The sequence below is a fragment of the Salvia splendens genome, chromosome 12, assembly GCF_004379255.2.
Source record: "Salvia splendens isolate huo1 chromosome 12, SspV2, whole genome shotgun sequence".
NCBI classification, from domain to species: domain Eukaryota; kingdom Viridiplantae; phylum Streptophyta; class Magnoliopsida; order Lamiales; family Lamiaceae; genus Salvia; species Salvia splendens.
Window position 1 is genome coordinate 29739602 of NC_056043.1, and position 141902 is coordinate 29881503.

At 38.5% G+C, this 141902-nt stretch overlaps 16 protein-coding genes, 1 long non-coding RNA gene and 2 pseudogenes across 21 annotated transcripts; 11 read left to right on the forward strand and 8 right to left on the reverse strand.

The window, feature by feature from the left end:
• Positions 1 to 824: 824 nt before the first annotated feature.
• LOC121758500 lies at positions 825 to 6548 on the reverse strand. Its single transcript, XR_006041486.1, has 3 exons — positions 6478 to 6548; positions 6135 to 6399; positions 825 to 879 (listed from the first exon to the last, which is right to left on the reverse strand). It is a non-coding gene; the product is annotated as an uncharacterized LOC121758500 (long non-coding RNA).
• A 3302-nt stretch (positions 6549 to 9850) lies between these two features.
• LOC121759580 (armadillo repeat-containing protein 6-like) lies at positions 9851 to 13957 on the reverse strand. The gene is made up of 8 exons (XM_042155218.1): positions 13725 to 13957; positions 13381 to 13641; positions 12546 to 12829; positions 12322 to 12450; positions 11795 to 11917; positions 10955 to 11062; positions 10192 to 10370; positions 9851 to 10106 (listed from the first exon to the last, which is right to left on the reverse strand). The coding sequence occupies exons 1-8, from the start codon at positions 13873 to 13875 to the stop codon at positions 9983 to 9985; spliced, it is 1359 nt and encodes a 452-aa protein (XP_042011152.1). The 5' UTR covers positions 13876 to 13957; the 3' UTR covers positions 9851 to 9982.
• A 1488-nt stretch (positions 13958 to 15445) lies between these two features.
• Positions 15446 to 32140, forward strand: LOC121757857 (annotated as a pseudogene).
• A 392-nt stretch (positions 32141 to 32532) lies between these two features.
• LOC121757858 (serine carboxypeptidase 1-like) lies at positions 32533 to 33594 on the forward strand. Its single transcript, XM_042153328.1, has 4 exons — positions 32533 to 32830; positions 32944 to 33078; positions 33138 to 33388; positions 33463 to 33594. The coding sequence occupies exons 1-4, from the start codon at positions 32533 to 32535 to the stop codon at positions 33592 to 33594; spliced, it is 816 nt and encodes a 271-aa protein (XP_042009262.1).
• Positions 33595 to 37182: 3588 nt separating this feature from the next.
• LOC121759682 (sodium channel modifier 1-like) lies at positions 37183 to 39498 on the forward strand. 2 transcript variants are annotated; one of them, XM_042155352.1, is made up of 5 exons: positions 37183 to 37511; positions 37679 to 38104; positions 38254 to 38331; positions 38892 to 39010; positions 39131 to 39498. In XM_042155352.1, exons 1-3 carry the CDS (start codon positions 37335 to 37337, stop codon positions 38308 to 38310), a joined length of 660 nt encoding a protein of 219 aa, XP_042011286.1. In that variant the 5' UTR covers positions 37183 to 37334; the 3' UTR covers positions 38311 to 38331; positions 38892 to 39010; positions 39131 to 39498. The 2 variants fall into 2 exon arrangements, with proteins under 2 accessions (XP_042011286.1, XP_042011285.1); XM_042155351.1 differs by having other exon boundaries at positions 38892 to 39006.
• A 9821-nt stretch (positions 39499 to 49319) lies between these two features.
• On the forward strand, positions 49320 to 53224 carry LOC121758394 (CDPK-related protein kinase-like). The gene is made up of 11 exons (XM_042153799.1): positions 49320 to 49919; positions 50908 to 51038; positions 51128 to 51169; positions 51257 to 51365; positions 51485 to 51563; positions 51648 to 51944; positions 52021 to 52133; positions 52216 to 52323; positions 52402 to 52464; positions 52525 to 52692; positions 52768 to 53224. The coding sequence occupies exons 1-11, from the start codon at positions 49506 to 49508 to the stop codon at positions 52906 to 52908; spliced, it is 1665 nt and encodes a 554-aa protein (XP_042009733.1). The 5' UTR covers positions 49320 to 49505; the 3' UTR covers positions 52909 to 53224.
• A 433-nt stretch (positions 53225 to 53657) lies between these two features.
• LOC121758395 (protein ALP1-like) lies at positions 53658 to 55300 on the reverse strand. Its single transcript, XM_042153800.1, has one exon. The coding sequence runs from the start codon at positions 55183 to 55185 to the stop codon at positions 53878 to 53880; it is 1308 nt and encodes a 435-aa protein (XP_042009734.1). The 5' UTR covers positions 55186 to 55300; the 3' UTR covers positions 53658 to 53877.
• Positions 55301 to 57534: 2234 nt separating this feature from the next.
• LOC121758396 lies at positions 57535 to 58554 on the forward strand. 2 transcript variants are annotated; one of them, XM_042153801.1, is made up of 2 exons: positions 57535 to 57893; positions 58047 to 58554. In XM_042153801.1, exons 1-2 carry the CDS (start codon positions 57584 to 57586, stop codon positions 58175 to 58177), a joined length of 441 nt encoding a protein of 146 aa, XP_042009735.1. In that variant the 5' UTR covers positions 57535 to 57583; the 3' UTR covers positions 58178 to 58554. The 2 variants fall into 2 exon arrangements, with proteins under 2 accessions (XP_042009735.1, XP_042009736.1); XM_042153802.1 differs by having other exon boundaries at positions 57535 to 57846.
• Positions 58555 to 60402: 1848 nt separating this feature from the next.
• Positions 60403 to 63737, forward strand: LOC121759387 (zinc finger protein ZOP1-like). Of its 2 annotated transcripts, XR_006041651.1 has the most exons (7): positions 60403 to 60579; positions 61245 to 61445; positions 62048 to 62150; positions 62698 to 62793; positions 62883 to 63269; positions 63487 to 63564; positions 63632 to 63737. XR_006041651.1 is itself a non-coding variant. In XM_042154947.1 (6 exons), the coding sequence occupies exons 1-5, from the start codon at positions 60571 to 60573 to the stop codon at positions 63227 to 63229; spliced, it is 756 nt and encodes a 251-aa protein (XP_042010881.1). In that variant the 5' UTR covers positions 60403 to 60570; the 3' UTR covers positions 63230 to 63269; positions 63487 to 63737. The 2 variants fall into 2 exon arrangements, 1 of the variants encoding a protein (XP_042010881.1); XM_042154947.1 differs by having other exon boundaries at positions 63487 to 63737.
• Positions 63738 to 67760: 4023 nt separating this feature from the next.
• On the reverse strand, positions 67761 to 68919 carry LOC121756900. Its single transcript, XM_042152323.1, has one exon. The coding sequence runs from the start codon at positions 68902 to 68904 to the stop codon at positions 67906 to 67908; it is 999 nt and encodes a 332-aa protein (XP_042008257.1). The 5' UTR covers positions 68905 to 68919; the 3' UTR covers positions 67761 to 67905.
• An 8765-nt stretch (positions 68920 to 77684) lies between these two features.
• Positions 77685 to 79673, reverse strand: LOC121758006 (annotated as a pseudogene).
• A 4228-nt stretch (positions 79674 to 83901) lies between these two features.
• LOC121759176 (polyadenylate-binding protein RBP47-like) lies at positions 83902 to 87895 on the reverse strand. The gene is made up of 6 exons (XM_042154679.1): positions 87341 to 87895; positions 85739 to 86246; positions 85453 to 85538; positions 85243 to 85373; positions 84605 to 84701; positions 83902 to 84202 (listed from the first exon to the last, which is right to left on the reverse strand). The coding sequence occupies exons 1-6, from the start codon at positions 87686 to 87688 to the stop codon at positions 84062 to 84064; spliced, it is 1311 nt and encodes a 436-aa protein (XP_042010613.1). The 5' UTR covers positions 87689 to 87895; the 3' UTR covers positions 83902 to 84061.
• A 7316-nt stretch (positions 87896 to 95211) lies between these two features.
• LOC121756930 lies at positions 95212 to 98130 on the reverse strand. The gene is made up of 6 exons (XM_042152366.1): positions 97799 to 98130; positions 96858 to 97093; positions 96511 to 96769; positions 95964 to 96143; positions 95737 to 95892; positions 95212 to 95650 (listed from the first exon to the last, which is right to left on the reverse strand). The coding sequence occupies exons 1-6, from the start codon at positions 97826 to 97828 to the stop codon at positions 95477 to 95479; spliced, it is 1035 nt and encodes a 344-aa protein (XP_042008300.1). The 5' UTR covers positions 97829 to 98130; the 3' UTR covers positions 95212 to 95476.
• A 5698-nt stretch (positions 98131 to 103828) lies between these two features.
• Positions 103829 to 104904, forward strand: LOC121759483 (probable carboxylesterase 12). The gene has a single exon (XM_042155079.1). It carries the CDS (start codon positions 103870 to 103872, stop codon positions 104791 to 104793), a length of 924 nt encoding a protein of 307 aa, XP_042011013.1. The 5' UTR covers positions 103829 to 103869; the 3' UTR covers positions 104794 to 104904.
• Positions 104905 to 109373: 4469 nt separating this feature from the next.
• Positions 109374 to 110471, forward strand: LOC121759706 (probable carboxylesterase 2). The gene has a single exon (XM_042155382.1). It carries the CDS (start codon positions 109486 to 109488, stop codon positions 110413 to 110415), a length of 930 nt encoding a protein of 309 aa, XP_042011316.1. The 5' UTR covers positions 109374 to 109485; the 3' UTR covers positions 110416 to 110471.
• Positions 110472 to 114792: 4321 nt separating this feature from the next.
• On the forward strand, positions 114793 to 115978 carry LOC121759637 (probable carboxylesterase 2). Its single transcript, XM_042155294.1, has one exon. The coding sequence runs from the start codon at positions 114897 to 114899 to the stop codon at positions 115818 to 115820; it is 924 nt and encodes a 307-aa protein (XP_042011228.1). The 5' UTR covers positions 114793 to 114896; the 3' UTR covers positions 115821 to 115978.
• Positions 115979 to 118893: 2915 nt separating this feature from the next.
• On the forward strand, positions 118894 to 124511 carry LOC121757005 (probable carboxylesterase 4, mitochondrial). The gene is made up of 2 exons (XM_042152462.1): positions 118894 to 119843; positions 124380 to 124511. Exons 1-2 carry the CDS (start codon positions 118922 to 118924, stop codon positions 124388 to 124390), a joined length of 933 nt encoding a protein of 310 aa, XP_042008396.1. The 5' UTR covers positions 118894 to 118921; the 3' UTR covers positions 124391 to 124511.
• Positions 124512 to 127356: 2845 nt separating this feature from the next.
• LOC121758134 (probable carboxylesterase 2) lies at positions 127357 to 128596 on the forward strand. The gene has a single exon (XM_042153563.1). The coding sequence runs from the start codon at positions 127454 to 127456 to the stop codon at positions 128492 to 128494; it is 1041 nt and encodes a 346-aa protein (XP_042009497.1). The 5' UTR covers positions 127357 to 127453; the 3' UTR covers positions 128495 to 128596.
• Positions 128597 to 132620: 4024 nt separating this feature from the next.
• On the reverse strand, positions 132621 to 136668 carry LOC121757128. 2 transcript variants are annotated; one of them, XM_042152623.1, is made up of 8 exons: positions 136327 to 136668; positions 135673 to 135730; positions 134583 to 134663; positions 134387 to 134422; positions 134060 to 134299; positions 133805 to 133946; positions 133663 to 133723; positions 133302 to 133495 (listed from the first exon to the last, which is right to left on the reverse strand). In XM_042152623.1, the coding sequence occupies exons 1-8, from the start codon at positions 136503 to 136505 to the stop codon at positions 133450 to 133452; spliced, it is 843 nt and encodes a 280-aa protein (XP_042008557.1). In that variant the 5' UTR covers positions 136506 to 136668; the 3' UTR covers positions 133302 to 133449. The 2 variants fall into 2 exon arrangements, with proteins under 2 accessions (XP_042008555.1, XP_042008557.1); XM_042152621.1 differs by lacking the exon at positions 133663 to 133723 and having other exon boundaries at positions 132621 to 133495; positions 136327 to 136666.
• Positions 136669 to 141902: the final 5234 nt, after the last annotated feature.

Consider the following 141902-nt stretch of genomic DNA (forward strand, 5'->3'; position numbering starts at 1 on the left):
TCTTCCTTTCAATAATTATTCTGGGAATCGCCCACGTCCTAACCTTTCCTATGCTAACAACAATATCATTCAACCTCCTACATGATTTAATTTAAGCAGATGATGAGCCATTGAACCGCCTAAAATTGAAGACAAATATGAGGCGTGCATCCAAAAGATTTTGAACATATTGGGAGAAGAAAGGAAGAATAACAACACTAAAATTGGAATTGTTGAACAAAGACACCAAGCTTGAAGAGGGCATGAAGCCATGAACTACATTTCCTCCACCGTCCAAATAATTCAAACACAAATGTCCCAAGTGAAAAAGAAGGCTGAGGAGGAGGAAGCTCAGGCTGCATCGAGAGTCGCGGATTTTTGTTCATGGGAAATAGGATGAAAGCACTGGCATTGGGACCCACAGACTGATATTGGATACAAGATGTCATGTAGATCATAAAGATTGTCTCTATGTACCTGAATGTGCTAGAAATCTTGTTTCTGTAAGTAGATTGGATAATTTAGGTTTTAAAGTTAAGAATTGTAAATGGTGTATTCTCTTTGTATCGAAACAATTACTTTTATGGTTGTGGTACTTTGTTTGGTTCACTTTATAGATTCAATCTTGATGTAAAATTTTGTGAATCCTTATTTAATATTGAAAGTCGAGACATTAAGCGTAATGCGTCAAGTGAAAGTTCGCTTTCTTGTGGCATCAAAGATTAGGTCATATTACCAACGGGTTGTAGCCCAGTTGGCAGCGCGGAGCTGTGGTGACCTTGAGGTCATGGGTTCAAACCCCACCGCCCGCTGTGAGACTTTTGGCCTTAATCCGCAAGCCCGATCGAGTAGGATTAATCCGATTCCGCTGAATGTGGATTTAGAACACCTGTGGTCAAACTAAAAAAAAAGATTAGGTCATATTTCCAAAGAAAAGATTATGAGGTTGGTAAGAATGAACTTATTCCTCAATTAGACTTTAGTGACCTAAATATGTTTATAGATTGCATTAAAGGGAAGCAAACTAAACGCATTGTAAAGAAATCAACCACAGAAAGCACTATCAGCTTCTTGAGTTAATACATACAGATATATGTGGTCCTTTTGATGCTCTTTCGTGGCATGGTCGGTAATACTTTATCACATTTATTGATGATTACTCATGTTATGGATACATATATCTACTGCATGAAAAATCTAATTCAGTGAATGTACTAAAGATATTCATTGACGAGGTGGAAAGGTAGTTAGATAAAAAAAAGTTAAAGTAGTGAGATCGGATAGAGGTGGTAAGTTTTATGGACAATATAACGAGTTTGGATAATGTCCATCATTTGCAAAGTTACTCGAAAGTAGATGCATATGTGCACAATATACAATGTCTGGTACTCCGCAACAAAATGGTGTAGCGTAGAGGCGGAATCGTACATTAACGGAAATGGTTAAAAGTATGTTAAGTGGTTGTATTTTACCCCTTTCATTGTGGATTTATGCTTTAAAGACTGCGATGTATATGCTTAATTGGGTTCCTAGTTAGGCAGTTCCTAAAACACCGTTTGAACAGTGGACGGGAAGGAAACCTAGCTTAAGCCATATTCGTATTTGGAGTTGCCCAACAGAACTAATGTTGTATAATCATCCACATGAAAAGAGTATATATTTTATTGTCCTATCCATAGTACGAGAATAGCTGAAATGGGAAATGCTAGGTTCATTGAAAATGGTGAAACTAGTAAGGGTGAACCTAGAAATGTGGATATTCAAGAAGTCCACGATAAGGTTCATCCACATGTTGCATCGAATGTTGTTGTTCCTATTGTCTCACAAGCAAATGACACAATAGAACAACATGATAATGTGCAAAACCCACTAACCGAAAATGAAGTAAATGAACCTGTCACAATTCAAGAAGAGAATAGTGAACCACAAGAAACTTTGAGACGATCGGTAAGGGAAAGAAGATATGCAATTTCAAATGACTATGTAGTTTACGCCGTTGAAAGTGAATGTGACTTAAGCCTTGATGAAGACCTGATCTCATTCCGATAAGCCATGGAATGTGAAAATTCTGAAAAGTGGTTGATTGCCACAAAGTTTGGGACTTAGTAGAATTGCCTAAAGGTTTTTAAACCATTGGTTCTAAATGGATTTTTAAAACCAAATGTGATTTGAAAGGTAACATCGAAAGATACAAGGTTCGTCTTTTTAAAAAATGCTTCACCCAAAAGAATGACATTGACTATAAAGAAACCTTCTCTCTAGTTTCAAAGAATGATTCTTTAAGAATTGTTTTTACTTTGGTGGCTCATTATGATCTCGAGCTACACCAAATGGATGTGAAAACCGCCTTTCTAAATGGAGAAATTGAAGAAGAAGTTTACATGAACCAACCCGAAGAATTCTTAGCAACAGGACAAGAACACTTATTATGTAAATTGTTAAATTCAATATATGGACTAAAACAAGCTTTTAGACAATGGTATACCAAGTTAAATGATATCATTATATTATATGATTTTGTAGAGATCATTGTCATCGATGCATCTATGTAAAAATAAACAATGGCATATCAAGTTAAATGATATCATTATATTATATGATTTTGTAGAGATCATTGTCATCGATGCATCTATGTAAAAATAAGTGGGTGCAAGTTTATAATTTTAGACTTATATGTTGATGATATTTTGCTTGTAGCAAATGTCATAGGAATGTTACATGTAAAGAAATCTCTTTATCACTAACAATTTGATTATCTCATTTAGTAAAAAATGAAATAAAAGTAATGTGATTTCACCTATAACAAAAATCTATTTGAAAAATGTACAAAATCTCTCGAACTGGGGTGCTGCCGTCAGCACTATTCGACAAAACAAAAGATGCAAGATCATGCACAAGATTGTGCATCACACAAACTTGCACATTTCCATGATCATCTCGCGCCACAACATGCATCAGAGAATTGTGTACAAGAACATTGAAAAACTTATTTCCCACATCTTCCATCTCATTTCTTTCATCTGGTTGAAGAAAACCTTCTGACATCCACTGTTCAATTACTTTCTGCTTCATAATCCCGCGACCTTTAGGGAAAACTGAGCAGTACGCAAAGCACTTCTTGAGAGATGATGAAGGCAAATAATCAAAGCTCAATTTCAGTATTTTTTTTATTCTTTCAGGCCATCCACAACGCTGTTCCTATATCGTTCCTTAAACCACTATTTGAGGGCCCCACTGTACTTTTTTACTCCATTCCTTAACTAAGGAACGGAACCTGCAACCCTTCGTTCCTTAACCGTTCCTTAAATTACTATTCATTCAATTTCATTTTTTTTATTTCCAACCCAATTCAATTTAAATAAACACACTTTATTAAAAAATAAACACACTTTATTAAAAAACACACAACATTAAAAAAAATTACAACTTAAACTTAAAAAAATAAAAAGCACCCAATTAAAATCCTAAAAATATAAAAGTACACAATTTTAATAATTTCATCCGCCAAAATTTGCCCAAATGTGCTCAATTAGATCCTGTTGGAGTTGGGTGTGGGCACTAGAGTCGCGTGTCCTTGCACGAATAGATAACCGTTCTTGTATAGACGGATGCGCTCCACTTCGAGGCGGACTACTTGCGGTTGAGCTTCCGGGGGATTCGTCGTCGAACCAATTTCCCGCCTCGGGTCCTTCGTCTTGGAAAATCATGTTGTGCAAGATTATGCACGTATACATGATGTCGACCATGTTTTCCATGAACCACGTACGAGCCGGGGCTTTGATGATGTTGAAGTGCGCTTGGAGAACCCCGAACGCCCTTTCCACATCCTTGCGAGCAGCCTCCTGCTTCTGCGCAAAAAGAGCCTGCTTTGGGTTCGCAGACCCACTGCACGTCTTCACGAAGGTAGGCCACTTCAGGTAGATGCCATCGGCGAGATATTACCCCATTTTATAAAGCCGGTTGTTGGCGACGAAGTTGATGGTCGGCGCTTTACCATCCAAAACTTCGGTCAAGAGGTCGGACTGGTGGAGCACGTTTACATCGTTGTTCGACCCGGGGACCCCGAAGTACGCGTGCCAGATCCAAAGGCGGTAGTCGGCAACGGCCTCAAGTATAACGGTTGGGTGGGTGCCTTTGTGGCCGCTCGTGTAGGACCCCTTCCACGCCACCGGGCAATTCTTCCATTGCCAGTGCATGCAATCGACGCTGCCGAGCATCCCGGGGAATCCGTGCACTGTTTCGTGAAGGTCGAGCAGGAACTGACAATCGGTCGTGCTTGGCCTCCGGAGAAATTCGTCGGTGAAGGCTGCCCGGACGCCTTTGCAGAATTTGAGCAAGCACATTCGCCCAGTGCTGTCTCCGATGTGGAGGTATTCGTCGAACATGTCGGCCGTTTGTCCAGTGGCAAGCTGGCGGATTGCTGCAGTACATTTCTGCAGCGTCGTGTGGCTGGGACGGCCGACCGCGTCGTACCCTTCCTGGAAGAACTCTTCCCTGGCTGCCAAAGTATTCGCGATGTGGAGAAATAAAGGTTTCCCCATGCGGAAACGGCAACGGAAGTACGTATCTCCCCAAACCGGGTTATCGCAGAAGTAGTCGCGTACTAACCTTACAGCGGCTTCCTCTCGGTTACGATGGATGTACGTACGAGAGCGTCGTTGGGGCGGCGCGGCTTCTTCGGCCTCCCGTCGTCGATCTTCTTCAAGTGATTGTTGCAATATTTGACGCATTTGTTCAAAAGGATCCATTAGTTTGATTAAATTTGGGAGAAGGAAACGAGAGTTGATTTGTGATGAAAATTGGGGTGGAAATAGAGAGGAATAGATGTGTGTTTGTGATTGAAATGAGTATGAAATAGGAGTATTTATAGAGTAAATAAATAAATAAAAAATAAAAAAAATATAAAACGGATATAAAAAAACGGTCACATTACCGTTGCAAAAAAAAAATTATTAAATTCGTATTTTAAAAAAAATTGAATTATTGCGTCACCGGGACGAAGCCCACTCGCGGGGCAGCGAGTGGGCTTCACGCGTCGAATGGGAGGCCGCCACGTCGCCTAGGCGCGTGGCGGAACGTTTCGTTTCGCGTTCCTCCGGAACGGAACACAGCACGGCATAGGAACGGGGGCGGCACGGAATGGCGACGGAACGTAGGCTGCAACGCGTGCCTCCGCGGAATCGTTCCGCCGGAACGGCATAGGAACCGCAACGGCACAGCGTTGCGGGTGCCCTCAGCACCTTCAGCGTCTGAGAGACAATTTACACTGATTAAGCGCCACTCTTCTTCGGACTTATACCGTCGAAGCACACCGCCAACTACATTGGCAGCTAAGGGCAAACCTTGACATGCTTCTGCAATCTTTTTTCCAATTATCTCAAGTACTGGTGGAACTTCATCATTTCCATCAAAAGCTTTTTCAACGATTATGGACCAGAACTCATCATCTGATAAGCCACTTAAAGTGTATTCAAGTGGTCTCACAATTGAAGCAACATTTTTTACTTCTGGTAGTGATGACAATGTCATTTTCCTTAGTGGAAGTAACTCCTGACATGGAATTTATAAAGTCTTCCCACTTTGGAACATCTTCATTCCATATATGATCAAGAACAAGAAGATATGATTTAGCCTCTAGAGCTTTTCGAAGCCTTTTTAAGATGGCTTCCCTACTCTGACCTTCATCACCACCACCGACGTGTGAGGTCAATGTTGAAAGGATTTTTTTGAAAAGTATGATGGGATCAAAGGTTTGAGAAACACGAACCCAAATAAGTGATCCAAATCGATCCTTTACCCTTTCATGATTAAAAACTTTACTAGTCAAAGTAGTTTTCCCCATTCCCACAAGAGCAATGATGGAGAACATCCGTTTTTCTTCTTCTGGGTGTGTCTGGGTGAGCATGTCAACTATTACTGTCACATCATTATCTCTTCCAATAAAGATTGGATCAAGACTGAACGAATCAGTCTCAGGGGAAGAAGTATTAACATCAACAGGAAGTCTTCGCATCCGCAAGAATGTTTTGAAGGCCAAGTTGTGTTGCCCTTTTGTTCAGAGACTCAAATTCCATATTGATTTCTTTGATGGCATGAGCCATTTTAGAGTGACGTAAAATGCGACAAGGACTGCAGAATGACAAGCAGGATAGTACCTTATTCTCCGGCCTCGCTTTTTGGTAGAGAAAATGATAGTTGAGTTCATCCATGACGTTATCAGCATTGAAAGCCACAGCTTCAAGTTGCCTCAACCAGATCTTGACAGCTTGGGTGGTGGATTTCTTCTCAGCCTCACTCAAGTATGCTTGAATCATCTCCAAAGTTTCTGGAGCTGTTTGGCATCTTTATCGACACTTCGTAGTAGAGAGTACTCTTCCTTGAGAAAGTTGATCAGGTTTTCGACAAGAACTTCGATGCCTGCTGTAGCAACGGCTGCCATGGTTTAGATCTAGAGAGAGAGTTAATGTTTGAAGATGAAGAATGCTTGATGACGCTCACCTATCCACTGTCAATTGTCCTTGTCAATGTTACAATCCCATGCATGAGATTGCTCAAAAAGACCACCTCCGTTCCTCAGGCTAACACCTTTTGTTCCATTCATATGGCAAATATTTATATATAAGTGTTTAATTATTGAACTCAAAGAGTAATGATACTATTGTGTGTGACTAGGCATGATAATAATGTATGAAATCAAAGATTTTGGATTTGAAATTTCTGTCTAATTTTCAATCAAAAATAGATATGAAAAGTGGGCATTAATGGGAGAATGAAGCCACATTATTGAGAAACTTACGGACAAAAAGAAAAATAGAACAATTCGTTGTGGATGGGGAAGTATAGATTGTACTCAGGACACGAATTTAAGTACTACTCCTTCTGTCCCGCTTTAAGAGTTCCGGTTGAGTCGGACACATGTTTTAAGAAAGTGTTTGTGGGTGTTTATAAATAAATGTTGTAGTTGATGTTGTGACCCACTTTTAATTGAGTGTGTAATAAATAAATGTTTTAGTGGATATTGGGACCCACTTTTAACACTTTTTTAAGTACTTACTTTGTAAGCAATTTTTTATTAGTTTATCCCAACCGGGACTCCTAAGAGCATTAGCAGTGGGGCGCCCTAAGGGACGCCTTAAAGCCCGCCCTATGCACCGCCACGTCAGCATTTTATCCTCCAATAATTCCACTTGCAGTGGGGCGCCCTATAAGCCGTCCTAAAGGCCGCCCTATAGGTTTCACTATTGTTTTGTTAATTAATTTAAATGTTTTCAAATATGTAAATGCAAAATAATTAAAAAATACCACGATTAATTAAAAACGGCAAATCCTACATTGATTAATTTTACACGAGTTAGAAATGAAAAAAAAGTTGACAACTCTACAAAAGTCCCAACTTGCGGCGCAGCTCATCGATCATCCCAAGGAGGTATTCGGCTTTGGCCGGGTCCTGACATTGCATGAGGGCGTTGTGCGTGTCCAACAACATCCTCCGGTTGGCGGCCGCTGCCAAATCCGCGAAGGCAAGTGCCGCCGGGGTCGGGGTCGGGATCGGCGATGGGGGGGCGACCGCGGCTTGCGAGGAGGATGTCGCCTTCGCCTTCCCCTTGTTCTTCGCAGCCTTGACGCCAATGGGACGTCGGGAAGACATCGGTGTGCCGGAACTCTCCTCCTCCTCGTACATCGTCCAGTTGAGGTCCACTGGATATGCGCCGCTTTCACTGCTTGTGTAAGTACCTGCTTCGGTGGTCCTCGTCCTCTTTGGCGCAGAGGATGGCAGAATCCCGCCCTGGAACTTCTGCTTGTTCTTCAAGAGCGCCCAGATGTTGAAATGCTTGAAGTCGCCGTAGATTGACTGGTACGACAACAGCGCTCTATCGCGCATATCGCTCAAGCTCCCGCCGCTTCTCTGCTTCTTCGAGCACTTCTCGTACTCCGCCGAGAACGGGTTGACTTGCTTCTTCACCTGATCCTAGTGCTTGCGGAGCTGCTCCCTATGGCGCTTATACGCGCTCGGCGGCGGGACGAGTTGGAGACGGGTCCATGTCAGACAGACTGTACGAATCCGTACTGAATTCGGGATCGTACTGCTTGTTGGAGTCGAACGACCGATATTCGTCAGGGTCTGTACTCGGCCATCGTGCACCACCCCCAAACATCAGACTATTCGGACTTGGGTATTCACTGGAATCCATTTTATAGTGTAATTTGAGTGTGGAAAAGTAAATTGAAAGGTTACCAACAGTGTTGTTAGGGTCGCGGGTCGGTCCGGGGCGATAAGGCTGGACCCCGGGTCGCGGGGCGATGGGGCACCGGGGCGAGGGACCCACAAATCGAGCGCAAAATTAATTATTATTTATATATTAGTAATAATAATGATTAAAGATAATTCACTATAATATAAATACTTATATTTACATAACAGGAAAAAAATATTTTTAAAGTTCAATTACATTGGGTAGAAAAGAATTATTGGAGGAATTATAATCAATTTACTTATTATAATATTTAATTAATGGATTTTATAATAGAGTCATTTTAGAAAAAGATGAAAGATTGGAAGAAATAATAAATTATTATTTTATTTCTCTTCATTTAAATAAACATAATTATTATTTTATTTCTCTTCATTTAATTCATAAAACAAAATTAGGTAAAATGAAAAGCTCCATAAATAGAGATTGTGATGTTCTAAAGATTACTAAATTAGCTTTATATAAACCTAAAATTAAATTATAAATATAAGGAATTAATAAAATATGTTACTTATACAAATAATAACAATAGAAATAAACAATAATTGATGGAGTACTATAATTATATATTCGAACACGTTTTAGGATTTTCGATAAAAAAGAAAAAGATTGCACATGAATCAAATTTTCTGAGCCAATCTTAAAAATACAATGAAAGAGAAAAATAGTCAAAAAGTAATTTCGTTTCCCAATGTAAACTGATCAAATTGACCCTCTATCTATCTCTCTCTCTATATCCTGTCTCGTCTCCCCTCCCTCTTCTTTTTTCTGTGTAAAAGCAAAAAATCTGCAACCTACCGGCGAACCAGGGCGGACGGCAACAGGTAAGCCCCCGCTCCGGCGGGGGCTTAGCCTACGCTAGTTACGTATCTCGCTCCAGTCGCCCCGACAGCCCAAAGCGCGCCCCGACGGCGCCCCACGTATCTCGCTCGGCTTACCCATGTTGGGGCGAAGCCGGTCTCGATCATGGCAACCCGCGTCCCGAGCGCGCCCCGGGCGCGTTTTTGACAACACTGGTTACAAATGAAGGTGGGGTAGAGGGTATTTATATAAATAAATTTTTCAGAATAAATAAAAAATAAAAACGCGTTGCATCGTCCGCGCCATCGTCCGCATCGTTCACAGTGGGCGGACAATGGCGCGGACGATGCCCTATCGTCCGCGTATCGTCCGCGGACGATCTATAGGGCGCGGACGATGCATCGGGCCGTCCGCGCACCCACAGTGGGCAGACGATGGCACGCCTAAGGCATCGGGAGGCCTATCGTCAGCCCCATTGCTGATGCTCTAACTCATCTCTAGCTTGACGTCACTTAACTCACTTGGATTTTAAATGCAACTGAGGTCAAGCTAGATATGCTAATATCATAATATTATAAAGATTTTTTATTATAGAATACTCTCTCTGTCCCATTAAATATGCAACATTTGCTTTTTGGCACGAGATTTTATGTAGTGTTGTTTTGTGAGTTAATGAAGAGAGGGTAAAGTAAGAGACAAGAAAAAATAGAGAGTATTATTTCTATTTTTAGAAACATTTCATTTTTAATGGGACATACCAAAAAGGAAAATGTTTCATTTCTAATGGGACAGAGGGAGTAAGAACCACGATACCAACATATACATAATATCTATCTGCAACATAATACTAAAACAGATGTGATGAGATCATGACATGAAATTACAACAGGTGAAATTCTTGGATAGTGGCTGCAATATTAAATATGATAATGGAATAACAGTGAAAAAGGTCACGAGTTGTAATTGTCCAAACCTAAATCCCTAAGCGCATCGGTGGCAGCAGCTTTGCAGTTCTTGTGGCTTTGCTTCGCCCTTCGGATTAGTTGCTCAATGCCATTATTAAGCAGAATTTTTCTGCACATCATAGTGCCAGCATCTCAGAGAAAAAATCATTGGTAATCATCGCAGTAGCACATATCAAAGTCGAAAAACTATGTACCTATTTTCTGCATTTCGAACGACAAGGTTCCTGATCATGAAACAAGAGCTCCTCTGCAGCTGATCCGACTGAGGAAACTTTTTCATAGTTTGTATAGCAAGGTCCCCGGCTCCAGATTCAATTGCACGAGCTGCATTCTCTGGGGACCTCAAACATAGAGTAGTTATAATTGACATGACCTGTTCATCCAGGAAACACGGTCTGATGCATTAGGTGCTTGTCGAATAATAAATAAAGCATAAACAGATATTAAGTGAACAAAAAGCACAGAGAGTTGAAGCATGCATATAAGAAAGTGAAAGTAACGTCTGGTTGTTGGCACTTCATTTTCATGCTCTGTCATTTTTATCCTTCTACCTTCTTTTCTTTCATTTCTGTTGGGGAGGGGGGACCATGGGGTTGAAGTAGGGTAAAGGTTGATTAATATTCAGGTTACATCTATAAAAGAGTCTCCCACTATCTTTCTTTGCTTTTAAGTTGGATTTTTGAATAAAGAGTTTATATTATAGTACTAAAAAATTAAAAGGAGTTTAAACACCTCAAAGAGACTATTGGCGTATGTAATTATATGTTACAGATAATAATATACATTGTAGATATGACTAATTTATTTCCTTATCTATCCAGGGATGGCTGCTACTCTAGGAACAATCAATAACAAATTACATTGTAGTCAAAAGCTTCAGTCCAACCAGTAGCAAAAAGAAAGAGTATGTTGTAGTACTAGGTACTACAGATATATGGGGTTTAAGCATTTTTTTACCTCTTGCAGCACCAAAGGATCGTCTGAGAATCTCGCTGAAAGACTAACAAGCTTATCTAAGCCTCCCTTTTCAACAATAAGGTTCTTATTTACATCACTTCCTGCAAGCTAATCAAACACATTCTATTAGACATTCTTCAAAGTTCCAGACCACCAAAAAACTATAAAGGATCTATCAAACTGAAGATGGACAAAGACATGAAATGAATTTAGGCAAAGATAGTGAAAAATAATACTGGTGCCGGAGCAAGATAATATGTATCAGAAAAATATTCTAGAAAATCCTAAATGGCAATCAAATAGGAATACCAACTGGATATGCTGTACATAAAAAAGACGCCTAACACTACCTTTGAGAACAGAACAGGAAGAAACGTTTGCAGCAGTATAAGCATGGAGAATTAGCACAGTTAGAAAACACTAGACTATCAAATACGATTGATGGTTGCTAAAGCTATCCTACTAAAATGTAATCTTAGACTGGTGCATGATGTGCACTGATGCAAAATGCAGATAAACAATCAAAATTAACAAGGGTGGCAAACTGGCCAAGTACCAAAAAAGCTCTGGCACTCGCATAGTCGCATGTTTATACCAAGTATCGGAAACATAACTAATCGTTCAGTTAATATAGAATTAAACGGATGTAGAGATTACCTTGCATTTGTAATATATCTTGTTTACAACTATTCATAAACAATTCTACATCATTTTCTATTTAGGTTTCTTAATATATTTTTAGTTGTATATAGGACATTATGCCAGCCCAACAGCAATATCTAATGCCCCTGGCATTGATCACTACTCATATAGTCATGTATGGTGAAATTCAGTTTGCACCTTAGACAGCAAAGAGCACAGAGCTTTTGCTGCAGCACTGTTGCCCTGCATACCACTATCATCAAGGCACCTTAGAATCACATCTATACCCCCAACATGAGAAACGGACCTGCAAATCTCATCCTGCAATAATAGATGAGTAAGAGTGAATAAGATGTATTAAAATTCAACATGAGGTAACCTATCTTTCTGCTTCTCAAAACCAGAAGCCACATTCTTGGTACAATCTAAAAGGTGTTAAATTTAAATAACTAAATTTTGAAATAACAATTTTTTTCTTCGTTTTTTGATTCGAGGGAGGGGGAGCAGTAAGAATTGACTATTTGAGTTTTTAAATAAAGGAGGTCAACTGCTTGAAAAGGGAACTACATTTATTCATGTAATGTATTTAGAATTCATTCTAGTGGTACCTCAAAACAAGGATGGCCACAACATGCAAACGCTCAGCCGTTTTGACATTATTAAACACGAGTTACATACCACAGGATGCAGAATGAAAAGAAAAAAAGAATCTGGTACACTCTTACATTCACAGCAACAGCTTTCAGAGCTATGCTAGCTGATATTAGACAGGGGGAACTAAGGCCATTACGAAGTGAATCTACAAGAACTTCTGCAATTCCCAACTTTGAGAACTTTCGAGCATAACCAAAAACCTGAAATGAATGTACAGAATACCAGGACGGTAAGCAAAACCATAAAATACAGAATCAGTCACTAGCAAGTAAACTTCCACCAAAAGTCGACTTACTTGTGAAGCTAGAACGCGATTGTCATCAGATGATAAGATGACATGTATAGCATTATATATGCTCGGAATGCTCTCTCCATTGTTTTCTTTTAGAATCTGTAATATTAATTCATCTATTTCCATGTCCATGAATGATTCTTTGAGAACTTCATTTCCAGTTGCAGCTGCAGCGACAACTGAGAAACAACTATCTAAGATCTTAACATCTTCACTTTCATTGCTCAGAATACCTACAACTATCTTTGGGCCTCCATTCTCCTTAAATATTTCAGTAGTTTGGAGATCTGCACAAAAAACAGCACAGATAAGATATTTCCTACCAACTGAAGTAAACCAATTTTAACAGTATCGTCCACAACATAACATATTGCTGGTATGGATCAGAAATTAGTCTGTAGATATATCTTGCTCAGTTCAAAAAACAAAAGATTAAGTCTGTCAAGCAAACAAAGATTTATTGCAGAACATAATGATACTCAAACTTTTGAACTATTTCCAGTTGGAGTATGAAATCGCATATTAAAAACTGCAAAAACTACCTACACTATAGTGTAACCTTTCCTTTCACAACTCAATCCACAGCTATTACGTACACTTATATTGGGCTACCGCAGTGTTGATCTTATGGAGCTTAGTCCAAGGACTCATACCTAAACATATTATCAGTGTATATTTAAGTCCAACTTAAGTGAATTCCGAGAGGGAAATGTCTGCTATCAATAATGCTTGTGGATCAGTTGGATCTACAAGATTAAGTTCATAAAAGTGCATAGAACTCTTAAAATTTTATAGTTGAGTTCCTTTAGATCAAACATTATGGCAGAGAAGTCTATACCGTGAATAACGGAAGCCAAGGCCTTTAATCCTGAAGCCAAACCCTGGCGATACTCGTCTCGGAGCTTTGCACAAACAGAAATAATCAACTCCACCGCTCCATTTTTGGCCGCAATTGCCGCTTTTCCCGATTCTTTATCTCCACACAAAACACTCAACTCATCCAATAATTCAACAGCTTCCGGCAATGGCTTTTCCTCTCTCAATTTCCCCAAACACTCAATAACTGGATTACTTTCTCCTGGTACGGAGGTCACAATTCCTTGATAAAATTAAAGACAAAAAGAGTGAGAAATGTAGTCCCGCAGCTAGTGAAGAAATCTGAGTGTGGTCGGAGATACAAACCGGATAGATCGACGCCTTGAAGAGTGAGTGTCTGGATAGCGTCGTTGAGAGCTTCAGCTGGATCCATGCCGAGATCTTCTATGTTTTCCTCCACCATTTCGTCGAAGGCTTTCTGTGAAATTGTACGCGCCGCCGCCTTCGCCGGTGCCATCCTGTGCCGCCGATCGGAGAGAGAGAGAGTGCGTGTGATTTAGCGGTGGTGATTCGCGATTTAGAAATTTGAATGTTAGCGGGCTGAGATCATATTAAAAGGGTTTGGGCTAAGATTTTGGTTTGCGCGAAAAATTCGTAGCAGCCCATAAAACCGCGATAGTGGGGAATTGAGTATTTAAGGCTTCATTTTAATTAATTATTTATTTTATTTTCATGCAGTAAAAATAATTTATGTATGGTCATGAGAACCGGGAAACTCAATTGAATTAATTTGAAATTGTGGTCGACATCATGGCGTGACAGGCTGACGGATTAGAGCATCTCCAGTGGTCGGCTAGCAAGCGGCTCGCCGATTTTTGGCGCTCGCCGAACGGCTCGCCGAACTATTGCAGCCGGCGAGCGCCAAATCGGCGAGGGAACGCCGATTCCCTGGCGCTCGCCGATTCTCTCGCCGATCGGCTCGCCGCTATTGCAGCCTCCCGATCGGCGAGGAACCGGCGAGCCAAATTTTCTTTTTTATTTTATTTTCGAAACACTATATATACGCGATTTGTGCGACATTTTCATTCGCACCACTTGTTTTAACGAGTACTCTCTCTATCTTAATTTCTGTACAAGATGAACAACGTGAAATGGATCTCAACAACGAGCCAAATTCAGGGTCGAGCGGGTCGCAAACTCCCACGGTCCCCGTGGGAGGTGGATGGAATCAGATGCCCGGGTACTACAACAACATGTACCCTTAGCAGCAGATGATGCCCGGGATGGCATCTGGTGGTGGTATGCCGGGATGGCAGGGGACGTCGGGGGGTCAGGGGGGACCGGGGATGCATCCCGGGATGACGATGATGCCGGGGGGACCGGGGATGCATCCCGGGATGCCGATGATGTCGGGGTGGGCACCTGGGATGCAGGCGACGCCGGGGTACCCGGCGATGCAGGTGACGCCGGGGATGGCGGGGACGTAGGGTACACCGTGGGGGCAGGCGACGTCAGGTATCGCCCCAGCTTTGATTTTTGTACTGCTGCTTCGCACACAACGACCCCAGCGGAGACGCAGTTCGAGGGGATTGATACCTTCTCCTTAGATGAGTTGGGTATAGATCTCGGGGCACCGGACACTCCCGTGGGGCGGGGTCGGGGCTCGCCCAAGAAGAAGAAGGGGAAGAAGGTGGTCGGCGAGTCGTCGCAGCCGGAGGTACGGAGGAAGTGGACAGACGCGGAGAACGTCGCGCTGTCCAAGGCGTGGGCGAGTGTTTGCGATGACCCCCTCGCCTCGAACAATCAGAGGATCGTTAACTTGTGGGCTAAAATAGCAGCAGCCTACCAGGCATTTTGCCCAGAGGGGAGGCCACGCAGCGGGGAGGCCACGCAGCGGGGAGGAGTGCTGGAAGGGGTGGGACCGAATCCGGTCTGGGGTCTCCCGATTTTTGGGCTTGTACACCAAAGCCCTCCGAATGAAGTCCAGCGGCCAAACTGACGACGACTGCAGGAGGCTGGCGGAGAAAGAGTTCCCCCAGCCCGGGCTTTACAAGGACTTCAACTACTAGAACTGCTACGAGGTGCTAATGGACTCCGAGAAGTTTCGGACAGGTGTCGACGCGGGCTGGCCGAAGAAGCAGCGCCTGAACTATTCAGGTGATTACGCCGGAGGTAGCAGCGGCGGTTCTCACGACCTCCCCGAAGATGCTCAGGAGACCCGTCCCCTCCCTCGTTTACTCGCCGCACTCTCCCGGTTGGTCAAAGACGGGCGCAAAGCCCTCGTCAGAGGTCCCAGGAGGTCCAGTCGGCATCCCCCCTGTTGGCAGGTCGACAGCGGGCCTCGTCTTCTTGGCGCGTCAACAAGCGCGGACTCAGATGATCAAGGTCATAGATCAATGGAAGAATGCAACTGACCCCGAGGAGAAGAGTTTTTTTCACGCCGTGCTCGTGAGTATGAGACAGGATTTGAATCCCGGCGCGGCACAGGTCGGGGGCTCTGACGCGGGCTCAGATGCCGCAGATTTGGGGGTCCCGGATAGCGGCGACGACGGCGAGGAGTGAGGCGGCGGCGGAGGGGTGGGCCCGTGCGTGGATTAGGATTTTTTTTAAGTAATGTAACTTTTTTTTTACTTTTTTTTAATTAATGTTTTTTTTAAAATTTAATATTATTAAAGAATTTTCCCGTATATGTGTCGTAAATTTAATTCCGTATTTTGTATGATTGTTTAATTATTTGTTTTTAGTGCTGATGATGTGGCAAGGCTATGGCTGGGCTATTGCTTGTCCAGTTGCTTGTCCTGCTGATGTGGCAGGAGGAATTTAGTGCTGCTGATGTGGCATGGCTGGGCTATTGCTTGTCCGTTAACCACTGGAGATTCTCTTAGCTCCAACGAGCATTGTACCACCTACATATTTTAACAACCAATTTCAATTAGGGATTCTTAGGCCATGTCTCTTATCTGTCTCTTAACCGTCTCATCCCTTAACTATTCATGGGCCCCACTGTACTTTTCACTCCATCTCTTAACTAAGAGACAGAACCTGCAACCCTCCATCTCTTATGCGTCTCTTAACCATCTCTTAACTTACTATTCATTCAATTTCATTTTTTATTTTTATTTCCAACAAATTCAATTAATAAAAACACATTTCATTAAATAAAATAAAATTACAACTTAAAATTCTTAAAAAATTAAAAAAAAAACATAATTAAAAATCCTAAAATATGAAAAATACATAATTTAATTTCTTCCGCTAAATTTTGCCCAAATGTGCTCCATTAGATCATCTTGGAGTTGGGCGTGGGCGGTAGAATCACGTGTCCTTGCTCGAATAGACAACCGATCTTGCAAAGACGGATGCACTCCACTGCGATGCGGACTACTTGCTGTAAAGCTTCCGCGGGTTTCAGGGTGTAATGAGGATGAAATAGGAGTATTTATATAGTAAAAAAATAAAAAATAAATAAAAAATAAATAAAAAAAGGAAAATGACCGTTGAACGGTCATATGACTGTTTTTAATTTTTTTTATTAAATTCGATTTTTTTTAAAAATTTTATTGCGTCATCGTGACGAAGCCCACTCGCGGGTCGGCGAGTGGGCGTCACGCATGGCGCCGGAGCGCGCCACGTCGCGCAAGCGCGTGGCGAGACAGCTCGCGCACCGTCTCAGAGGGACGGGCGTCTCGGCGGGCAGGGGACGAGACGGGACGCTGCAACGCGTCCCGCGCCCGTCTCGTCTCGAAGGGACGAGATAAGGGACACCTGCGATACGCGTTGCGGGTGCCCTTAAAATTTTTAACAACCAATTTCAATTAGGGATTCTTAAAATATAATGAGGTAAAGCCTCTTATTTTGTTGTTGTTTTCCGAGATGGTCTATGTGGTAAGAAATCAGATGCATTGCAAATCGAGAACTTGTTCTTTCAATGTGATGTTAAGTTGCATGATGTGCCTGATGGTTGGGCGAATTTTTGATGGTGATGAATGCAGGAAAATACAGATCACGACACAGAGATTTACGTGGTTCGATTTACTGAGGTAAATCTACGTCCACGGGAAGAAAAGAGGGCAGAGTTGTATTGCTTGATCTGTTTTCTACAGCTTACAATACAGACTTGCTATTTGATCTTTGATCTCTAGAGAGCTCCCTTCTCCTATCTGATCTAAGTTCTATTTATACACTGAACTAAGATCGTGGCTTGCATCACCACTGACTAGGTCGTGGCTTACATCATCACTAATTAGGTCGTGGCTTACATCATCACTAATTAGATCGTGGATGTCGTGGAGGTCATGAGATCTTGCATGGGTCCACCACTAAATAGATCGTGCAGTGGAGGTCGTGGAGGTTCTGCATGAGTCCACTATCTCCCAGTTCGGTCGAATACTGAGACCGAACTGCTGAACTATTGCCGAGCAGCTTTTGCCGACCTGAGAGTAGAGCTTGATTGGTCGGCTTTTACCGAGCTGTAGGCTGGGGCCGAACTCTTTGGTAATGCCGAACTGATTGGTCGGCTTTTACCGAGCTGTAGGCTAGGGCCGAACTCTTTGGTAATGCCGAACTGATACTCTTCCTTGGTCTTTGGGCTGATGGGCCGTCACTGCTATTGGGCTTGTTTAGTACGTACCCCATCACTACCCCCCCCGAAAAGCGAAGTGAATCACTTCGGCGAAGCGAGTCACTTCGGCATTCTGGATAAAGGTACGGGGGAAGCTGACGTCAGGGGACGTGCCTTACGCGTGACTGCATTAAATGCGACAGTAAAATCCGGCCGTTGAATCCTGAAAAGGTGGGATTCGAAACGGTGCGATGATTTTGAAATCTTCTCCGAATCTGATAAATACGTCCTTACTTCATCAGTTGAACACTTTTGCTATTGCTTCTTCTGCATTCTCTCTCTTTTGCGTAAAAATTTTCTTCCGCTTTCAAGAATTTTTTCAGAATTTCTTCAGACTTTCGAAGAGTAAGAACTATGTCTTCTTCTTCTTCTTCTGAGTCAGGTAGCGGTAGGAAAAGGGGTAAGGGGTCTTCTAGCCGGAAAGAATCTGGGGAGAAGACCGTAGAGTACTTTCACAGCGTCTTGAGTAAGGATACTGTGATATCCATATACGAAAAATATCTTCTTCCCAGGGGGAAGGCGGTGGTTCCCGACGACGATCATAGGGCTAACGAGCCGCCGGAGGGTTATGCCACCGTTTACGAAGCCTGCTTAGAATGCGGGCTTCGTTTCCCTCTTCCCCCACCTTTTGTAGAGCTTCTTGATTTCTTTCAACTCCCTTTAGGTCAGGTGACTCCGAATTCTTGGAGGCACTTATCGGCCTTTGCTGCCGAACTGCGTAGGCTAGATAAGGATCTGTCTCTGAGGGCAATCCTTAATTTTTTCCAGTTTAAGAGGAAGGGATCTTGGTTTTACTTGATCCCTTTACAGCCTTTTAGGGCCTTCTGCAAAACCAAATGGCCGAAATGGCAAAACCGCTTCTTTTTTTATAATAGGACAGCGGCTCCGGGCTTTCCCTGGAGAGGGCCGAAGTCCGTGATTCCTCATCCTCGGTTAGAACCGTTGGCCGAGCTCGAGGGCGAGCTCAATAAGATTCCTATGATTAGGAAACAGTACTCGGAAACTGAGCTCGTCAAGGGCGACCTCGTGTTCAATATCTCGTCTTCGGACGAAGAAACTGAGGGTGAGGATTTCTTTTTTATGCTTTACTGCTTTAGCGGCGAAAACTAACCTTGTTTCCTTGCTTTTCGGCAGTGAACATGCTAAATAAGCTCAGTCGCCAATCCTCTGAGTCCAAGGAGCAGGAGAGAGAGAAGGCTACCAGCTCGGCGCCTGATGCCGAGAAGAATCCGAAGAGGCAAAAGACCTCTTCGGATCCAAAGAAGCCGGAGTCGACTTCGGCAAGTAGGAAGGGGAAGACCCAGAAGCCCCCAAGAGCGCCGGAGAAAGACGTGGTCTTGGCGCCTCCTTCGGAACATATCTGTGAGCCCTTTTTATGGCCCACGGACTTCGCCGAGGTGAACTTTCTTCTTGATTTTCTGGCCTTGCTTTTTTTTTTTTCTGTATTTTTTGTAGCCCCTCTGTTGACTTTTTGCTTTTTCCATTTTCAGAGGAACGATATGCTCTCCAAGCTCGTCGCCGTCGAACTCTCCAAAGCGTCCAACGACTATGCTGAGATGCAGAGGAAGTTGGCGGCTGCTTGTCATCGGGCCGAGCAGGCTGAGGCAAACTTTGAGAAAGCCAGAGCTGCTAGGATTTCGGCCCAAGATGAAGCTCAGTTTGCCAAAAACCAGCTCGTCATCCAGCGAGAGCAGACGAAACGGAGGGATGCTGCCGCCGTGGTTGCCCAAGGAGAGGTTCTCCGTGCTTTCGCGGAGAAACTCTTTCTGAGCAACCAATTTTCGGCCTTTGTCGGTGATCTGCTGAAACTGATGACCGATAAAGCCGAGCAGGGTCCCGAAGTCATCCTGCCGCTGTACGGCCGAGAGATAGCAGCTCGGCTTCAGAGTCTGCCGGTGCTTGAGGAGCTTGCTTCGTCCTCGGTCTTGCTTTCTGCAGACCAAGTTCGTAGTTGCCGAGCTGACCGCGATGAGAATATGGAGGCTATCTTTGCCTCCATAGGGTCAGTTTTACCCGCTCCAATTTTCCACGGAGAGGGTGAGACCGAGCAGCATGAGCGGCAGACCGGCGATGAGCAGGCCGAGCAGGAGGCGCAACAGATCGGCTATGGTGGCGCCGAGCAGGCTGGGGAGAGCAGGGAGGCCGAGGCTGAAGCTGAAGCAGACAAGGAGAAGGAAGCTGAACCTCACCGAGAAGGCGGAGACGAAGCTGGCGGAGTATGATTTCGTCTCCCTTCTCTTAGTTTAGTTTCTTCCTTCTTGTAAAACGGCTTTGAAGCCCTTGTGTAGAAAAAATTTTTCTTATGAATGAAAAAATTCTTCTTTCTGCTCTTGTGTCTTCGTATAGCCTTTCGTACTCTCTTTTACTCCTGTTGTGGTTTACTACCTGCTCAGTAATCTGAAATGCCGAACTGACATAGCTGCTCTATATTCTGAACTCTTTAAGGAGCTGGAGGTACTTCACTGGAAGCGGCTGTACTCTTCGGCTTTAGACGAAGCTGAGAAAAGAGCCATAGCTGACCAGGTGAAGAATGACGAACTCTTGGCTTGTTTAGTGAAGCTGGAGGCCGACAATAAGGACTTAGAGTCCGAAAAGAAAGATCTGGAGGCCGAGCTGAACACTGCCGTCGCTGAGAGGACTGCGTATGAGGATTTCATCTGCAGGCGCGGGGGAATGACCATCTCTGAAGTTCAGGAACGAGTTGACGAACTGTGGGAGGAATATCATGTACTCCGGAGGAACAATGCGCTGGAGAGCTCGGCTTGCCAACAAGTCGTGAAATCATTGCGGCGCTGGGCTTCTCGGTACGACATCATTCTTTCCCGGCGTCCCTCAATCGAGAGATTCCTTAGGCATTTCCCGCCAACAGATGGTCACACTCTAGCTCAAACCCCTGATTCACTTGCTCAAAACCCTACTCCAAGTCAGCAACGAACTCAGGAACAGCCGGAAACGTCAAGACGAGAACGGACTCAGGAGCAACCGGGAACGTCAAGACAAGGACGGACTGAAGTTCGTAGAGGAGCTGTGATTATGAGTGAGCAAGATCAACAAATGCTTCGTGAAGAGACTCTTCGCCGCCGAGGTGCTAGAGCTTCCCGGGCTCAGGGAAGAGGCGGTAGGTCGATTAGAGCATCTCGTCGACCTGCTTATTCTTCGGCTGCCGAGAACGCCCGAACTCGGCTTCACGAGGATTTTGTGAATAGATGGCTCAACTTTAGCAACCAGAGACAGTAGAATAGTCCTTTGTAATAGCGTAACGCCTTCTCGTAGGGCAGCGGAGTTGTATGCCGAACAAGTTTTAATAAATGAAATCTTCATTTCGCTTCTATCACTGCGTATTTACAGCTCAGCGAAAAAATTTCATCGTGCTCGTCCTCGGTCTTATGAAGTAAACTTCTTTGACCGGACTCGTCTTCGGTCTTATGAAGTAAGCTTCTTTGACCGGACTCGTCTTTGGTCTTGTGAAGTAAACTTCTTTGACCGGACTTGGTCCTCGGTCTTATGAAATAAACTTCTTTGACCGGACTCGTCTTTGGTCTTATGAAGTAAACTTCTTTGACCGGACTAAGCTTGTGTCCTAATTTGGCGAGTTTTATCGCGTGGATCGGACTTTCCCTTGTCCTAATTCGGCGAGTTTTATCGCGTGGATCGGACTTTCCCTTGTCCTAATTCGGCGAGTTTTATCGCGTGGATCGGACTTTCCCTTTGTTGCAGTTCGTTTCAGACGGACTGCTTGTTTCTTAAGCTGAATTGTGGTCTTGTATCCTCCTTAGAAGCTTGGACTCACAATCGTTGGCTTATATATGTTCTAAAAAGGGGATCAGCCTTCGAAGAACAAGATACCTCAGTAACATTTGTAAGAGACGACACGCACACAGACAGACAAAACGCACATAAACAAACAAAACGCATATAGACAAACAAAACGCAAGTAAAAAACAAAGAAAGCACATACCCCTAGGACCGAACTAGACACAAGACTGACTGACCGGACTGTCTCTTACAAATGGAACTTCATGAGGTTGGAAATGTACCATGTTCGGGGTGCTTGTTCTCCTGACATGTGAGTCAATTTGCAAGACCCTTTGCCGAGGACTTCTGACACCCGATATGGACCTTCTCATGTGGGTTCGAGTTTGCCCAGCTTTTCTGCTCGGCTTACTTCGTTGTTTCTCAAGACGAGATCTCCCACTTGAAATTGCAGCTTTTTCACCCTTTGGTTATAATACCGGGCTACTTGCTCCTTGTACTTGGCTGCTTTTATGCAGGCCAATTCTCTTCTTTCTTCGGCCAGATCTAGTTCGGCTCTCAGTCCGTCCTCATTCAGTTCTGCTGAGAAATTAAGAGTTCGGGGACTGGGTATGCCGATCTCAACCGGAATCACGGCTTCAGTGCCGTACACCATCGAGTTCGGCTCCGGTGTGACTTCGGTCATTTCGCCTGCCTCTGACTCCGGCTGCTTTGATTGCTATGCTTGATGGTGCCGATCTGATTGCTCGGCACTTTTAAGCGCAATCTGCAAACACTTGCTCTTTTTTGATCACCTCGGATGACCGCTATCCCTCCTTTAGTAGGGAAGGAGTTCGGCGAGGAAACCTCTGATCGCTATGATCGGGCTTCTTTTTGTCTTCTCTAGATGAGCTGTCTAAAGACCGTTTTAGACGGTCTGCCTCATCGGTACGAGAAAACTGGTCCGCAATGTCCCACATCTCTTGAGCTGTTTGCGGACTGCATTCCACGAGCTTTCTGTAGAGAGCTCCGGGCAGGATTCCATTTTGGAATGCCGAAATGACAAGTAGATCATTGAGATCGTCTACTTGTAGGCATTCCTTGTGGAACCTCGTCATAAAGTCGCTGATCTTTTCGTCGCGACCTTGACGTATAGAAAGCAGCTGAGCCGAAGTGATTCGGGCTTCCGCTTTCTGAAAGAACCTCCTGTGGAAAGCATCCATTAGATCTCGGTAAGATCTAATGCTGCCTTGGGGGAGGCTATCGAACCACCTTCTTGCGTTCCCGATAAGCAGCTCGGGAAACAGCTTGCACTTGTGGACCTCATTGAGACCCTGGTTCGCCATGTTATACTGATAGCGTCCCAGGAAGTCATGAGGATTCACCAACCCGTCATAAGTCATCGACGGAGTTCGGTAGTTCTGTGGTAAGGGAGTTCGGGTGATATCGTCCGAGAACGGAGTCTTCAATGCTCCGTACATGGCGAACCCGACATCTCTTCGGTATGGAGGAGATGGAGTTCTCCTGTGATTCCGGTACCGAGGAGGAACAGGAACATGTCGGGGTTGAGGATTCTTCTTCCTGGAAGACACGGCACTACTGCGGTAGTGACTTTCATGTCTGGATGAGGAGGGAGAATCCACCGTTTTCGTCTCCGGCTTTTGGCCCTTTTGCAGGAAAATTAAGAACTCTTCCTGCTTCTCGGCCAAAAACAACTTGACAGCCTCGTTCAAATCGGGCTGCTGGGAAGACTCGGTGCGATGAGTCTTTGAGCGGTTTGTTCCTTCTCCGTGAGAACTGGAAGTAGATTTCTCCCGAGGCCGTTTTCCAGACCTGCGGGCTGGACTAGCTTCCTCATGGTTACCACGAACGGTATTATGGGTGTTACGTGATCTGGTATGCATTTTTTTTGGTGGAAGAGGATCAAAAACTCGCTTTATCACAAATTTGGTTCTCTGGTTCCCACAGACGGCGCCAGTGATGGTTGGGCGAATTTTTGATGGTGATGAATGCAGGAAAATACAGATCACGACACAGAGATTTACGTGGTTCGATTTACTGAGGTAAATCTACGTCCACGGGAAGAAAAGAGGGCAGAGTTGTATTGCTTGATCTGTTTTCTACAGCTTACAATACAGACTTGCTATTTGATCTTTGATCTCTAGAGAGCTCCCTTCTCCTATCTGATCTAAGTTCTATTTATACACTGAACTAAGATCGTGGCTTGCATCACCACTGACTAGGTCGTGGCTTACATCATCACTAATTAGGTCGTGGCTTACATCATCACTAATTAGATCGTGGATGTCGTGGAGGTCATGAGATCTTGCATGGGTCCACCACTAAATAGATCGTGCAGTGGAGGTCGTGGAGGTTCTGCATGAGTCCACTATCTCCCAGTTCGGTCGAATACTGAGACCGAACTGCTGAACTATTGCCGAGCAGCTTTTGACGACCTGAGAGTAGAGCTTGATTGGTCGGCTTTTACCGAGCTGTAGGCTGGGGCCGAACTCTTTGGTAATGCCGAACTGATTGGTCGGCTTTTACCGAGCTGTAGGCTAGGGCCGAACTCTTTGGTAATGCCGAACTGATACTCTTCCTTGGTCTTTGGGCTGATGGGCCGTCACTGCTATTGGGCTTGTTTAGTACGTACCCCATCAGTGCCCATGCCAAAAGCAATGTTTCACACTGAGATTTTAATTTTCTTAGTCATTTTTGGTGAATTTTGTGGACTAAGTTGGGTAATAAGCTATTTTTCATACTAAGCTTTTAATTTTCTTAGTCATTTTCAGTAAATTTTGTGTACTAACTTGGGTAATAAACTACTCTGTAAAATTTAGTAATCTCCCATTATAAGTGATCAACTTTCCATTTTGTATTGTTCCATTGTAAGTTATCAATTTCCTTTTTTTGACAAAAAAAGTAACACGTTTATTTTTTTATTCTCTCTCGAGAGTAGTTCGCACAATCCTAGGAGTCGATTGTTAAATAGTAGAGGTTGTTAATAGAAGTTGGTGTTCACTGTTCAATGTTAAAAGCTTGATTAAGAAAAATATACGAAAATGGAAATCATGACTTCCACATGCTGATTTCGACTTCAATTGATAATATGAGCTATGCATTTCATATACTCAAATCTTTTCGACTTCAATTGATAATATGAGCTATGCATTTCATATACTCAAATCTTATGTTAGGCCATCCACAATAGGAATAGCCCAGTAATAGCTCAGTCATAGCCTAGCCACAAACTCCTCATGTCACATCATCAACACTAAAAATCCTCCTGCCACATCATCAAAACAAGCAAATAGCCCAGTCATAGCCCAGCCATAGCCTAGTCACATCACTAGCCACATCACTAATAACAATTATATAAAAATGAAATAATTAACAATCACACAATATAAGGAATTTAATTTACGAGACATATACAGGAAACATTAATAATACTATTAAAATTTTAAAAAGTACAATAATTTAAAAAAAGTACAATAATTTAAAAAAATTACAATAATTAAAAAAAAGTACAATAATTCACTCATCGCCTCCGTCGTTGTCGCCACCCTGGCCTCCGCCTCCGTCGCCACCGTTGCCACCGCCTCTACTCCCGCGGGTCTCCCTCCGTGCCGCCTCCAACTCGTCTTGCATGCTCATGAGAAGAGTTTGAAGCAAACTCTTCTCCACGGGGTCCACCGCCGCCCGCCATTCGGCCATCGTCTTGACCATCTGATTGTGCGTTTGTTGAAATGCGAAGAATTTGAGATTCGTTGTGGATTGGCCAAGGGGGGATGCCGACTGGACCTCCTGTAAACCCCCGGCTGCCCCCCTCGCCTCCCATTGAGCCCGCTTGTACCCAACCGGGCGAGTTCGGCGAGGGAACGAACTAGGGGTCGGGACCTTCTGGGCCGTCTCGGGGAGGTCGTGGGAACCACCGCTGCTGCCGCTGTAATCACCGGTATAGTTCAGTCGTTGCTTCTTCGGCCAGCCAGCGTCGACACCTACTCGGAACTTCTCGGAGTCGTTCAGCACAACATAGCAGTTCCACTAGGTGAAATCCTTATACAACCCTTTCTGGGGGAAGGCTTTCTCCGCTATCCTCCTGCAGTCTTCCTCCGTTTGGCCACTGCTGTGTATGCGGAGGGCGTTGGCGTACAACCCTGAAAATCGGAAGACGACAACCCTGATTAGGTCCCGCCCCTTCCGGCAATCCTCACCGGTGCGTTGCCTCCCCTCTGGGCAAAATGTCTGGTAGGCTGCTGCTATCTTGCCCCACAAGTTGACGATCCTCTGGTTGTTCGAAACGAGAGGATCGTCGCAAACACACACCCACGCCTTGGACAGGGCGATTTTTTCCGCATCCGTCCACCTCCTCCGTACCGAGCAGTCATCCTCACCCTGATGCGACAATTCGCCGACCTTCTTCCCCTTGCCCTTCTTCTTTGGGGCGCCACGACCCTGCACTGCTCCCACCGTTTGAACGGGCGTATCCGGAACTCCGAGAATATCAAACCCCAACTCCTCTAAGGAAAAATCATCAAATTGCGTGAACTGTGCATCCGTTGGGGTCAATGTGTGCGAAGAAGCAGTCGAAAAATCAAAACTGGGTCGATAGACGTCCCCCTCCCCCGGCGTCCCCTGCGTCGCCGGTACCCCCCTGTCGGGTGCTGCATCGCCGTCCCCCCTCCCCCCCTGTCTGGGGCTGCATCGCCGTCCCCTCTCCCCCCCGCATCATCTGCATCCCGGGCAACCCCCCCGGCATCATCTGCATACCGGGTTGCATCCCCGGTACCCCCTGCCATCCCGGGCATATTCCCCCCGGCTGCCATCCCGGGCATCATGCCCTGCCACGGGTACATATTGTAGTACCCTGGCATCGGACCCCATCCACCTCCCACAGGTACTTGGGGAGTTTGAGACCCGCTCGTCACTGGAATACCTTCGTTGGTGTTCTCTATTTCTCGGTGTTGATCTTGTGCAGAAAGTAAGATAGAGAGAGTACTTGTTAAAACAAGTGGTGCGAATGAAAATGACGTGCAAACCGCGTATATATAGTGTTTCGAAAAAAAAAAAAATTCCGCTCGGCGGTGCCATAGGCGATCCGGGCGCTGCAATAGCGCCGAGCGGATCGCCCAGCGCACCGCCTAGCGCCGCGAAACCGCCGAGCGCTCGGCGGTTTTTAATTCCGAAATCCGCTGGGCGGTTGCAATGGACCGCCTAGCGCCGGCGCTCGGCTAGGCGCCATTGCAGATGGCCTTAGAACCCCATTGACTATTCTTATCTTTCAAGCAACCAAACATAATTTAATCTGCCAAACAATGTTTCCATCTCTATAACTAGATATTACACAAAAAAATAGAATTTTTAGTTCATTGATTTAGTGTGAAATTAATAAAACTGTACGTCTCATCATGGACATAAAATATATAAACTCATTTAACTTTATTTATAAATTTTATTGCAAACTTTTACTCAGAAAGTCATCCTGAAATTTAACTGGCGTGGGAGTTATGGGTTATGGCTACATTAAGTCATTAACCGACACCAAAATCAAATCTTAAGCAAGTATTCGCCAAATATTACTAATGTTTTTGTATAAACTAGTGTTATCACTCGTGCTATGCACGGGGAATAAGATTTTCAAATAATAAAGATAAATTCAAAAGTAAGTAGAATAAAATATAAAAAAGGGATAGAGAATATAATTATGTTTATATATGTGCTAGTTAAATAAGTAAACTCATAAAATTATAAACAATTAAAAATGTTATAAACAATAATAAAAAGAGAAATGTACTTTTCTCAACCCACTCTTTGAAATATTTCATATTTAGCAAAATGATTTTATACAGTTTAAATTTTTAATATGAGTGGAATAAAATAAAATAAATGACAAAGAGGAGGTATGCGACTAAGGATTAAAGAATCGTATTATAAAGTAATTAAATTCACGTGTTAAAATTTAAATCCTTTGATGAACTAACTAAAAACCTTCTTCAACTTTAAAAATTAGAAATATAGTGCAATTATGTGGATGTTAAAAGAAAAAAATGTACTCTATCCGTCTCACTATAAGTGAGGCGTTTCTTCTCGGCCATTGTTTTGCGAAAATAATACTTCCTTCGTCCCCAAAGTTTGTCTCAATTTGACTCGGCGCAGGTTTTAAGAAATTATTTGACTTTGTATTAAATGAAAGTATGTAGTGGAATAAGGGTCCCACATTGTGAAGACTGAGAGTGTATTTATGGAGCACAACAACGAGTCTACTCCAGTGACGAGCGGGTCTCAAACTCCCACGGTACCCGTGAGAAGTGGATGGGGTCCGATGGCCGGGTACTACAACATGTACGCTTGGCAGCAGATGATGCCCGGGATGGCATCCGGGGGTAGTATGCCGGGATGGCAGGGGATGCAGGGCGGGCCGGCGATGCCGGGCGGGCAGGGGGTACCGGGGATGCAACTCGGGATGCAGATGATGCCGGGGTGGGCACCCGGGATGCAGATGATGCCCGAGTAGCAGCCGGGGATGCAGGGGATGCCGGGGGGGACAACGTCTATCGTCCCAGTTTTGATTTTTTGACTGCTTCTTCGCACACATCGACCCCATCGGAGACGCAGTTCACTGGGTGTGATACTTTATCCTTAGAGGAGTTGGGGATAGATCTCGGGGATGCGGACACTCCCGTTCAAACGGGGGGAGTAGGGCGGGGTCGGGGCGCGCCAAAGAAGAAGAAGGGCAAGGGAAAGGGCAAGAGGGTGGTCGGCGAGTTATCGCAGCCGGCTGATGACGACAGCCCGGCACGGAGGAAGTGGACGGATGCGGAGAACATCGCGCTGTCCAAGGCGTGGGTGAGTGTTTGCGATAATCCCCTCGATTCGAACAATCAGAGGATCGTCAACTTGTGGGCTAAAATATCAGCAGCCTACAAGGCATTTTGCCCGGCGGGGAGGCCACACAGTGGGGAGGAGTGCCGGAAGGGGTGAGACCGAATCAGGGCTGCGGTCTCCCGATTTTCGGGTTTGTACACCAACGCCCTCTGCATGCAGACCAGTGGCCAAACTGACGAGGACTGCAGGAGGATAGCGGAGAAAGCCTTCCCCGTGCACGGGCTTTATAAGGAGTTCACCTACTAGAACTGCTATGAGGTGCTGATGGACTCCGAGAAGTTTCGGGCAGGTGTCGATGCTGGCTGGCCGAAGAAGCAGCGACTAAACTATACCGGTGATTACAGCGGCAGCAGCGGGGGTTCCCACAACCTCCCCGAGGATGTTCAGGAGTTCCCGTCCCCTCCCACGTTTACTCGCCGCACTCGTCCGGCTGGTCAAAGGCGGGCGCAACGGCTCGCCAGGGGTCCCAGGAGGTCCAGTCGGCATCCCCCCTGTTGGCAAGTCGACAGCCGAGCTCGCCTTCTTCGCGCGTCAACAAACGCGGGCTCAGATGTACAAGATCTTAGCTGACTGGAAGGCGGCAACTGACCCCGTGGAGAAGAGGTTTCTTCACTCAATGCTCGAGAGTATGCGGGTCGATTTGGATGCCGCCGTGGCACAGTTGGAGGGCTCAGACGACGGCGACGACGGCGACGGCCATGACGAGTGAGGCGGAGGAGGGGGCTCGTGCGTGGAAGAGGGGTTTTTTTATAAAAAATTAATGTATTTTTTTAATTTAATTGTTATTATTGAATTTAACGTATCTGTGTCGTAAATTTAATTCCGTATTTTGTGTGATTGGTAATTATTTATTTGTTATAATTTTGTTTATTGTGGCTAGCCTATTGCTTGTCCAGTTGCTTGTCCTGATGATGTGGCAGGAGGAGTTTTTATGTGCTGATGACGTGACAGGAGGAGTTTTTAAGTGCTGATGACGTGACAGGAGGAGTTTTTAAGTGCTGATGACGTGGCAGGAGGAGTTATGGCTAGCCTATGGCTGGCCTATGACTTGTCCAAAACCATTGGAGATGCTCTAAACAGGCCTGCACCAAAGCACTTTTTGATGAAAAATAGACCTGCAATTTAACATAAATAAGCTGAACTATATTTCTGTAAAATCGTACAAAAATTATTTAAAAAATAAAAGGAAAGAAATCGGGATAATTACACCAAACATACAAAATATTTCACCAATGTTTTAAATTAATACAAAAAATTGTAAGTTAGCACATATCATACAGAATGTTTAACTAGTGATCCACATTAGTACAATCCATCCAAAACACTAACACCGTTACTTTTCTATTCAACTTCATCAAACATATTGCGTCATAAAGTTTTAGAGACAACTCACTCTCACTCATTAGTCATTCCAATATACTGAAGTCCATAATTTGTAGTTAGGCTCTCCCTCAGCACTCCACCCAACTTCACCCACCTCATCTCTCCACAGCTACCACCCTCCCCCCACCTCAAGCAAATCCTCTGTAACTCCCTCTACTGCCACAACCTCCTCCAACTCCTCCTCTCAACCCTCCCCTTCCCTTCCTATGCCCTCTCCTTGCTCTCCTTCATCCCCGTCGACCGCCCGCCACTGCGCCAGCTTACCAACAAGATCGGCAACCACCTCTCCCGCTGAGACAATCCCCACAAGGCGCTCGTGTTTTTCAAGCGATGCAGAACTAATTCTTCTCCATTGACAGGTTCAGTTTCCACTTTCCCGCCATTGCTCAAAGCGGTGTCGAGGCTTTATCTCTCGGTGAAGGGAAGATAATGCACGGGCTGGCTGCGAAGCTTGGGTACCAATCTGACCCTTTTGTGCAAACTGCGTTGTTGAGTACGTACGCTGCTTATGGGCTAATCTCAGAGAGAAGGGGGTGGGAAGGATGAAAAGTAACGGTGTTAGAGTGATTTGGATGGAATGTACTAATTTGGATCACTTACCCCAAAGAAATCACATTTTCCCGCCAAAACTGCCACTTTATATATTGATAGATTATAATAGGTCGAAATTCTGCTATTAGTCTAAACGAGTAAACCCAAACCTACACCTTCGCCGGCTCAACTTCTTTAACTCATAGTACTAAAAAATAGTACTCCAATATTCTGTTATCCATCGCAGTATTGGAAGTGATCCATTTATTGGTGAAAATGTGAATTATATTTGAAGAACGTTGAACGACTATCTCGTCGTTTAAACTGTTTGGTGGCTAATGTCCTGTTTTTGGAGTCTCCTGCTGGCGTTGGATTTTCCTACTATGTAATAGGAGACACCAAAACTGCTGCGGATTCCTACACTTTCTTGGTGAACTAGTAGGAGAGGTTCCCCGAATACAAAACTCGTGATTTCTACATAGCCGGAGAGAGCTACACCGGTCACTATGTTCCTCAGCTTGCTCAGTTGATCCTCAAAAACAACAAAATGCCAAACCAAACTGTCATTAATTTGAAAGGAATTGCAGTTAGTTTCTACATGAGCTGTCTGTTGCAAAATAAACTCTTGTCTTTCTACTTTGTCTGATTGTTTTCAGATTGGGAATGCATACATTGATTATCTCGGCGTGATGTATAGCTCCATCGAATACTACTGGTCACACGCTCTCATTTCTGATGAGAGTCGTGATGAAATCGTGAAATACTGCAACTTCTCGTCTCCTAAATTATCAGACCAATGCAAGCAAGTTTTGGATCAAGCAGATGGTGAAATTGGAAATATATACACTTTTGACATCTACACGCGTCTTTGTGGTTCAAACTCTACTGCTCCATCGGTATAGTCCACTTATTAACCTCAACTTTTACAATGTACTTTTGCATCGATAAACAGACGTCTTTATTTGATCCATGCTCGGATGACTATGTTTTCGCGTACCTAAACACGCCTGAAGTCCAGCAAGCACTTCACGCGAACATCACTGGAGCTCTCCCTGGGCCATGGACATCTTGCAGGTACTGCGATCTAACGGCAGAAAATGAATCAAATGACAAAACATATAATGCAATGACTGATTGAACCTATTTGTGAACTGGTTTGTTTGAATGTAGTGATCTCATAGACTGGACTGATTCTCCGGACTCAGTTTTACCTGTCATTAAGGAGCTCATGGCTAACGGCATTAACGTCTGGATCTACAGGTAACTCACTGTATCTGTACTTTGCAACGACAAGCATAAATGATAATAATCCAAACTAGTAGTACAAGAGAAAAATCTCACTTACTAAACAAGAATTGTTTACAACAATGACAGTGGCGACACAAATGGAGTGGTGGCGGTGACAAAACGAACAGGTACTCGATGGCCAAACTAGGGCGCCCCTATTAAGACTCCGTGGTACCCATGGTACTACCAAGGGGAGGTTGGAGGATACGCGGTGGGATATGAGAATGTGACATTTGTGACTATAAGAGGAGCATGGCATTTCGTCCCGAGCTATCAGCCTGGGAGAGAGATCACCTTCTTCTCGTCCTTCTTGGAAGGCAAGCTGCCTCCCAGCAGCTAAACACGAAACGATTTCAAAGACTTGTTCTAATTAGCCATCTCTATCAATACAAATTATGATTAACCCTTGCATCATAAAATTGGTAGTCATTATCAGTTGGTGTAATGCATTTTCAAGAAAGTTGAAGGACTAAACTTCTGTCGTTTAATAAACTGATGCAAGTGAAGATAACAAAAACTATAAGCTGGTATAAAACGAACTAGGCAGCTGCTGCCGGCGCCTCTCATCATTTATCTTGGTGGCCTTTAGCCCAAGACAAATGAAACAGATAAAACATTTTACAATGTTTGTATCGTCTCAATCAGTCTTCTTCAATCTGCCTACTTTCTATATAAGTTTCACAAACACATTCATCACTAAACAAAGCCTCTTTATCTTTCCATAAACTAGAAATGAAAACCACAATGATCATCTTTCTCAGTTCTGTTGCGTGCCTCTTTTCCTCTGTGCAATCTGGAGTAGTCAATGAAGCTTCGACCGAGTACTCACCGGTCCACATGGCGCCTCAAGACGGCCTAAAAGAGGCCGACAAGATTGTAGGCCTGCTGGGTCTACGCCAGACGCTAGTGAGCCTCCCTCAGCATTCTGGATACGTCACTGTTGATCCTACCGCTGGACGTGCTCTTTTCTATTGGTTCGCCGAGGCTGACGAATCATCCACCCAGCCACTTGTTCTGTGGCTCAGTAGAGGTTCGGTAATTTCTGATTTTGCATGCACGCGAACTACAAATTCACCTTCTAAATACACCAACTTTCGATTTTCTAGATTTCACACGCTTGTCAATTGCTCTCAACTGAAACAGGACCAGAGCGTTCCTCGATAGAAAATGGTGCGATGTCAGGGCTTGAGCCGGTGACCGCAGACAGCAAGGCGTTGTGGTACGATAAAAAGGCTCGGACTACATGTGAGGCCTATAATGGAAATATTGCTAATAAAAGTACTAGTAATATTTCAAAGATAAACTTATAGTTGTGGAAACAGTTTTTTGTGTTGTAGAGGCAAATGTCCTGTTTTTGGAGTCTCCTGCTGGCAACACGACGTCGGACGGAGACTCAGACACCCAAAGTGTAGAGGATTCCTACACTTTCTTGGTGAAGTGGTTGGAGAGGTTCCCGGAATACAAAAGCCGAGATTTCTACATCGCGGGAGAGGGCCACGGCATCCACCACGTGCCACAGCTTGCTCAGTTGATCCTAAAAAACAACAACATGGAAGATGCAGCTGTCATTAATTTGAAAGGAATCTCAGTAAGTTACTGCAAAACAAATTCTTATGTTTCAAACAGTTTGTTTGATTGATGGATGATGAATATGTTTGGCAGATTGCGAATGCATACATTGATATTCCCTGCCTAATGTCACCGACGCGTAGCAGTGAAGAAGGTGATCTCTGCGGATGCTTGGATCGTCAAACATGTTCTCTACCTTCTTCACCTTTTCGGAAATGGAAGTAATTAAACTCATCCAAAGCCTCCAGCCTCTCGCTGCTGCTGTTCAATCCATGGAAAAGTATGTATCGGAGAAATTAGAGCAACATAATCAGTCATTAATTAATTAGAGTTATTTACTTCCATTTCCATTAATTAATTAATTAATTAATTAGAGTCATTAATTAGAGTCCTCGACCTCGACCAGTCGTGGAGGATCATCAAGTGGTCAGATTGGTAAGTATGTGAACAAACTTGTGGGCAGAATTTCATGAACTTATTTATCTAGGTTTGTTGGTTTGTTGTGAACTTACACTTGAACAGGTTTTGTTGTTACATTTTAGGATGAATTCATGCTAATTTTTAATTTTTTTTACTATTTATGTAGTAATATTTGAAAATAAAAACATTTATTACAAATACCATTAAATTATAAAATAGAAATTAAAATAAAAATATTTTAAAATAAATACACAGCAATTGTCTACAACATTTCACCATAAATACCATGAAAAAACATAATGAATGTCTACAACATTCATCACAGAAACTACATAACACGGCCGGTTGAACAATTTTCTCGACCATACCCTGGTTCATCTTTCCCGCTTACATCCTCTTGAATTCAATTGTCACGACAAATATGACGATTCACCCACTTCCTAATTTCCCACATACCATCATACTTGTCTTGTATGACTGAAATTTCCCAATGACATGCTCCCACTTGTACGACATCGCTGACATAACCTTTGCTTCTCACTCCTAACGGATATTTGCATACTGCATGCCATCTATTTAAGTTGCTGCCAGTGACCTTATATTGTCGTACAACCTTCAAATGCCACAAAGTTCTAGCGGTCTTCAATTGCAACTTGCTATCAAATTTAGTTCCCAAGCCAATACGAGTCGGATTGTTCTCATCCCAGTACATATTGTCGTTTGCTTCATTCCCTTCAAAGTTAGGTACTTCATAAGAACCAACTTCACATGGTAATGAGCGAAAAAATGGTAACTCCGTATGAGCGTCTTGTGGAAGTAGTTGTTCAACTCGGACGACAGGTTTACATACTATCTCATCAGTAGAATAAACATTACCAACAAATTCTTCACTACAATTAGTGTTTGCCTCATACGGTGCCGGCAGCAATTCATCACGATTTTCTATTTCACGATTAATACTGTCACTAACATCATCACGAGCATCTGCAACATCTACTTGATTATACATTCCAACATCACCAGTATCCGCAACATTTGTTCGCTCATTCATACCACTATCAAAACTCGTAAGTTCAACCCCTGCGGATGTCTCAATACCATAATCAACAGTCGGTGGGATTTCTGCAATTCTCACTGGTGTATACTCAACAAATCATTCTAGATGACGAGTAGAATTTTGAGCCTTGTTAAACATATACATCACACTTTCATCACTATGAATCCCCGTACATATATAACTAAATCCCTAACAAAAAACTAGAGCATGTCTCCATGATATGTCAATCGTGTATTGATTCATATCTATTTTCATTTTATCACATATCAAAGCAACCGATCCTGAATATGAACACACAAATTCAATATAATGGCCTCTCTAGCACGAGGTGGGTCATAACCAATACCTAATTTTTTTAGTTGAACTATTCTACCACCCCAATACAAACTCACAAATATTTGCATAGTTTCTGCATCAAAGAATATCAATAAGAACAATTATTAGACACAATTTTTTAAATAAACCCTAATATAAACAAAATAGGGAAAACCCACGTAATCTAAGAAACTTTTATACAATACACACAGAAACTTGGAAACAACAACAATACTATCAAAGTAGAACACAACTTACCGATTAAACGCCCAAAAGTAGCAGGAAGCCAAATATTGCCAAGAGCAGCAGCTGGAAATCGAAATGGAGAAGGGTTTTCGCGTATTGATGATGCTTCTGCCCAGTGGAATATAGTACTCCACTATTTAAGATTTAAATAAAAGACGCATGACGCTCGTGCATTTCTGTAATTACAAAAAAAAAGGTAACTCAATTGTACATTTAACAAAATTAGAATTTCACGAGAGATTTCGAAAAAAAAGGGCTCAATTTGCAGGCCTTTGGAAATTAGGGATTAAATTCGCTAACCTTTCGGAATTTGACACCGCGGCGAATTTTTCGGAATAGGCCATTTTTAAATTTTAATCTATTTTGTTTTCTTTTTTCTTATTATATCTCTCTTAATATTTATGAATGGACCAAATTACCCCTAATATTTTTATTAGGGTTTTAATACTTATTTTGTACTCCAATTTTATTTCACTCAATTATGCAAATCATTCCTCCTCCTCCTTCTCCGGCCTGCTTTACAGCTCAAATTCATGTTTCAATTTCGATTTAGAAACAACCTCCCCCCCCCCCCAAAATTCGAGTTTTAGGAAAAAAAACGTATTCAAAAGTGCTCAAGAACAAGAAGAATCTGCCACAGATTTCAACAACATGATCACCGAAATCAGCGGCGGAGATGATGCCGCAAACCAGAGTTCACCCAAACCAGCGACAGCGCCTCCACCTGCTCCTAAGAAACGGGTGGAAACATCAAACATGGGGTGAAGAGGAAACTCGCGCCCTCATATCTCTCCACGAAGAAACTGATTTCATGTTTAGCAGGTTCAAGTTCTACCTGCATATGTGGGACTACATTCACACCAAAATGAGGGATCGCCGGCTATGTGTACGGACAATTGGACGAATCTGGTGAAGTTGCTGCCAGGGCCATCCATGACTTCTCTAAGCCATTAATTGCAGCAAAAGGCGATTCTGTCGCCTTGACAGCCCCACACTCCGGCCCAACATCATATGAGGGGTTTAAATCAGGATACGCAGTAGCCCGTTAAGGGGGAGACCTTAACACACTGACTGCCAGAAGCCCATCTCCTAAGGCCTCACACTTATGCCTGAGAGGAAGCAACTACACGACAACAGTGGGATTTAAACCCAGACTCATTGCAGCAAGATCTGCCCCTCCGTTGCCAACTGCGCTACGCCCCTACGGGCGAAAATTTGGACCATTTCTCGATTTATGCGTGTCATCCTCGTTCCAATTTTATCGGACGTCCCTGAAAGGACTCTCTAAGTCATTAAGCCATTAATCAACATGATGAAAGCAGGTGACTGGGATCTTGATGTGGCAGCAAATTCCATTGAACCAAACATTGTCTATGCAAAAAGGACCACAAGAAATAAGCTTTTGAATCTCATATCTGTCTGAGAATGTTTGTTTCAGTGGAGGGGAAGGAGGGGGAGACAGCAAAGAAAGGGTAGGGGGATGAGGGTTGGAGGCGGCGTTGATTTGCTTTGCAAAATTGGGTTAAAATAAAATTTGAATAAAAAATATCATAATTGCGGTGAAAATAAAATTAAAAAAAAAATCAGCGAAAATATGAAAATATTAAAGGTAATTTAGTCAATTAATAAATATTATGAGAGAAATAATAAGAAAAAAGAAAACAAAATAAATTAAAATTTGAAAATCCCTTATTCCGAGAAAATTCGCAAGGTCTTAGATTTCGAAAGGTCTGCAAATTTAATCTCTAATTCCAAAAGGCATGTGAATCGTGCCTTTTTTTTAAATCTCTCAAATTTCACAGGGTTTGTGAGATATTCCGAATTCTTGCCCGAACTGAGACGAGATCGTTTGTTGCAATTTTACATCAATCATACCGGAAATTATACAGAAATTTTTTGCTCTGAAGATTTACTGAGTAATTTTGAGATGAGCGTTTACGGCGGCGATAGCTGGGCGCGGGAGGCACAACACCGGAAGCGAAAAGTCGACGATTTGATGATCGAACGCATCGATTCATCTATCTATAGGAAACTTTCCAGCGGCAAGTTTGCCTGTCTCGTTTGCCCTACCAATCCCGTTCTCGACTCCCCCACCATGCTCTCTGTGAGATTCCTCACAACCCTAATTGAGTTTTTAATTAATTAATCAATCCCAAGAATAAAATCCCCAGATTAATCGCTTTTTGTTTTTGATAATTTGATATCTGAAAATCAAAACGATTTTGCGAATGATTGTATTCTGATGCAAAAAAGCTATGGTTTTGCGTTCAGACGCATGTGAGCGGCTCACGGCATCAAGCTGCCGAGCAGAGGCGTGAAAACAGAGAATTAGCTAAGCAAGAAGAAGTTAAGAAACGATTAGCGTTGTCGGGCTGTGTTAGTGCTAAAGCTCCTGCAATCAAGCAGTTGAAATCAACCAGCAAACCCTTGATTGAGCAAGCTCGAAAGGCTGTATTGGATGTAATTTCTGGCAAAGTTGCTCTGCCGGAGGTGAAACCGACAGTTGCTAAGTTGGGGAGGCCGTGTGCTGGAGATAATGGCAGCAATGCTGAACCCACTGGAGTTGAAGCGAAGCTAGAGGGAGTTGTTAGAGAGGTGCAGCCATTGAATTATCGACTGCGCCTAGAGAGGGAACTCAAGTTCACAGCTGCTGGATGGAAACGCGATTGCCATGGTAGATGGTTCAAGGATGAAAATGTTAGTAGTTCTTTTATTTGGCTGGAGCTTGTTATTTGGATGTTTGGGTTTACATTTCACTTTGTGGTTTTATGTAGTTTTCAAATGTGAGGTCTGGCAAAGAGAATCGCGCATATTGTAGCCTTTTTGATGCATCATTTTTTCCACAGGTTGAATTTGATTCTGATGAAGAAGACCCGAACATTGTCTTAAACGAGAGCACTTGATTTAAGCAATATCATTATCAGGTTTGGGGAATTCTGCTTCTTTTTACATGATTGTAAGCTCAAAAAGTGTTCTCTCGAACCAGTAAGATTCATTTTTCAATCATTATTGATAATTTAGAATGTGAGGCCTGGCATCGAAAGTTTCTGAAGTGCTGCAGTTAGAGTGATAAATGGCTTGCATTTGATTTGGCTTGAATTCCGGACTAGTTTTTGGATAGGATAGATTCAAATGTAGTATGAATGATTCATGTTGTGCGAGAGCCATGATAATTTTCCTCCCTTTCTTGGTTATATGCACCTGAATCAGTTGTTCATCTTTGAAAACCATGCTGATTTCTTATCTTATGAGCTTGCAGTAATATGAATTATTCGCCTAGGCCCCAATATTTTAAGAAAATGAATGCTTTATGGAAAAAAGTAATTGCAGTTTTACACTTTGCGACAACTGTTATACTATGTTTGTCATTCCAATTGGTTATTCGATTTTAGGTAATGAAGAACTTGTATTGCTTTAAATTTCAAGTGCTCCTGATAATGGTCTCTTTTGTTTATTTCCAACTGTGGCTTGTTATCTCTTGCAGAGTCTAGTTCTAGTATACGAAAGATGCAAGGATTCAGCCTGAGAACCTCTTACAATGCCGTTACTCCTTTTACCTCACCACAATGTTGCGCCCTTCGCATCTACACACCCATCCAGTGCGTATGTTTTTTCCTGTGTCGTCAAAATCAGTGCACATTATCCGCTGTATAGCATCATCTATATAGTTATACCTAATTGCATTCGTTCACAAGGATAAATACTTTGCTATCTGTTGTGTAGGTGCTTTTCCATCACGCACGTCCATCTTCGTATCATGACAAACTTTGTCGTGATGAGTTGTTGCTGGCAGTCCTCTATCTTAATATTGAGTTTGGCCATCTATCTCTTGAGCTAATCATGTAGCTTGAGGGATTCGTATCATCAACTAATATTGTGAGAAAGATTTGTTGAATTGAAGTTTGTAGTGCAAGATAGAATTGGGAGGGGTATGAAATTCGTTGATTTATACTTTTTGTCCAAAGAGGGGAGACTAGGATTGAAGGTGAAGTCGATTGTTTCATAGCTTTCACAATTTTTTTTTCTTCTTTGATGCTGACTTAGACAATTTTATGCTATAGATTCAGTGTAATATTTAATCGTTATTCTCAGCTTGGCCCCACCAGTGTCAAAATCCTGGTTCCGACCCCCACCAAACAAAACTAGGCAGGCTTTCATATTTCTTTAGTTGCAATCCTCACTCTAGAACTATAATGGTTTCAACGGAATTAGAAAAGGAAGATTAATTCAGGCGTGGTTATAAATTATAATCAACATTATCGCATCGAACAATGCATTTAAAGAAGGGTATGAAAGACAAAAAAAATCAATAATATTTCTGAAACTATTGACGCTTTTAGAAATAAAATAAATTGTCGACAAGTAGATGAACTTAGTACATACTGGTAGGATATTCTTTATCTTGATTTGTGTGGTAAAATCTATTTTCTTAATATTAATTTGAAACAACTTGTATGCTTGAGTATTTGTCAAATATGATACTGTTAAATGTGTAAATATATAATATGGAGTATGTAATTTGAATCTAAAGATTTTGTTCTTTATTCCAAAAAAAATAATTCTTTGATTTATTTTCTTATTGTTTATATTATGGATAGATGAAAAAAAAGAAAGACATTAACTAATACTCCCTCCGTTCCATAATAATTGTCACTCTTTTTCATTTCGGTCCGTCCCACAATAATTTTCACACTATCTCACATTCCACTAACTTTTTCAACCAACTTTTCTTTACATTTCTTAAAATCTGTGCCCACAATAAGAGTGACAGTTATTGTGGGACGGATAGAGTAGTTTATTTGGTGTTGTGATGATTAGTCGTCAAGATGGAATGTTATTGATAGTAACAGTTATGATAAAGCTCTGTTATATTCCTGAGGTTCCCAGCTTAGTCTCCGGTTGTCAAGATATAATGTTATTAAGTTATTATTCTTATCTTTATTATATATATAGTCTTGTGTGATATACTTCCATTTATCTTACGGATCAAAATTGTGTGAGAATGGTTGAAATTTGGATTTAAATCAAATAACAACATCACATCTAATTAGATGGAGTATGAATTTAGGTATAGGTCTTTATTCCCCTCATCGTAAATGATCACCCACAAAATAAGATTAGTGTACACATATATTCATATATTCAACTAATCTATTTAATTTTCTTAATTCTCACGTGTTGTACAATGTGAGCCATACCATATAATGAGTAATCGTTTATTATTATACTAAAACAACTCCAATCCAGAATGAAAAAAAAACACACACACACACACAATATTGTTTGTAATAAATTGAGAAAGAAGGCGTAATTAATTGAGGTTCTTTACAGTTTGCTTTACTTTAAAGCATGTTCAAGACAATATTCAATGTTATAATAGTAGTATCTAATTTACAGATAGTATGTTGTAGTATGAATTAGAGAAGTAGTGTATGTCACAACTTTTGTGCTGGCTGTTTGGTTTATATCCACATGGTGATTGTGGATTAGGTATATCGTATTTGTCATTTTCGAAAATTTTGATTTACTTGTCCTTCTCTTTAATATGGTTTGTCTGCCCACGTTTTTACTTTAGCGTATATCGTTTTACAAATTAGTAATTGAAGATTTTTAAGTGAATAAAAATTACTATTTAATAAAATTAAATACTCCTACTAGCTAATCAACTACTAAGTACTTCACTACTAATCTCTTACATTTAAATCTAATTATATCAACTTATTCATATAGAAATCAAGCATGACCAACATAATTATCTAACATTTACAATTAAATATACGATGCATGGCTACAACAAAAGGGCCGTGGATTTTTTTTCGTTTCATATAAACACTTAACCTAAGATTTATTAAAATTCGTGTTAAAAAAGTGTAAAGAAATGAGAAAATGTTGTATGAATTCTAGTACCAGATTATATATAGACTACTCTCCGTTCGCCCACCTTTAAATATTCTTATTTGCCAGAAAAAAATGTCCATCAACTATTAAATATCACAATTTGTCATATACATAATTTAAATTTATTCACAACACATTCAAAGAATTTCTCAAATTTGTGGCGAAATCAAATGAATAACAATGAGAGTATATTTATGTCAAAATGACATTCAACAAGATGAATTTTGACCGGGAAAATATAAAAGACACTAGTTTGTGCAATTCGATATTTATAGCTAGTTTGTAATGTCTAAATTTAATTGTTAGAGATTAGATCTAATTGCTGACACCTTTGGCGATTTTCTGACATGAGTCCATTTGGATATTTATGTCTAATAGTACTATAATTAATAAAAGCATTGAACTTTGAACTTGGATCCTCTTATTTTACTACTACTACTACTATTACTATAATAAAAGCATTGAACTTTCATTTGCATCTTGCCTTTACTTGAACTTTTTTTTATTTAAAAAGATGCATACCACTGACATTTAAAATAAATTAATATAGTACTGTATCAAGCAGTGGCGGATGGAGCATATAATTAATTAATTTTATAAAATGATTTAATTTTTTATACAATTATTATTGTTATATAATTAATTAATTTTATAAAATGAATTACTAGTTGCCCAGTAAATGAATCGGTTCATACGTTCATTGGTTTTATTTGCTCTTCCATTAATTTTAAAAAGGCCCACCATCTCCTTGAATAAATTAAGAAATAAGAACGATAAGTGTATTTTGTGTTGAACATTTTTTACTGATTTAATATATTTCTCACGTATTGTTTAGCGTTGGAGTTTAAATTTTTTAAAAAAATCATTTTGAATTTAGAAATGACAAGTGAATCACACATGCATGAATTTTAGTATTATTTTGATTTTTGTGTGGTATATATTCATTTAACTAGTATCAAAAATTAAAAATCGGCAATACCAAAAAGTCGTACCTTCAAATTAAAAATCTTAAATCGGTCACTAGTACTAAGTAGAGTTTGCATTTGATTACGTATCTTTATATATATAATATTTATAGTACTAAGGTTAATATTGATGCATCAATGTGTTCTTCCTCAAATAAGTGTCATTTGAAATCTAGTAATTTGTTTAAAATGATAGTGTCAATCTTTCATTTCTACTCTCATCATCAATGCATATATTTTATAATTCGGGAAATTTCTAAGCAATAATTAAGTTTTCTTTTAATTTAGTCACTTTTTTAATAACCAATTTTTATCAATAGAAGATATTTATTCAGAGAAGGAATACTCCCTCATTTCCTAAAAATATAAATTCTTTTCTTTTTAGTTCGTTTCCTAATAATAGATATTTTCTACTTTAGAAAATACCTCAGAATCTACTAACACTAATTTCACCATTTTTTCTTTATATCTCTTTTACTTTATCCATTTTTTCAATTCATTTTTCTTACTTTACCAATTTTGCATTAAAACTCGTATCGTTTTCAAAATTTCTATTTTTAAGAAATAGATGAAGTAGTACGTAGAGAAAATAGAAGCAAGGTAACGACCACAAAGATGTCCCACAATATTGAAGGAGGTTGCAACCACATATGCGGTGCTACAAAAACTAAGCTTTCAATATTAGACAAATCATTCAAATACGAGTCTTGTCAATTATATCAATAGACATTTGTTACGTGAAAAAGATTATGTATTTTGGGATCTTGAAACAAGTTGTATTTAGATCTAAACTTTACTTTATTTTTATTTTGGATTATTTGATAGTAAATTACTAAATTATCACATACTTTTAGTTCTGCATGCTATTTTTAAAATTACCACATAAATTGATCAATTATTGATTCCATTATTTTATTTTGACATGAATAGCTGGGAAATTATGGTATAGCTAAAATAATAATTGCACGGAAGGATAAGTTTTTTCAACAAAAAATAAATCAATACTTCATATTTTTCAAAAAAAAATACATACTCCCTTCGTCCCACTCAAGAATCAAGATGTCCATATTTTTGAATTACAGAGATTTTAGGAGAAGTTGTTAGGTGTGATAAGTACAGAGAAAAATATAGTTGAATATTTTAATAAAGAAAGAGTAGAGAGAGATTTATTTCTAAATATAAAAAGTGAACGTGAAAGCATCTTAGGTGGGACCGATGGACTACTGTGCACTGAGCCTTGCTTTCTTGAGTACGCCGTGTTGTGAATGGAAAAATGATATGTTATGACTAGTAAATAAGTAGAGAAAAATGGGATAAAAGATTAAAAAAAATTGTATCAAAAATGACAAAAAATATGTCTGCACTAATCTAAGGCAACCCAAACATTATTTTATGAGACGAAGTAGATCATACTTCTTCTATTCAAAATAATTGAATGCTGTTTGTGATATTTTATTATTTAAATTTGACATTTTACATATAATTCAATAATTGTACCACTTGATAATACAAAATTGATGCAAGCAAAGTGACAGTCAAATAATTTTACTTATCGCCATAACAAATGAATTTTATTGACTATCACATAAGATGGTAAGAATGTTAATAGGGAACCGTGTTTTTTCAGCATAGTCCAAATTGTCTACATCGCAAATCAAACCATAAATCAATTACTTAGCCATTTATGCATGCGAATAAGTCATAATTTATACCCTAATATTCTTAAATACAATTGAGATTTATGTTGACTTGAATAAGAGTAACTTGATCCAATAGATCAGTCTTTATATTTTGGGACATTGCTTTATAAATATTCAAATTTATACTCAATAGATTACCCACATACACACATATGACAATATATATATATATATAGGGGTGTGATAAAATACAAACCCTCTATAATACAAACTATACAAACTTTAATCCTACTCACTTAATACAATTAATCAACGGTTAATATAAGAGATTTTTCTAATGTCAACATTTCCTACAAATCTGTACACTCCGTTGACATCGAACAATCAGAATTTGTACACCCCCGTTGACAGAATTTGTACACCCCATTGACATCAGCCCCCGTTGACAGAATTTGTACACTCCGTTGACATCAGTCCCCCCGTTGACAGAATTTGTACACTCCGTTGACATCAGCCCCTGTTGACATCAACCCCCGTTGACATAATTTGTACACTCCGTTGACTTCAGTTTGTATAGTTTGTATTATAGAGAGTTTGTATTTGATCACAATCCTATATATATATATATATATATATATATATATATATATATATATATATATATATATATATATAGGGTGGTGATCTATGGCAAACACCCCTTAACCAAATAACTAGAGAACAAATCACAATCACAAGATCAAGAAAATCAAGGGCTAGTATTAATACATTTAATTTTCTAATTTAAAGAGAAATTAGTTCCCCCAATCACAAATTTACTCCACAATAACAAGGCAGGGGTATAATGGTCATTGCATAGCCAAAATTAGGTTACGTCGGCAAATTGAATTCATTTGAAAAGAACCGCGATCATTCTTCTCCTCTTCTCCTCTTCTCTGTTCAGGAAGCTTCAAATCCGTCGTTCAGAGCCTCACGGGAAAGGATTCTACTATTCCCCCGCCGCCTAGCCGCCTCCGCCTCCGCTCCGCCAGCAGGCGCAGTTTCGGTTTCGTACAATTCGGCGCCGGTTTTGACTCGTGGAATGTCGTTTAGGGATTTCGAGAGAATGATGAACGAGTTGAACTGACAACAATTTATTGTGCATAGGCAGAGCTATCTGTATCTCTATCTCTATCTTTGTTAATATATTTTGAACCTTTTCTTAGTAGGCTAATGGAGAGGATGGATGATTTTTATTATTGTAAAACATGTATTATGATTATACCACTAGTGTATATTTCTTCATTCTTTTCAACCATTTTGTTGTTACCTTAAATCCAACAGAAATAGTATATTGTATATCGTTTTTCAATGTTCATGCAGTAACAGCTGATGATGATGATTAAAAAAGCATGTTTTGTTAACAACAGTAAAGTAAAATCATGCTAAGAGTGATATGTTTTCTAAACGAGTGAAGTAAAATCATGCTAAAAGTGATGTGTTTTGTAAACAAGAGTGAAGTAAAATCATGCTAAGAGTGATGTGTTTTGTAAACAAGAGTGAAGTAAAATCATGCTAAGAGTGATGTGTTTTGTAAACAAGAGTGAAGTAATATCAGAATAAGAGTGATGTGTTTTGTAAACAAGAGTGAAGTAAAATCAGAATAAGAGTGATGTGTTTTGTAAACAAGAGTGAAGTAAAAGAGTGATGTGTTTTGTAAACAAGAGTGAAGTAAAATCAGAATAAGAGTGATGTGTTTTGTAAACAAGAGTGACGTAAAATCAGAATAAGAGTGATGTGTTTTGTAATCAAGATCTAATTAATTCATAACTAGAGTATATATAATTATAAACTCTAATACAAATTAACAAAATCAAATTAAGAAATCATGAAAATATAACTAACTATTGATTGAAATTATTTATTAGGGAGACATCATTTGTATGCTCGTGCAAGAGATAGAAGAAAGAAACCACATGAATATATACCGTGACATTTCAACGAACCAATTAATTTAATGTAGGAGTATTTACATTCGAGTCGAATTATCATACTCAACTTGTTTGCTAGGTTTGATGTGCAACTCAAGGTTTATATTCGACAAATCAAGAATTTTGTTAAGGCTAGGGGGGGAATATCCCCTGATAGAAAATCGGATGAGAGAAAAGAAATGTGAACAAAAAACGCGATTTAGGTATTGCAACGGTCAATCGTTGATGGTGACCAGAGAATGAGGTGAGATGGAAAAATGAAAAACAAGCTCCGGTAGAATATGATGGGATTAGATGAGAGTGATGTGTTTTGTAAACAAGAGTGAAGTAAGATCATGCTAAGAGTGATGTGTTTAGTAAACAAGAGTGAAGTAAGATCATGCTAAGAGTGATGTGTTTTGTAAACAAGAGTGAAGTAAGATCATGCTAAGAGTGATGTGTTTTGTAAACAAGAGTGAAGTAAGATCATGCTAAGAGTGAAGTGTTTTGTAAACAAGAGTGAAGTAAGATCATGCTAAGAGTGATGTGTTTTATAAACAAGAGTGAAGTGTTTTGTAAACAAGAGTGAAGTAAGATTATGCTAAGAGTGATGTGTTTTGTAAACAAGAGTGAAGTAATATCATGCTAAGAGTGATGTGTTTTGTAAACAAGAGTGAAGTAAGATAATGCTAAGAGTGATGTGTTTTGTAAACAAGAGTGAAGTAAGATCGTTATAATAGTGATGTGTTTTATTTAAAATGGTACTACTATGAATTGGTGGAACTGATTCCCGCATGTATACAACCAATCTAAGTACATTGATTAGAATTGAATACGTATTAGAATACCAAACAATTACATAATAATGCATCAAAAACACAAATCAAAAAGAGAAACACAAAAAAGAAAAAGGCACCATTCCAACCAAAAAGAGAAACACAAAAAAGAAAAAGGCACCATCCAAGCTGCAAACAAAACCCTCCCCAAAAGCAAACCTCAATTCCAATTCAATCCAACAAATATTCCCCCAATTCAACAATCAATCCATGGCGGACTCCCCCGCTGCCGGAGCTCTCCAATTCCACGGCGCTGCTGCTCCGCCTCATGAGCAAGCGCCGCACCTGGGCCTGCCTCTTCGCGCGATTCCCCAATTTGTGCGATTCTCTTATTGTTTGTGTGCGTAGTTCTTGTTGCGGCGTGGGATGGAGAAACTCGAGCTTGTTTACGCCCCTCAATTTCGCAATCTCCAATGGAGCTGCTTCATCTCAAAAGCAATCCCCCAAATTCATCTCAGCTCACGCTTCTGCTTCTTCATCTAGTACATTTCCTACCTAATTGCTCATGGATTGATGTTTAAAAATTAGGATTGGGATATTTTTCTTCCTAATTATATATCGTGATTTTTCTTATGAATTGAATGAAATCGATCAGATTTGGAATCAGATTTGGAAGCAGATTTAGAAGGAAATAGATCAGATTTGGAATGAAATCTGGTTTGGAACGCATCTTATGTTCATAATGTGATTTCCAAAATTACCCTCAGCATATTTTCTATAATTAAAATAAATAATATTTGTTCCATTAAGATGTGTGGCTGAGATTTGTTCTCTAGTTATACACTTAAGATTAGTTATACATTGATCACTACCCTATATATATATATATAGACTTTTGATACTCGCTGTGGACTATGTGACCACTTTTTTATATTAGTTTTATAATAAAATTTGAGTGAATTGAGTCAGTGAAATGTAGTGTTTTGAAAACCGGACCGGACCGGACCGAGTTGGCCGCGAACCGGTGCTCAATCCGGTCCGATTCACCATATAAAACCGCTGGGAGGTTGAGTCGTTTTGGATCGGATGAACCGGCCGGTTCGACTGGGAACCGCCAACCGGTTGAACCGGTTTTCTTGATTTTCAGCAGTTTTTTTCAAAAAATTGAGTTCAATGAGATTCAAACCATAGACCTCATGCAAGTCCAACTCCATTACCACTCCACCACTTCAATTGTTGTGACATAATAATAACTTTAATTATTCTTATAATCAATAAACAAATTTTCATTCATTCTATAATTTATTATTATTTTTATAAATTGATTAATTAATTATGATTAATTGTAAATAAACTATATTATTTATACTTGTTATCTAATAAACTTTGATAGTAATTTATCACACTAAATTTGAATATTGTCATATATATATTTAATTAAATATAAGTTTAATATATTAGGTATATATTTATACAATTATATTTATATTTCACTAAAATTTAATTATACTTATCCTCAATTAAGTTTAATAAGATTTTATTATTCCCTAAATTGGATCAAAAACTACATTTTATTATATGAATTTGATCAAAACTATATTTTATTATATATAATATATTTGAGTATTTATATAATATATTTAATTATAAATGCTACAGTAAAACGGCCCGACCAGTGGTTGGACCGGTTGGACCAGTTGAACCGTGAACCAGTAGCTTCGCCGGTTCGCTTGCCGGTCCTGTTTTTAAAACATTGGTGAAATGTGAGACCTACTTACTGTTTATGGTAAAAATAAAGTGTAACTCTTATTATGGGTATGGACCAAAATGACAAAGTATGACTCTTATCTTGAGAGGGAGGAAGTATATCGTAATTTTATCATGAGTATCAGATTTAAAGTTGATATGGACTATGGCTTGCTTATATGGACTAATTGTCTGGATTCTGGCGGCCAATACTATGTCGTTTCAGATAAAGTTGTATAATTTGTCAATGTCATCTTTAAACTTGAGAATTTTAATCTTGTTACAACAATTAAAATCTATGCACTGTCATACACTTTTTTTGTGTGTAATTCATGAGATTACTGAAAATTTGTGTATTTACATGTTATGCTATGTGAGTTACTAGGAGTACAATTATTTTCTTTTTAAATAACATTATATTTATATAGAATTAGCTTTGTGTAGAATTTGTCAAAAAGCACATTATAGCTATATATATATTGCATTGTATTAATGTCGTTGCATTTTTAGGTGGTATATTGACGATAATGCCACAACTTATCAATATTATTACCAATCATCTAGATCATCCATCCTCTTCAACTTCAAGTTGAATGATTGAGAATTTTAGATCAATTTCTTCAATACATCATATGCCAGATTTTAATTAAATACGATCATACACACACACCCCCTACACGTGTGTGTCTCAGTTTAGGACACTTTGAAAGTCGTATTTATTGTTTATTTATCACAAAAGTCTTTTATAATGTTGGGGTTTCCTATTTGTGGATGATCAAAACTAGTAGACATCTTCACTGAACCAATAGAGTAAGATAAATACAATACATCATATACAAAATTAAATCTTGTATGCAAATTATAAATTTAATTATAATTATATACTAGTATACACCTACATCTATACTAAATTACTAATACTACTATATACTATTCCCATACAAAGACAAACGATGCAACACAAATTCCATGTTACTACAAATTAAAGCAACTAATCTCCCACAATTATTTTTACATATAAAAAAAATACAAACTACTTGTCCTCAATATGCAATCACCATAATCCGAACAATAAAAAGCTTACTCCGCCGCCGTCGCCGGAGGAATCTTGAAGCGGCGCGGCCATGGGTATTTTCACCTCGAAGCCACTTCCCAAGCCCAAGCCCAACCCGTACGCCAGAAGAGAGCCACCGGAGCTTTCCGAACCACCGGCGGAGAGCATGACACCGGCGGAGACGCCGCGGAGGAGGCCCAATCCCCCTCCGTCGCCGGCGAAGCACTTGATGGCGGCGCTGCTGAGGAGGCACGCCTCGATGAAGCCTAATGCTGCGGAGATTCCGGAAGGGGAGGAGGAGAAGGAGGATGAGGCGGCGGTAGGCTTGAATAAGAGCTTCGGATTGTCCAAGAAGTTCGCGAGCAAGTTCGAGATCGGAGAAGTGGTGGGGCGAGGGCATTTTGGGTTTACCTGCTCGGCCATTGCCAAGAAGGGTGACCTCAAAGCTCATAAACTCGCCGTCAAGATCATTCCCAAGTCTAAGGTTAGTCAGATGATAAAACATCTTAGTTGATAAAACGTTTCTCCTCTATTCAAAAAGTCGAGATTCGGGTCACTGTAGGGCTCAATGGGATCCATTAGTAATACTTTATAAAAAGAGAGACTATTTCTGGTAGATTTGAATTTGATAATTCTTATGCACTTAAAGATAAGATTTTAGATTTCTTTATGCTTTTATTTGAATCTGCTGTGTCATAATATAGAGTTATTACTATGTTTATTTCAATGAATCCCTCTCTTCCATGTAAAATTGGACAAGGGAATTGTTACAGTGCAATGAAAGAGGAGACTGAAACACCATTTCTGAGGCTTAATAATTGTGGGGGTGGAACATAGAGTTCAAAGTGTATCAGAAACTGTCCGATTCATGACTCATTCATAACACTTCTTTCATACTTAAATGCATTATCAATTAGGTGATGAATAGTCACAGTCCAATCATTTCTTCTCGAAAATGTAGTATTGAATGTGACTTGGAAAGTCTAGGAGCCCACTTAGGTCTTCATCTTGAATGCTCAATAATAGTGATGATAATTGCGATATGACTTTGTACAGATTGTGACTTATTGAGAAATGGTTTATGCTTTGCCATTTTAGTTATGGTGTGAAGTCCCAAAGTGGAAAACTAGAAGTAAAATCATGTTTTTTTCCTTACTTTTTTTGTGTTTGATGAGGGATTGAGCTTTAGAGTTATTACAGAAAATTTATCAACAGTGGCAGCAAAAACGAAACATAATGAACTCATCGTGATGAACGAGACCACCACCTTTTCCGGTAAATAGATAGATCCATGGTGGTGGTTAGGCCTCAAGTTGGTGATGGCATTTATCTCAAGGCATTCGGTTGCAAGAATACCGTTATGATTAGAGTTTTTTAGGAAAATGTAGGATGGTTTTGTCACTTTTAATAAGCATATCTTAAACTTTACCTTATCTTGAATCTTGGTTTCTTGACATGGTTGTGGTGAGCAGATGACAACAGCTGTTGCCATAGAAGATGTGAGACGCGAAGTTAAGATCTTGCGAGCATTGGCAGGTCATCCTAATCTCGCCCGATTTCACGATGCATTTGAAGATTCCGAGAACGTCTATATAGTCATGGAGTAAACTTTGAACTCCACAACTGCTTTTCAATCTCATCCAAATCCATTTGGTACTACTCCTAAATAAAGCTCTATTGATTTTTCTGCAGATTGTGTGAAGGGGGAGAGCTTCTTGATAGGATACTTGAACGGTTCTATACTCTATTTCGTTTGAGCTTTTAACTCGTAGTGATTTGTAAGCATGATGGTCGCCCTAACATGTTCGGATGTTTTACCAGAGGCGGGAAATTCACAGAAGATCAAGCGAGGACGATTATTGTGCAGATTTTGAACGTCGTTGCGTTTTGCCACCTCCAAGGAGTGATCCACCGCGATATTAAACCGGAGGTATCGATGTCCATGTGTAACTTCAGAATGTTGTATCCCAATAAGTATCCTTTCGAAATAAATAGAAATATAGTACTACCAAATTGATATTTTAGTCTTATATATGCATCATTGTGCAGAATTTCCTCTTCTCCTCAAAAGATGAAGATTCTCAGATAAAAGCTATTGATTTTGGTTTATCAGATATCATCAGACCAGGTTTATTCTCCTTCCTCAACATCTTGCTAATTTGTTTGTATTAGTTTGTTGGTAGTGATCCAATTATATGGCCAATGCTAACAGATCAAAAGCTCAATGAGATCGTCGGAAGCGCGTACTACGTGGCACCCGAAGTTCTACGCCGATCGTATGGCACGGAGGCCGACATTTGGAGCATAGGTGTGATCGCATACATACTACTATGTGGCAGCCGCCCATTCTGGGCTCGTACAGAGTCCGGCATTTTCCGAGCAGTTCTCAAAGCCAGCCCAGGTTTCAACGACGACCCGTGGCCATCGTCGTCTTCAGAGTCCAAGGATTTGGTAAGGTGCCTGCTATGCAAGGATCCCGGCCGTAGAATATCAGCTGCTCAGGCTTTATGTGAGTCATCCTATTTTAGCGATGCTGCAACTTCCTTTTACTCGTCTCAGACCCTCACTGATCATCTCGTTTGTAGGTCATCCATGGCTCCGAGATCACGAGAAGGTAAAGCTCCAGCTCGACGTTCATGTGTTTAGACCCATGAGGGCATACATGTGCTCGTCGCCTCTGCGTAGGGCCGCACTGAGGGTGTGTATATTTGCTTACAGTTCACGATTTAGGTGCTTTCGAACTCGTTAAATTGATGGTGCTATTCGTCCGATCCTTGCAGGCTCTGTCGAAAGTATTGAAGGGGGACGAGCTCTATTACCTCGAGAAACAATTTGGATTGCTGAGTCCAGATGCCAATGGAGGCATAACTTTAGAGACCATAAAATTGGTCTGCTCTCATATCATAAACCAACAGCATTGCTCTTTTTTCTCATTCATAAGCTGAACACAGTTCTTTTCCGGGCAGGCGCTGATGAGAAGCGCAACAGATGCAATGAAGGAATCCCGGATCCTGGATTTCCTCGAACCGGTAACAACAAAAATACTGTTTTTCTTGATAGACCAACAACTTATTTGACAGATATTGCAGCTAAACGCACTTGGGTATAGAAAGATGTATCGTGATGAGTTCTATGCAGCTGCATTAAGTGTCCATCAGATGGAGATAGTTGACGGATGGGAAGAACGAGTGCGATCTGCATATGCTATATTTGAGAAAGACGGAAACAGAGCTATCCTCATTCAAGAACTAGCTTCAGTAAGCTAGATTTTGTTCTTAAGTTTTCAAGAAGCCATCTTTTCCTCTGGGTTTTAACTGATGCGAATTTACCAGGAACTCGGGCTTAGCCCTACGGTGCCAATCCATGTAGTTCTGCAAGAGCATATAAGGCACAGTGATGGGAAGCTCACCTTGCAAGGTTTCATTAAATTGTTGCACACCCTGCAGCCATGCTCTCCTGCAAAGACACCGTAAGAGCTACAATAATGTTTCAGATAACGACGGGTATAAAACTGAACTGCAGCCCTGAACCAACCATCAAACATGTTTGGGGTCCCTGAGTCCTCGTTTATTAATATGATCCTGTTTACCAGTAAAGTTATCTGTTCTTGGAGAGAAAGCAAACAATATACACCAAAACTGTACAGAAGTATTTTCTGGATAGATGTGAAGAGCTAAGTTATGCGAGATTCTATCATTATTGTTTCATGACCGTACAAATGTATGGTATATGACTATATATGTACATCCTGATTATGCCAATGGCATTCAAATCTACCATTTGGTTAAATTTTGGAACTGCGCCATATATTCAAGTATGTTTCTTTCCAGGTAACGAACAAGAAAAACAACACAAAGATAGTTAGCCACATCTGGATATAACTAGGAACGGATCCTGAAATATCCCAAGTCATTTATAGAATTCAATTCCTTCCCTTGAACAATCCATTACATATTCTTTTTTTTGCGATGGGAGGAAGAATAAGAAGAAGAAATCAAGGAACCGGGTATCAGGATTCCGGCCAATCTCCACCATTAATATTCTGAGAAGGTCATCAAAATTTTCAAGAATGTAACAACTATTGATATAAATAGTCAGGTCTCAGAGTACTCAAAATCAGTTCCTTAGTCATTGTATACAGACCTAACAGCAGTGTTCCATAGAAATGGAGGTAGTAGACTAGTAAACACCCAAAAATCAAGCACACTATGTGAAAAGGCTATAGGAAAAGGCAAAAAGAAATTCATTCTGCACCACAGTTGAGCAATAGCACAGTATAAGCAACAACTTACAAAAGAGACATTACCAAATTCATATCTTCCAATGTGAGTTTGGGACCAAAGTCGGTCTAATTCATCTTATGAACTATAGAATATATTATGCTACGGTCTGCTAGTAATACAACGATCGATATTCTTACATTTACCGCATAACAATGCCCCTCATCTTGATGATAGTCGTTGATAGAGATCATCGGCCAAAAGCTGCCTCAAGTTCCCCCCATAGTAATAGCACTGCTTCTCATTCTCCAGCACCCCTGGTGTCTGCCCACTTTCCTCTGGCTCCTTCCACAGCTCCGGCTCAGGCTCCCTTGCAACCTGACACAGATTGTGCAACACGCAGCAAGCAACGATTGTTTGAGGAGCGTGATTCAGTCCCACATTCAAGTCCTGCATAATCTTCCACCTCCCTTTTAGCAACCCAATCGCCTCCTCCACTGCCTTCCGCCCTTTCATCAGCGCCTCATCAAATGCATTCTGGGCAGGGCTGCCTGTCCTGTCGTAGCTGAAAGGCGTCATCAGGAACGAGAGCAAGGGGAAGCTCCAGTCCCCGACAATATACGGCCTCACAGGCTGCCCCTTGACGCTAACCGCCTTATCCCAAACAATGTCGCTTGAAATCAGCTTGTTATACAGCAAACTATCCCTAAAATGATCAGCATCCTCGTGGCCTCCGGGGGCTTTCACGCAGACATCCCAAAATATCTTCTTGTGATCAGCCACAACCTGCAACAGAAGCGATGGGAATCCGTATTTGCAATAATACATTGAGCCGTTGATTGCATCAGGGCTGAGTTTGTGGAGCTTGACGGGGGTTGTATCAATTGCGCCGCAGACATTCGGGAGGGGCGTGATCTCCTGAAATCCCTGTGTTGTTTCGACGAGTCGGCGGCGGGCGACGGGGATTTTGATGAATTCGGGGTAGAGCTTGGTGGCGAGGAGGCGGGTGACCATGTTTGTGATTTTGGAAATTAGGTAGGGCTCGAGGGCGTAGCGGGAGGCTAGGGTTTTGAGGGAGAGGCCGTGGGCGAGGCGGGAGAGGACCATGGCGACGGCGTAATCGGAGGGGAGGGAGAGTTGGGATTGGGTGATGTAGGGTTTGAGCTTCTCGACGACGGTGGTGAAGACGGGGTAGGAGAGGCCGTAAAGGGATCGCCATTGGGCGTCGCGGAGGGGGGCCTCCATCGCCCAGATGCGCTCGGTGGAGAGGGCTCGGAAGGCAGCGACGGAGAATTCGGAGGGGGGTTTGGCGGCGGCGGCGGAGGAGGAGGAGGTTTTGGGCTTCTTTTTGGAGGGGGGGTGGGAGGCGAGGTAGGAGAGGACGGAGGAGAGGGTGAAGAAGAGGAGGGGAGCGGCGGAGGTGGAGGCGGCGTCGGAGGAGGAGGAGGAGAGGAGGGGGGAGGTGGTGGGGTCCAGGTAATTGTGGAAGTGGAGGAGGTTTGATAGCATCAGGAGGAAGTATTGATCCATGGTTGCAGAAACCCTAGAGAGAGAAAGTGTTTGAGTTTTTGCTGAGAATTGGGGTTGCAGCGGCGACGGTGGCTACGACACCGTTTGGAACGCGGTAAGGGAGTGTGAGAGAGGTAGACCGTAGATCGTATTTGCATTGGTGCCACGTCATTTTTTTAGTTATCGAGTCACCACCCCGATTTCCTGGTCTAAAATATTACTTCATCTGTCCCACAATACGAGTCATATTTATACATATTAATTTTATAATAAAATATGTGTGCATTAAGTTGGTTGGTAGAAGGTGGGACTTATTTACTATTAATTGTAAAAGTGAAATAGTCTTATTGTGAGACAGACTAAAATGACAAAATATGACTCTTATTGTGAGACAGAGAGAGCATTTGAGTTTTACTATCTCCGTCGACAAATAAGAGTCCTATTTTATCATTTTCGACCGTCGATCAAAATTAGACCAATTTCCGAATATAAAAAGTTTTAAATATTTAAATATTATTTCATATGTCTCAACTAGGTTGAGTCAAAACTTTTGGCCATAGAAATTAAGAAATTATGTTAAAAAGGAGGAGAGATGAATAAAGTACTCCCTCCATTACTTTGTAGCCAAGTCTTATTCATTTTAGGTGTCTCATTATAGCCGAGTCAAAAGCAACAACCTTTCTTCTCTTTTTATCTCTCTTCATTTTTCTTTTTCTACTTTATTATCCATTTACTTAACTCATGCAACATATTTCTTAATTCCCATGTCGAAAAGAAATACCTACATAAAGGAATGGAAGGAGTAAGAAAGATAAAGAGAGTAAAATAGGTGATGGAATAAAATAAAGATTGATTGAATGTTTTGTTTGTTGTAAAAAAGGAAACGACTCAACTTAGTTGGGACATCAAAAAAAAAATATGACTCAACATAGTTGAGACAGGAGAGTACTAATAATACGGATCTCATAATCTACTCACACTACTTCTATCTTACTTTTCCCCCCATCTCTTACTTTATCAATTGCATATTAAAATCTGGGTCATACACAACTATGTCTATTTTTAGTAGACTTTAGTGGGTTAATTAAATGAAAAATAAAGTAGGAAATGAAAAAGGTAGAGAGATGAATAGAGAATAAAATAAGAGGGAGTAAAGTAAGTGAGAAGAAATATGTTGACTTTTACTAAAAAAAAAGAAAATGACTCCACTACAATGGAATGCACTAAAATGACAAAATAACTCTTCTACCATAGAACGGAGGGAGTATATAATTAAATGGAATATTTTTTATTAAATATACTCATGCAAATTTACCACAAATAATTAGTACTCCCCCTGTTTCATTATAATTGAGGCGAAACTTTTCGGCACGGAGTTTAAGAAATGAATGTTTAGTGTGTTAAATAAATATAGATAAAAAAGTAAGAAGGAGAAAAAAGGTTGATTCTTCGTTGATTTATGCAATAGTTGAATTAAAGTTATACCCCCTCCATCCCAAAAGAATATGCACTCTTTCCTTTTTAGTCCGTCCCACAAAAATATGCACTTTCTAATGTTAGAAAGTATTTTCTCTTTAATGAGGTGAGACCTATTCCCTATTAACAATATTTTAATTACCTTAATTACTTTTTCTCTCTACTTCTCTCTTAGTTTACCAATTTTATATTAAATCTCGTGTTGAACCCAAAGTGCATATTTTTTGGCGACGGAGGGAGTAAATTTTTAAGATCTAGTACTATTGAGTGCACTATAAAAAATTTACCCCTATCTTTTAGGGACATAAAATTGGGACATAATTATTACTAGCATTTGAAAAATTTTAAAATAACCATAATTTAGGATATAAAAGAAATCGTCCTTAAATTGAAGACAAATTATCTTATTGGTTTACTTTTTTTAGGAAGCTTCTATTTGTGTCTTCTAATTTTAATTGAGACACTAACAATAAGGACACTTTATGAATTGTTGGTGATATAATTAGACACATAGATTAGCGTTGTTAATACCATTGAAAATTGTCTTAATCCAAATTTTTTTTGGTAGTGGTGCTTGAATAATTTCTATGTATGCTCTTTCTAAAAAAAATTTCTGTGTATGCTCTTATTTAATACTAATCCATGTTTTCAATCAATAAATCATTTTAGTAAATATATTTATTGTATCCATCTTCATTCTTCAATTCCTTCCTCTGTTTTTCATAATAAGTCGAATATAAAACGGTTAGTTTTAGGAGTAACTTGTGGCACGTAAGCATTATATTGTGGCTAGAATTTATTTTTCTGTTACGTGTGAACACAGGCAAAAGTCATAGGAAATAATATATCATCAAAGTCTTCATACATCATTCATCAAAGTATTCATACCTTGTCTCTCAAAAGCCCACTGCCCAGTTCTGAAACTAGAAAAAAAAATCTGGAAATGGCTGCCTATGGAGCTCTAGTTTCTCTAGTGCAAATCATAGTTCAAATTCAATCTCATCCACAACCTCCTATTTCCCTCGATCAAAAACAGATTGAATATCTCACTCAACTTATTACTTTCCTCCAAAACTTTCTCGAAGGCTATTCTTCCAATGCTGGCTACACCGAAGAAGAAGATTTCTGGGAGCGTCGCATTGCAGAAGCAGCTTACGATGCTGAAGATGTAATCGAGTCATATATCGTGGATCAAATTCTTGCTAGGTCAGGCAATGATGTTGTAAAGATCAGCTCCATTGAATTCTATCAAGGTCTTTTTCACTAGAATTTAATCATTTGATCTCTGTTTGCCTTGGAGCCTTACATATAAAATCATGATTTTGATTTTCAATTTGCTTGCTAGTAATCTCTCAACTTCAATAGATATCTCTCCAAATTCATAATCCAGTCGTGGTGGTATTCAGGTGCGCAGAAGGTGATAGAAAACATGAATTTGATCAAGATTGGTATTAAAGAGAAGATGGTAGTCCAAAATCAACAACACATCATAAAGTCTATTACCACTGTTGCTTCAGGTTCTTGGACAAGAGTATAATACATGGGAAATTCTTAGACAAGTTCTTGGACAAGTAGACAAGAGGATCGAGGGTGATTTGAGTGAAGATGAATTAGGATTACATTTGCACAAATATTTGGTAGGAAGAAGATATTTTATTGTGATGGATGATATGTGGAATATTGAAGCATGGGATGGAGTTAGGATATTCTTTTCCTGATAATAGAAATGGCAGTAGAATAGTAGCGACTACATGGCTATCAAACTTGGCGTCTCAATTAAACAACTCAAATAGTCTTGATATAAACTTTTTGGATGAGTATGCTAGTTGGAACTTATTTTCCAATACTATATTTGGAAAAGAAAGTTGTCCTCTTGAGTTGGAAGATATTGGAAAGAAGATTGTGAAAGGTTGTAAAGAGATTCCATTGTCAATTGTTGTGGTAGGAGGACTCTTATCCAAGTCTGAACGCACAAAAGAAAACTGGGGTTTTATTGAAAAAAATTTAAGTTCAGTTTTGAATTTGGATGATAACAAGAGTTGCTTGCAAGTATTATACATGAGTTATAATAATTTACCAGTTCATATAAAACCATGTTTTCTGTATATGGCGACGAAGATAGGTTTGTTGCCTCTTCTTCAAGTTCTCAAACTGGAGAGGAAATCCTTGGCTGGGTCCGAGTGGAAAACATTTGAAGGCCAATTCTCGAGTCTCAAGTTTTTGTTGATTGAAAGTTGTGATGTAGAGTGGTGGAACACAAATAACACCCACTTTCCACGCCTTGAGCACCTTCATCTTCGCTTTGTGAAGAGGTTGAGGGAGATTCCGTCATGTATAGGAGACATACCAACGCTTCAATCAATTAAGGTGGAAGAATAAAGGAGGAGCAAGAAGAACTTGGCAATGATGGCCTTCAAATTCATCTGATCATTTAGATGAACAACTTTACCACTCTCTACTGGAAATTCACCTACATTGCTCGTCGGGAAAGGGAAGGAAGCTGAGTTGGACTTTGTGGGGTTGGAGACCGATGGAACCACCCTTTCTCTACTGGCTTTTCGGCAACGTTAGCTCTGACCTACGTTTAATCTCTCATTTTTCCATCACTTATCTTCTCAATGATTGCCTTGATTTCATCTCTCTATTAATTTGAATTCATTCCAAAAATAAACACTCACCTGACTCAACCAATACACCAATTGGAAATCCCAACTCCAAATCTCATGACAACAACTACCAATAAATCAACACATAGTAACCAACAATAAACCCAGAATCAATATATAGAATCCTAGCTCATTTTTGTGTATAAATTATGGTGGTTTACATAACCTCTATATTCTTTATTTATCTGTCTTCATGGTGATGGTTGTGGAAGGATAGTGTTTGTGACGAGGTAACATTTCAAAAAATCTTTATTAATTTAATCAGAATTTTAAAAATATAAAATCAGAATATTAAATAAAACAACGTTATTATTCCTAACCGGCCTGAAAAACTGGTATTCAAACCCGAAATTCGTCCAATGTGCACACCCAATACCTGAGCCAATATGTGTTTTCGGATACTTGAATACCTGTCACGGGTATCTTAACATGACGAATCGAGTACTCAAATACTCGAATCTTTACGTATGTTAATAAGTAGTAATAAAAGAAATCAAGAATGAAAATGTATAGTATTAATTTTTCTAAAAATGTATATTAATTTTTCTAAAGTTAAAATTCTGTTTATTCAATTAGAATATAATATTATATTATATTATATTCTTTTGTTGTGTATGGTACCCTTTCCGTCTCACTCAAGATGTTCATTTTTCCTTTTTAATTTGTATCATTTAAGATATCCATCTTTCATTTTTAGTTTGTCCCACTCTTTCGTCTTTGTTCATATTAAAAATGGACCACTCACCCCTTAAAAGGCCTTATAAGGAGAGAGTTATCCATACTTTTATAGAGGAGCTAGGATTATCACCAAGTCAATATGAGACAAGATTTAAAAGTTTTAACAGCTCATAAAAACATTCAACTACTACTTTTTTTTTCATACTTACTCCAGCTAACAATTCTTACTAAAATCTCTTGTCACTCAAGAATGTAGAATCTTGAATGAGACGAAGATATTAATTATATTTATGAACTTAAGAATGCCAACTTTATTACTTAATTAATTCTAATGAAGTAAATAATACTACTACCTAATTAAATTTTGTTACAGGATCTCTAAATTCCATAAAATTGGATATAAAACCAGAACATTTGCTAGGTTCCGAGCGCTTTTAAAACTGAAAACGCTGTCGTTGGGCACAATAGGAAATAGGGAAGAACCAAGAACGTGGATAACAAAATTGTTAGGGTTTATTGATTGAGCTCGTTTGAAAACTTGTATCTCTTCTCCGGGAACGGAAGCTGATCCAAATCATTTCCAGCCATGACAGAGGTACGACCAGAAGTCTTTCGATGCATTTCTATTTGCTTCTCGCTCAAAGTTCCTAATTTGAATCTCCGGGATATGTTTTGATTATTGATTTCGTGTGGTAGGTTTAATATTAATCATATACTTGCATCGTTATTGAAGAACGTTTGAACTTTGATCCAACCCGCGTTTGACTAAATCGAAACATGCCCCCCTAGTAGAACTAGAAGAATCTGAATTCAAGGATATAAAAATTTAGTTGGGCTTTGTTATTTTATAACTTAAGTTCTGAAAGATTATGCAATCCGTAGATCAGATAGATTATTTGGAATTTGATTTCCTAGTATTGATTTAGGGGATAAGAAGTGTTGATCAACCTGTTGGTCATGGCTTTATCTTGGCAGAATTCTTAAATCTATGACTGACCAAGTGGATTTAGCTTCCGCATATTTTTGTTGCTTGTCCAACTTGAAAATGCATTTACAAGTATATACTTCAATCCCTAAGAAGATGAAGGGGTTATGATATGTGGTTGCTTGCCTCTCCCCCCGTATCTCCGCAAAAAACTTGACAATCTGTCTCTAATATCTATGGATCATAATCATATTTGTTCAATTATTTTCTGTATTATTGTTTTTGATTGATATATTGTTAATGCTATCTGAAAAGTTCTTCCTTTTGCTCTCCAGTACTGGGTCAGTCAGGGTAACAAGTGGTGTGACACCTGTAAGATTTACATTTCCAACAATCCAGCCAGCATTAGAAATCATGAGATTGGGCAGCGGCACAAGGATAGTGTTGCCAAGAGGCTTAATACTATGCGAGAAGACAAGGCGAAAAAAGATAAGGAACTAAAGCAAGCAGCTAAAGTCCTGGAACAGATAGAAGCTGTGAGTTATCAACTTATCATACTGTTTGTATTTGTTTTATTGTTATTTATTCAAGAAAAGGACCACCTTACTTTAGTAAAAAGGGGGAAACATTGGAATAAAGTTATATGGAATGCTGATGATATTTATTTACCTGTCTTGGGACAATTCTTTATGTCAAGTGAACCTGTGAAGCATACTTAAGTTTGATGTTTGCAGACGTTTCTAGTCTATTATAGTGAAAGCCTGAAGGGCATGGTCCTTATCACATGTCATCCATTTTTGTTCACGAATTGTGTTTTAATGGTATGATTCTTTGCTGCTTGTAGTCATTTCAGACATTTACTCACTTTTTCTCTTGTACGAGGCCTTCTTCATTTTTTCATCTTTTCTCCAATAGTATTATTTTTTTACCCTTTCCTTGTAGGTGCCTGGTATTATTTTAGTATACTTGAACCCATATGTGAATGAGGAATGAGGATAAACACAAATCCGTCGAATCTCGTTATAGCTGTAATTTTTTCATTGCTAATGCTTGATATATTATACCTCCCATAGTCCCATGCTTATGCTTTTACTTTTTTGATAATTACTGTGGTTCTCTTATGATTTACTCGTGCCAGAAAGCCAACCGCAGCTACCAGAAGGATTTAGCATCTTTTCAAGAGGCAAGGGAGTCTAATGCCCAGGCACTTGTTGATGACCTAGAAACTGATATGCCTGGAGGTGATAGAAATTGGTTTTGCAATTTGTTATTTAGTTGCCTATAAATCTGAGTTTGAAAATGCACATCAACCCCACTGATAGCACCATGACAAGTGGATATCCTTGTTATAATCACATTTTGTTGATGTCCTAAGTTTATCACTAAATTTTGCAAGAGAATATGATTAACGAAATTATTTGTATAATGTGATTCATCTCCTGTCTCATGGATTTACATGTAGGATTACTTAAACTCTTACGTATAATCAACGGTATTCATATGATTCATCAAGAATACCATCATTTTATTTTCCGGACCAACAGTGAGACTGCCATGTGCTCAATCTGTTGAGAGTTAGTGAAAGATAGAATAATGCTTTCATTTAGCCAATAATTTTATATAGCTGTCAAACCATTTGAAAAACTTGTATTTGTAAAGCGCCCCGTTGAAAATATCGCATGTCTGTTATTTGATGTAATCGAGTTTCTCTGATCAACCACATTCTCTTGCCAATGAATTGTTTTTGTTATCTGTATGTTTGAATCACTTTCCTCTTTCAATGGACAGAATGGGAGCATGACACTTCATCAGGCTACTACTATAACCAAACAACTGGTTTTCACTATGATCCCAATTCTGGCTTCTACTACAGTGATTCTCTGGGTATGCACATTCTGTTTAGTAATTTCTGTATTTAATTAGTACTTTTTTTTTCTGTTAGGTGCTAAGCTACTAATATGCCAATACAATAGGTAAATGGGTACCTCAAGAAGAGGCCCTGGCAGCATTTCAAGCTTCCCCAATGTCTATCAAGAAGAGACCTAGTTTGGGAAAGCCAGCATCAGCATCGGAGAGCAAAAGTGGGTCAACCTCTGAAAGTGGGCCTCCACCCGGACGCTTGGTTTCCACGCCACTCAATCCGATGAGAACTACAAAAGGTGCTAAATCCTCGGTTGCTGTTGCTGTCAAGAGAAAACGACCAGATGAGAAACCCAAAGCTGTGTCTAAAGAGGAAGCAGCTGCACTGAAGGCTAGGGAGGCTGCTAGGAAGAGAGTTGAACAGAGGGAGAAACCATTGCTTGGTCTATACAGGCCCTGATATATATGTGTTTGCTTCCAGAAACCATTCCATGTTTGTTGTAAGTGGTGAATTTCAAAACTATAATTGATTATACTACTAGACATATTAAAGAACTTATGCTTTGTAGTAAACATTTACCTCTAAATGATGCTCTACAAATCCAATCCATCAATTTTGTGTTAAGAAGATATCCCTGTAGAATTGCTTAGATAGAATATGAATCTGTGTTTCCTAAAGTAGCTCATCATCTGATTGTCCAAACATGATGCATGCAGGAGTCCAAAGCTTAAAGTGGCAACGTGATTGATGCACTCGGATGTTTCGGCATGTGCTATCTTTCAATGCAGGAAAAGGTGAATACGGCAATGTTTGTGCACGGACTTGTATCATGCATTAATAGACCTGCGTTTCTGTTTGTAGGTCGAGAGATGATGACCTTAGATGTATCTTCCAAAGATTATAGCTTTACATGGGTAATTATTCGAAGTTTCTGAATATTCATGAAACAAAAAACATTTTCCTTTTCTGTCCGCTCCCCTTTTTTACCAGAAACACTTGAAACTAAATGGTTTATGTTATTTACGTTCGGATAGTTCTTTATCGTTCCCACAAAACTGCTCTGTCTTTCTATTTTGATGCATTAGGGAGGGAATGGTCTTGCTTTGGTTAGAGATAGTGACTTTGAATCCGCTAATGCCTTCTGTGTCGACCCATTGTGCCCGGTTTTCTATTACAGTTCCCACTTTAACGTGTTTTGCGAGCTAATATACAGAAGTAGAGTTATCCTTGAAGAGAATGAATGGATGTAATTTATAGGGGAGAAAGAGAGTCAATGAGTAATTGGAAAAGTTGCGTTGTTGTTTCCTAACTACATGGCGAAGACTTGAGTGTAGTAGGGATGGGTGTGTTCAAGAAAGTCGGCGGTGGTTCCCTGAGTGGATGACGACGGCACGTGGTGGTGGGTAGTCAGTCTGCCGCATGAGTTTGATTCTCTTCCTCTCAATGTTCACACACTCACACTGCATTTACTTCTTAGTCAATTTAGTCAACACTCCATTTATTATTTTGCTTCGCCACCCACATTTTCTTCATTTAACCAGAATAATTCCGACCCCCACACCATAAATTATCAAATCAATTAAAAATTTCAGATTTATTTTGTACACATTTTTTGTGTTGAATGGTATTTTTTTGGATTAAGTCCTTGGATGATTGACTTGGAGTTGAGAATCATCATTCTTTTTTATTATGGTTGTGATTGTTTTCATCATTTCATATGATTGTGTGTTAGTTATGTGATGATTATGGGTTTTCTCCACTTGATTTTACTTCCATGTTTTAGCTATAAGCTTTCTATATAAGTGTGATGTGTCTGCGGTCTATTTCGGATATATTTGTCTGGGGATATTTTGTGATAGTATAATTTTAGTTAGTTTTTCTTTAATGTGCTTTCTCCTATTTGATTTGACAGTGTGAGTGTCACGTTAGTTATAAAGTTTTGCATTAGTTGATGTATCAAATTTGTGACTGGGTCGGATAGATCACATGTGATTAACCAATTACCTAATGTAATAAATACATATAATTAACGTGGGGTGGTCGGTAACTGTTGTTTTCATTGATATCATAGAGTGGTAATTATCCTACCAAATTTCATATAATTAAATGCCAAAGGCCTGGTCTGACCTTTCCATATGCTTTTGTTATATTTCGGATAATAGTTTTTAGTTTTATTTTGTTAGGGAAATTTTGTGTGATGTCGTCTAAAAGTTAGAAGTTCATAAGATTAGTCAAAATCCGGATTTAAGCATAGAGAAACGTAGAGATATGCTCCGTTATGAGATTAGACCCATATGAATTTTGTTTCTTTATTACTAATATTTTCATAAATACTAAGTGAATAACTAATTACTTAAATATGTTGGAAATTATATACTCATTTCCAAATAAAAGGGTATATACAAGCCTAAATCTTTTCCCAATATATACAAACTCCAATTTTTTTTTAAAGTTTAACAAAGAACTTGCATGCATGATAATTTGTTGGGATAGTTTCTATGAAAACTGAACGAATGAAAAAAAAGAAAGGGAGGAAAGAAAATTTATTAAGAAGCGGCAAACGATGTTAGCGAGTCGGCAATGACCGCGAATTTCGACCCTACGAGTTCTGTTTCCCGCACCACACCTGATTGTACTTCTCCCTTGAAGCAGTATTACTTACTCAACCAAACATGGTTTTGGTGAATTATGTCTAAAAGCATGAAGACCCCTAATTTTTTCCTAGAAACCCACGCGAAATTAAACACTAGAACGATCAATGTGGCGTCTTATTTCCGTGACTCATATGGGAAATATTTCCATTTTTTTATTTATCAAGTGATTGCATAATTTATTTCTAAATTCATAAAATATCAATTGGTCAACATCTTAGACTTTTCCAATCGTTCAAAATTCAACGTTGGTTTGTCAGGATCCAATAGTGCTCACTCCTTGACCACTTTATGTTTTTACTTACTATAATTTTCATGTTTCTATTAACTTCAATGAAATTATATCGTGAATAATATTTTTATACTCGTATTATTACACTTTATATTAAAACATCGCGGCATTTACATTATTAACATTGTTAAAATAGAAAAATAAAAAAAACTACTCCCTTCGTCCCACAATAGGAGTCATTCTTATTGTGGGCACGAGTTTTAAGAAATGTAAAATATAGTGAGTTGCAAAAGTTAATGGAATATGTGGACACTTTTTTATATTGATTTTACAATAAAATGTGAGTGGAGTGAGTTAGCGGAATTTGAGACATACTTCCCATTTATGGTAAAAATAAAGTGTGATTCTTATTATGAAACAGATCAAAATGATAAAGTGTGACTCTTATTAGGTAACGGAGATAGTATTTATTAGAGCAGAGGCCACGTATCGGATAGTCACCTAAAGTATTTTCTACTAGCTGTCATCATTAAAGAAAATCAATGGACCTTTTTTATTCGAGCAACGAAAAAGATAATCAATGGACCTCTTCTAGTTGAGCAAAGAAAAAAAATAGAAAAAACAAAAGCAAAACACATGTGGATAATGATTACACCCACCATTATCCTCACTAAATTCATTCATCCTCCTCATCTGTGACAGAATATGCTCAAAGGAAAATAAAAAATCAAAGCAAGAAAAAGTTTAGTTAGAAAAAGTAGCACAATTACAGGGTTTAATTTGCATTATTTTCCTCGCATTATGTAACATAATTCACCTTTCGTCAAAAAAGAAGAAAACTAATCGTAAAAAGTTTGGTGGTGGCACCACTTTTATTGCCACAATAACTATGCCTAATCAAATTAATGTGACACCTTGGAATGATGTCTCTCCATTTTGGTTCATTTAAATTGAATAAAGTCAGTAATTATTAAGAAAACAATTAATGATCCAATTTATTATTTTATGTATAATTAGCAAACAAATCTTATTTTCTAGTCGAATTGCAATTTCGACATCATCTGAAGTACATTCCGACTGGACCATGTAACATTGTACTGAGATGCACTCTAAACAGTTAATTAATATAATGTCCATTATTGCACATACAGATTTAATTATGTGCCCTAATCAATAAGTATAGAAATTATTCAGATTTATTGAGCATACTGCTAAAATGCGATTTTTGTGTAAAATATGTACAGAATATACTATTTGAGGCTGCACTAGCTAACTACTAAATTTGCAATTTATGAGACATGACACAAAGTCGTTGATTGGGGGGGCACACATAGTAATCTTCTAACCGTAATCATTTCGACAGATTAGTGACCATAGTTTTTATTGTACTTTTATTATATGTCTGTTGATGACGCAGAAATATTAGAATTGATGGGCATATATCAGATTCGATTGCCAAGAGCCAATCATATCCTCCTCTTATAATAATAATAATAATAATAATAATAATAATAATAAGTCCAGCCATATATTTATAGTTGTATAATTTTACTATTTGTTACACGGGGAAAGTTTCAAAAGAAATTTTTTTATTAAAATAAAGATGAAATATTATTTTTAATAATTCAATCGTGAAAATTTACTATGAATGAATCTTCTTGCTGGATAAGTAAATCATTTAAATTTTTACCCTAAGTCTTCCCTATGTACATATATTCATGTTGAATTTAAATTCTAATGCTACTCCTTACGTAACGGTAAACATATTTAGAATACTTAATTGTTATTTAGAATACTACAAATGAATTTCCTTTTTCCTTTTTCCTTTTTCCTTTTTCCTTTTTCTTTTCATGTAAGTATGTACAATTCCACAACCAGATCTTAAAAAACTAGACCATAGTAGGAGTATTAAACTTCTCCCACTACGCCACGCTACAACTAAATACTTGACTTTTAGTTCACTATTAAAATCTCTACCTATAATATACGCACGTCCATATTATTAAAATGCTCAAAAACTAATTGGACAATTCAAGATTTATTATTCTAATTTCTATCTCTAACTATAATAAACAAACAATAATTAAAAAAGTCATCGACACTCATATAGTCCCGAAAGATGGCTTTCAATTCCAAAAGTAAAACAAACATTACGTGTACAAATTGAATTGTTTCATTTCATCATACGTATAAAATTAAAATAAAATGTATTATTCCTCTACAAATAAATTAAAAAGAAAATCGTGTTTTTCTCAAACGCGCGGCATAGAAGCGGCGCCTTTGGAGATCTCCGGCGGCACCGGATTGAAGCCCAAGCAGCCGAGCAATCCCTGCTTGTACGGCAGCGTCGTCCGCCGCCGCATCTCCTCGGAGAAGGCTCTGTTGACGGTGTAATGCAGCTCATGCGCGGAGATCGGCGGCCCGGTTCTTCTCCGGCTGGAGACGGAGCCGACGCTCTCCGTCGATCTGAAGCTGGAGTTCTTTACGTCGTCGTTTCGATTCATCATCGTTGGTTTCTTCAGCTGCGAGTACTGCTTCATGTTGTCCTTATCCTTGGCGCGGCTCTCCGACGCGCTTCTGAATAGCAAGAGGTCTTTGATCTTCCACTTCTTGTACCAGAACGACGACGAGAACACCGAGCTGCTGCTGCTGCTGCTGCTGTTCGATTTCGATTGATTATGATGCGTGGTTTCGTTTTCTGGCTCGAATAAGAGGTCGGAGACGCGGAAGGGGGAGAGCGATCGCGATGAGCCTTTGTTTCTGCTGCTTCTATCTCTTCCTCTTCTGTCGGCGGCGTCTTTAGTGGTGTGTTCGATTGCGGCGGCGAAGGGGTCGATTTCGTCTCTGGATTTGTGGCGGGGGGAGAAGATGTTCTTCCGCGGCGAGCGTGGGGATTTGGGGGAGGATTTGGAAGGGGAGTAGAGGTGGCGGGGAGGGGGTTTGAGGGGCTTGATTTTGCCGGCGTGGAAGAGCTCGTCGGCGGGGAGGGAGGGGGCGGAGGAGAGGTGGCCGCTGAAGTCGAAGGCGAAGTCGGCGTCGTCGAGGTCTTGATCATAGGTGGATTTGGGGGTGCCGGGGGTGGATTCCCAGAGGAAGGGGATGGCGGCGGTGGGGCTGGTGGGGGCGCTGTAGAAGAAGGAGGAGGAGGGGATGCGGGTGGGGCTGGAGGGGGCGCTCATGAAAGGGGTGGTGGAGGCGCTGTCGAAGTTGAAGTCGGGGGCGGGGGAAGGCATCATCACCTCCATCTCCATTGTTTAGTATTGGGGTTTTGAAGGAATGGAGGTTGGTTATACTTATATATAAAGGAGGAAATGGGGAGGAAATGGGGAGGAAGGGAGGGGGCTATGGGTTTGTAGAGGGGGTGGGCCTGTTTTATATGGGAGGAGATTAATGTTTTGTCTATGGACTCTAGTGTCACATTTCATTGTCTTGATTAACACCTCTAACAACTTCTTTTTTTACTTGATGCATATGCTAAAATAGTTTTACTGGATTTTTAAATATTAGGATAGTAGTTGTAATTTTAAATCCCCAGGTATGATCATGTACCGGTGAATCTGGCAAGGTTTAAAAATAGAATATACTGTATATATTACGAGATACTCTATCATTTTTTCGTAATTGTTTCATCTGTATATGACACGATGTCTTCTGGTGATGTTCAAACAATGTTGTTTACACATGCTAATGATCATATTTAAATGTTTAATTGTAATGGAGCTATAACATTTATATCCGTGACTGATGTATCACAAAATCAAAATTTGTTGATGTGCATGCTTAGAATTCGAATCCAATACTTATCCATCCGTATATGAATATATATCACATTTTAGTTATGCTCTGATTTTAAGAAATATAGGAGAATGTAGGTATTATTTTCATATCAATTATATAATGAGATGCATGTAAAATGAATTAGTGGAATGTTGGGCTCACTATATTAAAAAATAAAAGAGAAATGCAATGACAGACATATTTAGAAAATACTTATGAGGCATATATTTATGGACGATAAGAGTAATGCTGATGCGCTTTCTTTCGAATTTGCTTTAATTTTGGATCCAATTTTTTTATTGATATCATACTATCCACCTTGATATAATAAGTACAACTATTCATATTTATTGAACCAATAAAATTGATAAATGCAAAAGTAGCAACATCACATGATCGCACCCTTGTTGTCAAAGGTGAAGATACTACAAATACTTGTTTGTAAGTAATGTAATTGAAAAAATATGTTGCCGTATAAGGGAGTTCCAGTTCGTTTATTTTGTTTTGTAATGAATTTTGGAAATATTTACGATAGCTTAATTTGGACATTACATGGAAGCCCAGAGTAAATGGTGGAAAGAAGGATTGGGCAAATGGATAAAAATGTGTGATCAAAAATTAAATTTGTGCTTGAGTTGACTTCTTAGCCGATTTTTTTAAGTTGAATTGAAATAGAGTGAATTAATATGCCAGTATCAAGCAAAGGGTCTCTTAATCATGATAATGATTACACGTCAATGCTGTTTTGACAGTTTAATGTTAGTTTCGATCTTACAACCTGCAGGGTTTGCAGGTTTTTATTATCTAATATTAATTTACTCAAATAAATGTACACTAAAAATAGTACTGAGTAGTATATAATTTTTTATGTTGGGTTTTTCTGATTGCCTTAAATAAAATGAATTGTTTCATGTCGTATGATTAAAGTATAGGAGTTCTTAAGTCATTTTAAAGCTCTGAGGGTATGACACTAATTAATCACTATTTTACTGTTGTCTTGTGTGATTAACTTTAGCTAAAATTTCACTTGAGTACTCTTAATGACATCATCTTCTAACTAGAGATAATTGGAGCAAAACCTGTTGGAAATATTGCAGCCTTTACAACGGGCAAACTCTTGTTATTACAAAAGAACCAAAAACTGGAAAGTAAGTAAAACAAAGTAAATACAATAAAAGGAACAAGATGCAAACTATATTCTTCTTCAAGTCGAGTCGAGGTGACCCTCTCTCCGCAAGACGAAATATGCCCCGGCTAGTGCTCACGGATTGGCGTAATGTCCCCAAAGATGAAACGACTTTCCTCCTATCGAGTTGAAGCACCTCAAACTCGTAGGCTCCGGCGAACTTGAATTGGAGGCGAGAACCGAGCAATGCAGTGCTCCTAAGATGCGAACTAGAATGCTTGAGCTAGAGAGAAGAGAAAGTGTATGTTGTGGTGTGTCTTCCATCTCTCAAAACAAGCCTATTTATAGGCTAGGAAAAATAAATGAAAGGTCTTGCAATTAGGGCACCTCATAAACATTTGGAGGTTACACCATATGAAAGGCCAAAGGCCTAGCCTTTTGACATTTTCACACGTGGTTTCCTACAAAACCTTGAAGATGAAAATAAGAGGTTAAGGCTCATCTTGTCTCTCCACATTTTTTAATAAGCATATGAAATCGAATTTGATGTTTGAAAATGAATGTTTATTTTTTGATGAAGTCAAAGTAAACTTTGTTTTCAAGGAAAAAAATGATAAATGAAGAGCATACTTAAAAGAAAATCCATCAATGGTGGCCATTAGCAAATTGGGAAGAGGAACTTCAAGTTTGATGTTTGTTGGACGAAGTGCGAAAAATCATGGTATATGAAAAGAAACTGTCCAAGTCGAGCTAATTAAAGTGAAGTAATGTTAGCAAATAGCTTCGAACAAGAAGCTACCGACGTGATAGAAGGAAGACCTCTATTGAGGGTATGATCATCCTTCAAATGCTATGAATGAGGATGTTACGATATTAGTTAGACCACATGTGCATTGGTTTAATATAAATGGAAGGATTGTGAAGAACGTTGTGTCGATGGTCGAAAGACTTTTGGGAGGGTCAAAAGTTAGAAGTTAGTAGGAGTAATATTTTTTGCAGCAAGTTTTTTTTATTTGTGCCAAAGAAATTACTATTAGTATTGTTGATTCAAAGTTTCTACTCATTTTGTGGATTAGGTTTATTCTCTTTTAACAAAGTGAAGATTGTTGAAATTTTGTTTGTACACTATTAAACTGGAAAAAGAGTTTGTTTTACATCATGTGGAAGAGTTTCTTAAGAAATCCAATAGTCTTTGATTAAATGGCATCAATCAAAATTTTATAATCATGTGAAACTCTATTCAAAATCTTATTTTTTTTTGTTTTTTCTTATTGTGGGAGTGTCTTTGACATAAAAGTGAGTTCTTTTTCAAAGACTTGTACAGTGAAGGTTGAGAGGGAGAGGAATAGTGTGTATAATTCTTGTATTAATGACTATATTCTATTTCAATTTTCATCATCCTATTTTCTTGTTTTATTTCTATGAATAAGTACGAATTTGATTTCCCTGTTTTCGATAATCCAGACTTTGATTATTTGGTAGATGTTTGAGCATGGAAAAATTTTATCCTAAAATTTATAGTAGTAAAATTTTTGGCCTTGCATAGCCTTCAAACATAGATATATTTTGTATTGAACTGAGTTAACAATTCATGTGTTGTCTCATTATACTCATGATTACTTCTGTAATTATTTTATGAAAATTGATTTTCCAATCACAGAAGTTCGAGCTCAATAAATCAGCATCGTAAAATAACACTATGAAACAATTGGATTTATTTCTATTTGACTGAAAATTTTATACTTACGAGTTATTGTAGGCATAATTTACAAAATTATCTAAAAAACAACCCACTTGACACTTGTTTAATAACTTGCGAATATCTGTCGCATTTTATATGCTAATTAATGAAGCTAATTATTGTACTTTTCTTCGGATGAAAATATCTACGTTACAGAAGAGGATAATAACATATAATAGTATCAATTAAATTGCCAGTCAGATATATACAGCTGCAAAGTTGGAATATATAAGAATTAAATCATAGTGGAGATTTTGGTGACATGATTAAAATAAATTTCGACGCAAATGATGTCACTGGCTTCAAATGTGTAACGATTTAAGCGATCTTCAATCCGTGCCAAATGCTTTGTTCATTTATATCGAAGAAATGCTAGTATAATTTATATGCGATTAATTAGTAGTAAATTAGTTTATGCGAAACAAAATTTCTTCAGACAATTTTTTAATGATTTAAAAAGGTATTTGAGAAATATAATATTTTTTTGGATAAGTTTACATACATATCATAAAATTAAATTGATCCATATGGATAATAATGACATACCAAACAGTTGACCTTTTTAAGAGTTAGTTTATTATACAAAACGTTGAGTTGAATGTCATAATTATATTTAAAACCCATTTTCAAAATGAGAAAAGATAAACTTCAAAATTTATGGACTAGTGGTGCTAATTATATTTTTTTAGGAATCTCATGTATATGCAACTCAATAGTTTATGGACCATTTGTGATTTTGTGTATTGAAGATTAATAATGTAATAAAACAATTAATTTTTATATATCTGCAAAATAAAGATTACAAATACAAAACAATAAAAGGTACTACTCCACTAATTTGTAAGTATATTTTCCTCGTCATGAATCATTCGTAAATCAAAACGAATTAGCTTCCTAATATTTGAGCTATGACCAATTAAAATATATGGCTAACAATATAAAGTATTGATATCAATCAAAATACTTAAATTTGCATTGTAATTTTCTCAAGAATCATAGTATATGACAATATTCGAATTCGAATTTTATTTATTTTGTATATTCATAAAAGATCACTTGTCTCCCATCATAAGTTCTTTATCAACGTATTAGATTTAGATATTAAAAAAACATCTGAATTGTAAGCCGATTCTTTTCTTTAAAACTATACAAAATCGTGAAGATTTTTTAAATATTAGTACAAAGTTCACAATTTACTGCAAAAAAAATTGTGTTTCGTAACAATTGAATGTAATCAAATATAAACTCTAAATACTGTACAAACTCCAAACTATTATCTGGACCGTTAAAAAATGTCAACAGATTATAAAATAATAGCAACAGAAAATATCAACACAGTGTCAACGGTTGTCACCATGTTGACGTTGTGTTGACATTGTGTTGACATCAAAATCTTGAAATTTTATATTGACTTGATATTGTGTTGAGGTTGTCTTGAAAATTTTGAAGTTTGTACAATATATGAGTTTGCATTTTATCACTACCCACATAACAATAGTACTCCCTCCGTCCCCTAATAGGAGTCGTTGTTTGACCGGGCACGAGTTTTAAGAAATGTAAAGAAAAGTTGGTTGAAAAAGTTAGTGGAATGTGAGACCCACTTTTTATATTGATTTTATAATAAAATGTGAGTGGAGTGAGTTAGTGGAATGTGAGACCTACTACTATTTATGGTAAAAATGAAGAGTGACTCTGAATGGGGGACGGCCCAAAAAGGAAATTAGCGACTCTTATTCGGGAACGGAGGGAGTATCATTTTAGATCTTAAGAAACTACTGTACCATTCTGGTTGACCAAAGAAATTTTGTGATGTTATTGAAAAATATCCGCTTAATTGGATAGACTTAAAATTCGTACCCAATTTACAATTTGATCAAATGTTATTGTGTTCATTTTTCAAAGCAAATTCAAATTTAGGGTGAACAAATTTATATTTTAAATTTTTTCACTTCCTTAGATTTTTGATAATATAACATACTCCATTATTCTTTCTTTTTATAAACAGAAATGAAAATTTATTTTGTATTTCAGCCAAAGATGTCGACAGCCCCACTTAGTAATTGGTATTGAGTATTGTGGCCGACAATTTAGACATTTATTATCGATATTAATTTTTGGAATATATAACGGCAATTAATTATATAATCAAAAGTATGACAAATCGTTTATTTTCGGATATCGGATCTTTGTTTTAGGCTTTAGCATAGAAATCTTGAAATCATTACCAATTTATCTTGCCGTATTGCAGTATAATAACGTTGCCACTTTATCTTATTTTGGACTTCTCATGTTGTCAACTCTAAACAAGTTGAGTGATTCTTCTTTTTCTCAGTGTATATGTGTAAAATAAAATTTGAATTAAATAATTTATTATGTAATTAATATACGAGATTTCAATTCTTCCAGAAACACATAGGCCATGTTTGGTTGGCGAGAAAGTAAAGTTAGCAAGGAAAATGATTCCTGGGAAAATGAATATCGGGAATATGATTTCTAATAACTTTACTTTCCCGTGTTTGGAAAATATCAAGATTTGAAAGTGTATATTTGATTTAAACACTAAACTAAAAATATACTTATCATTTTTTATTTATAAAAAATAATAATACATATTATTTAATAAATTATTAATTACAAATGATAATAATTATATTATTTTATTTATTATTACGATGGATAGTTTAAATATGGATTATACATCATAATATATAATAATATAATAATAAATAAGATTATTATTATTATCATTATATTTAATTAATTTTAATTGAATAAATTTTATAATTTAAAATTTCACTACAATTTTATTGTTAATTACTAATTTATAAATTAATAATTATTATATTATTATATAATTATCATTATATTTAATTATTTAATAAATTATTATTATTATTATGATAATAAAAATAAAAATAAATATTAATAATACAGTTATAATTATGATAATTTGAATTATAGTTATTTATTATCCTGAAATTAAGTATTGTTTATACTTTTAAATTATTTTTAAAACATTGTAATAAATAATAACGATGATGATGATGATAATAATAATAATAATAATAATAATAATAATAATAATAATAATAATAATAATAATAATAATAATAATAATAATAATAATAATAATAATAATAATAAACTGTACTATATTGCATTAAATATGTAAGAATCCTAAAACTGGGAAAAAGAATACCTAAGAAAAGTTAGGATTCAGAATCCTGGAAAGTTGTACTAAATTTCCTTATTTCAGGATTTTGATTACATTCCCAGTTTGATTAAAAACGGAAACAAACACAAGAATTTAAAATTTAAGGAATCAGATTACTTTCCCAGACAGAATCCTGACAACCAAACATGGCCATAATGAATTGAAATTCTGAGCAACAAATACTCAAAGACTTTAAGGAACAAACGTGCTTTGGATTTAGCTAGAAATTGTCAAAAATATTGCAATGTTTATTTAATTTATGATTTTTTGTATGACTATTAAACATTACAGTCATACAAACCATCACGTTTTAAAAAAAAGTTATTTACCTATTCATATATGGACTTTAAATATTTAAAATATTTAAATACATAAATGTTTAGTTTTTCGCTAAATTAAATACGTGTTCGTTGGAAATGCCGTGCGTCCGTAGAAGTATCTTTATGACAAATCACTAAAACACCGCCATTTTTAATTTATCTATCTCACAAGTTTTTTGAGTGAATTCTATTAAATTTGAAAGTATATAAACAAACAAGATTGGGAAATTTATACAAATAAAAAATAAAATCATATATTTTCCTATGTAAAACATAAGTTACTGGGAATCAGTAATTATAGTATTTTATATATCTGGATTTTGGAATTGATCTTTTCTGAGATCATTTGATGTTCATCACTATGGTTGAAGAGATCATTTGTTGTTCAACACTAAGTTTGCAATTAGGGTATAAGTGTATATAAGAATAAATACTGAGTTGAAAACTTCTAACATTTTCTATAATAAAACTCATGTGAAGCCAACCATGAGACCGAACTTGTATTTATTTTAATATTTAAGTTACGTATAAAAATACGTCGTAGGCATGTATTAGTGGATCTTGTGATAAAATAAATTAACGTTCTAGAAATAGGAGTAATATTTTTGGCATTGCTGCTGCAGTTGTCTTTTGATCAACTGAATTCGACCTCAAATAATTAAGTAGGAGCAACTCTAAAAGTCAATTTTAGGGGATTATGTTATTTAACACTTGATTATCACATGTTCTAAAAAGGTAGCATAAATTAATTGAGCCCTCTTGCACTTTCAACGCCTCAACTTAATCTATAATTAAATAAAAATCAAGAAACCGACTTACACTAAATTGACACTGGCCCACATATATACTTGTACTCTGATTACAATAAGTGGCAAAATGTATATACGGCGTTTCCTCATAAAAATAGAAACAAGATAATAACAATAATAATAATAATAACATTAATAATATAATAACTACCATAATATTCTTTGAAACTTTAATGATAAAGAAGGGAGAATATTCTTTCATAATATGAATGCAAAAATGATTACATATTTATGACATCACAAAATGATTACATATCTAAGGATGATCCACAGAATCCAAAATTGTGATCCTATAAAATATCTCCTTATTAGTCCGACCTTGAAAAATATAAATATTTTTATTTTAGAATAGTTAAATAATACATTGCCCATACACATCATTTTATTTACAAACTTATTACATTACACTGCACTACTAATAATGAGGAGTTCACTGTCCACTAACACTACTTACACTTCCCTTTATCTCTCTTTCTTATTTTACCAATTATACATTAAAACCCGTGCCGAATCAATTGTTCATACTTTTCTAGGACAGAGAGATTATATTTTAAGGACGACATAACAAAATTAGTGTTGTAATGATAAGCCAACATCTTCAAAGCTTTCTTTGTAGGACATAGGTTCACAATGTAGATAGTTATATGAACATCTTCAATCCAAAAAATCTTTGGTAGATTTATAGTCAATCATTATGCTTCTGGTCTTTCAACGATTGTGCAATTCTTCCATTCGGCTACACCATTTTGTTATGACACCATTTTGTCATGACTGCATTAACTGTTTCGAATTTAGATTATGCGCATGCATTTTATAGGTATTATGTGTGACATTAAAATTAAAGAGAATTTTATCATAAACACTCAAACATTTCCAACTCCTCATAAAGGTGTGGCTAATATTTTGGAAAATGACAATACCGTTAAGAAGTTCATCACAAAACATCTATTATTATAAGTAGAACTTTGATAGATAGATAGATAGATAGATAGAACTGACAATCTTTGACATCGTTCTGTGTTTAGCTCTCTCTTGATGACATGTTTAGCTGCTGGGAGGCAGCTTCCCTTCCAAGAAGGACGAGAAGAAGGCGATTGCTCTCTCAGGCTGATAGCTCGGGACGAAATGTCCAGCTCCTCTTATGGTCACAAATGTCACATTCTCATATCCCACCACGTATCCTCCAACCTCGCCCTGATAGTACCATGGGTACCACGGAGTCTTAATAGTGTTGCTTAGTTTGGGCAACGAGTACCTGGTTGTTGTCACCGGCACCACTCCATCTGTGTCGCCACTGTCATTTGTTGTAAACAATTCTTGTTTAGTACCTGAGATTTTTCTCTTGTACTAGTTTGAATTACTATTATAGTATGTCTGTTGTTGCAAACGACACGACATACATAGTGCGTTACCTATAGATCCAGACGCTAATGCCGCTAGCCATGAGCTCCTTGATGACAGGTAAAACCGTCTCCGGCTCTTCAGTCCACGATATGAGATTGCTACATTAAGGTAAATCAGTTTATTAACAAGTGTTCATCATTGTATATACTTTTTATCGTATGATATCATTTTCAGCCGTTAGATCGCATTACCTGCAAGCGTCCCATGGCCCGGGGAGAGCTCCACTGATGTTCGCGTGAAGTGCTTGTTGCACTTCAGGCGTGTTTAGGTACGTGAAAACATAGTCACTCGAGCATGGATCAAATGAAGACAGCTGTTTTCAATGCAAAAATAAATTCTCAAGGTTCGGGCTAGAAACTATAGTTAACCCAAAAATAATACGAGAGGCGTAGTATACCGATGGAGCAGTAGAGTTTGAACTGCAAAGAGGCGCGTAGATGTCATAACCGAATATATTTCCTATTTCATCATCTGCTTGATCCAAAGCTTGTTCGCATTTGTCTGATATTTCAGGAGCCGAAAAGTTGCAGTATTTGATGATTCCATCGTGACTCTCGTCCGAAATGAGAGCATGCGACCAGTAGTAGTCGTACGAGCCATTTATTTCGTCGAGATAATCAATGTAAGCATTCCCAATCTGCAAACATCATCATCGATCAAACTAAGTAGAAAGTCAATAGTTTGTTTTGGCACATGAAGAAACTTACTGCAATTCCTTTCAAATTAATGACACTTTGATTTGTCACTTTGTTGTTTTTTAGGATCAACTGAGCAAGTTGGGGCACGTAGTGACCGGCGTAGCTCTCTCCGGTTATGTAGAAATCGCGAGTTTTGTATTCCGGGAACCTCTCCAGCCAGTTCACCAAGAAAGTGTAGGAATCCGCTGCAGTTTTGGTGTCTCCTGTTACATAGTCCGACGTCGTGTTCGAGTACGAAAATCCAACGCCAGCAGGAGACTCCAAAAACAGGACATTAGCCACTACAATACACCAAACAGTTTCCACAACTAAGTTTCTCTTGCAAATATTATTATTACAAACTTTCAACAAATTTTGTATTTTAGGCCTAACCAGTATTCCAAGCCTTGTTATTGTACCACAACGTCTTTCCGTCTGCGTTCACACGGAACGGCCCAAGCTCTGTCATCGCGCCATTTCCTATCGAGGAACACCCTGGTCCTGTTTAAGCCATGTACACATTTCAAACAATTAAATTGGTGTATTTGGAAGCCGAATTTCTAGTTTACGTGCATGCAAAACCAGAATTTAACGAACCTCCATTGAGCCACAACACAAGTGGCTTGTTGGAGGAGTCATCAGCCTCGGTGAGCCAATAAAAAAGAGCGCGTCCAGCGGTAGGATCAACAGTGACGTATCCAGAATACTGAGGGAAGGTCACCGGTGGCTGGCCTGGCAGCCCCGTGATCTTGTCTTCCTCTTTTAGGCCGTCTTGAGGCAACATGTAGACCGGTGAGTACTCAGTCGAAGCATCCTCGACTACTGCAGATGCTTCCGACCTCCTCTTCTTGTGGCTTTTCAACAGCTCCCGAAGAGGATCGCGGTTCTTGCATTGCACAGAGGCAAAGAGGCACACAACAGAAATGAGAAAGATGATCACTCCACCTTTCATTTCTAGTTTTTGGAAAGAAAAGACGCTTTGTTTAGTGATGAATGTGGAGACATGTTTGTGCACTTATATAGCAAGAAAGATTGAAGTAGATTTTGGGAGGATAGAAAAAGATTGTGATTGAGGCGATGCAAACAGTGTAACTAGTTTAATTTGTTTCATTTGTCTTGAAAGGAAGAGTATTCCACCAAGATAAATCATGCCGGCGGATGCCTAGTTTGTTTTCCACCAGCTCATTGCTATTGTTCTCTTCACTTGCTTCAGCTTACTACACGACACCATTTTAGTTACTCAACATTCTTGAAAAAGTATTATAGCAATTGATAATGACTACTAATACTATGATGTATTTGTAAGTTTTCATCATACCCATTTTAAAGTGCAATGAAAAGCCATGTTGTTGGTATTATAATTTTTTTGCATGCATGTCAGTTACTACTCCCTGTATCCGTCATTTATAGTACCAGTGTGGCTCTAACACAAATTTTAAGAAATTATTCATCTTTATGAAGAAAAATAGATGGAAGTAGTTAATGGAATATAGGTCTCATTTTTATATATTGGTTTAGAATAATATGTGAGTGTAATAATTTAGTACTAGTAGAATGTAAAATACACTTACTAAAAATGGGGAAAATAATGGAACTTTAAATCATAGACGTACCAAAATTGAAAAATGAGACATTATTTTACGGACAGAAAGAGTATTATTATAGGTTAACAATTCGACTTAGAATCATAAATAAACTGGCAAATCTGGAAATAGCCTTTATATTATGGAGCTGTCCCTAACTACTCCTTTCACACATTTCACTCCACTCTCTTCCCCATCTCAATTTCTCTCTAAATTCAATAATAAATTCCGACGATTTTCCAAATTTACAAGCATAAAATATAAAAAATAAAAATAAATAACGACAATAGGATTTGCCTTTAATTTGTGGTGTTTTTATATTTATTCTTGCTAATTGATATATTTGCAAACATAAAAAATAAAAAATAAATATAAAATAGGAGTTAAAATTATAGGACGGCTATAGGGCGTTCCACTACAGATGAATGGGAAGGAGGATAAAATGCTGATGTGGCGGAGGATAGGGCGCCCCATTGTGGACGCTCTTAGCTCTTTTGAATTTAAATTATGTGCATGTATTTTTTACTTATGTATTGTGGGTGACATTAAAATTAAAGATATTTTTATCATAAATACTCAAAACATTTCCAATTCCTCTTCTCATTTTTCTTGACAGGAGAAGTATGGAAGAAATAAAGATGTGGCTAATGTTTTGTGCAATGAAACAAACATTAAAAAGGTCATCAAAATGGTCGGGACGAAATGCCTATGGTCACAAATGTCAGGTTCTCATATCCCACCGCGTATCATCCAACCACTCCTTCAGAGTACCATCGGTGCCACGGAGTCTTAACAGTGGTGCTTAGTTTGGGAAACGAGTACCTGGTTGTTGTCACCGACACCATTCCATCCATGTCGCCACTGTCATTGTTGTAAATAATTCTTGTTTAGTAGTTGACATTTTTCTCTTCTACTAGTTTGAATTACTATTATATTATGTCTGTGTTGTAAACAAAGACATAGTGAGGTAGTTACCCGTAGATCCAGATGCTGAGCATCCACAGTAGTGCGGATGTCCTAGCGGACATCTCGACGGACTTCCCAAAAACACCTCCTGCCACGTTATAAGGACCTCCCACTGCACTGCCACGTCATAAGGACATCCCACTACACAATGACGGACATCCCCAAGAACATCCCGACGGACATCCACAATAATAAAAATTCACAAATTCACAAATATGCAATTTATGGAATTAAAATTTCGACACGAATACGGGAAAAATGCAACCACTTTATTTTTAAATAAAACATAAATAATTATTATAAAAAATACAAAAAAAACAACCGAAAGCTTCGACAAATGCGGCCCCGTCTCATTCCTCGTCGCCCCTGTCGCCAGTCCCGTCGTCAGTCCCGGCGCCACTCCCGGGCAGGGGTGCCATCCCCAAATCGCCCCTCAGAGTGTCGATGGCATCCTTCAACATCATCTTGTATAAGAGATCAATCGTTGCATGCCACTTGTCCATGGTGTCTAGCAAGCTCTGTGTTTGCTGCATGCGGGCGAGATGGTTGAGCTCGGGAGTGACCTGGGAAGGAGCTTCCGATTGGACCTCGTGGGACCCGCTGGCGCTTCCCCTAGCCATCCTCATCGCGGTCTTTTACCCAATCGGGCGACTGCGGCGGGAAGACGATTGAGGGGTCGGGAACTCTGCTTCGGCGTCAGGGAGTTCGTGGGAACCGACACTGCTGCTGTACTCACAGGAGGCATTGATCTTCGACCGCTTCGGCCAGCCAGCTTCAACACCTGCATTAAACTTGGCGGAAGTCTGCACCACAAGATAGACCTCCCAATATTTGAATTCCCTGAAACCCAAGAACTTTCGGGGTACTGTTGCATGGACAGAACCTTCACATCCTCGGCAGATATGCCGCTGGTTGCCGTGCGGAGGTTGTTTTGGTAGATGCCGGAAAATCGGCTGAGGTGCCTCCTCAGCCGCTCCCATTGTTTCCGGCATTGCTCTCCATCGTGAGGCTTCCCACCTGGCGGTTTGAATTGGAGGTAGCTTTGGCTAATGCGCCACCACATTCTGTCGATATGCTGGTTAGCCCTGATGTAGGGATTCTCGACTATACCGACCCATGCCTTCGCCAGCTCGATGCACTCCCCTATGCTCCATATGGTCCTCTTTCTCCCGCCAGCTCCCCCCCCGGCCCACCATCGTCCCCCCCACGCGAGGACGAGGTAGTGCCCTTGCCCTTCCCTTTCCTCTGCTTCCTCGTCCTACCAACCGCCGGTGGCATCTCAGTGGGAGACTCCCTGACCGGATATAGCCCCAACTCCGCAAAAGAGAAAGCCTCAACGCCGGTGAACTGAGTCTCCAGATGAGTACTCTGGGGGAATCACCAGACAATAAATCCATGTAGGGGCTATAGACATTGTCCCCAGGTGATTGGGAGACCCCCTGCCTGCTCCCCCCGCGGCGGCAAGCATGCCCTGCATCATCCCGGGCATTTGGGGCATCATCGGGACGGGCGCCATCCCCGTCATCGTGGCAATCACCCCGGGCATTTGGGGCATCATCCCACCCATCCCTACACACCAAGGGGGGTACATATTGTAGTACCCGAGCATCATCCCCGCCATTTGGGGTTGGAGCATCATCGGCGCCATTCCGGGCATCATCCCGGACATCGGTGCACTTCCGCCGGCGTTTCCTCCAACTCTAACGGGAAACGTCGGCGTTTGTGACTCGCTCGTGGCGGGGGAATCAATATCGTGGTGCTCCATTTATCTTCAAAAGAAATGAAAGTAGAGAGAGAAAGTCGTTAAAACAAGTGGTGCCAATGAAATGAAGTTCAACGACCTGTATGTATAGAGTTTTTTTTTCAAAAAAATTAAAAAATCGGGACGTCCGCCGTGGCACCGCAATGACGGACGTCCTCGGAAAGCCGCGGATCTGCGGTGTCCGCAAGCAACGTCCGCGTCCGACGGGACGTCATCCGTTGTGGATGCTCTAATGCCGCTAGCCATGACCTCCTTGATGACGGGCAAAACTGTCTCTGGCTGCTCAGCCCAAATACAACATTACTACATTAAGAGAAACAATTTACTAGTAAGTATTAATCATTGTGTATATTTTTTTCCATATGATATCTTTTTCAGGTGTTAGATCGCAGTACCTGCAAACATTCCGGGATCCGGGGAGAGCTCCACTGACATTTGCTTGAAGTGCTTGTTGCACTTCAGGCGTGTTTAGGTACGTGAAAACATACTTGAGCATGGATCGAATGAAGACCAGTTTTTTTTCAACGCAGAAATAAATTATTTCACTATAATAGACGTGAGTATCATAATTTAACTCGGTATAAAATACACTTGTTAAAAATGGAAAAAAAATAATAGTAGTAAGATTTTAATTATAGACATACCAAAATAGGAAAATGGGACATTATTTCACATGAAAGGAATATTAATTATACATTAACTATTTAGAATCATAAACAAACTGGCAATTTCAATACCATCGGTATTTCAAAGTAGTCTTTATATTATGAGCCATTCCTAACTAGTGCACAATAATATTACAACAATTTTCTGTTCATCATTGTAGTTTCTCAAAGAATCAATCATAAGCAGGTAAAAAACTAGAGTCATTATAAGTAAAAATCTCAATCTTAAGTTAAAAAAAAAAGTAGGCAAGTCTCACGCGGTATATAATCCAGCTACAAAATTCTTTTTTCCCATACATCATCTGGGTTTGGATACATTTTTCCCTCATAAATAAGAGCTCTAAGGTACACAGCAGAGCTGGTTTTAGCTGACTGGCTGTTGGAGATTTCCGTGGCCATTTGAAGGAGGTCCGTATGAAGGGCTGGCTGCAGCATATCCGTAGCCGTTGTAACCTTGCCTCCTGTAATAAGCCCCATTCCACTGACCATTAGCATCCATCCTCGACTGCCAAATGGAACGAAGAAAGTTTAATTAGATAGTTTCATGGGCCGAGAGCAAGGATTGACCAACACATATATAAGCAGAGTTGTCTCTGTGGTATCATTCACCGTAAGAATTGGTTTTACATTTCAAAAGCATCAGACCCTCATATGGAAAAAATATCGAATTCTAGATTGCAGCAATAGCATGCCTATTAGTAGAGATAGTTTTCAGGTACTGATTAAGTTCAGTTTTTGCTTATACTATGTAAACAGTTTTCAGTTACTGATTTGGTTCGACAAACTTACTGTATTTTGCCATGACAAGATTCCACTTTCTCTCAAGGCTATATTCGGTGCAATGCGAAGCGGGAATATACCAGGACTACTCCAATCACACAGCAAGACTTGAAGGTGAAAGACTTACCTGCTTGTTACTCATAGTTCGACCCCATGAAAGACGAACTGTCTGCTTGCCAATAGCCGTCCCATTTAGTCTCATAATAGCTTCCTCTGCATTGCTCCTGTCAAAGAGACAATTGAGTGTCATCCCAACCAAATCTCGAACTTAGACAAAGCAACTTGAATTATCGCAACACCGGCCGGACAATCAAAAATTATCCTTCCATGCATATAGATAGGCCATGCAACTATTAACAAATGGCAATAAATAGGAAATACAACTACCTATTGAATCCACAATCAGTTAAACGAATATTAAGTACATTTACATAATTAGTCTAATAAAAGTATAATTCACCAGTACACGCCATCCTTCCATAAATAAGACAAACATAATAAAAAGTGGGAAAAATTAGAACAGAAAGAAAAGCCTGTCCAACTTCAGTTTCAATATCAACACTGACACCATCTCCAACAGTAGATTGGGATAAGCGCCTCCATCTAGTAACCAGTAATTATGCAGACCAGTGAACTTAATTACCCAACCATAAATCTTTTATTTAACCAAATATGTTTTATGCAATTTTTCATCCATTCTTTTGGCAAGGGCAAACATTTCATACAGTCAACTAGGTTACTAGCAAAAGAAACATCAGATTTGACCTGTTTGCATATTGAACAAATCCACATCCCTTTCCAGCTGGTATTTTCACAGAGAGAACCTCCCCAAATGGAGTAAAAGATTGTCTCAGCTCCTCATCAGTTACATCAGAGTCAAGTCCTCCCACAAATATCTACAAGAAGCATGGGTAATATGATCATGCAATAACTTAGCATTAGCCAAGTGACTCCCACAAGAGGTCCAGGACTTACTGTTGTGTTAGATGAGTCGTTCTCAGGCTGACCTTGAGGGACAACACCATTTGCATATCCACCACCACCACCAGACAATACGACAGCTGAATCAAGAAAGTGAATAAAAATGTTAGTGGATAAGACTACAAAACTCTTATAGAACATGCGAAAAATTTATTCCACACCAAGAGAGATGTCCTATTCATACTAAATTGGGAAACTTCTGCTATAGTAATATACTTGTGGATTACCAAATGGACAGTAGATAATAAAAGCCAATCTAACGCAAATATGTAAGTCGCACCTTGGGAAGAATATTGTTGTTGTTGTTGTTGTGGTGAAGTCTTTTTAGGGGTTGCAACACCAATTCGCATAGGTCTGCTAGAAACATAAACACCATTCATTTCATTCATGGCTCTGGTCTTTTCATTTTCATCTCCAAACCTGACAAATCCATAACCTTTTGAACGGCCACTATTTGCATCAACCACAACTTTAGCGCCTTTTACCGATGGATATCTACTAGCAAACGTGTCGGTCAACATTGCATCAGTAACATCAGAAGCCAAATCTCCGACGAATATTGACAGATCAGAACCAACATCACCACCATTACCACCAGTATTAGGTCGCCTATCACCAGTGCTAAAGGCTGCCCAGTTTAAGCGAAATGGTTGCTCGGTATTCGGCATGGTGGTCCCATTGAGACTCTGCAGAACTTTCTCTGCTGCTTCATGAGAATTGAACTCAATGAATCCATATCTCTCAGAGTGACCTGTCTGCTTATTGCGGATTATCTTGGCTGAGACAACCTGCATGTTTAGATAAAAGAAGTTATTAATATAAAGAGCAAATTAAAATCTTGTACTCAAATACTTCATGAGGATTATGAGAGGCAATGATCATCTTATGGATCACCATGAATTCACATCGTTAACTTAGGTCTTCACATAGAGCTATAACGACATGCAATCTTCAGGGAAAGAACTAGGTTATGTCGATGGGTATTAGATGATACCTATCAAGAGACACATCAAATCTACATATAAAATTCAAGTCCAATCAGTTTGTGCAAGTAAGCATTCCGAGAAGGCAGCTTAACAGATACCAAGTGGATCATTGTAATTTAATGCATTGGTGATTCTTCATTGCAAGTTAAATTCCCAACTAATTAGCAGACACCTTTTCAAAACCTTAGTAAGATTAATAGACTAATGTTGTTGAAGCATTAGTATATGTATGTAACTTATACTGTCACTCTGTCAGCCAGACAGAACCAAGTCAAGAAGAGGGGAACATTGAAATGCAGGACAACAAATTTTTTTCTATCTTTAAGGGGTTCAGTACAATGACTATTACGGAGTATCTTCTATTTAAGTCTATTTTAATGATTAATTTCATAATTAATGGACTAATGTTGTTGAAACACAAGCAAAACTAAACGATAGGCATCAGACATGGTCATAAGTATGCTAAAAAACTAGTTATTAGTCTGTACAACCAAAATCTAAGTCGTAGTCTTAAGTACAAAAAAAAACACATTGCCTCTCTTTCCCCAATAAGGCAATAACTGTTACTCTGTACAATACAGACCAAAGTTTTGGAAACTTGCGTTCTCAATGAACTGAAGAAAGCCTTCAGGCTAGCATTAAATTTTCTTTCAGATTATTTTTTCTTTTTCTAATTTGTCACAGACACAGTTTTCACGTGAGGCAAGATAATACAATTGGAAAGGGTTTCATCTCTCAATTCTCAAACGCAATAAATAAGGTTCGCTAAAGGAATCCAAACAAAAACATACTGTATAATTATATCAACATAACTGCTACTTTTAAATTATAAACACGAAGCATACATCAATCACTATCCATCGAATAAGTAATACTACCATTAAAACTTTCATTACCTCTCCAGATTGAGAAAAGCACGACTGGATATAACCTTCATCCATCCACGGCTGGAGATCTCCAATCCAGATCGTTTTATTATCCTCGGCGCCGTTCTGAATCTGATTGCCGTGCTTCTGCCCCTGCGTCAGCTGCGGCTGCGGCTGCTGCTGCGGCTGGTAGTACGGGACGTAATGTTGATTGTACATCATGTGCTGCTGCATCGCCATAGCCGGATACTGCATCGCCATCCACTGCTGGTACTGCTGCATCGCCATCCACTGCTGGTGCTGCTGCATCTGCTGCTGTTGCTGCTGCTGCTGCTGCTGGTTGTTGTTCTGGCTCTGGTTCAAATCCCCGCCGTTCATATTGACCCCGCAGCAAAAATTCACCTCTCCGCTCGAGTTCAAATCAACTCCTCCGCAAGGGATTAGGTTACCTTACCTGGTTGAAAAAACCAGGTATTGGATAGATAGATAGAGAGAGAGGCAGGACTCGGAGAGGAGAGGAGAGAGAGAGAGAGAGAGAGAGAGGGGTTTGCGAAGTCGGCTAGCGAGATAGATAAAAGTGTGCGAGGGATCTAGGGTGGATTGAATTCAGCGTGTGGCATTGTATTTGACGATGCGGAATCTGAGCCGTTGGTGGGAAGTGGTGATGGATGGTGGCCGTTGATTGGGGAGAGCAGCTGCGGGTGGGCCCAGCAGATACGCGGTGGTGGATGTGGGACCCGCGTCGTGGTTTAGATCTAACGGCTGGATTTGATTTGGGGGAGACCAGCTAAGATCGACTGGATCTGAATTGACGGCTGGAAGATGCTGTTTGGATATTTCTAAATCTAGTTTTAGGGTAAAACTCTACTGGCACACCGGATTTGTGGGATTCCTCGCACATAGAATTTCCTCTTATCTCGTATAATTGCTTATCAATTTATCATTATGAGACGATACTTAAATTTTAGAGTGATGCTAAATGGCCATAATGTGGCCGGCCATAAAAAGTTAATTTAGTCCATTTACATGTATAAAAAAATTAGAATTATCGATATAAACTTATATGTGTGTGAATGGACTTGTGAGTTGATACTTATCTTTGAATTCCATTACGTAAAACACATTAATATCACGAATTAGTGTATACGTTGAGAAACAATCAAGAAATGACAGCAGTAATAAATTGAGCAAAAACTACGAAAGAGTAACACTAACATGTTGAGCAACAAATAATAAAGATGATATAAAACTAAAATCAATTTGTATTAAACCAAAAATTCAAAAAAAATCAATTTTTTTATGTTATTTAATTAATTTATGGCCGGCCATAATGTGGCCGCATAGCTTTATTCTAAATTTTAATGCGCTCCTTCCATTTAATATTCTAAATTTTTATCAAGTATAGATAAATAGAGAATCATTTTTGATTCAAGTGAGAAGTTAGGATTTTGATACCGGGGGCTCCAAGCTCAGTCGTAGAAAAAGTTTTAAAATGTCGATAAAAGTCAAAAGAGTCGGCATCGCCAAAAAAAGACAATTGTGTTGTCATAACCATTATTAATGATACTCTTCTTTAACGACTAAACATCGTAATATAAAATAAACTATAGTTGTATCTGAATATTTTTTCAATAAAATAAAAAAAATATAACAAAGTGAACAAGCATGATTAATTATTAATATTGAAAATTAATTAACTTGGGGTGCAGGTGTTAAAAGCACTATTTTTTATGAATAAATAAAATAAAATGATAAGTAGAAAACAATTTTTTTTGGCAAAATTTGTATGAAAGCGCTTAATAGAAAATCAAAAATATTTATTAATTTTTTTAAATAATGTTAAAAAGCATGTATGTGAAAATGAAAAATAGAGAAATTTTTGTACGTGAGTAGAAAATAAAGAAAAAATAAAAAGTAATTCGCATAGAAGGTATAGATTTGGGACCAAGTCACCAAACCCCAATATGTCTTTGTCCCTCATTCAAAAGTATTGACGTACTTGCACTTTCCAAATTATATATGTACGATATTATTCTCACGAGTTTATCGTTTTTATGCTTAACTTTTTATAATATTCTTATTTTTACTGTAATATCTATCTATTCTAATTAATTTAGAAGTATTTATTTTGGACACAAAAATTGAGACATTGATTTAAATGGACTAACTACTTGGAATATTAAAAAAAATATGACTCAGGTTAGTTGGGACTGAGGTTATAACTGGAATCACATTACTTCATTTATATTCATGTCACAATGTCTCCATATCTTCAATCTCTCATGGAGTACTTATTAGCAAAATTTAATTTTCTCTTTATCTTTCTTTAGGAATCAAGATATAGTATTAGTTACGCTGAGAGATAATGTGGATAAAATATCTGTTGAAATCAAGAAGTGGGTATTAATTATAATAAGTCTAGCTTTTTGGATTTCAATCATACAAGATACCAATGCAAGTTCATTTAGAAGGTCAAATTCGGGCCACTAAATAATGTATTAATATAATTCTTTTAATGTTGGACATTTATAAATGAATGATATGTTACACATTTTATATTGTAATGAATGGTTTTTTGTAAAACGATACTCCATATTGCTTCGTAGAAGATTAGTGCTAACTCATGACACATTTAAAATGGTGGACGGATGTAAATTTAACTATGAAAGCATGTTGAATCTTCTCCTACCATTTCCCAAACACGCCTATGAAGTAATTAAGGTTGGATGGAAAACCCAAAACTGTAGTAAGGTAGACTTGCACTTGGTCAATACGCAGATATATCTAGCTTTGTGCCCCCACCATTTTCCATGTTTAGTTGGTCAAAATGTTCTAAATTTTGGGGGGTGTGGAGCGTGTGGTGGTGGGTGGGTTTGGGGTAGGTGGGGTGGGGGTGGGGGGCTACAGTTTTGGTCAACAAAGTTGGATGGTTTACATAGTTGGACTAGAGTTAGGTGCTTGACTCAGAACTTACTAATATTCCAACATTTAGTGTTGATGGTGAGAGGTTAGTTTGATGGAATCATTACCTTTATAGAGGTTTAGTAACATAGTTCATTCATCTCATTTTAATTTAATGATCAAATACATATACTTTGATTTGTTTGAAAGAAATAAAATGATAGTAGTACGTACAAAACAAGATCAATACGTACCTCGTTAATTTTCCTCTCTTTTCTACTTATTTAATTTTTTAATTTTGAAATCGTTATCCAACCCTGTTTATCAGTAAGATTATATTTGTACGTTAACCAACAACTCATGTTACAATAAAATTTGGTGGGGAGCCCACCTACAATACAATTTGACTTGGTGATTTTTCAACAAGAATGGAGTATAGTTTTTTACTAGTACATTTCGACATATGCCAATAATGAGGTGGGTAAGTAGAGTCATGAAGACATGACTGTCGGTAATATAATAATATACTACTCTCCATTTTAATTTATAAGCAACTATGTCCTTCATGTTTCAACTCATATTAATTATTTCACAAACTCACAGTTATTTATGTCATATACAAAATTAAAATATGAGTCATAGTGGAGAATTGGAATAGCATTGTGTGTAGTTGGCGGTGGCGGATCCAGAAATTTCATATTAAGGGTGTGATAAATAATTACACCGACCTGGAGATTTGAAGTCCAATCTATCTTTTTTACGTTATCTATATAAAAAAATATAATACCTTTTCATATTATCACTTTGAAAGAGTTTCGTTATTTTCAATGGAGGTTCTTGAATATTTATATACTAACAAATAATTTATTTTAGTTTAGAAAAATTTTAAATATTTAAACTAAAACAAATTGTTATCTATATAAAAATAGATTACTTTTCCATGTTAGTACTTGAAAATTTTTTACTAGAGGTTATTGGATATTTATATAACAAAGACTTTATTTAGTTTAGAAAAAGTTTTAAATATTTAAACTAAAACAAAACCCATTATATTTTCTATGTAATCTCAAATATGAGCATTAAGTATCATAAATAATAAAGATTTCCAATAATACATCCATTACTTTGTATAAAATAAATGAGAGGACGAATTATACTCTAACAATAATTAAAGAACATTATTGGGTATAAAACAAATGAAAGAACAAATAATATACTCCTCCGTCCATGAAAAATATGACACATTGTGAATGACACGGGTTTTAAATATGGAATTGGTAAAATAAGAGAGAAAGGGAAAAAAGTAAGAGAGAAATAGTTTTAGTGGAATGTGAGGTCCATATTATTAAAAGAGAAGCAGTGTTAGTGAAATATGAGATCCATATTATTAGTAAGAGAGAGGGAAAAAAATACGAGAGAAGTGGTTGAAAACTTTCATTTTTAAATGTGTTATTAATCAAAGCACAATAGCAGAACTGCAACTGAGGGCATTCGATCTTGTTTCAATGCTATGGAAGAAGAGCATTTCACCAATAGACTACTTACTTGGGTATTCACTCAATCACTCGTATCCCTTTGTTCTTTATTAGATCCGTCACTGTCAGTTGGATACGTGCAATTTTGATTATGTAATACCGTCGTCCATATTTGAAATTTAATACTCAAATTTCTCATATGAAAATCATCATATGGTCGGAAGTGACTTTTTCAAATTAGGGGGAAATCACTTTGAAAAAAGAAACAGATTAATGAATTTAGATATGAAATACTTATTTGATATTTGCAAAGACAATAATACATGGAGTAATTTCTTTTGTGACTTCGTGGAATCATACATCAATTAATTAGTACTCCCTTCGTCCGTCGTTAGGAGTTTCATTTGAGTTCGGCACGAGTTTTAAGAAATGTAAAGAAAAGTGAGTGAAAAAAGATAGTGGAATATGAAGTCCATTTTTTATATTAGTTTTATAATAGAATGTGAGTGGAATAAGTTAGTGGAAAGTGACGTATACGGTGTACCTACCACTTATAGCAAAAGCGAATCGGGACTCCTAATGGTGGACAGAGGGAGTAATATTTTATAGCAATTTGTAATTGTACTTTCATGGCAAAGATTGAGCGTGATTTACTCATTTTGAAACCAGAGGCCATTAAGATGATCAGATTTTCAGGAGTTAAAAACACGAAATTATTACTAAAAGAAAGTTATCATATTGTAGTATTAGTGTTACGATAAGACGAGGGGTAGAACCGTTAAAGGTTGATAGCGACTGCTTCTTTCATAGTATTTCTTCCGTCTCATGATTTATGACATGCTAGTATTTTTTGGTGTGAGTATTAAGAGAGTTAAACGATGAAGTAAAATAATATCACGAATATATATTATTTTAACGAATTATTATTATTATTATTATTATTATTATTATTATTATTATTATTATTATTATTATTTTACTTTATCATAGCCAAATAGTAAGAATTTATAATTATTTATCTTGGGGTGTGATCAATTGCTAACTTTCTTAAGTTGCTAACTCTACTAACTCATCAACGCAGTGTATTAAAAATGTCAACACGATGACATTAAAATGTCAACACATAATTTTGTTGACATTTCATTATATTGTGTTGACATTTTAATATTATCGTGTTAACATTTTTAATACACTGCATTGATGAGTTAACAGAGTTTGACCACATAAAAAGTTAGCAATATAACAAACCTCATCTATCTTTGTATTCATTGTGCATATATTGTTGTGGTTTGTCGGTAAAGTTGTAGAATTCAATAAATTTTGACTAATTTTTTTTTGTAAATTATTTCATTTTTTGCTCAAAGCAAATTACATTGAGATAATTCACATCGGGAAAGAGGCAGTATAACTTTTTATTGACTTGACGAACTTATATTTTAACAAGGTATCCATAGACAAATCCGCATACCGTTTTCTGTGTTGATTTGCAGGCGCCTTAAAGTGTGGATAACTAGTCCAAAAATTTTAAGTTGTTTCAAACTTAATCAACACATTCAGTGACTTTTTTTTGTATTGTTTTATAGACACTTTAATGGGTAAGATAACTGACCCAAAGACTTAAAGTTGTTTCATACCAAAACAAGGATTGAATCCTAATAATGTTGTTAAGGTTGAACGAATCGCAACCTTTAACTTAATAAGTGGAGTACTGACTCAACTTATTTTAACACAAGTGATACCCACAAGTGTACATGGCTAGTGTATCAATTAGCAAGCAAGAGTATCGTATCCCACAAAGACAAATTTGTATCAACTTAACTACCACAAATAAATTTCAACTACTATCTAGACAATTGGGAAATGTTTGATTTGTTGTAACACTACTGAAAGCATATAATAAGCAAGTAAACAAATGAAAGCAAGTAAACAAGATGTGAAAAAGATAATATGGAGAAAATTGTAGAACTCAAGGATCCGATCCACAATTCCAAGCTCTTATCCAATCTATTTGTCTTACCTTTTGGTGTCCCTAGAGTTATTAAGTCGATCACAATTATAGATTAAACCCTCTCCCGATGAGAGAAACCTGTAGATTAGGTGCTAGAATTGAAGCCCACTTCTAATCCTAAACCCCTAACTCCCAAAAGCACGATAAGATCAAAGACCTCACTCAAAACCTCAACTCTCCTGAGTTCTGTTGAATTAAGATGTGAATTATTCTTCTTTCCAGATTAATTATTCCATCTCCCGATTAATCTAATAAATCCTACACAATCATGTGGTGATCAAGCAATTGAAAAGAATAAATCCAAGAATAATCAAACAACTACAAGAGGAAGGTAAGAACAAAATTGATTGAATAAAAACTATGAAATTAGTGCATCTATCACCGAGAATTCAACAAGAAGTGTTTAGCTACTTATATTCATGGAGAAAACTAAGTTTAACACAAAGAATCCAAACAAAAACATGAATAAAAGATACTAATTACTCCTGTGAGATAGATCTATGGAGTGAATCTTCAATTTTCCGATGTAGAATCTTCAATCTTCAAATCTCTCTCTCAAAGGTGTTCTTGGGGGTGTGTGAGTGTTGGAGGCGGTAGGTGTAGAATGAATCTCGTATCTTCAACCCTAGCCTTTTTCTTATTTTTCTTTTTCTAAAAAATCGTGTTTTCTGCAAAATAATTCGCCAAAACACAGTACCTGGCCGGGTGTATTAATACACTGTAAATTCACCAGGCCGGGTGGTCATTTTTTACCACTTTCTGACTCTTTCAGCACAGAATTAACGTACCCGGCCGGGTGAATTACAGGGTAATAATTCACCCGGCCGCATGAAACTTTCTGGAGAACGCAGTGTTCTTATAACGGCCATAACTTCTTCTACCGAACTCCGATTGAGGCGTGCGAGATACACACGCGAAGCTTTTTTAAAGACGAAGAGATTGATATACATTAGGGGCTGATTGGACTTCAAAATCTCTAGTACAAATTGTCTCAAACCAAGGTTGCTGCACATCCACATATTTTGTACTCCTCAGTCCCATAGTAGATGTCACACTTGGGGATTAACACAAGATTTTAGGAGGTGTTGTTTTGTGTGTTAAGTGGAAAGAGAAAATAATATATTTATATTAATGTGAGAGAGAACTTTTTCTAAAAAAAGAAATGTGACATCTTTTGTGGGACAATTTAAAAAGGAAAGTGTGATATCTACTATGGGATGGAGGGAGTACCTTTTTCTACACATTCTTAACAAAATGATCAACATACCAACATAATAGAGAATTAGATATAAACACGCCCAATAATAAACAAAATATGATCAAATTCATACAAAACCACCCTCTAAAACCATGTAAAATCCAAGTACTTGTTTTTTATATAATTGATACTATCTATGAGTAGTATATCAGGGGTGTTCATTCTGGACATATTTTTTTGTTTATTTTGCGTGAGAAAAATATAATTCTAAGCGTATTCACATGAAAGTGAATGAAATGAACAATAAATACCCAAAATGTACTTTCAAAAAATGTACTCCCAAACTATTTCGGAGTAGTGAAAATTAGTCTTAGACGATTGAAACAATATTCCACCTTGCTTACCAAAAATAAAAATAAAAAACAAAAACAAAAACACAAATACACACATTCATAAGGTAAAACTCTCCCATCAAAATTCCAACAGGGGCAACTACCTGTTAGCTTATACTGTTGAAAGAATTAATGAATAAATAAGGTAGACCTAAATCATCTATATATACAGCAACAGCATGATCCAGATTCCTACAACTTGTAATCTTCATGCAAATAACTTTGATAAGGCGTTCCCTCGAGCGCCTTCTCGATGTCTCCCCAGTTCTCGACCTGTGAAGCCAGTGATCCTTTGTGTATCTTCACCTGTCGGCTACTCAGGTCTCGAAGAGGAACCCTCAGAAAGTTCTGAACGTCGACTAATTTCTGCGTTAAAAGGAAATAACATCTTGAAGATAGAAATGCAACATAGATTTTGTTGAAATTGAAAAAAAAATCAATGTGTCTCTTACTGTTCGATTGTTTATTATGTCCTCGTAGTAGAGGATAATATGGCGGGTGCTCTTAAAATATTCCATGGATTTGTTAACGAGATCTTCCACTTGCCTCAAGTTCGGTATAAGCAAACTTGTATTAACAACGGGCTTGTAACTGGCAAGTATCTTAGCCTGCAGTAGTTATATACTTTGTTACGACCTGCATTATGTAGAAAAAGAGAGAGGGAGAGAGAGGAACGGACGTCATGGGTTGAGTGCACATGAGACTTGTGAGTCCCGTTTAGTAGCTTGGCGTTCTGGTCGAAAGAATTTGCTAGGATGGAAATCATACGACGCAGCAGATTCCTTCTGAAAAGAAAAATTGCTGAAACTCCTTTAGAGTTTAAGTATTCCGCTATTTCTTCATGATGTTGCATTAATCCCTGCAAAGAGATAGCATCAGAATATCATCTAGAATCGAAGATATTGCTTTTTAAAACTAAGAATTCACTTAAACTCATTACTAAAAGGAATTCAATCTTTATTTTTTCTTGATTACTCTGTTGTAATCAGCTGCACATAGTTAGATGAGTTCCCATTGTTTATTTCTAGGTTGGCTAGTCACAAAACAGCTTCGAGAGAAGACGAATCTCATGGCATCCCTCCAAATAGCACAAGAAACTCAATCTAATATAAACGAAAAAGATCATGTTTGCAGCAAGGTTGTGTGTAAACAAATCGATTTCAACATATACAAACAAGTAAATCAAGACATTGCTACCATTTTATTTCACAAGATAAAGAGTTCACCTGGTTAAGCATCCATTTCAATCCAACTGCAGCTGTGCACTCATTTTTTGAGGCACTTGTGAACCAATCTAGATTATAAATCTTATCCAATGTTTCCACAATTGTGGATATGTTACTTCTTCGAACTTTAACTGAGAAAATCTCCCCGTTGGAGCTAATGTTCATATGACTGTTCAACAACGTCTCAAACCATCCACTCCCAGACCTCTGTGTGGACAATATTGCAAAGTAACGTACGGGATTACATGCACATTCTTCCCTAATTATCAACCAAACAACAATCAGCAAATTCAGCAGCATTTCAAATCCGATTATCAGAGACAGTGTAGCTGCAGACAAAGTCTAACCTGTTGAAAGTCTCTGGTTTGGGGTAATGTACATAGGGCTTCTCTGATAGCTCGATATCCGCCACATCACAAGCTCTCTCAGCCACCGGATAACTCAACAACCGCACGGTCGGGTGCCCGCCAATTTGCTTAAGACAGACTGAACATATGTAAACTCCACACACCATCACAAACATCAAAACCAGCATCCTCAATACCAGAGGATTTTTCTTTGGATGTTTCACAATCAAGCTGTCCTGAAACTCAAGAAAACATCATAGCAGTAAGAAAAACAACAGCTTTTGATCCAATACCACAAACCCAAATACTTATAAAATAAATCTCTCAAACTCCCAATATTTGATATAAGCTTGGATTAAGCAACAAAACCTTAGGAAGATTAGATTAGAATGGTGAAGCAAAAGGGCATGATGTTCATATTACCAGAAAGAGATGTCAGCACATAAATCTCTCAAAATCCCAGTAAATGACAGAAAATCTTGGATTAAGCTCCAAAGAAGAAGCCATCAGCAACAAAACCTTAGGTAGACTAAGAATTTGAATGGTGAACACAAAGGGCATTTTACTTTCTTTAAATAAGTAAATAAAAAGGCATAAAATTCAAATTAACAGAAAGAGATATCAGCTGAAACAGGATAAAGTTCACTAATTTAAACAATATCTTGAAATGCCCTTTTCACAGATAACTAAATAAAAACATAATCACGAGCTTCCATTAACAATTACTGTAGAAATTCACTGAACTTACAAAGCCCTGACACACCAGATCAAGAATCATTTTTTATTAAAAACAAGCAATTAAAAAGAATATCTTTATACACAAAACCACACACTATTAGCATTAGGGCATGGTCTGTCATTCACAAATCTAAAAGAAATAAATTTCAAGTAAAGAAATAATAAGAAATCAATTTAGCAGGAGAAGAAGAAAAAAGGCGTGCCTTTGCCCAGAAACAGAGATCGTCCGCCATTTCTGTTTAATTCCCAAAATGGAGAGCTCAGATTCACGGCTGCTTTACTCTTTTCCTCTTCACTGTTTCCATCGTTTTTCAAGTGAGAAAAAAAATTGCATGCAAATGCAACAATACGTGTATAGACAGATAGATATCTATCCACCGAGGAAAAATAAACACGAAAACATTGATCTTTTATTGCGGTTAAGACCAATATGATGAATGACCGTTGTCAGGCTCTTCTTTCTATATTAATCTCATGGATTAGAGATTGATTTTCAATCAGATTTGCGCCTCCCAACACACACTGACACACACTCTCTCTCTCTCTGTAGGCTAATTAATTCTCCATTTCGTGGATTAGTATATGGGTAAATAACCTTGAAACGACGTCGTGTGACTTGCTTTGAATTATCAATCATTATGTTGGAATTTAATCATTGTCAATCGATAATTACTAAACATTGTTAAATCGGACGTCAATTGAATTGTTAATTAGTACTAGTACTAACATGCTTTAATTTCATAAAGTTGATTAAAAAAAACGAAATTTCGAGCACTATTGACAAATTAATGGAATTTAATGATTCCGATTAAAAATCATTTATATACGTGCCTAAAGCTATTTTTTATTTGAGTTTGAAAATACTTTGTTTATACAACTGGAATACTCTATTGTGGAATTAACTTCCAATTCCTGCGGCTGGCACGAAAAAAAAATCATGTAAAACACAAAATCAAAGACGAAATCTGTACTAATTGGATATTTGCTCAATTGAATAACTATATCGTTTTAGTACCTAACTTCATGTCCGTGCACACGACCTTTTTAAATGGAAATAAACAAAACCTTATATTGTTATATTCTTATTTTGGATATTGTATTTCGAAATTAAAAGTATCTCTATCCAATAATGGCAAATTCTTGAAAATTCTGGCCCCAATCAAAGATTGGAAATGGGAACACAAGACAGAGATTCATGACCAGAATACAGGTAGGTGAGTTTATTTGTATTAGATGTATGAATTGTTTCTATGGAGTATTAAATTATAATACTATACTATAATGTTCCATTATTCTTTTATTATGCTACACACAGAACACCATTTTCATTTAGTTCACATTGAGCATTAGCAGTGGGGCGTCCCTTAGGGTGCCCTAAAGCCCGCCCTATGCACGTCAGCATTTTATCCTCCTACCATTCCACCTGCAGTGGGGAGCCCTATAAGCCGCTCTAAAGGCCGCCGTATAGGTTTCACTATTATTTTGTTAATTAATTTAAATGTTTTCAAATATATCAATGCAAAATAATTAAAAAATACCACGATTAATTAAAAACGGCAAATCTTACATTGATTAAAAAAAGTTTTACACGGGTTAGAAATGAAAAAAAAAAGTTGACTACTCTACAAAAGTCCCAACTTGTGAAGGTGGGGTAGGGGGCATTTATATAAATAAATTTTTCGAAATTAAAAAATAAAAAAAATAAAAACAAGTTGCATCGTCCGCGTCGCTCACAGTGGGCGGACGATGCCCTATCGTCCGCGGACGATCTATAGGCAGCGCCCAAGGCATCGGGCGACCTATCGTCCTCCCCATTGCGGATGCTCACATGGATTAAATTAGGCTGATAAGGTCCTTAATCAATGATGCTAAGATAAAGTGTGTGTAGAATAGTAGGAGTATTTCGTTGTATAACTTAATAATTTGATAGAAAAGAGAAGACATTTTAAAGATAAAAATATAAAATAGTAGTACTAGCAAATAAAAATAGAGAAAGCAGGCTTTTGCTGTACACATGGAGTGATAATTGGAAAATGGCAAAAAAGCGGTCAGTAGTGGGGAATGACAATGCAGATTCAGTTCATCCAATTTATTTTATTAATTACCTTCCTTTTTTTGTGGTCAGATACACAAATATGTGTACTGGAGTATACAATTGTAGTCTGTACTATTAATTCATAATTCTTTTTTATTTAATCTAGTTCTCACTTTCAATATTTAGAGGATTATTATATTATTAGGCCGGAGTATTATTTGTAAATATAGCTTAATTTAATTTCTATTAATATCTTGCAGATAATGGTAATAGAAAGAAAATCAAAGAACATTCTCTTTAGTGGACAGAGGAGTACTTACTTCTGTTAATTATTAGTGGTTTTTAGACTTACATGATATTTGTGGTTAACATATTAATTAAGATACTATAGTGCACATCAATGAGATAATTACACTATCATAATATATTAACAATGCACACAAATTAAATTAAGTCTGATCCACTCTTGCTTTAGTTACTACAATTATTTGCCCCTTCTTGCTAAGAAGAATTTTATGGTACTTCCGATTTTGTCACTTAAATTACCTATTTATTCCTATTAACTATTTATGTTAAAAAAGTTTCTATAGACTGCGTTTAGCCCATTCCTCATTCCCATTTTAATTTTTATCTCACAAGAATTTAATGCCCTGTTGCTGTATTTGCATTGAATCCTCTTCCTCCAGAATAAAAGTATATGCATTTAATTGTTCGATTCTCGAAATTAATTTTTAGTTTTTCAAATTTGAATTTCTTAAATATGCTCACGAATCAGATGTCATTTTGCTGTGCTATTAAGAGAGAGTGTTGTTTTAGGGATTAAGAAAGATTATTGATGAACTTTAAGTTAAACCTCAGCATTAAAAAATGATGAAATTGTAGCGACCTTACCTTACACATCATCACAAACATCATAACCATTCATCACATTTCTTAATACGACCATTGAAATGATGATATTGTAGTGACTTCACCCTACATATATTACCAATAAGAAACTTCAATTACAAGAGTCGACAACCACGAAAATCATGCACAAGAAATCAGGGCAAAAAGTAACAAAGTGATAAGAATAGTTCCAATAAAAATTGAATAAGCCATGTCATCCATCCATCCACAATACTATCTGAAATTAAATGCATCAATTTTGACATCCAAAATTGCAAGGTAATGCTAGATGGGTTCATGACATGTAATCTTCAAATTGAACTATTTTCATCACTTTGGTGTCCTATTTACTTGTATGATGACTTGAACGTTCGATCTATTGAATGAAGGAGAATCGTCTTATCAAGTAAGCCATACTTCATTCTCTTATCAATCTACATTCTCAGTAGAATAATTGAAAATACACATGTGTTGTATTTTGAGTGGGAATGGATTATTACCTGAGCTATAGTTTCAATGATTCAGTATCAAACAACATGTATTGAATTGAACCACCAATTGGGGATTTCCTTGGCAATAGCAGCTTCAATATTTTATTTTCTACAACACAAAAGTTTATTTTCTGAATTTTGATGGACAGACACTCATAGCGGGCCGGGCCCATTTCTATTAATTTTGTTGGAAGAAACAGACATACAGTACTTAGCGGGCCCATTTCTATATGAATTATGGGCATTCGGAATCCAATTGAAGCCCAAAAGTACTAGGTCGCCCAGTTATCCAAAACAAATGAAAAAAGAGTAAAACAAAAGATAATATAGGAAAAGTCCATACTCAAAATAAAGATCATATGTATTTTAATGCAAAATTAATAAACTAATATAGATATTTAAATAAAAAGTAATTAGAATATTAATAATAGATAATGGGTCCACCTCAAAAGACATAAATTTGTTAAAAATAGAAGTGGGAAGAAAAATGACATAATCAGACTATCATTTGGAGAAATATGTTACACTTACATCCCTTCAATTTGAAGCAGCCTAGCAAACAAATAAAATGACACTACTATTCAAATTTGAGTATCATATAAGTACGTTATAATATTTAAAATATTTAATTAGATATTTCAATTTACATTACATGGTACTGATGGTAGTAATTCTTATGTAGGTATATGATACTCCGTTTCATTAAAATTAAGTAAAAATATGCCAACTTTCAAAATTACTAGTAATGATCTTGACAATAGCAACTACTACTACTCTACTCTACTCTACTCTACTCTACTCTACTCTACTACGCTACATGGTGTAGTACCTGAACAAGCATTTCATCAAACACATGGAGTGAACAACACCCCACACTTAGAGACACCCGCGAGATGCGTTGCAGCGTCCCTTTTCGCGGGTGTCTCTTATCTCGTCCCTTCGAGACGAGACCCGCGCGGGACGCGTTGCAGCGTCCCTTTTCGTCACCATCTCGCCGAGACGTCCGTCCCACCGAGACGGATGGCGAGCCAGCTTGCCACGCGTGTTCGCGATGTGGCGCGCGCTGGCGCCACACGTGACACCCACTCGCCGGCCCGCGAGTAGGCTTCGTCACGCTGACGCAATAAATCATTTTTTTAAAAAAATTGAATTTAATAAAAAAAAATCAAACGGTAATATTACTGTTTTCGACCGTTTTTTCTTTATTTATTTTATTTATTTATTATTTTTTTAATCTATAAATACTCATATTTCATCCTCATTACGCACACAAACACATCTATTCTTCCCAAATCATCTCCATTTCCTCTCCAATTTTCATCTAACCTCTCCAATTTTCATCACAAAATGTCCGGCGACGGAAACGAGGGCGGCTCCGGCGGGTTTGACATCAACGCGTTTGGCGACTGGGGGCATGTACAATGTATTGGGTGATTCGGGTTCCGGTTCGTCGACGCTGGCGGGGTACCAACCACCCCATTTTGACGTGGATGCATAAGCTCGTCCCTCCGCCCTGAGGTATTCGCAGGGATTATCCCAAATTAGGGAGGATTATCCAGATTAGGGCACTCCGGAAGGAGGACGAGGCGGTGGAAGCTCCAGGGCATTCGACGCCGTGGAGGAAGATGCGGAGGCTGCCGAGGAGGATGAGGATGTAGGTCGGCATCCGTACAGCCGCAAGGACACGATGACTGTGTACAACGCCTGGATCAGCGTCTCGTACGATCCCATCGTCGGGAATCAACAAACGCGAAAGTGCTTCTGGGAAAAGGTCACCGAGGCCTACAACGAGATTAAGCTGAAGGGGTCCCGCCGCCGCACATTGAAGATGCTCCGCGCTCACTTTGACCGAGTCGATAGAGATGTCAAAAAATTCTGCGGCATCTACAAGACTGAAGCGACTCATTACCAAAGCGGAGCCACGGGAGCCGACATTCTAAGATCGGCTTTGCGAGTCTATTTCGACGACACCGGCAAAGAATTCAAACATGTCGATGTTTGGGAGGTCGTCAAAGTCGAGGCAAGGTGTGCCGGCGGTGTCCAGTCCAACACGGGCTCGACCTCGAAGCGCACGAAGCACACGACGGGTGGCCAATACTCGTCTAGTGGGGGCGGTTCAGGCAGCGCCGCACAAGAGGTTGCCTCGCAGGAGGTTGAGGGCACGACGGACGATGCAGGGGGGTCCTCCCGTGGGCGCCATCAGCCGCAAGGGACCAAGGCGGCGAAGGCGGCTAGAGGGAGGAGGGGCCGGGGCGAATCAAGCCAGGCGGGCCCCCAATGGCCGCCCTCCTCCTTAATGTCCATGTACTTCACCGCCACGATGGCGGACACTTCCCGCATGACGCCTGCCCAATTTCAAGCCCATCATGCCGGCATTGTGTATCGGGCGGGACAACTTGGTATTCCGCCTCCACCGCTTTCGGGGGATGATTCGCCGGCGGAGTAATTTTTATAATTTCTATAAAATTGTATTTTAAATTATGTCTTTTTTTATTTATTATGCCACGAATTTAATTATGTATTTTTTTAGGATTTTAAGTTGTATTTTGTATTATTTAATGAAGTGTGTTTTTATTAATTGAATTTGTTGGAAATAAAAATAAAAAATGAAATTGAATGAATAGTTAAGGATGAGATGGTTAAAAGATGGAGGGTTGCAGATTCTGTGTTTTAGTTAAGAGATGGAGTGAAAAGTACAGTGGAACTCATGGATAGTTAAGAGATGAGAATGGATAAGAGACAACGTTGCGGATGACCTTAACAATAATTCACATTTAATTCGTCACCCCCAATAAATCAATAATCTGAAGCATAAATAATTGAATCCCAAACCACACTCCAAGTCCAACACCCCTTCAAGATGGAGTCCGACCCGACCCAAATAACCCACGACTTCCCCCCTTTCTTCCGTGTCCACTCCACCGGCCAAATCGAGCGATACATCACCCACGACTTCGTCCCCGCCGGCCACGACCCCCAAACCGACGTCGTTTCCAAGGACATCCTCATCTCCCCAGAAACCCCCCTCTCCGTCCGCCTCTACCTCCCCAAAATCCCCCAATCCGACCCCAAACCCCCCCTCATCTTCTACACCCACGGCGGCGGCTTCTCCATCGAGTCCGCCTTCTCCTCCACCTACCACCGCCACCTCAACTCCCTCGCCTCCCTCTCCCGCTCCCTCATCGTCTCCGTCGACTACCGCCTCGCCCCTGAGCACCCCATCCCCGCCTGCTACGACGACTCCTTCGCCGCCCTCAAATGGCTCGACGATCCCTCCCGATCCGATCCCTGGATCACCGATCACGCCGACCTCCGCCGAGTGTACCTCGCCGGCGACAGCGCCGGCGCCAACATCGCGCACAACACGCTCGTCCGGGCCAGGAGTGAAGGCGGGTTCGAGATTGGATTTGCGGGGTTGATTTTGGTGCATCCCTTTTTCGGGATCGGGAAGGCGGATAGGGTGTGGGATTATATCTGCCCCGGGTCGGGCGGGGTGGATGATCCGAGGCTGCACCCGATGGCCCACCCGGGTGAGATGGCGGGTCTGGGGTGCGGGAGGGTGCTGGTGTGTGTGGCGGAGAAGGATTTTTTGAGGAGCAGGGGATTGGGGTATTACCGGAGCTTGAAGGAGAGTGGCTGGAACGGCGTCGTTGAGATGTTCGAGACGCCTGAGGAGCCGCACGTGTTTCATTTGCTGGATCCCACGTGCGCCAATGCGACCGCATTGCAGACGAGGATTGTTCAGTTTGTTAATTCTGGAGTTCGTGTTGTGTCGAGTGTTTAGTAGTGTGGATTGCTTGTTTATGCTCTGCTCCTCACATCTATCTGATTGTGAGCTGATTACTTATGCTATTAATCTTTTAGTTACTATGAACTCAACATTTTATGGTTAAAAGTCGGACATAACAACTTCTTCGTTTTAAGTCGTATGTGGGTGATTCCTATTGGAAAACTAACACTTAACACTTTCTAGTTTTCAGATTTAGTCTCGTTGCCTTCATAGGATAACTGCCTTACCTATGCTGTCTCCAATACACCTACTTGTCCAGCTCCAAAAGCTTGGGTGGTTTTCGGTTTCCTAGATAAAATAATATCGAGATATAATCTAGGATTGAGTTTTGAGATTATTTTAGTCGGAGGGAATAAGCTATGACTTGCAAGATTTATCGAGTTGAATGCCTTGGTAAGAATATATGATAGCTGATATTCAGATCGAACAAATGGAAACTGCATAGCTCAACTCTTAATCTTCTATGCACCTATTACCTTCTGTGAAGGCAGTGGTGTTACTGTATGTAGCCATCACTATTTTGATATAATGTCAACATGTCAGGTATACATTCTAAAGTTAATAGCAGCAATGGTAAGTGGCACACATCATGTAGCTCTTTCATGAGTGAGGAGAAGAAGAACAAATCTTATGTTTTTGGTATCTCCCTCCAAAGGCACAAATGAACTAGCACACATTACAAATTGACAGCTTGGCCTTTTGGGGTTAAGGTCAAAGCTTGAAAAGGTACAAATTGGAGGAGGATGAAGGTGAAGTATTAAGAGTTTCGTGGGAGTGGGGACGAGACGATATGAGGTGAGCGCGTCACACAATGGCTGTGGCGATCTGTGGACAAGGGAGGCATGGGTGTGGTGTTGCGCAATCTCAGTCTCCATTCACCGGCGAATAGCAGTAGTCAACAAATTTATATGTGGTCATTTTCAAAGCAATGAAGATATCGACCTTGGGTCCCCCACGAAGAAAATAATGATGAAAAGAGAAATTTCCAAACAAACGAACAATCAAATTACGTGTATCTAAATTATTGTTTGATAGCCCATGGAGGATAAAAGGGGCCCAGTTAGTAATCAAGGAATGGAGGGCTCGTAGGCCAATATTTGTTATCACTAACAGCTGTTTGATAGGCAAGATATATTGCCTTCTTATTCTTTTGTCATTGTTTGATACATATTATCGAAAAATCATGATATGCTACAACCATATACTACAAACCAATAAATTAGAAAATGTTGTCTATAAAAAAAATGAAAAATGTAACCATAGATTTTTTTCCATCATAAAATAATGAAAACAGTCTAAACTTTACGATTTTTCAGACAGATTTTTAAAATTATGAATTTCATACTTTTTTTTACTATTTGCCATAAACTTAAAAAATAAATATTTTGATCAAACTAATAAAATAAATAAAAAGAAAAAACCTTCATTAATAATCTTATTACTTGGGTTGGATTACTGGATTTCACCCTCTAGCGATTATAAACATTTTCAAATACTAGTATTTTATTTAAATTTTATATTTAATCAGAAACAAAGAATTATAGTCCGACATCTTCCAATCCAAATCCCAATTTGAAAGGAGCCATAACCCTCGGATGAATTGCAAATCAGAATTCAATATTTATCGAATTCCGATCATTCGATTCCCGATTCAGAGGCGCTGAATCTCCGCTTCTCGCCATGAACCCCACGCTGTCGCCGCCGTTCATGGCGGACGCCGCCTTCTCGCCCTCCGGCGACGGAGACGGGAGCATCGAGGACGCGTGGCACGGCAACATCCAATACCTCATCAACATCTCTGCCATCGGAGCCCTCACCTGCTCCTCATCTCCGTCTTCGTCAAGCTGCAGAGCGACCACCGCCACGTTCCCGGCCCCACCGCCATCGCCTCCAACCTGAGATGCAACTGAGATGCACAATTGAATTTGCAGCTAGGGTTTGAGAGCAAATGAACTCAAAAATGGCGTATGTGGGAAGATTTGAGAAACCACCCAAGTGGAAGAATGAAATTTGCGTGCCTTTTGTGGGTCCAATAATTGATGCAGCTTATTTATCCAAAAAAAATAGCCCAAGATAATAATCTGTGCATTTGTTGCTCAATCTGCGGGCCTATGCGGGCCAGAGTAAAAAAAAGGGGCTGATATGGTGGCCCAACAAGGGTATCAAATGAACGAAAATAACTAGATACTAATCTATTTCTTGGCTCTGCGGGCTATCAAACGACCCTAAATGTATTGTTCTTCCGAATGCACATAATTAAGTTGATACATATATTTACGTCATAGTGCACAAATATGAGGTTATTTTCAATGCATTGGAGAAATCGATCATAAAATCTTTCGTCATTAATTTGGTAAAGTGAAAATAAATAACTTCTAGAACTGTTTGGTAAAGCAAGAAAAAAGTGTATATAAAAAACGGTTGGCAATTGAAATATAAAAATAAATATAATAATATTACATATTGGTGTACACAAAGAGCTTAATCTACTTTATAATTCTCATGAGCCTCTCCTCTTATTATCAATTGATTGGATTTCTATCATGGTATCAGAGCGGGTCGCCGACTGTGAGTCATATTTAACTGACCCAGCAGTATATCTGGGCTGAAACCGAAAAAAAATTACTGATCCAACAGTATAACTGGGCTGAAAATTTAGGCCAGCAGTCCAACCGATCGAAAAAAAATTAGGCCGATTGTCCAATCGATCATAAAAAAGTCTTCAAGATTCACCTTGAAGGGTTTGTGGGAGGGTGCTGGCAATTGAAACATAAAAATGAATATAATAATATCCACATCAGTGTACACAAAGAGCTTAATCCATTCTCCTCTTATCACCAAGAACACCAAGAGCTTAATCCACTGTATAAGTCTCATGGATCTCTCCTCTTATCACCAATTGGTTTTAAAAGAATTATATGAAAAACAATTAGACCTCACCACGGTTCGGGAACCGGCGGTTCACGGTTCGGAACCGCCGGTTCCGGTTCGAAAAAAAATGGAATCGGAACCGAACCGGCCAAGGATCGGCGGTTCCGGTTCCGGAACCATGAACCGCGGAACCGCCTAGGTTTGCCCGGTTCCGGGCCGGTTCATCCGGTTCGGCGGTTTTTTTTTTTTTTTTTGCATTTTAAATTTGTAATTCAAGTAAAATATGTAGATATATTTGCATAAATAAAATTAGAATAAAGCCATGTTCAAATGCAATTTTATTGATACAAATTACAACTTTAAAATTACAAATTACAACTTAAAATTACAAATTACAACTTTAAAATTACAAATTACAACTTTAAAATTACAAATTACAACTTTAAAATTGCAAACTACAAACAACTTTAAAATTACAAATTACAACTTAAAATTTACAAATTACAACTTAAAATTACAAATTACAACTTATTACTTAACATTACAAATTACAACTTTAAAATTACAAATTACAACAATTACAAATCGAAAAATTTAAATACAAGTTACTTACAACAATTACAAGTTACAACAATTACAAATCGAAAAATTTAAATACAAGTTACAACAATTACAAATCGAAAAATTTAAATACAAGTTACAACAATTACAAATCGAAAAATTTAAATACAAGTTACAACAATTACAAATTTACAACTTACAAGTGTTAACAAAAAAGACTTAGAAGATCATTAAAAGATATTCCTCATTTGATAAGTATCTTATTGGTGAAAAAGTGGGTATCTTTGGGGCAGATGGTACTGGAACACAAATTTATATATGGAATCTGGATGAATGGGGATCAGATTATAGTTTAAAATGGGAAGCTGGGTTCACTGGCGGGAGTTCGTTTCATCGTCGGACTCAGATGAATATACCACCCTGATGGCCTGATGAAACGAACTCCCGCCAGTGAACCCAGCTTCCCATTTTAAACTATAATCTGATCCCCATTCATCCAGATTCCATATATAAATTTGTGTTCCAGTACCATCTGCCCCAAAGATACCCATTTTTTTCACCAATAAGATACTTATCAAATGGAGAATAGAGAAATTGAGATTGAGAGAGAAATTCTTATTAACACAGTTACACAAGAATGAGGTGAGTAGAAATGAAGAGGATTGGGGGTATTTATAGGGGAAAATTGTGATTTAAAAAAAAAATTTTGAAAAACATGCCGGAAACCGCCGGTTTACCGCCGGAACCGCCGGTTTTCGGCGGAAACCGGCGGTTTAGGCGTCCGTTTGAATTTTCAAAATTTGGAAAAAACGGCGGGAACCGCCGGTTTGCCGCCGGAACCGCCGGTTTTCGGCGGAACCGGCGGTTTTGCCGGTGGAAACCGGCGGTTTCCGCCCATGGTTTCGGACAAATCCGGCGGCCGCGGGCCCGGTTTCTGAAAAGGCTAGGAGTAGCCCTGAAATTGTGCCGGGAATCGCCGAACCGGCGGTTACGGTTAGCGAAAAATTGGAACCGGAACCGGCCCGGCCGAACCGGCGGTTCCGGTGCCGGTTCGAACCGCCGCCGACGGTTCCGGTTCCGGTTCGGAACCGCCGGTGACGGTTCCGGGCCGGTTCGTCCGGTTCGGAACCGCCGGTGACGGTTCCGGGCCGGTTCGTCCGGTTCGGTTCGGATTGGGGACCTCTAAAAACAATATTCCAAAGCGTTATCGCCATAAAATACATAAACCTATCGTTTCTCCCTCATCACTCATCCATGGCCGACGAAATCCTCCACGATTTCTTCCCTATGCTAAGAGTCTACAAAAATGGCAGACTCGAGAGGCTTATGGGCGTAGATGTCGTCCCTCCATCTCTAGATCCAGCCACTGGAGTCCAATCCAAAGACGTCGAAATCGCGCCGGAAATCAACATCTCCGCCCGGATTTACCTCCCGCCCAACGCCGACCCCACCAAAAAGCTCCCGCTCCTCGTCTACTACCACGGTGGTGGCTTCGTCATCGAATCCGCCTTCTCCGCTCAGTACCACAAGCACCTCAACCACTTAGCCGCGCTAGCAAACGTCGTCGCCGTCTCGGTTAATTACCGATTAGCCCCCGAATTCCCGCTCCCGATCGCGTTTGAGGATTCATGGCGCGCTCTCAAATGGAGCGCCGAGGGAAAGGACGAGTGGATCAACGAATTCGCGGATCTGAACCGTGTCTATTTAGGCGGAGACAGCGCGGGGGCCAATATCGCCCACAACGTGGCGATGCGGGTCGGGTCGGAGAAGCCGGACGGGTTCAATTTGAGAGGGATTTTCCTCAATTGCCCCTTCTTCGGGGGCGTGGATCCGATTGGGAGCGAAACGACGGAGGTGTTCAAGGCTGGAAAGGAATTGAGTGAGAAACTGTGGCGATTTGCTTGCCCAAGCTTTAGGAACAGCGACGCAGGATGGGTGAATCCGGGTAAGGATCCGAAGATATCGGGGTTGGGTTGTGGGAAAGTGCTGGTTTACGTTGCGGAGAAAGATTTTCTTAAGGATAGAGGGTGGTATTACAAGGAGGTGGTGAGCAATTGTGGGTGGAAGGGAGAAATCGAGTGCGTTGAGGTTGCGGGTGAAGACCATGTTTTCAGTGTGATTGTTTCGGATAATGAGGCTGGAATTGATATGATTAAAAAAGTGGCTTCTTTTATTAATAACTAAATGTGAGTATTAATGTTTGAACATTGAAACTGAAATACAAATAAGGCTGTTTATTATTTTGGTCAGGTTTTGATCAAAGATCGTCGTGCTGGTGGTGGTTGATTTATTTGTTTTTAAAATATTTGGTGTAATTTGAAAATATTTGCTCAAAGCAGTGTCATTTTCTTAGGGGCCTTTCCATAGTTTAGGTGATGTACACGTGAATGAATAGAAAGAGAATTAGAATGACACTTAGTTAGATGTGAATTCAAATTAGGAACCGACTCTCGTAGGTCGACTATATGTAGCACACACATATGTTGTTAGGGAATTTTTGGGGGACACAAAGAAAACTAAGAGGGATTCAAAAAAACAAAATATCAGTTTGGCAAATATGATCCATTTGTAAAAGATGAAAAAGAAAACGAGAGAAATTAAGAGGTTTTCGGAGGAATCGAGTTTTGTGAATCATCTTCGAGTTTTGTGAATCAGGAGATGAAATCAGAAGTCTAATTTATTATCACGTGAGTATAAATCATACTTTTAATTTTACTCATATTATTGTTACGCAATTAATTGCTATATGTAAGAATGGAGTGAATATTTGGATTGGGATGTGAACCTAATATAGTTATGTTTTATTTGGAATTATTTTGTGGAATGTAATATGAATATTTGATTGGTGCAATGAATATGTGAATGGATATGGTTTATTATCGGTGTAATATGATTTGGATATGTTATTTGTGCAGTTAATATGTTTATCTATAGTATTTGAATTATTGATGGAATATATGAATATGTAAGTGGTGCAATGGATATATTTGACATATGGTATTAGAATATTTGAATCATCGGATTAAAGAGGATTTGTGACAGTCTTGCCTTGGGTCTGATATACAATGGCAATGGATCTACGGGTCATATATAATGGCAATAGACCTACGGGTCTTATACAATGATAATGGACCTACAGGTCAAAGAAAATATGTAAAGAGGGACCTTCGTGGAAAGGTAAAAAACAAAGAGGGACTTTCGTGGAAAGGTCAAAATGCAAAGAGGGACTTTCGTGGAAAGGTCAAATCAAAGAGGGACCTTCGTGCAAAGGTCAAATAATTAAAAGGGACCTTCGGGTCGTATACAATGGAAATCTCGGGCAGATACTAGACTTGATTTGTCATAGAATAATAAATTAAATATAGAAGCATATGCATATGGATCTCAATCTGTTTATGATATTTGATGTTTATTTATATGTGCGGACTTATACCATTTGTAAATAAGGCTAATAAATGGTCGATTTTTGTAATTATAGTATATGGATGGTGCAATGATTACTATGAGATTTCTTTACTATAATTTGTATTTGTTTTATAAATATATATGTCAGATGGATTGGGTGTGACAATATGGTCGACGAGAGGCTAATTTGTTCGGAGAGGTGTCGCGAGGTCTTGGCGAGCCAACGAGGCTCACATCATAAACCGTGTCTATATATGCTCAAAAGTAGTGTCTTTTCCTAAAATCCCGTGCATTACCAACATTACCAAAGTATGTCATTTATTATGGGACAAAAGAAAGTAAAATTTTAAGGATTATTTGCATGTAAATATTTCATCCGTCCCATAGAAATATGTCATATTTCCTTTTTCGTCGTCCCATAGAAATAGTCCATATTCATTTATGGTAACTTTTTTCTCCTTCTATTTTACTTTATCAGTTATAGGCCATACCATCTACTATACAATTTCAACTATTTTTTCTCTTTCTCTCTTGCTTTACCAATTATACATTAAAACCCGTGTAAATCCTAAATAGCATATTTCTATAGAACGGAGGGAGTATATAATTTCTAAGTTTATTTAATGTTTCAAATATGAATACATAAGCTAGTTATAATACAAGTTATAACTTCCATATCGATCTTGGTCACTAGGATAACGTTAGAAAGATTGAGAATTTCATACTTTATCAAGATTGAGAATTTCATTTAAAACAAGCCGTGACACCTTAATTTTTTGGGCAACTATCATACTATTATTTAACTAATTTTTTTGGTCTATTACAAATTCCTTTAGTTTTCACATAATTCGTGATTTTGGCTTTCATGTTCATATTTCAAGAAATTTTAGGAAAGTTTAACTTGCTCTAGAAAGTACTACTCCCTTCGTCCTTAAAGAGTATGAATGTTTAGTTCGATACGAGTTTTACATAATTGGAAAAGTAAGAAAGATATAAAGAAAAAGTTTTTAAAGTATTATTAGTGGAGAATGAGTTTTATCTCACTAGAGTGAAAGAAATTTTCAAAATTAAAAAGTTCATAATTTTCAGGGACGAATTAAAAAGAAAATAATTCATACTTTTCAAAGACGAAGAGAGTACTATTATTAGAGATAGCATATTAATACACAAATGAAAAACACCGCAATATTAATTTTACACTTTGTCATGAAACTTTTTTGATGAGATGACAAGAACATTAAAGGTTTAAGTAAGCTTTATGAGTTAATGACTGAATGACAAATAAAGAAAGATCCTTGTTATCGCCAACAACTATAAGGATCTCCTATAACATCTCCTACTATATTTTTTACTATACACACAAACATGAGAGCATCTCCATCCATGCTCATGTGGGCCCGAACCACTTTTATTATTTTTTTACTCCATGCTCTTCCTCAAGAGCACAACACCCACATCCATACGCTTCAAGTTACTCGGGAGACATGTGAGACGTCTCGGCCATATTGAGTTGAGCCAAGAGGGTCCACAACGAGTTGGTGGGGGGTTGAGGTGGCACAAAGGGAGCGGGAGCGGCGCGACGGCGGTTGGTCGTCGCATGTTTCCTTCCTTGCGGCCGGCGTTGGGAACTGCTCGGGCCGGCGTCGGGGCTACCCAAGTTAGCTCCGGCGAGCTGGGTATCCACCTCATCCTCGCCGGCGTCGGATAGGGATACCGACCTCGACCATTTGCTAGAGGAGCTGGAGGAGGATGATACGCCTCCCTTATACTTCGGATGATGGCGCACCTCCTGCCAAGCGGTGAGGTACTTGAATGGTTTGTAATGTTGGGATTGGTAGGTCTCCAAGGTGGCATTGAGGATGTCGAGCTCGCTCCTGCCGCTCCACGCCGACCGCTCTTTCTGGATGTAATACCCCTAGAAATTTTAGATTTCTTCGTTGGCTCTGAAGATGGCATTCCGCACCATACTCTCATTGCGAGGGATGGTTCCATCCGTCCGATTTTCATTGTACCAGTGAGAGACGTGGAACCAAAACCTATCCCCGGTTTGGTTCGTGCCAACCTCCAGATCTTCGGAGATAGTCAAATAGACTTTGAATAACTGATCTATCTCCCCCGGGGTGTGCGGGGTGCGGATGTGATGAGTGTCACCGCCACGACCCTGAACACGAACACCACGAGGAGTAGGAGTAGAAGTAGGAGTAGGAGGAGCTTGAATGTCGCCGCTTTCTCCCGATCTAGGTTCGGGTGCCCACCCGTATTGCCCATCAGGGGCATCTTGGTCGTCCACCGGGTAAGGCCGGTAGCCACCCAGAATTTGAGAACCTTGGGTTTGAGGAGGGGCTGAGAATTACGTTTCCGGATTAGGGAATGGTTGTGAGCCGAACTATTCGTGGTTCCAACCACGGGAGTCGGAGGGTCATCGCTGGAGCCTGGCATTTTTTTCCTAAGGGTGAAAGATTGAGAATTGATGAGAGAATTTAGATGAGAATTGTGTAGTGTGGTGGGAATTTTTTTGTGTGGAAATGAGAGTATTTATAGATGAAAATGTGAATTTTGGGGAAAAAATTGAAAAATAAATTCAAAGTGGGGAGAAAACGGATATAATTTATTGGGAAGTGAGAAAATATTTTTTTAATTTAAAAATGATTTTTTAAATTAAATTCGAATTTTTAAAATAAAAAAAATTGAAAATGCCAACGGCTATGCCGTTGGCCAATCTCGTTGCGCCACGTCTGCCTGCTCAGCGGCACGGATGTGCTCAATGCATCGAGCAGCGTCGTGCCAACGGCAAGAGCGCAGCGGTGGACAGTGCGTTGCCGTGCCAGCGGCACAGACGCCGTCCGTCCTAGCGCTCACCGATGTTGATGCTCTGATAAGTGATGGTGGAGTCCATCTCATGTTTGTGTCTGTAGTAGGAGTTGCTATATCAAGTTTAATTGACGAATGATGGACAAATGGAAGGGAGGACTATATTTAACGAAAAGATGAATAAAGGAGTACTCCACTTTGTAAACTTTTTGTAAGATATTTTGTAATCGAGAAATTACAGCCTGTCGATGCTGTTAGAAACAAATAATAAAATATTTATAAGTTATAATATTATAATATTAATATTTATTTTAATAAAATAATGTGATGTTTTTAACAACACCCCTGCTGTGGCTGATTGCAAAGCAGGGGACCAAACCCGTTCAGTTAAATAGAGCTTGCCCCAGTAACTGAAAAAATAAGAACTACACAATCTTTCACTCTCATCAATGGCCGACGAAATCGTCCACGATTTCTCCCCTATGTTCAGAGTCTACAAAAATGGAAGACTTGAGAGGCTTACTGGCGAAGATGTCGTTCCCCCATCTCTAGATCCAGCCACCGGCGTCCAATCCAAAGACGTCGAAATCGCGCCAGAGATCAACCTCTCCGCTCGGATTTACCTCCCGCCCAACGCCGATCCTACCAAAAAGCTCCCGCTTCTCGTCTACTACCACGGCGGCGGCTTCGTCATCGAATCCCCCTTCTCCCCGCTCTATCAGAAGCACCTCAATCAGTTAGTCGCCCAAGCTAACGTCGTCGCCGTCTCGGTTAATTACCGATTAGCCCCCGAATTCCCGCTCCCGGCTGCTTTCGAGGATTCATGGCGCGCTCTCAATTGGAGCGCGGAGGGAAAGGAGGAGTGGATCAACGAATTCGCAGACCTGAAGCGTGTGTATTTAGGCGGGGACAGCGCCGGCGCGAATATAGCACACAACATCACAGTCCGGGTCGGGTGGGAGAATCCGGAGGGTTTCAATTTGCAAGGGATTTTCCTGAATTGCCCCTACTTCGGGGGCGTGGATCCGATTGGGAGAGAAACGACGGACAAGGGTTGGAGGGTGTTTTGTGAGAAATTGTGGCGATTTGTTTGCCCGAGCTTGAGGGATACCGATGAGGGATGGGTGAATCCGGGTAAGGATCCGAAGTTATCGGGTTTGGGTTGTGGTAAAGTGCTGGTTTATGTAGCAGAGAAGGATTTTCTTAAGGATAGAGGGTTGTATTACAATGAGGTGCTGAGCAATTGTGGATGGAAGGGTGAAATCGAGTGTATTGATGTTGCAGGGGAAGATCATGTGTTCAGTGTGTTTGGTCCAGATACTCAGGCTGGTATCGATATGATCAACAAAGTGGCTTCCTTTATTAATAACTAAATTGTATGTCAAGCTTCAATAATTAGCCCCAATTAATTGGTATAATTTGGCTGTGACTTGTGATGCAACTTTGATTGGCTTTTCTTCTATTTGTTGTGTTTTGAGAGTTGTTTGCATTTGAAACATAGGAGTAATAAAATTTCAATTATGTGATTTTAGTCGTATTGTTATCCAAATTCTTTAACCAAAACCGTAAGCAACCCAAAAAATGGCCAAGAAACGTACTGAATCAATTCATTGGGTTTCTATTATGCTCAGCCATATATGGTCTCATTTGAGAAGTAGAATCATCAAAGATCAAGTTACAACACTTTTCAATTTTCATACAATAATTTGATAGTCCTACAAGACTTTTCTTGCAAGACTTTTCTCCACATTGATGTTGGTACTTTTCTCCATTTTTTTTGTGGAGGAGAAGGGCGTAACACAGAACAATATAATAATATGTGATTAAATGAATAATTGAATGAAATATTGATTTTTGTTTTTATTCCATATGTTTTTTACTCCCTCCGTCCCATCTCATGTGATGGATTTCTTTTCGGCACGAGAATTAAGAAAATGATATGTATTGAGTTAGAGTAGAGATAATAAAGTATGAGAGAGGAAAAAGTAAGAGAGAAGAAGAGAGAATAAAATAAGAAAAAGAGAATAAAGTAAGAGAGAGATTGCTGAAGTTTTGTTTTTAGCTAAAAAATAAAATCAATCACTTGAGATGAGACAACCCAAAATGAAAAGTTGGTCACTTGAGGTGGGAATGAGGGAGTTGTATTTTTTTGTCCAAAAATAAATATCTCATATTGGATTGACATGTGTTTTATAATTTGTGTGACTTTAAAAATAAAATAAGTAGAAAAGGTTAGTGAAACATGTATTATACTTTTATATAAAGTTTTAAAATAAAATATGATTGAAATGAGTTGTTGGGATGAAAGATTTATTGCTAAAAATAGTAAAAATAAAATAAAACATGTAATAAGGAAGGATGAAAATATAACATGAAATTATCCGTGCATTCTTTTAGGTTACATGAGCAAATTATATAGATCTTGACAATAGTTTATGTTTGACAAAACTGACGTTGCACGCTTGAAGATGGGTGCGGGTACTAGTTACGTATATATAAATGAATCATGAACTTGAGGGGTATGATTTACTTGATAAGCATTTATATTTAGAACAAGAATCGTATATAAGAATACCGAATTATAGAGAATCCTTTTAACAAAATGAAGTAGAAATAAAGTAAAAAAAATTGAATCTTGATTTGTAGTAATTATTTAGCTTGAAACATGCAATTTGAGGGTCATTCTATTGATTTTTAATTATTTAGCATGAAACATGCAAATTGAGGGTACACAATTCTCTCCATATTCTTAGCAAAACACTAATTCAATCTCAAGTTCTTTTACTCGTTGGGTGAGTAAATGTACAATTTTTTTTTAAATATCAATAAATTTTTATTAATTATTAAATTACAAAAACTAATAGTTTTAATCAATATTTGATAGTGTCTAATATTTAATCAATAAGGTATGCTGACGCCAACTTAGTTTTAATTAATATTTAATAGTTTTAATCATAAATAGATCATATAACACGATTTATGCTGAAATAAACATGCATCTAATGTAAGACTAATATAATTTCTGTTTATTTATTTGAAAACAATCAAAATTAACTAGAAAATTTCAATAAAAATACCCCTATATAAAATTTTTAGTAGTATCAAATATTTAGTCAACTTCATAATATTTAATCACAAGCAATTATAACAACCGAACAAATGCTAAATAGAATAGCTCTTATTTTTCCATCATGATTAATATTATTTTTCTGTACTTCTTCAATTCATGTGAATATTATATTAAATAATAAAAATTAATAGTTTTAATCAATATTCATAGTGCCCATGAATTAATAGTTTTAATTAAAAAATTTATTGATATTTAAAAATCTAAATTTAAAATTTTATTTTATAAAATTAAATCTAATATTGAAATAAAGAAACAAAGTGAAAGATGACAAAAGGGAAGAAGAATGATAATCTTAGAATAATATCAAATTTAGTACATAACCAAAATAATATCAAATTTAAAGTGTTAAAAGTGTAAAAAAACCAAATTGCCAAATGCTCAAAAGGGTATTTTTGTATCAAAAAATGGCAAAAGGACCAAATTTGAGATAAACCCTTAGTCCAGGGTTGTCTGGCGATATTTTTAAAGTCCAGAGACTATGGACGAGATAAACCCATAGTCCAGAGACCATTTTTATAGTTCACTCTTAATATTTTTCATCACATGTTGTAATCCATTTTGAGTGTTAATTTTTTAAAAATTTCTCATTACAAACAAAAAAAATATCACAGATTATCGACAGGCAACAGATGCGCTAACCATAGGGAATTAACTCTAATTTCAATCTGGGCCTAGGTAGGATAAGCTTTTTCAAGTTTCGTTATTAATATAAACTAAGGCCCAACTATAAGTAAGTACTGCTATAATTAACCCAATTGATAATAAACATGGTAGGCCGAAGCTATTTCTCTATCTTTATCAATTTATTATAAGTAGCAATTTATAATTAACACACATCTTAACAATTCAAATATAATACAGTACTAATTAATTATTATTATTTAATTTATTTAGCTATTTTAAAACTAATATGTTTGACAACATGAATGTATTCAGCGTAAAACTTTACTAAAATTTGCAAATAAATAAAAATTACTCCCCCGTCCCAGATAGTTTGTCTCATTTTTCCATTTCGGTCCATCCCACATAGTTTGTCTCATTTCACTTTTTACCATTTTTTTATAGTGGACCTCATATTCCACTAACGCATTCACACTCACATTTTATTATAAAATTAAAATATAAAAATATGACTCACATTCCACTTACTTTTTCAACTCACTTTTAATTACATTTCTTAAAATCCATGCCCGATCAAAATGAGATAAACTATGTGGGATGGAGGGAGTACATAATTAAAATAAACAATTTTAATAAAATTATAGTATAAAATTCTGAAATTAAAGATATAACTACACTCTCACTCTCACTCTCACTCTCACTCTTAACTCTTATCGATCGACCATGTCCGGCAACAAGAGTTGTCCACTCATCCTCATTTTCTTCTTCATCTTTTATTTACTGGCGGCTCAATCTTTTGCCGCAGACTCCACAGACATATTGTATGAAATCCAACCACTCATTAGGGTTTACAAAAATGGCACCGTTGAGAGATTAAGCGGAACAGATACGGTTCCGCCGTCCCTCAATCCCAAATCCAAAGTTCTCTCCAAAGACATCATCATCCAGCCATCTCTCAACATCTCCGCTAGGCTCTATCTCCCTCGCTCCGCCTCCGCCTCCGCCGCCCGCAAACTTCCCCTTCTAGTCTACATCCACGGCGGCGCTTTCTTCACCGAATCCCCCTTCTCTTCCACCTACCACGGCTACCTAACCTCCGTCGTCGCCGAAGCCAACGTCGCCGCTGTCTCCGTCAATTACCGTTTAGCCCCCGAGAACCCTCTCCCCGCCGCCTATGAAGACTCATGGCTCGTCCTTAAATGGATCTTCTCCCACTCCAAAGACGGCGGAGGCTGTAGAGAGGCGTGGCTCCGAAACAACGTCGATTTCGACCGCGTTTACATGAGCGGAGACAGCGCCGGAGGCAACATAGCCCACAACGTGGTGGTCCGGGCCGGGTCGGAAGAAACGGGTCGGGTTAGGATCCGCGGTTTGTTCCTGAATTGCCCGCATTTTTGGGGGAAGGAGCGGATTGGGAATGAAGCGAGTGACCCGAAAATGGTGGCGATGGAGGAGAGTATATGGATCCATGCGTACCCGAATTCGACAGGGTTCGACGACCGGCGGTTGAACCCGGATTACGACCCGAATATTTCGAAGCTCGGGTGCAAAAAGGTGGTGGTTTATGTTGCTGGAAATGATATATTGAGAGATAGGGGATTGCAATATAAGAAGGCGTTGGAGAAGAGCAAGTGGGAAGGTGTTGGTAGATTATGATGGCTCAAGCACCAAGTTCGGCAAGCTCGCCAAGCTCGGCAAGTTCGGCAAGCTCGTCAAGCTCGGCAAGTTCGGCAAGCTCGTCAAGCTCGGCAAGTTCGGCAAGCTCGTCAAGATCGGCAAGCTCGTCAAGCTCGTCAAGCTCGGCAGCTCGGCAGCTCGGCTGTTATGACAACTCGTTTCCGGCAGCCGTTAGATCTGTTTGTTAGTCAAGTTTTAATCCTAGCCGTAGGATTGAAACTAGCCGTTAGTTTTAGTTTCTGTTAAATAGCTTTTTTCAGTAGTTAGTTTTACATACTGTAGCTCATCTTCTCGCTCTCGTTTTTCTCATTCCAGTGAATAAAATTTCCTTTACAATTTCATTCCAATCTTCAACCGATTGATCTTGCTACTCAAATCGTTCCTCAATTGTTTACAAATTGGCGCCGTCTGTGGGAATCGGGAGGCGCGATTGATTTCTGATTTGTTCTTTCGGTGGTGAGATTGGAGGGTGTTATGGCTTCTAGGTTTGAGGCCGAGAAATTCACGGGTAGGAATGATTTCGGCTTATGGCGGATGAAAATGCGGGCTATGCTGATTCATCAAGGCCTTGCTTCGGCGTTGGAGGCGGGCGGAAAGGAGGACAAGTCGGAGAAAGGGGAGAAGATGGATCTTGACGAAAAGGAGATCCTTAAACGAGCTGAGATCGAGGCGAAAGCTCATAGTGCAATTGTGCTATGCCTCGGGGATAAAGTTCTTCGAGAGGTTGCAAAAGAAAAGACTGCAGCCGGAATAATCGCGAAGCTCGAAGACTTGTACATGGCTAAGTCCTTGGCCAATAGGCTGCTCATGAAGCAGCGGTTATACTCCTATCGATTCTTGGATGATAAAGGGATATTGGAGCAACTTGAAGACTTCAATAAGGCGGTCGATGATCTTGAAAATATCGACGCCTCGATAGGGGATGAAGATAAGGCAATATTACTTTTGAATGCTCTGCCGAAGTCATTTGATCAGCTACGAGATGCCATATTGTATGGCCGAGAGGGTACTATCACCCTTGTTGAAGTTCAATCGGCCATAAGAGCAAAAGAAATTCAGAAGTCAGGCTCTAAGAATCCAGAGGCTATGGATGAGAGCCTAAATGTCAAGAAGTTCAAGGGAGTCAAGAGGTTTCAGAAGCCGAGCCAAGAAAATCAGAAAACTCCATCAAATAATCAAAAGGAAACCCGCTCATGTCATTGGTGCAAGAAGCCGGGTCACCTCAAAAAGGATTGCTTCGCATGGAAAAGAAGGCAAGCAAATGGTGGTGGAAACCGTGTTCCATCCACTGACTGTGTTGAGGAAACTGATGTGCCAGAAATTCTGAATGTGATGGAGGGTGGTCTGGGAGGATCTTGGATCATGGACTCGGGGTGTAGTCTACATATGAGTCTGAATCTTGGCTGGTTTGAGGAGATCCAAGAGATGACTGGATCGGTTATATTGGGCAACAACCAAGTTTGTACCATCCAAGGTATAGGCAAGATCAGGCTGAGAATGCAAGATGGATCTGTGAAGATTATAAGTGAAGTGAGATATATACCTGATATCAAGAGGAATCTCATTTCACTTGGGCTTCTTGAACGCAAGGGATATACATTCTGCTCTACTGGGGGAAAAATGACAGTTTCCAAGGATCAAAGAGTGGTGATGGAAGCTGAAAGGAGGGGAAGCTTGTACTATCTACTGGCTAGTGTTGAGATCCCTACTGCACAGGCAAATATTGTGAAGGCTGATGACTTCAAAATCTGGCATATGCGGCTTGCTCATGCAGCTGAGGGAAGCATTAAGGAGCTGGCCAAGAAGGGGATTATACAAAGTTCTGGGCAGATGGACACTACTCCATGTGAGGAATGCATTTTGGGTAAGTCCAAGAAACAGCCCTATCCCAAAGGCAAGCACACTTCCACATCCACTCTTGATTATGCCCATAGTGACTTGTGGGGTCCTGCATCTGTGGTGTCAGTAGGTGGAGGGAAGTATTATATGAGTATCATAGATGACTACTCTAGAAAAATGTGGATATACATTTTGAGAGAGAAATCAGAGGCTTTTAGTAAGTTCAAGCAATGGTGCCTGGAAGTGGAGAAGGAGAAGTCAGTGGTTCTTAAATGTTTGAGGACTGATAACGGCTTGGAGTATCTCTCCAAAGAGTTTGATAACTTTTGTAAGGAGAGGGGAATTAAAAGGCACCGGACTGTACCTCTGAATCCTCAGCAGAATGGCATAGCAGAAAGGGCAAATAGAACCATATTAGAGAGGGTGAGGTGTATGCTCCTCTCATCTGGACTTGAGAAGAAGTTTTGGGCTGAGGCTGCATCCACGGCTGTGAAACTTATCAACAAATGTCCCTCATCAAGTATAGAGGGAGACACACCTGATTTTAGATGGTATGGCAACCATGGAGATTACACCACATTGAGAGTGTTTGGCTGCAAGGCATATGCTCATCTCAAACAAGGGAAGTTGAATGCTCGGGCTATTAGGTGTGTGATGTTGGGATATCAACCTGGGGTGAAGGGATATCGTTTGTGGTGTGTAGAGCCAGGGAATCACAAGATTGTGATTAGTAGAGATGTTGTATTCTCTGAAACTGAAATGCCTTTTCTGGATAAGAACAAAGTGATAGTTGAGAAGCCTGATTCTGTGCCTGATTCTGTTGATAAAGCTGACTTTGAGGTGGAGCATGGGAGGCATGAGAAACGTGGGGAGAGTGAAGAAGTCACTGAGCCTCAGAGTGCTCAGAATGAGACACAAACACAGCCTCAAGATAATCTGGAAAACTACCAGCTGGCTAGGGATCGAGTCAGAAGAAAGATCAAGCTGCCATCAAGATTTGATGATTCTGAGATGCTATTTTATGCATTATGTGTGGCTGAAGATGTTGAGTATATAGAGCCATCCTCATATAAGGAAGCAATGGAGAGCAAAGAATGGGAAAAGTGGATGAAAGCAATGGTGGATGAAATTGATTCTCTACTGAAAAATGGCACTTGGATATTGGTTGAGAAACCTGATGGAAGGAAGGTTATCAGCTGTAAATGGATATTCAAAAAGAAGCTGGAAGGTGCTGAGGGTGATCAGATCAGATTTAAAGCCCGGTTAGTGGCTAGAGGATTCACTCAAGAGCATGGAGTTGATTTCAATGAGGTCTTCTCACCGGTTGTAAAGCATTCTTCCATTCGAATGTTGCTGGCTTTGGTTGCTAAGTTGGATCTGGAATTGGAGCAGCTTGATGTGAAAACGGCCTTCTTACATGGAGGACTAGAGGAAACTATCTACATGGCCCAGCCTGAGGGCTTCATCAAACCAGGGAATGAAAATAAAGTATGCTTGCTGAAAAGAAGTATATATGGTTTGAAGCAGGCTAGTAGACAGTGGAATAAGACTTTTGATGAGTATATGATCAAGATTGGTTTTCAGAGATCAAGTTATGACTCCTGTGTATATGTCAGAAAAAGGGGCATACATCCTACATATCTTCTACTTTATGTAGATGACATGCTTGTTGCTGGAGCTAGCAGGAAGGCAGTGCAAGAAGTGAAGGATGAACTCAATGCTGCGTTTGAAATGAAAGACCTCGGGCCAGCAAGGAGAATCTTAGGCATGAACATTATCAGAGATAGAGCTAAAAGGCAATTATGGCTCACACAATCTGATTATATATCAAAGTTGCTGAAAAGGTTCAAGGTGGAGAATATGAAGGCAGTGGCTACTCCACTAGCAATGCACTTCAAGCTCAAGGCTGATCAGAGGCCCAACAGTGAGGCTGAGTCCAGAGAAATGATGAAGATACCCTATGCTAATATAGTAGGGAGCATTATGTATGCTATGATCAGCACCAGAGCAGATATAGCACAAGCCACAAGTGTTGTCAGCCGGTTTATGGCAAATCATGGAAGAGAACATTGGATTGCTCTCAAATGGTTGATGAGGTATCTAAGGGGTGCTGGGGATGTAGGCATTCTATATGGAGTGAATGATGGAGGTGGAGCTGATGCTATTGTGGGATATTGTGACTCGGACTTTGCTGGTAACTTAGACAACAGGAAGTCTCAGTCGGCATACATATTCACAATGTTTGGGTCTGCTATTAGCTGGAAATCAAGTCTCCAAAGTGTGGTGGCACTTTCCACAACGGAAGCAGAATTTATCTCACTTGCTGCTGCAATCAAAGAAAGTTTCTGGTTGAAAGGAATGTTGTCTGATCTTGGGATTGAGCAAGGGGCGATAGCAGTTGGCTGTGACAATAATAGTGCCCTATTTCTGGCCAAGCATCAAGCTTATCACGAGAGATCAAAGCACATTGATGTGCGGTATCACTTCATCAGGGAGGAGATTGAAAGAGGCAATGTGAAAGTCTTCAAAGTTCATACTTCAGAGAACCCGGCAGACATGTTAACTAAACCATTGCCTAAGGAAAAGTTTCTGCTATGTTTGAAACTAGTGGGACTGGAAAGGAAGAGTTTGGTTGGTGATTGAGCAATCAAGGTGGAGTTTGTTGGTAGATTATGATGGCTCAAGCACCAAGTTCGGCAAGCTCGCCAAGCTCGGCAAGTTCGGCAAGCTCGTCAAGCTCGGCAAGTTCGGCAAGCTCGTCAAGCTCGGCAAGTTCGGCAAGCTCGTCAAGATCGGCAAGCTCGTCAAGCTCGTCAAGCTCGGCAGCTCGGCAGCTCGGCTGTTATGACAACTCGTTTCCGGCAGCCGTTAGATCTGTTTGTTAGTCAAGTTTTAATCCTAGCCGTAGGATTGAAACTAGCCGTTAGTTTTAGTTTCTGTTAAATAGCTTTTTTCAGTAGTTAGTTTTACATATTGTAGCTCATCTTCTCGCTCTCGTTTTTCTCATTCCAGTGAATAAAATTTCCTTTACAATTTCATTCCAATCTTCAACCGATTGATCTTGCTACTCAAATCGTTCCTCAATTGTTTACAGAAGGAGAGGTGAAGAGTGTAGAGGTGAAAGGAGCTAATCATGTTTTCAATCTACGCTTACCTAGAAGTAAAGATTCAAAAGAAATGATGAAACATTTTGCTTTGTTTCTCAACGATAAACAAAAGTTTAACTATGGTTTGGGATTAGAGAGAGCGATTATGTAATAAATTAATCTTATTTGCAATGTGTTAGACGAAAATTATTATAGTCCCACTCCATTCGTTTTATAATAGTAGAGTCATTTTTTTCATTTTCGTACGTTCCATAATAGTGGAGTCATTTCTTTTTTTAGTAAAAGTCAACACATTTCTTCTCAATTAACTCTCTCTTACTTTATTCTCTCTTCATCTCTCTACCTTTTTTTTCATTTTCTACTTAATTCTTCCTTTACATAACACACTTTTTCTTAAATCTAGTGCCGAAAAGAAACGTCTCTACTACAATGGAACGGAGAGAATACTAAATAGTACTCCGTATGTCCCATTGCAAGTGATCAACTTTTCATTTTAGATTGTCCAACACAGATAATTAATTTTTTTTTGGCAAAGAGCATCACACTTTCTCGCTCTTAATTACTTAATTCTTATGTTACTAATTTTAGAGATTACTCATAACTTGTAGTAGAAATTATTTTTAATTTTACGATAATAAATTTATATTCTAAGTCACGTAAAACATGTGCAATTTGAGTCCTTGCAAGTTGTTAGACTAAATGACGTCAAACATGTGCAGTTTGCACCCCCTTTAACCTACATACGAGTAGGTCGAGATTATACTTTTGCAAGATCATGTGATAAAGTTATTTCAATGGACAACAATGATAACTTTCTTGTGCTATGCTAACCACACATTGATGGTCTGATGAGAAAGGGTTACCTACCTTTGGAATTATCCCTTAGTGTGGACACGTCGGAGACTAGTCGTCCATTCCAACTTTTATGTAGGAGAATACATCAAGCTGCACATAAAGATCACTGTTACAAAATTTGCACAATTGCTTATTATTACAAGAGTTGGTTATTATGCATTCATTTATGTACATTTTAGTAAAGTATTACAAGCAAAGAGACATTTAATGTGGAATGATAAAAAAATATTCCATCCTGTGTCCCATTAGGAGTCCACATTTGACTAGGCATGAATTAAATTTAAAGAAATATAAAAAAAGTGAATTAAAAAAAATAGTAAAATATGAATATCACTTTTATATATTTATTGATAATAAAATGTAAGTATGAAATCATACCATTCATTATACATACTTGACTAAAGTCCCAAAATGGTCCTTAACATATTGCGTTTTTTTTTTGTCCAAAACATTATCTTTTGAATTATTCGGTCCCTCACATTTGAAATCGGATCACATTTGGTCCATTTTGGACGGTTCCGTCAAATATTTGACGGTGTTGATTACCGGGTCACAAATCCGTCACTAATCCGTCACTAACTGGGAGAAACTGATCCGTCACAAATCCATCACAAAATGGATTTATGGTATATGCCAAAATAAAGGACCATTTTAGGACTTTAGTCGAGAAGAAACTGATTTTGATTTTGGCCCAAAGCACAAAGGAGAGTGCATTTATTAGCAAGCAATCCAGCACCAAGATCAGTGATTGTAACACACCATTTCAAAGAAAGCAGCTTCAGCTTTTTACATCCAACAGCAATGCACCCAATCCCAATATCCGACACCAACCGGCACCTCCCCATCCACAGCTTCTCCAAATTCCTGGCCTCCGCCACAGCCGCCGCCGCCGCATCCCTCAGCTCCGTCGCATTGCTCAAATCCAGCTCCACCAGCCCCCCGCATTTCGCGGCCAGCAGCGACAGCGCCGCGTGCGTGAAGAGCCTCGATCTCGACAGATCCACGGATCTCAGCGTCGCGTAGTAGGCCTCTGCGGCGGTGGAGATCACGCCGTCGTCGGCGCTGGGGCAGTTTGTGAAATTGAGGCTGCGGATGCGGCGGTAGCGACGGAAGGCCACCGGGAGGGAGTCGGGGTGGAGGAGCTTGAGGGTTTTGCGGTGGCGGGATTCAAGGGAGTGGAAGGATTTGGAGGTGGCGGAGAAGGATTTGGAGGAGGCGGAATCGAGGTAGTCGAGGATGGTGAAGATGATCTCTTCATTTTTCAAATCCGTCACTAATCGAGGTAATCGAGGGAGTGGAAGGATTTGGAGGGCCGCCATTTAAAAATTGATGAATAGTAAATTATTTATGGAGTTTATGCAATATTTTGGGATTAGTAACGGATTTGTGACCCGATAATTAAAACCGTCAAAAATTTGATGGAACCGTCCAAAATGGACCAAATGTGATCCGATTTCAAATGTGAGGGACCGGATAATTCAAAAGATAATGTTTTGGACCAAAATAAAAAAAAACACAATATATTAAGGACCATTTTGGGACTTTAGTCTACATACTTTTAACACTCCAAATAATCACAAAATAACAAATGGCCTCATTATACATATTTTAACTGTAGGCTGTTGTAATTCAACGCAATATACCACACCTCAATATCAAATTGTTACTACTATTATACACACACGCACGCAATTAAAGTGTATATATATCCTCTACAAAATCATGCTAACTACACAGCTCTCTCTCACTCCCCCTCTTAACCTCTCTCTCATCCACCATGTCCGCTAACAAGAGTTGTCCGCTCTTCCTCTTCTTCTTCTTCATCATTCATTTACTCGCGGCACAATCTTTTGCTGCAAACTCCACCATCCTATCTTATGAAATCCAGCCCTTCATTCGGGTTTACAAAAACGGAACTGTTGAGAGATTAATCGGAACAGATACGGTTCCGCCGTCGCTCAATCCAAAATCTAAAGTTCTCTCCAAAGACATCATCATCCAACCATCTCTCAACATCTCCGCAAGGCTCTATCTCCCTCGCTCCGCCTCCGCAACCCGCAAACTTCCCCTTCTAGTCTACATCCACGGCGGCGCTTTTTTCACCGGATCCCCTTTCACTTCCGGCTGCCACGGCTACCTAAACTCCGTCGTCGCCCAAGCCAACGTCGTCGCGGTCTCCGTTAATTACCGCTTAGCCCCCGAGCACCCTCTCCCCGCCGCCTATCAAGACTCATGGCTCGTCCTTAAATGGATCTTCTCCCACTCGAAACAGGGCGGAGGCGGTAGCGAGGCGTGGCTGCGAAACAACGTTGATTTTGACCGTGTTTACGTGAGTGGAGACAGCGCCGGGGGAAACATTGCCCATAACGTGGTGGCCCGGGCCGGGTTGGAATCAACGGGTCGTGTCAGGATCCGCGGGTTGTTCTTGAATTGCCCGCATATTTGGGGGAAGGAGCGGATTGGGAATGAAGCGAGTGACCCGAAAATGGTGGCGGTGGAGGACAATATATGGATCCATGCATACCCGAATTCGACCGGGTTCGATGACGCGCAGTTGAACCCGGACTACGACCCGAATCTTTCGAAGCTTGGATGCAAAAAGGTGGTGGTTTATGTTGCTGAAAATGACATATTGAGGGATAGGGGATTGCAATATAAGAAGGCTTTGGAGAAGAGCAAGTGGGAAGGAGAGGTGAAGAGTGTGGATGTGAAGGGAGCTAGTCATGTTTTCAATCTAAACTCACCCAAAAGTAAAGATTCAAGAGAAATGTTGAAACATTTTGCTTTGTTTCTCAATGATAAAGAAAAGTTTAACTAGGGTTTGAGATTCTAGATATGTAATATTAAATCAATCTTATTTGTATCGTGTGCATCACTTGTATTTTTCTATGGTTGCTGGAAATTATCATTATTAAACACATGTGTGGTGCTAATGGGTATGCTATGTCTTTAATTGTAATTAAGGAGTGAAAGTAGGTTGGGATTAAATATTAATAGATTATTGCGTGTTTAAATTCATATGGTTTGTAAGTAATTTAGTGATATTCATAGACTGATAGGTTTGGCAGGAAATTTAATTTGGTTGTGTTTTTCTTGAAAGTGCCTAATTTCTATTCATATTGATGTGATTTTTTGATTTGTTTCTCCTAAAAAACAATCATATGTGAAATGTATTACTGCGTTACGCTTCGTAAATTTCTTTTATAATGATACAATTTTTTTTTTCTGTCGTAAACTTCCTATATTAATTTAGTTATATTGCTGTATGCATTCTTCATTGGAAAGATCATATCTTTGTTTTCTCTTTATTCCTCTTTCTTATTTCTTCATTCTAACTTAAAATCGTGTTATTTTAGTTCATGAAAATATATTTATCTGGTTGAAATAATTAAGAACCTTAATTTTAACTGTAATATTGTATTCATTTCATTTCGTGTTATCTATATATTTTCTTATATAAGATTACAATTTTATACTCCCTCCGTCCCGCTTTAGCAGTCCCAGTTGATCAATTTCGGGTGTCCCGCTTTAGGAGTCCCGGTTGAACTCGGTGCATAAAAATTGATGTCCACTACATCAATTTATTTATTACATCAATTAAAAGTGGGACCCAACCTCCACTAAATCATTTATTTTACACACTTAAAAGCAAAAAAGTAAAAAAAAAAGTTGTTTAAAAGTGGGACCCAACCTCCACTACATCATTTATTTATTACACACTTAAATACCCCTTAAAACATGTGTCCGGCTCAACCGGGACTGCTAAAGCGGGACGGAGGGAGTAATAGGTATCTTATAAATATATATTTAGACGAAATTATCCCAAGATTATTCCACTCCCCCATATAAAAAAAGAAAGATTATTGTCTTACCAATACATAATAAGAGACTGATGTGCACGATTAACAATCCCATTGGACTTTGGACGGCTTTAATTATGGTAGAAAACTGACAGCTACTAAATAAATTAACAGTTTTTTACATCGCAAATAATAACAATAATAATAATAATAATAATAATAATAATAATAATAATAATAATAACAATAATAAATGCTGCCTTCCAGATTCAGGGGAAGATATTGTTTTACAGTTCGAGCAACACGTTTAGATACCTCAGCTAATCAGTTGACCTCATCTAGATCACTCTTCTATAGCTAAAATATTGTTAAATCCAAATCTCTTTTTGTAATTAATTAAAACTGCTGAAGTTTATAGCAACAAGTTAGTAATAATAACTTATAGGGGGAGATTTTGGTAACGTAACATTCTGAAATAGGTTGGAGATTGACATTTTGCCAATTTTGTTGCACAACAGAGTTCATTGTCGCAGAAAGAAATGCAGAGCATTTTTATATAGTTATTTGGTGGATCATCACCACAGTTGACGCAACCATGTCTCTACTTAATTACTCCGTGTGACATGATTTTATTACTATTAATTTAAGTTAAGAGCATCCGCAGTTGTTGAAGGACGGCGTCCGTCAGTGCCAGCGGCATGACACCCGCTTTCCGCCGCTGCGCTCTCGCCGCTGGGACGGCGCTGCTCGATGCATCGAGCACATCCGTGCCAGCGAGCAGCTGACGTGTCATCCTCTGATTAGCCAACGACAATATCGTTGGCAATTTTCTTATATTTTTTTTATTTTTAAAAAATCAGATTTTAATTAAAAATCGGATTAAAAAATATAAAAAATATATTTTCCCACTTCCCAAAATAATTATATCCGTTTTCTCCCCACTTTTAATTTATTTTTCAATTTTTTTTCCCCAAAAATTCACATTTTCATCTATAAATATCCTCACTTCCACACAAAAAATTTCACATCACACTACACAATTCTCATCTAAATTCTCTCATTTCCATTCTTACAATTCTCAATCTTTCTTTCACTCTTACAACAAAAAAATGTTCGACTCCGGCGATCACCCCTCCGACTCCCGCGGTTGGAACCACGAATGGTTCGGCTCGCAACCATTTCCTAGTCCGGAAACGGAATTTTCGGCCCCTCCTCAAACCCAAAGTTCGCAAGCTCCGGGTGGCTATCGGCCTTACCCGGTGGACGACCAAGATGCCCCCGAGGGGAAATACGGGTGGGCACCCGAACCACCCGTACCTAGAGCGGGAGGGAGCGGCGGCTCTCAAACTCCTCCTGTTCCAACTCGTGGTGTCAGCACCCCGTACACTCTGGGGGAGATGGATCAATTATTCAAAGCGTTTTTGTCTATTTCCGAAGATCCGGAGATTGGCACGAACCAATCCGGGGACCATATTTTGTGTCGAGCGCAATGAGAGTATGGTGCGCAATGCCATATACAGAGCCAACGAAGAAATCCAAAAGTTCCAGGGGTATTACCTCCAGGAAGAACGGTCGGCGGGGAGCGGTAGAAGCGAGGTCGACATCATCAGTGCCGCGTTGGCGACCTACCAATCCCAAAACTACAAACCGTTCAAGTACCTCAATGTTTGGCAGGAGGTGCGTGTGCATTCGAAGTATGGGGGAGGCGTATCATCCTCCTCTAGCTCCTCCGGAAAACGGTCGAGGTCGGTATCCCTATCCGACGCCGGCTCCGATGAGGTGTCCACCCAGCTCGGCGGAGCTAACTTGGGTAGCCCCGACGCCGGCCCGAGTAGTTCCCAACGCCGGCCGCAAGAAAGGAAGAAGTCGACGGCCAACCGTCGTCGCGCCGCGACTCCATCCACCCCCGATCCCGCTCCCGCTCCCGCTCCCACTCCCTTTGTGCCACCTTAACCCCCCACCAACTCGTTGTGGGGGGTTTTGGCCCAACTCAATTTGGCCGATAGGTCAACTATGACCCCCGAGCAACTTCGATCGCATGTGGCAATGATACGAGGTCTCCAAAGAACCTTGGGGGTAGAGCCAGATGAATAGTCTTCCACGGAGGTATTTTTAGCCTTTAATTATGTAATTTTTATTTTTTAGGATTTTAATTATGTAATTTTTATTTTTTAGGAGTTTAATTATGTAATTTTTAATTTTTAGGATTTTAATTATGTAATTTTCAATTTTTAGAATTTTAATTATGTAATTTTTATTTTTTTTTAATTTATCATAGTATTCCGGGTAATTTTAATGCATTTTAATATTGTGGAAATATTTTTATTTAAATTGAATAATAGAATGGTGGGATCCTTGAGCTTGTCCTTGCGGAAGAGCACGGATGTGGGTGTTCTTCTCTTGCCTAAGGACAGAGAGTAAAAGTGCTCGTTGGCAAGAGCACGGATGGGGATGCTATAATAATTATTGGTATGTATCGCATGGAGGGATGGTCTAGCTTCAAATAAATAATTTGGTAGTCATTAAATAAATTCCACTTCATGGTCTTCATCAATTATTATTAACATAAACTCGATCTCATATCTCATTTTAGAACTTGAAATCTACATAAAAATATTCACGGCTTCATGCTAAACAAATTATACTACACCCTCTATGCACAAAAATCCACATCGAAAGTCAAAAGGTGTATAGAGCACAGGTGTAAATGAAGAGCAATTAAAAGATGACTGGGCTCCTCAATATACATAGTTAACTCTTTTTTATATATATATTTGATGGAAGCTTCAATGGAGAAAAATCTCTTTGCAAAGAAAGAGACTTAGCTGGAGATCGTTTGCTTCTTGTGAATCGATGAGGGATGTGAGAGTGTGGGCTTTTGGCAATTCGCCTTTTCTTGTCTCTTAAGTTTCATTTCTAGGTCAATCGACATCTTTCGTTGGCTTGAAGAAACATAGTCCGATCATCCATACCAGGCCTAATCAAAGTCGACGTTGAACATTTGCAATTTGAGCCCACTTTAACCTATATGCAAGGTGTTCGACGAAATGCCTTTGTGTGGTTCCTATTTCTTATTCAACTTTCATGGGTGATGCTAACTACATAGATGGTTCGATAACTGGTTAAACATCAAGCCGCACACGATTACAAAATTTGCACAATTGCTTATTCTTAAAAGTATATTACAAGAGTTGGTTATTATACATTCATATATACAAGTATCAAGTCAAGTATTACTACAAGCGAATAGATCACGGAGATATATACTTACATACTCCAAGATACAGGCAACCTACCAAACCTCATCCTCTTATCGGCACGACCTGAAATCATTTAGGCAAAGCTCACACATTGAGGGTGCAACGACGATACAAACCAACTCTTAAGCACCTCTCTCGACTCCTCAACCTCTGCTGCTGCTTTAAGCTATAATAACTTCACTTTACAAGCTGAAAAGTTTGTGTCAAAATCACAAGTATGCACATTTAACCAGCAGGTTATGCACTGCCCAAGTACAAGAAGCTTTCCTCAAGATTGGATCCTTCATAATCTTGACCTATGCTTCATGTTACGAAGTGGTGACCTCCTACGAACAGAAGCAAATGGCTCTCCATTTAAGGAGCCAGAGAATTTGATATCCCAGCCTTCTACATTCTTTGGAACACAGGCATCAAAAAGAGCTTGGCCAAGGACACTATTAGCACTCAGAGAAGGGGGACTTGATCGATGAGGTAATCTATCTCTAGGTTCCTGCGCCGTAGAACCTAACTCTCTGCTGTTTTGGTAACCTGATGAACTCGGCAAGAAAAAGTGGTCATTCGGTCCCACTGCAACTCTGCTGAAACTTTGATTTGAGTCAACTGCTGCATTCTGGAGGTCACATATCAAGTAGGAAATTCCATCATCCATATGGGACCTCTCCCCAAGTTTCTGAAGCTTTGCAGAGAAAATTGAAACTGCCTGCTTAAGAAACTCAGTTACAGCAGCTGTATATTGTACCGATTGAGGCTTGTAGCGACCTGACACGAGACAAACAATAATGAGGACAGAACCCATAGCAAAATTACAAAGAGAATAACCCCCACAATGTTTATAGTGATGAGATTAGTAGTAAGAAACCAGCTTTAAACATACATAAAAAAACTGGGGAGCATAGGATGTCTTCTCCAGATACAAGAAAACTTACTGGAATATCTTGTACAGACAAGGAGAATAACTCGAATAAATACCACCCCACAAATTAATATCTAGAACCAATGACATAAACCTTAATTAATCTCAAACTTTTATAGACACGACTAAAATGAATAGCAGCTTATCATTAATACCTATGTGAACAGACGTATCACACTTCATAACTTTCACATCGGCCCCTAAATCCTGCAGATTCTGAGCAAAGTCGGACAAAGTTGAACATGTAGCCACATCATCATTTTGTGAAAATAAAATGAGAAAAGGGGCACCCAATCCCTACATGAGTAACAGAGGTAAGAACAAAAGGATCAAAAGCATTTGTGAGACATTAAAACAAAAACTGAAACTAACTAAAAGATCGCTTAATTGGGAGAACTGTTGAAACTTACAACTGATGAATACAGGGATTTCCAGTACTCTGCACGCTGGGAACCAAACCTGGTTATAAATAAAGCATCCAGACTTGAAGTAACACCTTTTGCAAATAATGATACTAGTTTTGACGATCCAGGCATTCTGGAGATGGAGCGGTGCAAAGCAAATCGAGCACCCAGGTCCTTAGTGAATTCAATAGGATCAGAATCATAGATCTGGCCTGAGATGCAGTTTGCAAGGATTCTACTATCCTCCTAAACATAACAAAGACAACCATCAGTATAATGTTTACTTATCCACCGGTAACAATAAATTCATTAGATGTTTGGTTGCAAAATTACCAGGCTCAGCTCCACATCAGAACATCCTTCTATAATCTGCACAATAAAGAACAGAACTTGTTATATCAAGAAAATGCATTGCATTCCTCAAAAACATAGTTTTAAGAAATGCTAAGCATAACATAATACTGGTGCCTAAGTGCCTAACCAGTGCTTCATGTGATTTAATTTTCTATTTAAGTGTCCATCTCAATACCTGAAGTAATTTATACAAGCAAGCTTTTGAACCACCAGAGAAAGATGCAAGAACAACAGGACATATTCCACGCCTAAGTTCCTGTGTATAAAAAACAGAGAATAATCATCAAATGAGCAACAAGGTGCAACCCAAATGTACATACTACTAAATGGAACAACATATTATGATTTGTATAAGCCAGTGTTGTTAGGGTCGCGGGGCGCATCGGGTCGATGAGGTAAAAATTCGGGTCGCGGGGCGCCGAGTCGACTGGGTCGAGAGACCCACAAATCTAGGCTAATTGTTTTGCCTTTTAATATTAAATAAAATAAATATATTGCTCTAATGTTTATAATATATCAAATAATATAAATGTAGACGCAATTCATGTGAATAGAGATAAAGTGGAAAATAGAAATGATCAAAATATCAAAACAATTCATAAGTCATAACATAATAAATAATTGATACCATTGTCTGAAAATATCAAAACAAAGGAATATATGAAGGGTGGCAGCAAAAGATTTGTGAATTGTTTATTTGTTTAGGAGTGAAGAGGCCGAATTCTAAAGTGTAGAAAGTAGGTTTGAAAAGTTTGATGTGGTGCATGCATATATATATAGAGAATTGTAATTCAGAAAGTCAGAAAACATGTGAGAGATTTGAGAAAATCAGAGATAGCATATGTTTAGGGCGACCCAGGCGACCCACTCGACCCAACGGCGACCCTGTATTTCGATCAACCCACCCATGTTGGGGCGGTGATGGTCTCGACCCAGGCGACCCGGGCGACCCGAGCGACCCGAGCGACCCGAACGACACTTATACTATAAGCACAGCCATACTTTACAATCAAACAACAAATTCTTTTCATCTAATCATACTAATACAGATCCCACGCTCTGAAATAAGAATAAGAGCATTGCTTTGGAACTCCCAAGCCGTGCAGCATATTGGTAATACCTCTGCCTTTGTTAGAGTGAGAAACCAGGGTAAGAATCACAATGCCCCTTGTCCCAACTCGAAGAAAAGGGCATTGCTTAGGATCATCTTTTGTTTACTTTTTTCTTTAAAGCTGCGTGAAGAAAGATGATAGGGTAACGCAAACCTTAACCAGCTCATCAAGGACAGAAAACGCCAGTGATGTAGCTCTATCTGGAATAAACCTGTAGAAAGATAGCAGACAGTATGAATGGAAAATACCAGTCACAGATCACAAAGAACAAGCACGGAGCAAGTACCAATTATATTAAGCATCCCGCAGCCACATATCTGAACTACTTTAATATTAATCAATCGCGGGGACAAAACACAAAAAATTTGAGCTAAAATTTCAATTTGGTACCCATGGAAGGTACAGCTCAACTCTGAAGTTGTGTCGGCCATAACATTTTTACAATAGCCAGCTAACCACTATAACAAAATTACTCTTTGAGATTCTCTAATCACCACTAATTCATTCTACTGCATACTCAAATGTAATGACTAAACACCTTAGGAACTAGCAATTTCATTTACAGTTATATCCGAGATACACATCTTCAACCTGCTGCAATCACTTTTCGCACAGCAACACAAACACAGCTGAAGTGATTACAGAACGCTACAATTCGCAACTCAGCCAATAAAATATTCAGCTCGTGAACGGTAAAGGCACAACGCTTCAAACACAACCACAATTATCTAACAAACACAACAAACTGCATAACACATCAATTTTATTTTAAAAGACAAATAGATGCTTTTAATGAAAAAAAATTACGGGTTGAGATAATCGGCGCGGGAAACGAGACAATTCCATCGGAGAGAAGAGTAGAGAGCTAGGAAATCCTTCAATTGAACATCGCCAAGCGAAACCCACGCAAAAACCACAACTATCCCCTTCACTTTGCATTCTTCTCCGCGATTCCGCACCCAATACAATTTACCGCCGCTGCTCATCCTCGTTAAAGCCTCAAATTTGTCAATTTTTATTGGTAACAATTTGCTGAATATTGAGGGTTTGGTAGCAAAAATGGGAAATTAGAGAGGGAGAAGGGAAATGGTTGAGTTGATGGTGGTGAATGGTCGACTAGGATTGCGTATTGACAGCTCAGACGATGCGCATGCGCACCTTGGCGCATTTTAGGATATTCTATCGGCAATCTTGCGCCACGTCCTCAGCCAATGTGATCCACTCTGAGGAAATGCTATTGGGCTAATCTTAGTGGGTTTTCAAAATAAAAGCCCAACTAAATAAAAGTAGATTAGTAATGCGGCAAAACGAAATATAATATTCCCTCCGCCCTTCATGAAAGTATAAATTTGGAACAATTTTAATTCAAAATTAATAAAAGAAAAGAAGAGAAAAGATAGTATATAATATTCCCTCCGCCCTTCATGAAAGTATAAATTTGGAACAATTTTAATTCAAAATTAATAAAAGAAAAGAAGAGAAAAGATAGTAGAAGTAATGTTAGTTGATAGTGAGTTCATATTATTAATAGTATTTATATTTTCAAAATTGAAAAGTTTATATTTTTTAAGGACAGACTGCAAAAGAAATTGTTCATATTTATTGGGGTATGAGGGAGTATAAAACTCTGATAGAAGTATATACAATGAATCCATATGTATTTATGTGACATCTCGTCAAAAATCCACCACCAGTTGTCCTAATGTTTTCTTGGAGTCAACCTTGTATTAATATGATTATCATCACACAACTAGTTTAAATTTTCTTCAGTATATATATTTATATTTGTTTTCAGTTATGTATGTGAGTAAAAAAAATAAGTTGTAGCACTAGAAAGCAGTTGGGCTGGCGCCATCGCGGTTGTTCCTTCACCAATATTTTTTGTTTGTCGTTTAAATATGGATGAAGACAGAACAAGTTTGGTGGAAATATTTCAGTGACTTGTTCTTCAATATTTTTGGACGCATTTTGTACTATTTCGATTTCAAAATGAAATTCGGAATATTTGAAAATTAAACCAAAAATACAATCAATCATTCAATTCTTGATAACTTCCCACGATTTTCATCCTAATTATATTGAGATTTTAAGCTGTGAGTATGAATGGACATTGCATAAACTTATCTCTAAAATCTAAAATCAAAAAGTAGAGAAAGAAATATTTTCTAGCAATCTAAGTCAAATTTTAAATAGTACTAGTGTTAACCCACGCGGTATGCGCGACTTGGGAAAAATACTATGAATAAATAAAATAAAATAAGTGACAATATCATTGCATATATAAGACTAAAAAAATTTTAGGGGAAAATACCATTACATAAGTGACAATATTATTTTATTAGATTTATATACCTAGAGTATATAAAGATAATAAAATATTAGGGGACAATAACATCGTAGCAAAAAGATAAAATGAAGACAAACAATTGAAAAGCACACATATATAACTATAATTTTATAAAATATGTATAACAATAAGATTATTCAAAGGAATGACGAAAGCATCAATAACTTTTTTTAAAAATTTACATATCTGAGTTAGTAAATTCAGTCAACTCAAATGACCGTTACTTATAACTAAAAATGTTTATTATCAATTATATACAAAATTATTTACAAATATTGAAAAGATTCATAACTAATAAATATTTAAAATCTTGCCCAAAATTTATAAATATTCAAACGACTAAATTTAATTTTCTAACTGCACTATTTTAAAAATGTGGATATACTTTTATGAAATGAGAAATAATATTATTATATCAGTTTAGAAACTGATAGTTGCATAAAAACAAACGTTAATTAGAACACTTTTCGACCTCTATATATGCTGTGGCTCCAAGTTAAAATATCTTAAATTACATGTTTCAATTTATTTAATAAATTTATTATTAAAGAAAATTCTATATTTTAAATATATAATTTTTTTGGTTAGTATATATAAATATGATTTAATAATATATTTCGAGTGTTTATATTTCAAAACAAATTTAATAAAATTCACTAATTAGTTATGACCTTTCTATATCACTTATCACCTCGAACATTAGCAAATCCACCGTTGGTTTAGTGAGATAGTTGTTGCAAATTTTAATGATAAAATCAAAGCGATAGAATCAATAATTTACCTATTTTGATAATTTTAAGAATACCATATTAGCCTAAGATATTCCAAATTTTATCTGTTTATATGTAGATACGATGAAGTTAATTAACACCCAATACCAAATGTTTGCTATTTGTATATTTTTAGTCCTCTTTTGATAGTTTGCCTGAATAGATATCAAAAGGTAAAAAAGTCAATTATAAAATTTCAGATAAAAAAAATCTTTTACTATAATTTTCGCTCCAATTCCCACTATTTTAAAATAAAATAAAAAGAAAAAAAGCAATAATAGAAAGAAAAAAAAATAACCCACCCTAGCAAAACCCCAACAACAAATCTCAACTGTCCAAACAACAAATAGAAAGAATTGCTCCTTCCATAATTTGATCACGAAACTAATTTGTAATGATTTTGGGAAATGTTCCTTGAATCCTAATGCTCAACAAAAACCCAATAACAAATCTCAACCGTCCAAATAGCAAATAGAAAGAATTAGCTCCTTCCATAATTTGATCACGAAACCAATTTTGTAATGATTTTGGGAAATGTTTTTTTGAATCTTAAGGCTCTCCATGATAAAAAAAATTAATAATTAATGATGTTAGATAAATAGATAAAAAAATAATAAGATAAAAATGCTAAAACACATACCATAAAATCATGGGAAACACATTCCAAGCTGACAACATTTGATTTGTCATCCAGGTTTGGTCTTTTCAAAAACACATACACTGAACTTTGATAACTGATGAAGTTATTTTAGATTGTAGATCATTGAGGAAGATGAATTCCATAACCTCATTTTTCTTCTGGTACGTAAGATTACAATATTAGCAAAACATACAAAAAAGAATAAGTTAAATAGATGAATACAAATACTCCATACTACTATATCATGACCGTAGGAAGTTTCTTAAATTCTAGAAAATACTCACCAATTTCAAAACAAAACTTGGTGATGTTCGTGTCTTGCTTGTTTGGTTGGATTTTTTCATTGGTATTTGTAGAGTATATCTACGGATTTAAATTGGATACATTAATTCTCTATTAGTAACGATGTTAAATGGTGCAACGATTTTCATTAATTAGTTAAGAGCGTTTCAAATTAAACGTTAATTGGCTTTGGAATCTTTCCAAAATTGAATACCAAATTTAATTAGTCTAAATTAATAAAAATACATAAAATGGTTGACCAATTAGTAAAAAAATGGCTGCCTAAACTAACGCTCAATTAACACTCATTTAATTAGTGGAATAAAATGGCTGTCAAATTAACTCTCATTTCATTAGTGGAAACTGAAGTGATTAATTGCTAACTCATTATTTAATTGCTAACTACAACTAATTTAAGATCATAGGATTTTAAAAACTTGTGGTCTACAATTTGCCACGTGTAAATTTTATTTTTATTAATTAAATCGAAAAGGATAAAAAAAACTACCAAATTAGGGTTTTGGATGAAAATGTCAATATAGTGTTTCGAAAATATCAACACAATGCTTCGAGAATATTAACACATTGCTTATATTGACATTCTACATGTATTATGTTGACATATTTTATATATTATGTTGACATTTGTTACTATACGAAAAAATTGAAAATTTTGGATTTTGTTTTTCACATTTTGACATCGGAACATATGCAAGTGAGATCTCGTTAGAATCATTATGAAATTATCCTTAATTTGATATATGTTGTGCGAAAAAATAATTTAAATCGAGAAAGTTATATGCGTTTAAAAGTTATGGGATATTTTTCAAAAGTTAGTTACAACTAATTTATTGTAAATTGACCTTAATACCCTTATTGATGTTTTTATTGATCGTATTGACATTTCAGAGTTGATGATCTAAGCCCTTAATTTAAATATCTAATAGCTATTACTTAGTTGTAGTTAACAATTAAATATTGAGTTAGCAATATAACACTCCCGAGAAACTTTTAAATTTAACGACATGAAATCAATGATTACATCAAATAAATTCTCATTAACATTTGCCTTTATTTTTATTTTTCTCCTAGTAGGCGTCCATTCTCATTCTACACCGCATTGTATTCATAAATATTTAAAATCTTAGTACCTTAAATTTATAAATATTTAAAGTTCATACCCAAAATTCGTAAATATTTAAATTAAGGTCAAAACTTGCATTTTATATATGTATAGATACATAATCTCATTAATAATGACATGGTTGATTTTAGTTTTGAGGTCTAACTTTCAGTATATTCATCATATATTTAAATAAATTTTGTTCACATTAACTTCTCAATGATATACTTATTTGAGTATTGCATTCAATATAATAATTCCAAATCATCTCCAAAATAACCGTCAAGTTTATTAAAATAAACAATCGAAAAACCACTATTTTTAAAATGTCTCAGCAGGAAAAGCAAATTGCATCATGCTGTCATGCTTATTACAGTAATACAATTTCAAAAGGGTGAAAATGTCAATGGTATCGATATATAAAAAAACGAAGCAGATCATAGATTAGAAAAAGAATAAATCTATGCGGCCACATTATGGCCAGCCATAAATTAATTAAATAACAAAAAAAATTGATTTTTTTTTCAAATTTTTGGTTTAATACTACTTGATTTTACTTTTATATCATCTTCATTATATGTTGCTCAACATGTTAGTGTTGCACTTTCGTAGTTTTTATTCAACTTATTACTACTGTCATTTCTTGATTGTTGCTCATCGTATACAGTAATTCGTGATATTAATGTGTTTTACGTAATGGAATTCAAAGATAAGTATCAACTCACAAGTCCATTCACACACATATAAGTTTATATCGGTAATTCTAATTTTTTTATACATGTAAATGGACTAAATTAACTCTTTATGGCCGGCCACATTATGGCCATTTAGCATCACTCTTAGAAAAAAGGCAAAAGCAATTGTGGTTCAATTACCCAACCACCATTTTTTATCAATTAATTAACAAAAAAGGGTAGTAAAAAAATACTACTAGGTCATGCTAATTAATCTGGTCCCTTAATAATTTTTGGTGGTGGATGGCGCAGAAATCAATAATCTGAAATTAGAAGAAAGTGTGATTTTGAATCATCATAATCAGTGATCCAATGCGTAGAAATTAGAGTGTGTGTTGTTGAAATCAAGAAACACAACCAACCTTCTTTCTCAACATTCTTTCTTCTTCACCTCTAAAAAGAGTTACTATTATTATTTAATTTAAATTAAATTACTATGCATCAGATCCAAAGCACGTGCAAGTCAGTTGCCGACCACTCCTACACG

Excerpts from the sequence above, each read along its gene's own strand:
- LOC121757005 (XM_042152462.1), top strand. The coding sequence starts at position 118,922 with ATGTCCGGCAACAAGAGTTGTCCACTCATCCTCATTTTCTTCTTCATC.
- LOC121758396 (XM_042153801.1), top strand. The coding sequence starts at position 57,584 with ATGGCTGCCTATGGAGCTCTAGTTTCTCTAGTGCAAATCATAGTTCAA. Across the intron at positions 57,894-58,046 it reads CTCCATTGAATTCTATCAAG|GTGCGCAGAAGGTGATAGAA; the intron begins GTCTTTTTCACT and ends GGTGGTATTCAG.
- LOC121758134 (XM_042153563.1), top strand. The coding sequence starts at position 127,454 with ATGTCCGCTAACAAGAGTTGTCCGCTCTTCCTCTTCTTCTTCTTCATC.
- LOC121756930 (XM_042152366.1), bottom strand. The coding sequence starts at position 97,828 with ATGGCGGACGATCTCTGTTTCTGGGCAAAG. Across the intron at positions 97,094-97,798 it reads ATCTCTGTTTCTGGGCAAAG|GACAGCTTGATTGTGAAACA; the intron begins GCACGCCTTTTT and ends CTTGAGTTTCAG. Across the intron at positions 95,893-95,963 it reads ATGTGCACTCAACCCATGAC|GCTAAGATACTTGCCAGTTA; the intron begins GTCCGTTCCTCT and ends TAACTACTGCAG.
- LOC121759580 (XM_042155218.1), bottom strand. The coding sequence starts at position 13,875 with ATGGCACCGGCGAAGGCGGCGGCGCGTACAATTTCACAGAAAGCCTTC. Across the intron at positions 13,642-13,724 it reads TCAAGGCGTCGATCTATCCG|GAATTGTGACCTCCGTACCA; the intron begins GTTTGTATCTCC and ends AATTTTATCAAG. Across the intron at positions 10,107-10,191 it reads GTTCGAAATGCAGAAAATAG|AAAAATTCTGCTTAATAATG; the intron begins GTACATAGTTTT and ends TATGATGTGCAG.
- LOC121759706 (XM_042155382.1), top strand. The coding sequence starts at position 109,486 with ATGGCCGACGAAATCCTCCACGATTTCTTCCCTATGCTAAGAGTCTAC.
- LOC121759387 (XM_042154947.1), top strand. Across the intron at positions 61,446-62,047 it reads TCCTGGAACAGATAGAAGCT|AAAGCCAACCGCAGCTACCA; the intron begins GTGAGTTATCAA and ends TACTCGTGCCAG. Across the intron at positions 62,794-62,882 it reads CTACTACAGTGATTCTCTGG|GTAAATGGGTACCTCAAGAA; the intron begins GTATGCACATTC and ends CCAATACAATAG.
- LOC121758394 (XM_042153799.1), top strand. The coding sequence starts at position 49,506 with ATGGGTATTTTCACCTCGAAGCCACTTCCCAAGCCCAAGCCCAACCCG. Across the intron at positions 51,039-51,127 it reads AACGTCTATATAGTCATGGA|ATTGTGTGAAGGGGGAGAGC; the intron begins GTAAACTTTGAA and ends ATTTTTCTGCAG. Across the intron at positions 51,170-51,256 it reads CTTGATAGGATACTTGAACG|AGGCGGGAAATTCACAGAAG; the intron begins GTTCTATACTCT and ends ATGTTTTACCAG.
- LOC121759637 (XM_042155294.1), top strand. The coding sequence starts at position 114,897 with ATGGCCGACGAAATCGTCCACGATTTCTCCCCTATGTTCAGAGTCTAC.
- LOC121759176 (XM_042154679.1), bottom strand. The coding sequence starts at position 87,688 with ATGAACGGCGGGGATTTGAACCAGAGCCAGAACAACAACCAGCAGCAG. Across the intron at positions 86,247-87,340 it reads GCTTTTCTCAATCTGGAGAG|GTTGTCTCAGCCAAGATAAT; the intron begins GTAATGAAAGTT and ends CTAAACATGCAG. Across the intron at positions 84,203-84,604 it reads GAACTATGAGTAACAAGCAG|TCGAGGATGGATGCTAATGG; the intron begins GTAAGTCTTTCA and ends TCCATTTGGCAG.
- LOC121757858 (XM_042153328.1), top strand. The coding sequence starts at position 32,533 with ATGAAAACCACAATGATCATCTTTCTCAGTTCTGTTGCGTGCCTCTTT. Across the intron at positions 33,079-33,137 it reads TGGAAATATTGCTAATAAAA|AGGCAAATGTCCTGTTTTTG; the intron begins GTACTAGTAATA and ends TTTGTGTTGTAG. Across the intron at positions 33,389-33,462 it reads TTAATTTGAAAGGAATCTCA|ATTGCGAATGCATACATTGA; the intron begins GTAAGTTACTGC and ends TATGTTTGGCAG.
- LOC121756900 (XM_042152323.1), bottom strand. The coding sequence starts at position 68,904 with ATGGAGATGGAGGTGATGATGCCTTCCCCCGCCCCCGACTTCAACTTC.
- LOC121759682 (XM_042155352.1), top strand. The coding sequence starts at position 37,335 with ATGAGCGTTTACGGCGGCGATAGCTGGGCGCGGGAGGCACAACACCGG. Across the intron at positions 37,512-37,678 it reads ACTCCCCCACCATGCTCTCT|ACGCATGTGAGCGGCTCACG; the intron begins GTGAGATTCCTC and ends TTTTGCGTTCAG. Across the intron at positions 38,105-38,253 it reads GATGGTTCAAGGATGAAAAT|GTTGAATTTGATTCTGATGA; the intron begins GTTAGTAGTTCT and ends TTTTTTCCACAG.
- LOC121759483 (XM_042155079.1), top strand. The coding sequence starts at position 103,870 with ATGGAGTCCGACCCGACCCAAATAACCCACGACTTCCCCCCTTTCTTC.
- LOC121757128 (XM_042152621.1), bottom strand. The coding sequence starts at position 136,505 with ATGAGCAGCGGCGGTAAATTGTATTGGGTGCGGAATCGCGGAGAAGAA. Across the intron at positions 135,731-136,326 it reads CGCGCCGATTATCTCAACCC|GTTTATTCCAGATAGAGCTA; the intron begins GTAATTTTTTTT and ends ATCTTTCTACAG. Across the intron at positions 134,423-134,582 it reads GCTTGTATAAATTACTTCAG|ATTATAGAAGGATGTTCTGA; the intron begins GTATTGAGATGG and ends TTTATTGTGCAG.
- LOC121758395 (XM_042153800.1), bottom strand. The coding sequence starts at position 55,185 with ATGGATCAATACTTCCTCCTGATGCTATCAAACCTCCTCCACTTCCAC.